This window comes from Fistularia commersonii, chromosome 23 (assembly GCF_037954325.1).
Source record: "Fistularia commersonii isolate RoL2024-O1a breed Wild chromosome 23, RoL_Fcom_v1.0, whole genome shotgun sequence".
Taxonomy (NCBI): Eukaryota; Metazoa; Chordata; class Actinopteri; order Syngnathiformes; family Fistulariidae; genus Fistularia; species Fistularia commersonii.
The window spans coordinates 12,888,591-13,032,317 of NC_141306.1; the positions used below are offsets into that span (position 1 = coordinate 12,888,591).

The window sequence follows — 143,727 nt, forward strand, 5'->3', positions numbered from 1 at the left end:
TTCAGCGATTTCCTGCTTCAACGCCATCGGTGTCATATGCTAACTGATTCATACTCACATTACACTGTCATTACAATGTAGTTATCTTTTTTTTTGTCTAATTGCACAATTCTCCTTTGCTGTCTCGCCAACTTCTCCTGGACAGACGGCGTCCTGCTGGTCTTGTGGCCCCGTGTTTGGTATCTATGTTTGAGCGGTAGCTATTTGGTTAACGGTCAAATTTGCAAACAATGGATAAAAATAGAGCGGTTTCGTTCGGAGGCCCGTTCCTCTTTTCCAGTCGCTGCAGATCAGATCATACCTCACCGGGCTCTCTGGTTTTCCATTCTGCCTCCCTGGCGAAAACTCAGCGTAAAGTCCATGACCTCGCCGTCTGCTTCTCTTTTTTTTTTTTTTTCCCCCCCTGTTCACTGTTTTTGTCGATTTTCTTTCCACATCTCCCGGCGAAGCTGTCGCAGACTCTGTTGTTCTCACGCTTCTCTCAAACCTGCCTTTCCTTCAAGAAGAGTTATTCTCCCTTTCATTTCTTCCCAGATCTCAAAATAATCCACCTCTTGCTCGCCATTTATCTTACCGTGTTTCTCCGAGTGCGACACATCGCTCCGAACAGCCTTCCTCCGGCGAGGCGATCGTATTTCTTCTCTCGTGTTTTTCTGTTTTCTCTCTCTCTCCCCCGCCTCCCCTCCTCACGCCGTGACCTCGGCGATCCATCTCATCTTTTATTTTTCCTCGATGTCTCACTGTTCCTGAAAACACACACGGCGTGCCGTAAAGGGAAGAATGCGCGCTTCCACGGCGTCGCCTCCGAAACCGCGGCTCTGCTACAAGAGAGCGCGTTCGGCACCTCCCGGCGAAGCCCTGGATCCCGTTGCCGCATTTCAGCGGATTCCAGATGAAGAAGAGGTCACGAGTCGGCTCTCGGCCCGTCGACGCATCGCATACGAAAAGTCGGCATGACACGCCCCAAGAGTCCATACGTCCGTCGGAGAACTTAACCATTCAAGGGCTCATTGATGCTCAATGTTAAAACCTTATATGGGCGTCATTGCCTGCATACCGTTTCCTGCATAATGTTCTCAAGGAGTTCACGGATGTGTAACCAAACTCAGCAAATGGAGCAGTTCCACTGGAAGTCATGAGGCGGCATTGTTGCGCGGTGCGCTGGAGTGTGATAAGCAAAAGCGACAGGGGAGATGAAAAGGACAACATGGTGTTGGTAGAAACAGAGAATTCCACATGCCGACTTTACATTACATTACATCTCATTTGGCAGACACTTTTATCCAAAGCGACTCACAATAGAGGACATAAGCACTGCAAATAAAAAATTTTTGGGCAAGATGGCGGGCAGGTTTGGCTGCCGCTTCCCGCTCTCCAACCAATCACAACCAAACCAAAGACAAAGGCTCACCTGGACAATCTCCAGCAAGCTACCAAACTAGCTTGCCAACCTGAGCAGGCTGGCTGGCTGGCTAGCCTCTCAAAACTCCAGATCCCGACGGTGACCTGAGCAGGTAGGCTGGCTGGCTAGCTAGCCGGCGAGCCTCTCGAAACTCTGGATCTCGACGGCGACCTGAGCTGGCTGGCTGGCTAGCTGGGCTCTCGAAACTTTGGATCCCGACGGTGACCTGAGCTGGCTGGCTAGCTGGCTAGCTAGCCGGCCAGCCTCCCGAAACTCCGGATCCCGATGGCGCCTAGCAAGACGGCATTTCCATCGGCCGAAATCTTCTTGCTCCTCCTGCTCCACCATCTCTCCCTCCACCAAAAATCCATCTCCGACATCCAGCTCCAACACTTGCCTCCTCACAGCAGCACGACACTCAGCTGCACACCGGCGAAGCTCCTCCAGCTTGTCCCTGGACTGGCGCTCGTCGCCACACTCTGCAATTATGGACTTCTTCCCAATAATTCTGTGTATGCTCTGTTCCTTCTGTTTTTTACTTGTGAAGCGTCTTTGAGTGTCATGAAAAGCGCTATAAAAATCACATGTATTATTATTATTATTATTAAATAACACTTGCAAATACAAGATGCACAGGAAATATACAGAACAGTAAGCTGGGGTTAGTTTTTTATTTATTTTTTTATTTTTTTTATTATTATTAGGACAAAGACGTACACACTGCATAGCATAACTTGGTGCCTAACCTGATCTGTGGCAGTTCAAGCATCAGCGCCGTGCATCTAACGGCCGCACAGAGGGCCGCCGTCGACTGCCTCTAAAAGGGAACACGGAACAAGGAACTTGGAAGCGTACCTTGACCTCTGCACTTCCCGTCGCGTGGATGCATTGCTTAACACCGTGGCAATTTAAAGCATACATGGGAATATGTTGGTAGAAATAGGCCTTAACTCGGCCGCCCAATTTGAAAGAAGTAAAAATAGCAATGCATATGTAGTACTTTGGAGGCTGAGCCGCAATGGAAGGTGCTAACTAGTGGAACAGGGGCAACTGGGGGTTCATCGTCTTGCCCCAGGACGCTTCCTGCAGACAGGAAGAGCTGGGAATCGAAACCACAGACCTTCTAGTTGGAGGGACAACTTTAGTTAAATTCTCCACTCATAGCTGAAGTGACAAAGTGCATGATCGTTTTCTCTTTTCAAAAATCTGGTCAAATCTCTGATAAATCTACAGGAAATTAGAGAAAAAGACCAAAGTATTCGAATAATGTAGCCCCAAGGAGGCATAAGCCAGAATTCTACTTGAGCCGGTCCCAAGCCTGAATAACCGCAGTGGGTCGTGTTAGGAAAACATCTCACAAGACTAGATATGCCAATCAAACCTACGACTTCCATTCCGGGTCAGTCGAGTCCCAGGTTAACATCGACCCCAAAGGGTAGCAGTGGAAATTGGGTTACTGTGGGCCAAAGAGAGAGGAGGAAGGTGTGCTAAGAAGCCGAGAGAGAAGAGGAAACGTAAGTAGGGACTTTGAATATTGGGACGATGACAGGAAAAGGTAGAGTCGGTTGACATGATGCAGAGAAGGATAGTGGACATACTGTGGAAGGGTGGAAAGGTAGCAAGGTTAGAAGTTTCGGAGCAGGTTTGAAGTTGTGCTATCGTGGTACTGACAGGAAGAGAAATGGAGTACGAGTTATCTTGAAGGAAGAGTTTGTTAGGAATGTTCTAGAGGTGAAAAGAAGGTCAGACTGGTTAGCTTCAGACTGATGAGTCTGGAAGTTGAAGCTGAGATGTTAAATGAAGTTACTGGCTATACTCCACATAAAGATGGAAAGGATGTACAACAGGTCCGGATGATTGAGTATAGAGAGGGAAATGTACTGACAGATGCTTGAAGAGTGATGGGAAGATGGAAAGAGTATTTTGAAGAGCTAATGAACGTGGAAAATGAAAGAAAGGCAAGAGTAGAAGAGGTGGACCACGACGTAGCACAGTTTAGTAAAGCTGAAGTGAGGAAGGCATTGAAGAGGATGAAGAGTGGAAAGGCAGTTGGTCCTGATGATACACCTATGGTGGTGTAGAAGCGTCCAGGGGAGGCAGCGGTAGAGTTTCTGGCTAGATTATTCAACAGAACCTTAGAAAGTGAGAAGATGCAGCAACTACAGAGGGGTGAAGCTAATGAGCTACACAATGAAATTATGGGAAAGAGTAACGGAAACTAAACTGAGAGCAGAAGTCAGCATGCAAGGTAGAAGAGATGTGAGAGGAAAGGGTTAGATGGAGGCATGTGATTGGCTGAGGGTTAGATGGAGGCAGGTGATTGGCTGAGGGTTAGATGGAGGCAGGTGATTGGCTGAGGTCTGTGGAGTGAAAAAAAGGAAATATTCTGTTTCTTCCCAATTAGTTTTCATGGCTTGGACATGAAATGGAAAATTAAATTTATGTGCAAACGTTAAACACAAATCACACACGCTAAACATCTGTGTGTGTTTGTGTGTCTGCACATGTGTGTGTGTGAGGGTTGCTTGTTGCCTTTCCTGAATGTATCTTTGATGGCGCTCTTTTACGTGTATTTATTGCATATGTGTTGACCTCATACCCCGAAATCCTGACAACGTGTGTGTGTGTGTGTGTGTGCACGCAAGTGTTCGTAGGGCACAGACTACGATTGTTCTCTCTGGGTGTTAGCTTTCGCAGCAGGAAGTGCACGTTGGGGTCAGAGGGGGTGGGATCTAGGCACACTCAGTCTGCCCACATCTGTTCAAATACCAGAGACCCTCGCAGTCACACAGGAAACGTGTGTGTGTGTGTGTGTGTGTGTGTGTGAGTGGACTACAGAAGCAGGTCTTTGTGAGCACAATTAATAAGAATATTTGACCTTTTGCTGCTCCTAGGAGTTTCCCACAATGAGAGCCAGTGGAGGTTTGTCATATATCTGCAGAAATGTCCCCTGAAAGGGCAGCGGTGCTGCGTAAACATCGATTACGTCCGTTCTTTTCATGTCAGGAGCAAACAATGCGTTAGTTATGCAAGCCCGATAAGGCCAAACTAATTAATACCCCCATCATGTCTTTCATTGTTTGGAACTGGAAAATGGGACTATTATGCTAAAGGAACACAAGAGGATGAAGTTACCTTCAGAGCCCTGTGCTGTGTGAAATTAGCTTCTCGGCAACAGCGAGGAGCTCCGCTGGAGTGAACTCCGGGATGTTTCGAACCGCATCGCTAACGTGAACTTGTTTAAGTTAATTTTTGAAGGAAAACAAAAAGACAAAATCTACAGGAAGAAGAAGTCCAAGCAGCTTCACGCTAATGTGACAAAAATGGTGGCCGAGACAGAGATTTTTTTTATCATACCTAAAAGTTACCTGCAGTGATAACTTCATTCCCGAAGGCACTTTGCTGCAAAATAGTGCTCTGAGATTGGTTGATCAACAAAAAAAAAAAAAAAATAGAACAAAAGGGAAATGTATTGATCCATTCCTGACCTGCCGAAATTAAACCCTAAATAGGATTTCTTAAAAGGCACAAAGACGATTTCAATCAAAAACAAAGACAGATATATATTTGCTAGCGGTTAGCAGCCTGCTAGCAGTTTGTTTTTTCATCCACCACCATTGTGTTGGTGCGCTAAGGCATGCTTTGTTCAAGCATGTTGTTCTTAAACCCATTTGCTCAGGAAGAAGTCTGTTTGTAAATCAAGGGACAAGATTCATTCGTTCATTCGTCGGATTATTCATTCTAGGAAAGAGACAAACCAAAAACGAAGGCTCTGTCTTTGTCTTCAACGCTGCTTATCTATACCACCCATCACTCAGGGTCGCAGCAGGCTGGAGCTTATCTTGGCTGTGATTGGTCGAGAATTAAGATAAGATAAGATAAGATAAGATAAGATAAGATAAGATAAGATAAGAACAACTTTATTAATCCCGAAGGAAATTATTGTGCCAGAGTTACAGAAAATATAACAGTAATAAATAATAAAAAGAAAAAGGCAGAATTAGAAATGAAAATAAACTATAAACTATAAAGTGTCTCAGTGAAACTATAAAGTGTCTTAGTAAACAAGTGATAAAACTATAAGTGACTATAAGTGACTTAGTAACAAGAGGTCCACCCTTGAAGTCCACCCTTGACTGACCAATCACAGGGACGCACATAGAGAAGAACAACCATTCACCATCTCATTCACATGTCTGGATGATGTCGGGTCTCCAATCAACCTCCAGCATTTGTTTGGACTGTGGGAGGAACCTGAGAAATCCAGAGGAACATCACGCAGACATGGGGAGAACATGGAGACTCCACACAGAAAGGTCCAACCAGGGAGTTCCTTGTTGTGAGGCGACAGCTAACCACTCCGCCACTGTGACGCCCTACACACACACACACACACACACACACACACACATGCATTTTGGTAGAGGCAAGAGAAGTGGACTTGTTCTTCTGGTTGTATCAGATAAAACTCCACAGAACTGAGTCATGTTTTTTTTTTTTGTTTTGTTTTGTTTTTTTTTGTCCCGGCCATAAAACCCGTCTCCGTTCCAACACGCCCTGCCGGTGAAGTCAGAGGGATGAATGGAGGGTTCAGGAAGGGCGGAGGAGGAGAAGGGATCGCGATAAAGGGAACGAAGTGAGGACTTGAGATGGAGGAGAGGGTGAGGAGGAATAACAGAGCGTGTCGACGCTCCCTGGAGACGCCGGCGTCAAAAATGAGATCCGCACTCCTCGGAGGAAGAGCCCAGATGTTGAGCTCGAAGGGATAACAAGAGGGAGGAGAAGGAGAACATCATCATAGGATGGAAGGAGGAGGAGGAAGGAGAAAGGAGAGGGAAACACCTGCTGATGTTTCAGGGTGATTTGAGAAAAAAACCAAAAGGGGGAAAAAAAAAAAAAAAAAAAAAAAAGTAAATAAAAATAAATAAATAAATAAATAAAATAAAATAAAATAAAATAAAATAAATAAAACTGTGCAATACCTCATTTCACTGTGCAATATTCAGAACTGTGCAATATTTCATTTCATAACAGCTACACGACAATTTTTCCTTTTATCATACTATTGTGCACTTCTTACCTCACTTGTTACTAAGACACTTATAGTTTTATCACTTGTTTACTAAGACACTTTATAGTTTCACTGAGACACTTTATAGTTTATAGTTTATTTTTATTTCTAATTCTGCCTTTTTCTTTTTATTATTTATTACTGTTATATTTTCTGTAACTCTGGCACAACAATTTCCTTCGGGATTAATAAAGTTGGTCTTCTCTTATCTTATCTTATCTTATCTTATAAACAGAAAGAGAAGTCAGACCAATGCAGGGGAGTCCCAGAATCTACACAAGCATAAACACACACACACACACACACATGTGGTCTATTCTGGGTCGGGCCGCCCTGAAATGTGGACATTTCTGATAAACAACTGGAGGAAACAGAGTGGCGTTTGGGTGAGATCACCTTCTGCGTGACCTTCTGATTTTAACCCATATTGTTTTTGGTCTCAGAGCGGAGCTGTGGAACGTCCATGCTCCTCAAACACCTTCACTTTTTTACCTCCTGACGTCTCCACACCACACCTCACCTCGCTGGATGTTCAGGAGGAGACTCATATTGAGGGAAGCTGAGGGAAGGTTTCTCATGGCTTTGTCTACTTGATGTTTGCGAGGAAGGACTTCTCAGAGGAGGATCTGGAAGGAGTGGTGGTAGAAGGGTGACATCTTCTGGAGCTCAGTGGCTTCTACAACCCCCTTGTCCCACCCATCTCCAGTTACAGGGCTGGATGACAAAGTGGTCTTCAGAAGGACCATGAGGAGCAACCAGGAACCCCTCCAGATCTCCAAAGATCTTCTCCAGGTTGTGTCTAAGGACTCGTGTTGTCTTCAGGTTCTCCGACTTCCCAACACCGTAAACTGAGTAGCTGTGTTCGTCAAGCTCTGTGATTGACAGGCAGTATTATCCTAGATGTTTTGCTCACGTTGCCATGGTGACGATGTGTGCGAATCTCGGGTTCTAATTGGCTGCTCGTTTTGCTGGTCAAAGCGATCATCTGTGATGACCATGGCTCTCCAGAGGATGGTGCTATTACTGAGAAGTGTACACACACACACACACACACACTCACGAACGCGCACACACACGCACACACACACGGACTGATATGCCATATCGGAGTATCACAGAGCAATCGATCGGATCCCAGATTTTTACTGGAATACATTGATCGAAGACTCGGGTGACGCGAGGGATGATATTATAGTGTGTGTGTGTGTGTGTGCGTGTGTGTTCACGTGTAATAAAAACACAAGAAGAAGAAATAAAACAAACACCGGATTCGTTGAACTCCAAACCCCGTAAACGCCCCCCTCCTCTTTTATGAATGAAAATTATCCACGTGACGCGGGGCAGCCAATCACCGTCGAGCCTACTCCCCGCAGCCTGCCAGCTCTGCAGCAACAAGAGGTCAGTGCGAGGAGGCGGCGGCCGCAGCCTCCCGTGCACGCACATCCGTGCACACGCAGCCCCACCGCGATGTCACCGCAGAGCGCGGACGCACGCATGGATCTGGCCTCGCTGCTGTGCGCGGTGGCCCGCCACGGCCCGGCCGCGGCCGCGGCGGCGCTCCTGGCGGCGCTTCTCGCGGCTCTGCTCGTCTACCGGGCGGCGAGGCGGAGCCGCAGGACGGACATCGACGCCGGCGGAACCCCGGCGGTGCAGCCGCGTCCGGAGCCGAGCCCGCACCGCCGCTCTCCGTCAACAGGTAACGGCGGGGAAACACGCACCTCAGCACCGCAGCAAGTGCGGTATTTTGGGATGTCAGTTGAAGTGTTGTTAGATACCCGACAGGAGCGGAGTGAAGCTCAGGATCACTCAAAAAAATGCAGAACCACTGAGGAACATCCAGAGGCCCCTGCTGAGGGAACATCTGATGGTGCCTCAGAACGCAGCTACGGAACAATGTGGTTCTGATTCTTCACTTTCTGATCCTCGCCTGATGGCGCTGACACTCTGAGACCTTCTGAGGAGACACCTCTTTTGTTTTGCGGCTCCTCGGTGCCCGTTGCGCTGATATAGCGTCGGCATCGTCCCATAATAGTTGTGCCGGGCCGCTCAGTTTGGGGACCTCTCTCTCAAAAAGAGCCCCAAGAAAGGCCACATCGCTGATCAGAAGGATAATCAGCAGGAGAAGGAAAGAGTGGACTTTGGCTCCTCAGGATTCAGGACTTTAGGATTTTGATTGAGTGAATTAACTTTCAACAAAGACGGGCTGAAGGTCAGAGTGCAGCCTTGATGGGAAAGGACGGAGCAGGACTTGTATCTTCCCCCGCCTGGAGGACAAGTTCTTCTGTAGTACTGAACCCATCATGAGCGTCTATTTGTCCGAGTACCCATAATCTGAGCCTGTCAACTAAATGAAGCTAAACTGATTTTATATTTTGCGCCTCCTGCCAGGTTTCAGCAATGGAGACCCCTCGGGTGTGAAGAGGGAGGATGGTCCACGCACACATGGGGGAGCCAGAATGAGACAGCGTTCTGCCCGGGAAGAGGTTCCCTCTCCCAGGTCCCACCTGCAGGCAGCAGGAACCAAGGGAGGTCCTCCAGGACACCCAGAAGAAGGAGTACGTGAGCCGGACAGTGTGAAGGAGGAGGCCAATCTGAAGGTGCAAAGAGACGCAGACCCTGTGCCTGGAACGAAGGTTGAGGAGGTGGTTGAGGGCCACCTGGGGGTGGAGGAGATTGAAAATGAAGAGAAGGGCTTGAAGGAGGTTGTTACCGTGGATGGGTACCATGACAGAGCAGAGATGGTAAGTTTTCCTTAAGAGTGAGGAGATGTAGGTCACCTTTGGACAGTTAGAGGAACATTTTAAGGGTCATACCAGGATGCAGAAGAGAAATGGTGGTCTTTCTTTGGGGTCCGGTGCATTTTTAGCATCCCAAAAAAAAAAGTAAAAAAAATCGGGAATGCAGCTTTATGGAGACGTTCCAGAAATTTCTGTTAGATGTTGTCATAGAAGCAGAGCAAGGATGGCCTGTCTCTCAAGTACGACTGCAGATACGTTAGCATAGCTTAGCATTGATAACATGGGCTGTGAGATCAGTTCTGTCTATTGTTATAGTCAAAATAATAAAAAAACAAAACAAAAACCTAACTGAGCTCATGCTAATAGTACCCCATGCTAATAGTAGCTTAAGCAGGACTTTTCGTTAACTTCATACTTAGCAGACAATCCGGTCATGTCTCAGCACAACAAAACCTTTCCAAACTCCATTTCCATTGGTTCATTTTGGCAGAGCCCTTGCAAATTTGTCCACTTTTCCCAGAGGGAGTGGCAAGTCACTGCGGCACTGCGGAGCTTTGGCGCACCGATAACTGCTCGTTCAGGTTCTTAAGACCTTTGCACACTTGATAGCCTTAACTTTGACACTTTATGTTTCACTTGAAACTCTGGCACAACAATTTCCTTCGGGATAAATAAAGTTGTTCTTATCTTATCTTAAGCCAACGTTTGCAAACTGCAGGCTGATTCTCCAACTCCCTGCGTATAGAACACTTGTGTTGCTGTGTATATGAAAACATGAATGCTAAGATTTGATATATACATTTCTGTGCTTCATGCTAGCACTTGCTAATATGCACAGGTTCTGTCTGATGGACAAAATGTAGTGCTTAATGTACCGATTTTATTCCCATGTCTAGGAGTTTGAGGCAGAAAACCAGGAGGACATGTTCCTGACCCGAGACTTCGGTGTGTCCGTCAACGAGGCAAATCTGGGAGAGGAAAACCTCCAGTTTGCCTTCGGCAAAGCAACGAGCTTCGAGCGAACCCCGGATATGACAGAGGACTTAAGTTTGAAAGAGGCTGACTTTTCAATGGAAGATGAACCCGTCTCCCTGACCTCTGACCCCAAAGACCAGACGCCCAAGGAAGAAAATCACCTGCGCGCCGGAGACGATCATCGGAAATTTTCCAGCGACAGCCAGGATACATTAACAGCTCCAGGACAGGAGTCTTTGCGCTCCCAGCTAGATCTTCAACACAGCAACATCCAGGCCAAAACAGCTGAAGACGAACCACACCATGCATCTCCACAGCAGGACCACCAGGGCCTTGAGGCGGACATGGTGGCGTCGCCCAATCAGAGGCGTGAGGGTGATGAAAATGGTCATCTATCAGATTCAAACAAAGAGACTGCATCCTCGCAGCTGGATGAAGAACTCCAGATGGAACAAGGAGAACACAAAATTTTAACACACATCCAGGAGGTCCATGACGCAGATGATGGTCCATCAGGTATCGGCACTGATGCAACAGGTCAGATATTTGATGTCGAAGACTCTCTAGAAACGTCATTAGAGAGTCAACAAGCAGAAGGCAATGGAAAACCATCTCAGAGCATCGATGAAAACTCTGATTTTGCAAATCTTGGGCTACAAGGGGGATCAGATGAAACAGCAACTCAAGCTGCAGGCGATGAAGGTGTCACAACAGCAGCAATGTCCACTAACGCAGTGAAGGACATGAAGTCGGCACCTTCTCAGGAGAGCCGGCTTGATGTCGATGTGGAAGAAGACCGAGGCCTCTTGAACGATACCGATGACGATTCGAACGCTCCTTCAACCCCGTCACCTGAGCAAGACCCGCAGAGCAAAGATGCAGACGAGGGAGCATCATGCGATGTTCTTGACCTTCTCGCCGGGGCTGAGCAAGTGAATTGTGACGACGCGGAAGAACATCTTACCCCAGCAGATTTTTCTGAAGTATCACAGGATGAGGAAAAAGCTGGCCTGAGTGCAGCTGAAGATTCCGACTCTGCAAACCCCGATCCTCGGATGAAATCGGACGAAACCGAGACTCTCTTCGAAGGGAGTGAAGCTGACGCGACAACGCTAGGTGATCACTGGGAAGTGGTGACAGACCGGGAGGTTTCAGCCCTCAGGGAAGATCAGTATGAAGATGATGTTGAAGGTGATGTGGCCGGTGAAGCCATGGATGTAGAAGTAGTCAAAGACCTCTTGAAGGGTGAAGCTGATGGTTCCATTGCTCAGCCTTCAGAATTACATAAACAAACTGAGGACCACAATGCTACGTGCAGTGAGGAGGTTGTTCAGCTTTCACCTGGGGGTGAGAAAGGGAAAAGTCACCAAATTGATGCTGTAAGCGAAGAGCAAGAAGTTGACATGGAGTCCATCAGCCTTACTCCGCCCAATACAAGTGAGCTTACAAATAAGGGTACTCAACACGATGCTCCTTCAGGTACCACAACAGTTCAAATTCCCGACATCGCTGACTTTCCCGACCTGTCTCCGGCATGTTTTCAACACAAACGGGAAAATAGGAAAGACTCTCCGAGTGTCGATCGGGTCATTGGTACTGTAGAATTTGAGTCTAAAACAAAATCAGATGGAACGGGAACTAAGTCTGAAAGTAAGGAAGATGGTACACTAACCTCAGAGGACCAATGCGATGTTGTGAAAGAGATGGTGTCCTCCTCCTCCTCTCTGAAGGACAGTCGGTCTGATGTTGACAGCGACGCAGCTGGTGAAGCTGTGGATCCAGAATCAGATAAACCCAACTCCAACAGTTTAGCCATCGATTGTGTCCATCAGTCTTCAGAATTGGACCCCGGCCTGGAGATTTTCCAAGTGGAAGAGCCCTCTCTAACATGCCATCAAGAGGGTGGCATCTTGGAGAAAGACACAGATTTTGCTGATCTTTGGATGAAACCACATGAAATATTTGCTTGGTCCAAAAGTAGCCAGGCGGATGATGCTAACGACGATACGATGCACACAATTTTAGATGTGCCGCATTACGGGAAAGATGGCCAACGTATCCAAAGACGAGACGATGAAGCTTTTCACGATACGTGTCCTGATTTAGTCACAAATGTTTCTTCAGCGACAGAAGAAATATGCCGTACATTCACCTCATCGTGTGATCGGGACCTCGAAGAGGAGAACCAAACAGAGGTCCCCTCTGCACCCGGCATCATCGCTGAGATCGTAACATTTGACGATGACGCATTTCACGGCGACATAGTTGGTTCCTTCCAAGGCTGTAAGAGTGACCGAACAGAAGGTGAAGAAGATGTTCACCGGGTAGATTCTGCCCAGATCACGCCCGAGGACGTCGACCCTACCTTGTGCCAAATTAGCTTACCGTCTTTCGAGAAGAGCCGTCTGGGCGAACGCGACATTTCATGTCCCAGCGTCGGTGCGGAGAGCGGGATTTCGAGCATGGCTGTCAGCCCTGACTCACAAGATGCTTGCTGTGACTTTGACATGAACTTTGAGATCCTGAGGTTACACCCGGAGGAGGATCAGATGGAGGTTCAGAGCAGGTTCTTCGCGGACAACACAGAGCTAACCGTCACCAAGGGAGATCGCGCGAGTATGGAATTTGGGCCTCGCTCGCTCCGGCAATCTCACAGCGATACTAGTCATGGCTCATTTGCAGCAAATGAAGACATATTTGGCTGTGAGATCGAGGAGAGATACCACAGAGAAATGGGCAAAGCTGAAGGCCAGATGACCACCGGGATTAGCGGTTTGAAGGAGCTGAAAGTACAGGAATCGATGCAATCCGCGGATGTTATTAAGGAGAAGAAGGAAGCAAAGAACGTTAAAAAGAAAGAAGCGACAGACTCGGAGCAGGAAAAAGACGAGGAGTACGAGAAGACCGAAATAAGTATCATGGAGGCGACGATGGACAATAACGAGTGGATCACGGATGGAAGCTACCAACTCCCCTGGATGAACCCGTCATCCTTATCTTTTGCTCCGGAAACAACCAAAGAGCTTCCAGCTGAAGAAAACCAGCGCGGCGCCTCCTGTGGAGCCTCCGTCCGACCAGATGACCCACAATTACCGGAAGCCAAAGAAAGTAGCGCTTTGTCGCCCCGGGACGAGAACACGGAAAGTAACAAAAGGGCGGTGGCGGTTCAGCCCGTGTCACAGAACGTCAACGTGACCTTCTGTGTCCACTATCTCACCCGTTCCCCCGACCAGACGGTTGCGGTTACCGGTGACCAAGAGGAGCTGGGAAACTGGAAGGCGTTCATCCCTTTGCGAAGATCCAAGGATGGACACTGGGCCGCCGTGGTCAGCCTCCCCGCTGAGAGCCACGTGGAATGGAAGTTTGTGGTGGTGGACGAGGGCCAGGTGTGCCGCTGGGAGGAGTGCGGCAACCGCTTCCTGCACACGGGCTACGGCGACGACCTGCTGGTGCACAAATGGTGGGGCTTCATCTGAACGGGAGTGTCGACGTCTTGGGAGGGAAGGTCACGTAGAGGGAAACATAAGCTTTTTAATCTGTTACGCGTTTTCAGATTCTCTCCATTCCGGAGAATCTTCAGTCTTTTAGTGTTGAAGGATCAAAATTCCACTTTCAAGCCAGTATTTTCTATGACAACATCATTTCCCCCCCCCCCGGTCCTTTTGGCTCTTTCTTTGAAATGATCTCATAATATCATGGCTTCCCCTCTCGGGAACGAAATAATCCCTCTGTTTGTTTGGCCCTGATGAGCGCGGAGTGACCTCCTGTTCGTGCTCCAACCGAGGATAAATCAGCAAAAAAAAAAAAAAAAAAAATTGAACAATGCTGATAAAGATTCTTTTAACAGCCTATATTGGACCTCAATCGTCTCTGCTCTCCTATTTGTGGCACCGGCGATCAGCCGCCCCCAAACACAACTTCCGAACCCTCCCCTGCAATATACACTGCTCAAAAAAATAAAGGGAACACTTAAAAAACACATCCTAGATCTAAATGAATGAAATATTCTTACGAAATACTTTGCTCTTTACACCGTTGAATGTGCTGACAACAAAATCACACAAAAATGATCAATGGAAATCAATTGTATCAACCCATGGAGGTCTGGATTAGGAATCACACGCAAAATTAAAGTGTAAAAACAAACTCCGGGCTGATCCAACTTTGATGTAATGTCCTTAAAACAAGTCAAAATGAATCTGTGTTGCTTCCTGAGTGGACACTATATGACACTACATTGTGTTGTTCAAGTGTTCCCTTTATTTTTTTGAGCAGTACACTTATGCAACATGCGCCTCTTTGGACACGCATGGGTTTGATGCCGGTGTGTGTCTGATGTCCTGGTTTGGCGTGGAAACGTCCCAATGGTGTTAGAGTTGAAAGAAAATGCACATTATTCACTTTGTACCATAGCAATAATCCCAGCAATAACGGAGTGTGTGTGTGTGTGTGTGTGTGGCGTGAGGGCGGGTTCAGGAGCAAGACTCCGCCGTTTGCTTCTCGTGGGGCTTCGCATGCTCAGCGCCCCTCTGCTGTTCCATGAACGTGCCTTCAAAAACAGTGAAGTCGTAGTCAACCCCTCCTCGCAGTTTCGCCGTGACCCGTCCCCAAAAGCGAGTTTCCCCTTCCCCCACCTTTGGTATCCGCTTCTCAGAATCAGCCGTTTTATTGTTTGAATGTTGAGTTTAAATGTTGTCCTGGACTATAATCTCCATCCAGATTATGCAATACTGTGTTGATGGTACTACTTTTGGATGTACAGGTTATATATATCAATTTGCTCACCGGTTGGATGATTAAAGGATGTGTGAAGATGCTCCTGAGCATCTGTGTGTGTTGTTTCTCTTTAAAAACCATCAGTTTAATGTTGTGTTTGCATGAAGAAACATCTCAGTGATTGGCTGGTTAAATATCTGACTATGTAGATATTCAATTAATCCGACTAGTGCCACAAAAATGTAGATTTCAAGTCTTGCTCAGTGAGATCCTTTCTCTGGCAGGGTTCCCTCAAACATGGTCCAATCACACGTCCCGGTGGCGGTGAATCATTCACCGCCGTAAACACGTTTGTTTTCAGGTCAGGAGAAGACTTTGAACGGCAGATCTTAAAATGTTCGCAGCTTGAACTTGTGTGTTGCCCTCCTGGCTCCTCAACTTTAAGCCCTGATGCACAAATATATTAACTTTTTTGCTACTGCAAGATCACTGCTAGGTGATGGATTCATTTACTCAGAAAGAGTATTGCACCGTGGGAAGGAACGTCTTCTTGATGTGTTTTATCATCTAACCCCAAAAGATCCTTGAGGAACTTCTGATGATGCGGTAGTTTCTTGCTGATGCAATTAGCCGTTGCCGGGTTTCACATCTTTTTCGCTGAGCTCCCGGTCAGATGTCCGGTTAGCTGCTGCCAAGGGTACAAGTCCTGTTCTGTTTGCAGACAGAGTATGATGGGGGGATGTTTGCGCAGTCTGTGATTTCACACTGACCAGAGAAGCGAGCCAGTTGAAGCAACTAAGCCCCCCACTTCCCGAGGGTATCAAACCCTGAACCTTTGGCAAGACTGCCTCTGTTTACTAAACACAGCCTTGGGGGCTGAAGATACAGCCGACTGCAGGACCTTCAACCCGCCAAGGGTCACCTGACGTCGATCTCAGCCGATCCAGGAGTCGATGACCTGACCGGGTAAGTTGAGCAAGTCAGTTATAAACCTCCAACTTTAATTCTTTATTCTATTTTTTTTCTAATTTTTCATTTTTATTTTAAGGCCAAATGTTTAGATTGATACCACCAAGGAGCTCCACTGAACGCCACAGGAGGTCTTTCCTACCTGAGGCTATGAGACTTAAAACACTTGATAGCCTTAACCTTGAAAAATGTATATTTTATTGTATTTCTTATTCTCCCTCCTTCCTACTACACTGCTCAAAAAAATAAAGGGAACACTTAAAAAAACACATCCCAGATCTAAATGAATGAAATAATCTTATGAAATACTTTGCTCTTTACACAGTTGAATGTGCTGACAACAAAATCACACCAAAATGATCAATGGAAATCAATCGTATCAACCCATGGAGGTCTGGATTAGGAATCACACTCAAAATTAAAGTGTAAAAACAAACTCCGGGCCGATCCAACTTTGATGTAATGTCCTTAAAACAAGTCAAAATGAATCTGTGTTGCTTCCTGAGTGGACACTATGATTTCACACAAGTGTGATTGACTTGGAGTTACATTGTGTTTGTTCAAGTGTTCCCTTTATTTTTTTGAGCAGTATATTATCTATTACTGTTATGTTTTTGGTTGAAACTCTGGCGCAACAATTTCCTTCGGGATAAATAAAGTTCGTCTCATCTCTCACGTTGAGCTCCACAGTTAGCATCATGCTCAGGTTAGCGGTTAGCATTTGGAATTAACGTCACAATTCAGGTTTGTTTCCTGATTTGACTGATGGCACAAGGGTGATCCTGCAGGGGTTCGGACCCAGTCTATGGCAGGATGAGTGTATTTAAAAGATGGATGACTGGGTCCTGGCAGTTCGTCGGTTGTAAAGACGAGGCCTTCCTCTGCCGCATTAGCCCCGGCTAATGTGGCAGCCGCGGCTAATGTGGCAGCCGAGCGCCGTGGCTCGCTAAGGTTGAAGGTAATCCTTTATTTAGACCAAGGACTTACAACTGACACCGTAGGAGGCCTACTTTTAGAGCTCCCTCTTTGGAAGCCGCCACCTCTCACGAACACACACACACATGCACATGCACACACACACACACGGACACACCCCATATTTCAAACATCAGAGCTAAGCCGCCGTCAGGGCGACGCCTGATCTGCGTAAAAGCGCGGGTCTTAGTGATTTGTCACCGCGTTAATCCAGAACCAGGCCTCCGGTTTCCGTGCACACCAGCGGCCACCGTGCACGAGTCCCACCCAGAGGGCGTGGATACAGGCGACGTGAGAAAGTCTTCACCGTCTCGGCCCAAAAATCAAAAATTACAAATGTAAATAAATTAAAAATCTCCAGAAAAAGCTGCCGTTCACTTCCATCCTGGGATGTCAAGGAGACCCAAGAGGACTTCCTGTCACCTCGTAGGTGTTTGAATGTTCACCCGTTTTATTTGGATCCTCCTCTAATAAAAGTCTCTACTTCTGAAATTGTATTTTTCTGAATTTCACCTGGAGACATTTCAAAGCAGAGACAAAAACAGTGGAGTGTAAATTAGATATATAACTGATTAGTGTGTGTGTGTGTGTGTTTATATAGGTTGCTAGACAAGGAGCTTCAGATGGACCACCGTTCAGGGCGACAAGTGTGAAATTATCCTCGTCTCAAAGTGAAGTCGTCTCCTCTTACAGAAGCTGGAGGAGGTGATCCTCCTGAACTGAAGTTTTTTTTTTTTTGGGGGGGGGGGGTCGTCTCTCTTTTCTTTGAATAATATTTTATCTCCTATCTCTTTGTAAGAACTATGTTCTTGCACCCCCTCACCTCCTCCTGAGGTTCCCTCCGCACATTTGGTAAAAAAACGGGGTTTGAGGTGTTCCTCCTCCAGGACCTGCTCCCAGGCAGAGGTTGAGTCTATTTATAAGGCATTCAGCTCCACAAGGCGGGAACATGCGTGACCTTCACCGGAGACAGGCGTGTGTGTTTGTGTGTGTGTGTGTGTGTCCGTGTGGGTAAAGAAGCCATGTCGTCTGAAAGGGAAAATATTCTTTTCTGATTTTTTAAACATGTGACATAAACTGCAATTAAAAAAAAATAAATAAATATATATATATATATATATATAGAATATATATATATTGATATATATAAAACATGTGTGTGTGTATATATATATATATATAAAATGTGTGTGTGTAAAAATGTGTGTGTGTATATATATATACATATGTATATATATATATACATATATAAACTGTGTGTTTATATATATATGTGTGTATGTATATATATACATACACACATGTGACATAAACTGCAATCAAAAAAAGAATATATAGAATATATATATAAATAGCAATATATATATAAAACGTGTGTGTGTGTATATATATATATATATATATAAAATGTGTGTGTGTAAAATATGTGTGTATATATATATATACATATGTATATATATATATACATATATAAACCGTGTGTTTATATATATATGTGTGTGTATGTATATATATATATATATACATACACACACACACACACATATATATATATCAAGAATAAATCTCATACTGTAAAATAAAATATATAAAATATGTTTAAAAATGAATTTTACTGGCTCAGGTTCACAGTCTTAATCTCATACACCTCTGTGATCTTTAACCCAGTTTGTGTGTGTGTGTGTGTGTGTGTGTGTGTGTGTGTGTGTGTGTGTTTATTTTAGAAGTTCCCTTTCAGATGTGAATATTTTAATATGGATCAGTAGAGTTATATAATGCCCTGTAGCAAGAAGACAATCACACACAGGTTCCCTGCCATCATTGCCATGGCAACCGTTTGGAAACACATTACACATTAATTTGCACCACTCATGGCAAAAAAAAAAAAATTAAAAACATAAGGAATAAAGTCAGAATTACTATCAGGCAGCAATAACGTTAGAGGTCTCACAAAGTCAAATAATCTCCATGGCAATGCTTCACAGGTGCGCTTTCTGCTCCACCTCTGAGACTTCATTTCCTCCGACATCATGCAGTTCAGAACCAACACGGGGACTGAAAAAATAATGCTGCAGGTTCTTTTCCTCAAAAAGAATGTAATAAAAATGTAATAAAGTAGTAATAACACAGTGTAATAACTACTGTCGCTCAAAAACAATGTTATTTTAGACTAAAATCGGTGAATTCTCTTCGACGAAATTCATTAAAAAAAAAAATCACAACAAACACAGGAATTATTTTGTAGAAGTTTCTGGTTCCCCTGATGGATTTTTTTTCCCTCAAAAAACTGATAGTTGCTCAAATACAGAAGTCATGTCCTTTACGAGAAGGTGGTTTGGAAAGTTCTCCCGGTGCTTCTGTTTGTACCTGCTGGTCTCCTCGGACCTTCTACCCGGGTAAGTTGGTTCATGCAGCTCCTCTGGCCTACGAGCCCTGCGGCTCAGGCTTCTCCGGGATGGTCCTGTACTTCTGCGGCTGGTTCTCGGCCAGAGGGGACGTCGGTTTGGCGAAGAGGGCGGGACGATGGATCGTGCGGCGCTTCAGCAGGAAGGGCCTGGAGGTCACCAGCTCTCCATAGCCATGGGTGTGGGAGAAGGCGTAGCCGGAACGCCGGGTGCTGATGCGCCTGGCCGGCGGGCGGCGAGGAGCAGGCGCCGGCAGCGCCTCCTTCCGGACCTTGTATCTTACCTAGGAAGGACAAGGGTCTCCATTTAATTTGAATGGCTCTATTCATCACTGATTTGGACTGTAAAGTTTGTACCATTTGTAGTGTTTTTTTTTCAAAATCGCTGAAAAAAAAACCACATTTAGCGTTTAAATATGAAGAAGAGCCGTACGGTGACCCACTATGGATCGCACAATAACTGCGCTGCCATGCTATGCGGCTGAGACCGTATTGCCGTCTCTATGGATTAAAATGTTCAAACACTTTAAGCACTAATATATGTACTAAATTTCCATACTTAAGCTGATGTGTATAATTTTTTTTTCGTCAACAACCCATCGAGCGATCGTAAAGCGGCAGCGAAGACATACAAGGTGAGGCACGCAGTGACGGTGCCTCATGCCAGGGGGCACTTTTTACTACTCGGCCAAAGAATAATAGAATTTACAATAGCAAGCTACTGTAAACAGTTAGCAAGTCAAGTGCAGCCATCCAGTTATTTTTTCCTCTTGCTTGGCTTTATTTCCAAAATAGAGGATTACATAGCTAAACTGAAAGAATTTTCTGAACCGGACTTTCAGTCGAAGCAGGAGATAATAAGTAAAGGAAGACCGACGCTGACGCTAATGGATTTGCTTCAGACTAGAAGACGGAAGACTTGGTCTTTTCAAACGGAGTGGTAAACACGAAAAGGCTGACTGTGTGGATGTCCAGTAAGAAAGCGCCTTTTCTGCTTTTCTTACATTCTTTTCTCAACTTCAGACAATCAAAGATGAGCGGTCGGCCACTCGCATTAAAAGTCAAATCGCGCTAAAAACATTCGGGATGTCCAAGATAGATTTGGCAAAGACTCAACATAAGCATCCAAAATGCTAAGGTAAAGGAAAACCTCTCAAGTAAAGGTAAGAGATAATTTTTTTTTTAATGTGCTTTTTTCTATGCTACAGTTTGTATATGTAAAGAATGCTGATATGATGTTGTAAACAAAACATGTTAACAGCTGTCAATTAAATGGTGAATAAGCTACTCCGTAGGGTTCATATGTTTGTAAATCTCACGGGCCGTGAACCTCACGGCACGTCGCCGGTGTGTGTGGAGCCCACCTTGTCATTGATGGTGGGTCGGAGTTGGATGAGGATGAAGCGGAAGGCCACCACGGGCAGACTGCAGAGCAGCAGGGTCAGGAATATGGTCAGCCAGATGTTGGGCTGGTTCAAAGAATTCCTCGCTGTACCTGGAGACCCAAAACACACCGGGGTCACACACTGATCTGAGGACGTCCTGGAAAGGAACCCGAGCTGACCACTCACCGATGAAGGGGAAGGTGGAGGTGAAGATGAAGAACATGCCGTTGCTGTACATGGTGAAGGTGATGGCGAAGTAGGCAGCCAGGCTGCCCCACACGAAGAACTGGTTCACTGCCGTCCAGTAGTGGGTGTCCAGACACAGCTGGCATAGTTCATCATGGACAGTCACATGTCAGCAATAATAATAATAATAATAACAACAACAACAACAACAACAACAACAATACTACTACTACTACTACTACTACTAAAAATAAATTTAAAAAAATAAAATAAATAATAATAATAATAATAATAATAATTGTTCTGGTGAATGTTAATTCATAATTCTTCTTCTTCTTTCGGCTTTTCCCGTCAGGGGTCGCAACAGCGAGTCAACTTTCTCCATCTAACCCGATTCTCTGTATCTTCCTCTCTCACACCAACTACCTTCATATCCTCTCTCACTATGTCCATAAATCTTCTCTTTGGTCTTCATGGAGACCTCCTGCCTGGCAGCTCTAATTCCAGCATCCGTCTACCAATATATTCACTATCTCTTCTCTGTACATGACCGAACCATCTCAGTCTGGCTTCTCTGACCTTCTCTCCAAAACATCGAACATGTGCCGTCCCTCTGATAGACTCATTCCTGATCCTATCCATCCTGGTCACTCCCAAAGAGAACCTCAACATCTTCATCTCTGCAACCTCTAGTTCTGCCTGCTGTCTTTTGGTCATTGGAACAGTTTCTAGTCCAAACAGCATCGCTGGTCTCACCACTGTCTTGTACAGCTTTCCTTTATTCTGGCTGAAAGTCTTCTATCACAAAGCACCCCTGACACTTTTCTCCACCCATTCCAACCTGCTTGGACCCGTCTCTTCACCTCTTTTCCACCCTCTCCGTTGCTCTGGACTGTTGACCCTAAGTACCTGAAATCCTCCAGCTTCTTGATCTCCACTCCCTGTAGCCTCACCGTTCCACTTGGGTTCCCCTCATTCACACACATATATTCTGTCTTGCTGCGACTAACTTTCATTCCTCTCCTTTCCAGAGCATACCTCCACCTCTCTAGATTTTCCTCTTCCTGTTGTCTGCTCTCACTACAGATCACAATGTCATCCGCAAACATCATGGTTCATGGGGATTTCTGTCTAACCTCATCTGTCAGCCTATCCATCACCATTGCGAACAAGAAGGGGCTCAGAGCTGATCCCTGATGGAGTCCCACCTCCACCTTGAACTTCTCTGTTACCCCTACAGCACACCGTACCAGTGTCTCACAGCTAGCATACATGTCCTGCACCAGTCTAACATACTTCTCTGCCACTCCAGACTTCCTCATACAATACCAGAGCTCCTCTCTTGGCACCCTGTCGTCTGCCTTTTCTAGGTCTACAAATCACAATGCAGCTCCCTCTGGCCTTCTCTGTACTTTTCTATTAGCTTTCTCAACACAAATACTGCATCTGTAGTACTCTTTCTAGGCATAAAGCCATACTGCTGTTCACAGATGCTGACCTCTGCTCTCAGTCTAGTTTCCACTACTCTTTCCCATAACTTCATTGTATGGCTCACCAACTTTATCCCTCTATAGTTGCCGCAATTCTGCACATCCCCTTTATTCTTAAAAATAGGCACCATCACACTTTGTCTCCATTCTTCAGGCATCTTCTCACTCTCGAAGATCCTGTTGAATAATCTAGTCAGAAAACCTACCGCTGCCTCTACTAGACACTTCCACATCTCCACAGGTATATCATCAGGACCAACTGCCTGGTTAATTCCCTTTTAACCAACTGAATGTTAATTCATAATAATTGTGATAATTATAACAACAATAATAGTAGTAATAACAACGACACAAAAATATACAATAATAATCACAAGGTATAGATTCAAACTTGAATCAACAAAATGTATAAATGGTAAGTGTAGTTCCCAATTTGTTTTATCTGGTGTGTGTGTGTGTGTGTGTGTGTGAGAGAGAGAGAGAGAGAGTCGTTTACAGGAAAATTATTGAATTCTGCAGGATAAATCGAGCTCAACTTTTATTTTGAAGGCCGTCTTTACCACACGACCCGTTGATTAACTCTGGCGGCGCTAATATATATACACTATATATATATATATATATATATTATTGAGTGATTCAGACTATTACACAAAGATTAATGAAAAAAATATCTGAAAATAAAATTGGGGGATTGACTTTGTGTGGAGACCAAATGGAGACCAGCGTCTGCCAAATGTAATGTGATGTAATGTAATACATATATATATATATGTATATATATGTATATATGAAACTTTTGAATTAAATGGAAAAAGGTGGTGCTTCATCACTCTACATATCATTGCCTTCTGTATATAACCACCCATGTAATTTCTTCAAACATTTTTGTTTTGTTATTTTAAGAAGGTGACATCTCCATCTGATATCCCTGAGCTCATGTTCACCATGACCAGCGGGCAGATCTGAGCTCACCTGGATGTTCACCACGATCAGGAGGCAGGTCTGCGCCAGCAGCGCGAAGGACTGGTAGTCTGCGATGTCCTTTCCGTCGTCGCGCACTGTGTCGCGCACGGCGGCCCAGGGGATGAAGAAGAGGACCAGGGAGCTGTAGCAGCTGTGGAGCATACAGCGGATAAAGGCCTTCTTGTTGAAGTAGAGGTTGAGTGGACCCGGGCTGTAGAGCTGAGGGTACTGGAAGCTCCAGCGGTCGTTCACGTCCTGCAGAGACGCGGGGAGATGACCAGGATGTAAACCAACCAGAGTGTTCTTGGAACCTCGCCGGTTCCCCTTCCAGACAAACCTGGTCGAAGAGGCTCATGCCAAGGACAGGAAGTGCCGTGTAGACCAGATTGTAGAAGGTGATGAACCACTCGTCGTACACAGTCTGTGGAGGATAGCAATGAGGTGGACTTCTAGGAGATGATACTCACAGCATGGCTTGTGAGTCATCAAAAATGTCATCATTGGCTCACTTGTATGCTCGTTCCCTACCTGTGCAGAGAAGCCGCAGAAGAAGGCGTACCAGAAGTGCACGAAGGTGAAGGTGAAGTTCTTGTAGAAGAAGTAGCGCAGAAACTTGCACATGCGCAGGTAGGACCAGCGACCATGGACCAGCAGGAGGCGCTGCAGGTAGCGGAACTGGGCGAAGGAGTAGTCGCTGGAGAGGACAGCTTGCATCCCCTCCTGGCCACTAATGCCCACGCCGATGTGAGCCGCTGAAGGAGGAAGAGACGCAGATGATTGAGATATGAAGACAGGCATTGCCATCTCCACTCCGCGCACATAGAGGCCAACAGCAGGCATTTTGGACACGATTGCACCAGGGATTTCTCTGGCGCGTCCCAGAGGTGCATCCTCGTTCGGCTTAAAATACAGCACTGGCCTATTTCTGAAGTGAGTCGCGCCCCAGTGCAGCCAGGAAGGAAGACGGATCTACAGACAGACGGCTAAAATAAAATGCTGGAGGAAGCAACAGAAAAAAGCAATGCGACTTCAGGTCTGGTATGAACTCCTCAAGCAGGTTATGCCGCCAGGTTTGGTTGGGTCATAAACGTACCCTTGATCATGCTGACGTCGTTGGCCCCGTCGCCGATAGCCAAGGTGACAGCCTGCTTGTATTTCTTGACCAGCTGGACCACCTGTGCTTTCTGCAGTGGTGTGACCCTGCAGCAGATCACCGTCTGACACATGCACGCCGTCCTCAGCAGCTCTAGACGCAGGCTCTTCTCCAGTGCGAAGGCCTGAGGGGGGCGAGGGCGAAGAATTACAATTTGGGGGGGTTTATAGCAAACATATCAGTCGGTGAAGCTCCTACCAGGCTGTGTCCGTTGATCACCAGGCCATAAACCCCGTTCACCTCCTCGTCCTTCACGGTCTCCTTCACCTCAAGCCAGAAGAGGCCAGCCCGGGCCTTGGAGACCACTGGCTCCTCCACTGCTGCAGGACACATCTTCCTCCTGGCATTCCTGACAATGACAGGAAGAGGTAATGGTGGTCAATCACAAGTTCCAACATGTAGACTAGCACCAATGCAAGGTCAAACACCCTGAACCACAAGCACTGCCCTTACTGCAGCTCCTCTTTGACTCCCTCTGCTGAATTAGCCGCCACAACAAACACCTCCGTCATCTCCTCCCGCAGCATGTTGCAGGAGTAGCCGATGTTCTCCGCCGTCTCTGTCAAGGACAACACACACAAAACCTATGATGGCGGCGCAAGCAAAACCACGACATGGAAGTTAGTTGATCCTACACTCTGAAATCCATCTCCAACATGTTCCCAATAGTACCCCTTCACCTTCTGGTTGAAGGAGCACACACCCTCCATCACTGCATGAAATTCTTACTTCCTCCTTCTAGTCGGAATCCTCTGTCATCCCGCAGTACTTCTATGAGTATGTGACGCCATGAGGTTGTATGCTCAACAGTTCCAGTCACCTGTTTGCGTCCCATGTTGTAGTCTTCGGTTGCTGCCTCTTAAACACCTCTCCTCAAATCCCCCTGACAGTTTCCACTCACCCTGTTTATCTCCAGTCAGCACCCAGATTTTAATGTCGGCTTTGGCCAGTTGCTCAATGGTCTGCGGCACGCCGTCCTGCAGCTTGTCCTCCACCGCCGTCGCCCCCAGCAGCTGCGAACCCACGGCAGGGGGAAACTGGTGTCTGAGTACCGGTGGTCAAAGTGCCAACCGTGAACTGATGGGTCAAATCAAACCGACCTGCAGGTCTTTCTCGATTTCCTCGTAAAGTTCATCGAGTCTCTCTTCTCGACCGTCCATGGCAGTGCTGGCCTCATGGTGGCGCTGCATCCAGCTCTTCAAATAGGCTTCATCCAAATCTTTGTAGGCCAGAACGAGAGTCCGGAGGCCGTCACCTGCGTATTCCTATGGTTCCGTAGCAGGATTTAACTTAGTCATCAACCTGTATCTTTTTATTTTGAAGGTCCTTTTTGGGGAAACACTCACATTGAGGTGTTGGGTGGTGATGTCCATCAGTTTGCTACAGGACGGATGGAGTCTCTCGTAGATGATGGTGTCAGCTCCTTTGCAGTACAGAGTCAACCTGCCGTCAGGGCCACGCACTGGAAATCACAGTGACAGTTCATGGATATGTGAACAAAAATGTACACAAATTCCCTGTGGGAATCCAACCGGGACCTTCTTGCTGCGGGGAAGCATCGCTGACCCCTGTGCCACCATTTCGCCGCCTGCAAAATGTGACGTTTTATTTGGGCAGTGTGGCTCAGCTTGTCAGAACGATCGTCCAAACCAAACTCTCCGGTTGGATTCCCGACCCTTTCGTAGAGTTGTCGAGAAAGACGCGGAACACCCGCCCTGCTGCTCGGGGCTCAACCATGATAGGCTACATGCAGTGTTCAAATTGTGCAGATCTGCTGCCTGTGGAACTGAAGTCACTTGTTCTTGTTCTTTTTTTCTTTGTTTACTAAGATGAATGAATGAATGAAGACAGGTGTTGTGGAAATATTCTTCGTAACTGTAACTTTACGGTTCTGTGAGAAATTATGCTTATTATCTAAACTCTTGTCACCATGAGGTGGGAAGGGAGACCGAGAAGTCAAAACAATAGCATGTGCTCGGCCTCGAAGGACGGGTCCTTGCTTCATCAAGGTTTCCCTTTCCAAACAACGTGTCCTTCTCTGTCCCATTTGAAAAACCAAGTAGACGCATCTCCTGACTGATGGAACGTGTCCTTCAAGATGGCACCTCCTATCCGGGACCACCATGGTGCCTCCTCTCTATGCATAAAAACCCAGGACCACTGTGTACTTTCCTGCAGACCACCTTTTCTCTGCATTACTTGTACCTTTTGAGACCTCAAAATAAACATCCAAAGACCATTCTGATCATTCTTTACTATTCACCAACTTTCTTAAAGAGGCCTCCGACAAATTTCCGACGACAAAGAGCATCTATTTTTTAATTTTCATCCACAAAGGTGGTCCGACAGACATAATTCAGCGGGAGACTTTTTCTTATTTATAAGCTTATTATAAACTAGATTTCCGTTAGAACTCCCAAAACTTCATCTCTATCGGGTATCACAAAATATTATGAGGATGTTCCAGTGCAATGTCCTCTTATTATTAGATATAAATCTGGTGCTTCTTTCTGCAAGATTTAAATGAAATATAAATGTGGTTTCTCTCTCACCGAGCACCGACATCCGCTTGCGGACGTTATTGAAGTCCAAAACAGCCAGAAGGTCATAGGTGACCTGTCGACCCATCTCCACCACCGTGATGGTTTCCGGCGTGCGTGAGCGGAACACGTAACCGAAGTTCCTCGCCGCCGTCACCAGAGCGCCCTCGTCGGGAGACTGGGCCTGGTAGTGGAGCTCCCCTAAGGGGAGGAGCAAGGGGAAGGTGAGGGATTCTTGATACCCTACGCTGCTCAGGACATCCACTAGGGGGCGCTAACCTTCTTTCTTCTCCTCGGGCATGACGGTGTGACAGAGAGCCAGCAGGCGGAAGAAGGCCTGAGCCTCCAGGCTGCCTTCTCTTACAGTCTCCACCAGGCTGTGGTCGTGAAAGATGAACTTTGGATCGGCTAGCGGGTTCCAGGAGAAGTCCACTCGCTCAGTCTTCTGCATAGATGAGGAGGAAGAAGAGGGCCGGTTTGACAATTATAGTTTGTGACCCACCCACATCCTGGTGTTTTCTTCCTTGCTCACTTCGTTTATCTCCACCCTCTGTCCAGAGAAGTCCAGCAGCTCACCTGTGCGACAAAGAAACAAAAGGTTAAAAGAGTTGGTCATGGCGAGAGCCCTCCTGCTCCTGACTCAGCAGTGATCACCGTAGGCTTTTCCGTTGATGGAGCACTTGTTGAAGATCATGATGTTTTGCGTCAGCGTGCCGGTCTTGTCGCTGAAAATGTACTTGATCTGCCCCAGCTCCTCGTTGAGCGTGGTGGTCCGAGCCTGGGCCGGTGTGTCGCTCTTGGGGTAGTACATCTTCCTGTCCCAGTCGATGTAGAAGCTGTTCCCAAGACGGATGATCTCCACGCTGAGACGGAGGTGGAACACCAGGTTTTCCACGGTTCACCAAATGCCTTTTTTTTAGCCTATCTAATTCTGGACCCACCTCTGAACTCACCTGACATAGAGCGATATTGGCACCACCGTGTTTAGGATGATGACGTAGGACCAGAAGGAGAGGAAGGACGAGAGAGCGGTATTGACCCCGGGTTCCCGCGGGAGGAACACGGTGAACAGTGAGCCATCCATCGTCTCCCAGATTGCATTGCCCACGGCGAGGACGGAGCACATGGACAACAGGAACCCAAAGATCTGATGGTTAGGAACGCATACAGTGATATCACTCGCTGTTTGGCCAAAGCGCACATGTGAACCGAAGTGACTTCCACTTACGCACAACACCAAGACGTTCATGAGGTGATCGATGCTGGTCCTTTTGAACGTAGTCTTCCCGCTGTTCTGCATCAGCTTGGTGTCGGGACCTGGAAGTGGCAACGGCCACAGTGGGTGTTCAGAACAGGTGGTACCATGAGGTGTCATCCATGGAGTACCCTGTGGCATCTGGACCCCAGTCGAGACATGTATGGTCTGCACTTGCATGCAGTTATGGCCTTTGTGGACGTGCGCACCCGTGCACATATCAGCTATCTGTTCAGACCGGAGAGAAAAGGCAGGGTCCACCTGCCGGTTTACCTCCAAACACGACCAGGCCAAAGCACCACTCGGTGTTCCTCAGGGTGCAGCCCCTCAGCAGGATCTTGTCGTTGTCCAAAGCATACCTCTGCCCGTCCAGGGTCAAAGTGCCTTTGAATTTGTCCAGACGGTTGTTCGGAGCCTCACATCGTACTTCCCCTGGGGGTCACAGAAACGGCGGGGTCAGCAACTAGAACCAGGTAGCTTCTGAACGGGACAAGTTCTGAACCCATTCCGACGTGGTCAATCAGTCTTTTCATAAAACGGCAGTGGAAGAAAGGGATGCTAAACATGTCATGGCAGGGAAGGAGCCAATCCAAGGTACCATTTGGGACAAGAGGCGGGGCTTAACCTGCAGCTGTCAATCATGGGGCTACATAAAGATACATCCAGCCACTCACTCTCTAACTCCCACCGACGGACAATAAGGAGTCTTCAGAATGGAGAATGGAGAAAGATTTGGAACCTGCAGAGAACCTAGGCAGGAGAACCTGCAGAGAGTCCGAGGAAGAACAGGGAGAACCGGGAGAGAGCCCAAGTAGGAGAACCTGGGGATAACAGAAGAGCTTTGAGAGAACTCAGGGAGGTGAATTTGGAGAACCCAGGTATGGACACAGGAGAACAAGACGGTGCCCCTGTCCTTTAAAAACAGGGGCAACTGAGGTAGAACCTCTGAGAACCCCATCTGTTCCTCCATCAGTCCTCCAGTTTATCCTCATCTTTGCTGACATAGCAGATGGTGGTTTGATGGCTTGAATGGTTAGCTTAGCTTCAGTTCCTCCGGACGTGAAGAACCCGAGGACCTCGTCTTCTTCTCACCGTTGAAGGAGGCCAGCCTGTCCATGACGTCGCCCATCTCTCCAGTTACAGTCAAAGCCTGCTTCACCTTCAGGTTGGTCTCACTGGGGGGCCACAAGGGGGGGAGGGTGACTAGGAAATCCAAGACACACACACACACACACACACACACACCTAGAAATACACACCCGTCTAATTCTGCGGTTTCCACATAGACCAGGTTGAGAGGCTCGCTGCTGGACAGCAACAGCAGGTCCGCCTGAGGAGACAAGCCCTAATCACGCCTGGGTTCCTCTCTGGTGTCTCAGAGTGGACACCAGGATGGGATGAGATGAACCCAACCATCACGTGCACGGACTTCATCTCACTCCTGGTTTGAAGCTCCAAGGAACATCAATGCCTGCATTGGACCACCAGGGAATGTTAGATGTTGATGACCTACCGTCACAAACTGATTGTTCTCCAGCTTGATGATGTCTCCAACCTGGACGTTCATCCACTTCTCACTCTGCAGCCTGTCAACCACATGCACATTTATGAACATAATTGTCTGAAGGTCAAAGAAGATAGATGTTCCTGACGTGAGAAGAAGGAGCTCACTGTCCATCCAGGAGGACCTCCACCCGCCGGTTGTTGACTTGGTTGTCGCTCTTGTGTCTGTTCTGCTCAGAGTAAAATTAAAAAAAAAAAAAAAAGTCTCTCCCTGGATTTTTCAGCTCAGTGTGTGTGTGTGTGTGTGTGTGTGTGTGTGTGTGTGTGTGTGTGTGACAGCCTGCTCACCAAGTCATCGCTGGCGTCTTTCACCGCTGTAATGGAGAGCACGAGGATCAGGGGGACCGCCGTGGTGAACCAAGAGAGCGAGGAGATCGCTGGAATAAGCTGCCACACACACACACACACACACACACACACACACACAGGTTTAAAACAGCATTACACACCTTCTGTCATGGACAGAAGCTTCAAACTACATGTTGTACTCAACACCACCTTCCACCTGCTAAGTGTATCTGTTGCCATGGATACAGAAGAAGCTGGATATAAGGTGGACGCAGGAACGTGGGTTCCACGGCGAGATGTTCTACCTGGAGGATGAAGAGGAGGAGGAAGTACGCGTTGGCCAGCCGTCGGAACTGCTCGAAGAGGTTCAGCGGCAGGAAGGTGAAGATGTTGTACTTGGAGGTCTTGATGGCATTGTTCTGAAGATGAGGGGAGGAACGTCGTGGTGAAGGCTGGAGATCGAAAATGAGCAATTTTTGGAGAAAGGAACACCATTTTGGAGAACTTACGGCGTAGTGGTAGGACAAGTTGAAGGGTCTGTCGTTGGCTCGGAGGTGTCTCTCCTCCTCTGCGGGTTCATAAGACAACAAAGCTTTAGGAGGAGGTTCCAGAAGATATGGAAGGAGAAGGAGGTCCAGGCCTCACCTTTCTTCTGCTGCTCCCCGAACAGCCGGTTGCATTGTGACGCCGCCGATCCCATTTTCTGCTCAGTGCGTCCACATGTCACACGAGGTATCTAGCGAGGTATCTGGTGGAGGTGGAGACAACTGCCACCTGGACTGTGGGAGGAAGAAGGTGATCCTTGAGGGAACCTAGTCAGGAGAACTTGGAGAACATGTAGACTCTGGGCAGAGAGAACGCAAAGAGATGCTCTCGCCACGGTAAACAAACGCAAACATGAGCATTGATGGAGAACCTCGACCTGCAGGTACCTGCTGGACCATCTGCGATATTTGCTTCCAGCCTCTTCGGGGCTTGTGGGGTTTAATCCAACGAGTCACAAGATCTCCGACATGCAAAGAACCAACACGACCTTCTTCAACCTGAAGGGAAAACCTGAAACGCCAACCAGGATGGAGAACACCTGACGGTCATTGTGGAGTGAAGAGGACTTTATCTGTGCTGGAGATCTTCTGCCTGCTCAACCCTTAGCTCCGGCATAAGATCTACAGCGGATAATCCACAACCAATCAGAGACAAGGATTGGAACGTGGACATGTGACACCCTCCGATCATCTAAACAACTGGAACATCTGGACCAGGACCAATGATCAACACCGAAGAAGACCTTTTAGGACTACAAGTGAGCCTGAAATCTTCTTCCAGAAGTGACAAGAAAATCTTTGTTTTAAGAGGAACCGAAAAGGCTCCACTTGGAGGTCAACCTTGAGTTCCTCTCAGTCAGGGGTGAAGAATCAAAGCGTTATGACCTTCAGCCCTTCACGTGTGGAGAAGAATCATCTACCTACCTCAAAAAAAACACCTGCTTTCTTCTATCCTGCACATGGCAAGGGGCGGAGGAGGTCCTCCTCAGATAAATCCAGGTGCTCGCTGTGGACCGAGTAGAAGACAAGCGGTCCAAAGGCCCTCACCAACGGCTGGATGAAGAACACGGGCTTTCAGAGGAGCTGCAGGTCCATCCAGGAAGTGCTGGGACCTCCCCTGCCGCTGCGCTGCTCAGAGCTTGAGCAAACACCGCGGAGACCTTTGGACCTGGACTGGAGCTGCAGGGCAGTAAAACCACGAGACAGGTGAAGCAAACCGGCCAATCGGGGGAAGCTCCGCCCCCTGCGCCGTCTCATCCATCTCACTCCTAACATCTGATCTTCTCCACCACTACCAGGGAACCTTCATGTCTGCTGTGGCCCTCAGGACCCCCAGCCGAGGTGCACGGCCCTGCGCTTTCAGAAATGGAATTTAATACCTGGGGTTGAAAACAAAGAAACGCTGTGTTGTCCAGGGGACCTCAACATGAACCTCTTGCTAAATTAGTCAGTGTGTGTGCATGTGTGTGTGTGTGTGTGTGTGTGTGTGTGTGCAGGGACCGTGCACGGAGGTGTTTCCTGAGAATCAAAGGGAAGAGAAAAGAGCGAGGTTGAAATGGAAACCAAAAGCAGTCTGTTGATGTCCAGATGTTAACCAGTGGACCAGAAGTCATGTGTGTGTGTGTGTGTGTGTGTGAAAACCAATATCTGAGATCTTCATCACATCACAGGAGCGACTTGACAAAGAATTTTCTCATAGCTGATGGAAAAAATGAAGTTGTCACATGGGGGAAAATAATTGAATCATTTTAATTGCTTTATATTAAAATAGTTTATGTATCTATTTCACGCTTCATATGTGTTTACATACGCAAAGTGTTTTCTTCTCCCATAATATTTCTCCGTATATTAGCTCTTATTGTACGTCTTGTGTGATTATGAAAAGAATATTATGTTAGGAAACAGGGAGATGCCGCACAGAACTTCCTTGTTGTGAGGAGGAAGCTATTTTATTAAAAATAAGTGTGTTGTTGTTTAAAGCAGGAAGAAGTTGCAGCCGTGGGAGGAACCTAGTAATGGGGATGGGGGGAGGACCATAAAAAGATAAAACTAAAAACTGTAAAACTGCAATCTATAACTGTATTGATAACATTGCACAGCCTCGGGGTTAAATATTCACCGACATTGAACCGTCTGCCCCATAAAGAGGAACGTTCAGGATCAGGATTTACCGGCCAGACCGAGGAAATGGTTCTTTGGTGTAAAAGAAGTCCAAAACATTTCAGTGATAATAGCAAGAAACTTCTCAGTCCTGCTCCTGTTAGTGCCAGAGCAGGAACAACAAAACAAAACAAAAATTCTCACCGTGGACTGACAACTGTGATATTTATCTGGAGAACCTTCAGAAAACCAGGAGAACATCTTGTCAAACCATGTATTATAGTCAATTAATCTAGTTAAACCACCAACACACTCAGTGGAAGGAGTTCCTTCCTCATGATCTCCATGCAGATACAAGCCATAAACCCACGTTTGCACCATCTAGTGGTTTTACAGAGACATGAATTATCTACTATTACCTTCAAATGACGCGAATTCTTCTGGTCCTTCTGGTCGCCCCCCCTCGGATCTTATCGGTTCCTATCGAACCTTCTCCTCTCACAACAACTAACTTCCTAAAATCCTCCACCGTTTTCTTCTTCACCGGATGTTCCACACGGGTTCCTCTGGAAGGTTTCTGCTGAGGTGAAGAATGGATTTGAAGTTACTGTTGTTGCTTCGTGAGCCTCTTTCCTCGGAGTCCAGATTCCGTCTCTAATTCCACAGATTCGGTTGTTTGTCCACCTTGATAATTGGAGCTACTTTTAGGACCTTCAAAACTAGCATGAACATTCCCACCTCCTGCTAGACCAGGGGTCGGCAACCCGCGGCTGTGTGTATTTCATTTTCTTTTTTTAACTTTTAGTTCTGAGTTGGAAGATTATTGTGATCTTGAAATATTTAATAAAATTATATTTATTATTTTTCGCCGCTCAAAAACACAACAAAAAAAATTAAAATGTATCAAGATGGTATATACCGTTATTTTTTTTTTTTGCCTTTATGCTATGTGTCCAAATGCAGGAAGCAGGATTTCACTGTGCAGGGAATGTGTTTTTACACTGTGCATGCATTCACACTTTGAATGTATAAACAAAATGTGCTGCAGTGAACAACTGCAGAGAAAAGTAAATTAGATTTCTGCATGCAACATATCATTTTGAACTCTGAAAAAAGATGTTTGGTTGAAGGTTACTTTAAAGAGAAAGTACTCGATGTCTATTTGAGTTATTTTTATATTCATGGAAAAAAGCTGAACCTAAATTATCCACCAGCAGCAAACAAAAAATGCCGTCCTCTCTCAGTCACCCTTTTACTGGTGTGTGCAGTAGTTTATTAAGAGTGACAAATTTTTTTTCAACACATTTTATTTCGATTTTACAAGATTAGCATGGCGTTGAAATTTAAAATTATATTCTAAAAGATGTGTATGTGTAGCTCAGTGGTAGAGCCAAGCTTCTCATGTGTTCGATCCCCGACATCTCCACTGTAAGCCGCTTTGGATAAAAAATATCTCTCAAATATTATGTATTCTATAAATAAACTAAAATAAAATATATTTTAATCAAATATTTGATGAAAGAGCGGCGTGTGGAGCTGTGGTTTGCAGACCCCTGCCGTAACCGGTTGCTTTCTGCTCTTGGTTAAATGGGTTGAATGCAGAAGCCAAATTTCACTGATGTTGTGCTCCATGTATGTGATGAATGAAAGGATTTCTATATATTTCTGTGGTTCCTGAAGAAGGGACTACATTCTGGGCGGAGTTACCATTGTCCTGACTTGGAACTGAAGTCCCGCCTTGTCTTCAGGCATACCATGCCGTGAAGGGTCAGCCTCTTTGTGGGCTGCTGGGGTCCCACCAGCGCTTTGAATGAAGAAGATAGAAAGAGAACCTTGGAAAATAATGTAGGGATCATTTCCATTACCAGACAGGACTGTCTTCCAGAGCTGAACCTGGAGCGGCATGTCACAAATATGTGACAAGCACCATCACCTCTTGAGGGTGTCCCTTAGAGATAGGGAGCTCTGTCATCTGGGAAGGGCTCAGAGTAGTGGTGCTGCTCCTCCACATCCAGAGGACACTCCATTTGTTCAGGGTGCCTCTTGGATGTTTCCCAGTTGAGGTGTTCCAGGTACCACCAGAAGACCCAGGATGGGCTGGGTGGACTATGAACTCCTCAGGATTCCCCTGGAAGAGCGGGGCAAAGCAGGCGAGGAGGAGGTCTGGGCCTCTTTGCTTATGCTAACACCCAGGACATACCTCCCAGGAGATGGTTGGATGAAGCAGTGAGGACAAAAACACAACACCACAGCAATGCAGTTCCTGTTTTTATTACACTGTACTTGTCAACTGTTGCAATTAAAAGGTCTACAAAATGTGAAACGTAAGAAAACAAGAGGATGGAGATAAAAACAGAAACATGGCACGAGGAACATGGAAATTACCCACCGACGGAATCCACAATGGAGACGGTACTCCGACGTGGTCCGCTTGGACAGGTTGTCATGGCAACGAAAACTGTAACACTTTACCTTATTGGTTTATTATTCAGTCGGTTACAACAAGCTCCTTGGCTTCAATCTGGTCCGAAAAAGTGAAACACCAGATACTTCCCTAACCGATGGTGGAGCTGGAGAAAGCACAGGTCCAGGTCTCAGAAGCGGCAAAGGGAATGGCATGAAAGGAAAATCACTTTTTGACACCTTATTTTTGGGAGAACAAGAAGAACAACAGGAAAAGGGAAAAAAAAAAAACAGGCTAAAAAGATGCAGACGTCAAAGTAAGGCCACTGATAGGGACAGGAGATCTGTAAACCTTGAACAACCCACCCTCCTCCTAAGCGGTGGGGTTCCACTTCCTGAAGAACAACGTCGAACATCTATGTATCACATTGAACATGTTTCTCACTTGAACGTTGCCAAGTAAGGACATTGTATCTACACATTTAATTTTCAGAATATCTGACACCCATTTTAATCGCGTCCGAATGTGTTAGTCCTCTCAGCTTGTTCACACAGTTCTCTCACGGTCTTTACACGACGGGCTTGGAGTAGCACTGACGCAAATAAATATGTATAAAAAGAAAACGAATAAATAAGACAGCGTCATGATCATGGTTGCACTCAGCCCCGAGCGAGACACCACCCAGGGACCTCCTACAGATGGTCCCACCACACTGTTCCATCAGAACTATGACATCCTCCTTTCCTGAGTGAGCAGACAGTCATTCCCCGAGTGACACTGCAAGGCACGCACCTGAGGGACCAGCTCAGTAGTGAAGCTCTTGCTGATCCACCGCCTCCTGAGGCTTCCACAGGAATACTTTCCTTCTGAAGCTCCCGCAGGAGTACCTCCTTCTGAAGCCTCCGCAGAAGTACCTCCTGAAGCTGCCACGAGAGTTCCTCCTTCTGACGCTGCCGCAAGAGTTCCTCCTTCTGAAGCGCCCGCAGGAGTTCCTTCTTCTGAAATTCCCGCCGGAGTTCCTTCTTCTGAAATTCCCGCCGGAGTACCTCCTAGAGAAGCTCCCGCAGGAGTACCTCCTACAGAGGCTCCTACAGGAGTACCTCCTCGAGAAGCTCCCGCAGGAGTACATCCTACGGAAGCTCCCGCAGGAATATCTCCTACAGAGGCTCCCGCAGGAGTACCTCCTCGAGAAGCTCCCACAGGAGTACCTCATACAGAAGCTCCCGCAGGAGTACTTCCTACAGAAGCTCCCGCAGGAATATCTCCTCCAGAGGCTCCCGCAGGAGTACCTCCTCGAGAAGCTCCCGCAGGAGTACCTCCTACAGAGGCTCCAGCATGAGTACCTCCTTAAGAAACTCCCGCAGGAGTACCTCCTAGAGAAGCTCCCACAGGAGTTTGTCCTTCCGAAGTTCCCACTGAAGCCCCTCCCTCTGAAGCTCCCACAGGAGTACTTCCTTCTGAAGCTTCCACAGAAGGACCTCCTGCTGAAGCTCCCGTTGTGATTTGCTTTATCGAACAGCCATCACAGGATTCTTTGAGTGGTGGAGCTCAGACAGCAGAGGTCAGAGTGGAACCGTGGCGCTGGCGTCAGACACACTTCACACATTCACAGTTTGCAGAGTGTAAGGCATCATGCACGTGGCCACTGGCCTGGCGTTGGGGGGGTCAGGGGTCTGGGTGGGGTTATTGCACAACAACATCGGGCACCTCGTTTGGCCTCTTTCCGTGAACAAACACCATGTCAATGTGGCGTTGGGGCAGGAGGGGAGTGGAGTGGGGTTGGGTGTCTGGAGACAATTGGAGTGAGGGGGGTCAGTGTAACAGTTAGGGTGGGGATGAATTCAGGTGTGCATTAACTCAGCAAATAGCATACAAAACACCCAAAAGTGTGAAGGTAACCGTTTCTCTGCCCGACAGTCAACAGCAGCTTAAACACACAGAAGGTACCAGAAACAGAAGACAACCCCCCCCCCCCCCCCGTCTTATCTTCGCCTCTCTCTCCTCATCTTCCCTCCTCTGCTGATCTGGTCTCCGACTTGAGCCTCACAAACTCCTTTGCCACGTCGTCGTTGGACCGCTGCGAGAGGATGCGCAGGGCGGTGAGACCCGTGTCGTCCATGTGGATGCACTGGCCCAGTGGACACCAGCAGGCGCAGTTGCCCTTCTCCATGATGTCTCTCAGCTGGACCACAGCCAGGCCCACCACCCGGTCGGCCCGGCCAAAACAGTAGTCCTTGACGCAGACCTGCAGCTCGTAGCATTCAAAGCCGTCCTGGTTGCCCAGGACACTGTGGAGAGAGACGGAGACATCAGACCTTCCCGGACTGATTGGACCTCTCAAACTCTACTTGTCTGCATTTAAACCCTCAACCAAACAGCAGTTCCTTCAAAATCTCCATGAACACAACGACCCTCCTTCTCCTACCTCTGGTACCTCATAGAGGCAGCCACTAACATTGCACTTCTTGCTCCCTTCAGAGGTCTCCACAGCCAATCAACCTCCTCCATATGACCCTGTTCTTTGTATCCTCTCCTCTCACCAACTAAGTTCATGTCCTCTTTCCCTCCATCCATAAACCCTTCTTCTTTTTCTCTATGCTTCCGGCAGTTCCATCCCTAGCACCTCCCCAGTACATGACCAAACGCACTCCGTCTGGCTTCTCTGATCTTACCTGACGAAACATCTAACGTACTGTCTCTCTCATGGACTCATTCCTGATTCTCTTCATCCTTGTCACTCCCAAAGAGAACCTCAACATCTTCATCTCCGTTGCCTTCAGCTCTGCTACTGTCTTTTCTTCAATGCCATGGTCTCCAAACCATACAGCATTGCTGCTCTCACCATTGATTTGTACACCTTTCCTTTCATTCAGGTTGATGGTCTATTATCAAAAATCACCATCACCATCGAGGCGTCAGCCGTTCCAACCTTCTTGAATCTGTTTCTTCGCCCCTTTTCTACACTCTCCATTGCTCTGAACTGTTTACCTTAAGTACTTAAAGTGCTCCACCTTCTTTAGCCTTAATGGTCCACTTTGGTTTCTCTCTCTCTCATACACAACTTTTCTGTCTTGCTGCAACTAACCTTTACTCCTCTCCAGAGCATACCTCTATTTCTTGAGATGTTCCTCCACCTGCTCCCTGCTCTACCAACAGATCAAAGTGTCATCTGCAAACATCATAGTCCATGGACATTACTGTTTAACCTCATCTGCCACCCTATCTACTGCAAAAAAGAAGAGGCTCAGAGCTGCTCCCTGATGTAGTCCTACCTCTACCTTGAACTATTCTATCACACTACCATCTTCAGGTTAATCCTAGGTCATATATTTCATGGCCACTGCAAGGGAGGCATGGTGCTTCTGTGGAGAAGGTTTGGAAGTCAAAACCAAAAGTTTCGAAAGCCCTTTACTGGTTGTTTGAATCTGTCCTTGACATTCAGGACTAGTGGTAGAGCAGAGCTTTGGTGGTGCTTACAAGTGGAAGGACTCGTTGAACTTGGGTGACCAGCTGTTGTTCTTGGATTTGGTCTGGAATTTGCGTTTCTTGTCGCTGAGGTGGGGTCCGATCATGGTGACCTCCACGAAGGGCCGGAACATGCCGGACGTCTGCCACTTCAAGTCACTGGCTCCCACCACTACACACACACACATGCAAAGAGATCTTAACACCTTGACATGAATCTGGACATCATGACAATACTTAAAGGACACAGATTTTCATAACTCCCCCATATAATCCATATGGACAACCGCTGACCTTTGGCGGTAACTTTTCGCTCCCCGCTCTTGGGATGAGTGTACAGCTCAATCTGGACGGACACCTCGCCGATCGGCTTTTCAACACCCGAGCCTGTTTCAAGAAAGCAGCCGGTTAGCATCAATCGGTTAAAAAAACTGGGGACACTTGACTTGATAACGCAGTGATGACAGGATGAAGCAGCCTTGGTGACTTGGTGATCTACCCAACTTTATACCACAAGGAGACAAAACCTGAAAAAATGGGGGATGGGGCGAGGAGAGGGAGGCGGGTTTCGATGACACCTACCCCTGCTAGGCTGTATTTTGTCATTGGGAGTTAACCTAATACCCTTTCCATTGTGCACTGGCACAGAGGCGGCACAGGAGATAAAGAGAAGACAGCAAGAATACATCAACAAAGTCCAGCACCCAGACGTTTTGTCAAAGGCAGAGAAAACCTCCTCATCGAACCACAGCTCGCCCTGTCCCATCGTACCACATCTTTAACAAGGCTGCCATTACCCTGTGAATGCTGGGTGGTGACGAAGGTCTTGATGAGCGTGTCCGTGGTCTGAGTGTAGAGCGAGAGGGCGTGACGCAGTGATGACAGCTCGGCGCTCTTCTCCAGGAAGGCCTTCTTCAGGCCGTTTCCCCCGGCGTGGAAATATTGCTGCAATGAATGGATATCAGTTGAGAGGATTTTCAGATGGAAAATAAGTTTCTTTAATGTTGAAATGTACTGAATGCTTGTCATGTACGGCAGATACCAAACCTTAAACACATAATGTGTGCAGATTTAATAATAATAACAATAATAATAATACATGGGATTTTTATAGCGCTTTTCATGACATTCAAAGATGCTTCACAAGTAAAAAAAAAAAAAAGATTTATAGTGTGTGTGTGTGTGTGTGTGTGTGCCTCCTGGCACACTGTGGTAACTGGAGCAACTGACAGATAGTCAAGTAAAAAGAAAAACACCAAAGAACCTGAGCTTACCATAAACTCTGCGCATCCTTTCAAAATAAGAACATGAGTGGGTGGAACGTAAAGATTTAATACTGTTATTGAATCTTGCATTAGCATTCAGCTAACACGCTAAGCCAGGGGTCGGCAACCCGAAACATCCAAAGAGCCATTTGGACCCGGTTTCCTCGGAAAAGAAAACACTGGGAGCCGCAATTACTTACTTAAAACCCTCTCCAGGCAGATGTTGCAGATTTGCGACAGCTAAATGCTACTTAGCTAATTACGCCACAACTTAATTTGAGCCTGAGAGGGTTAAAATAAAGGTACCACTGTATATATTGATTTTTATTACCTTTCCATTTTGTATAAACAAGTGTGTCGTGTGTTGCTTCTGAAATTCACAAAGTATTACAGAGAAAATTACATTTTATTTATGTAATGAACTCATTTTGAGCTTTGGGCTTTCAGTGCGTTTAGCGGAGCCTTGACCTGAATTTCAAAAAATAAATAAATAAAAAAAAATCGGGGCAAAAATCACTGTCAGTAAACAATAAAAAATTAATATTTGCAAAATATCTTCATAAATATTTATTTTACCTGGTTTATGGGACTTCTGCTCCTGAACTTCTGCGGACAGCATCTGCAAATCGCGACTTTACCGGCTGGCGGGTATACCAGCTTCCGCGAGTGTGACGTTTTTTTGAGCGGCGAAAAATAATAAATATAATTCAATTTAATATTTCAAGATCACAATAATCTTCCAACTTAGAACTAAAAGTTAAAAAAAGGAATTGACACAAATGAAATACACTTCAATTAAATATTTATAATTTATTTTCCCAAGCCACTCGGAGCCGCAGTGTAAAGATGAAAAAGCCGGGTTGCCGACACCTGCGCTAAGCTAACAAACAACCTTTCTGTACCTTAGCACGTTCCTGTCAGCTGTCGGTATCACGATCCCTAGCCACCCCCAGTGACCAGCTGACAGATGAATAGTTGATGAGGCTAATTCAATCCATCCACCATGTGTCCGCATGAAATCAAAAACCCCGGTACAGACTGACCTTGATCGTGTCCAGAGCCACATCCATAACGGCGCACTGTCTAGGGGACAGGCTCTTGGCCTCGCCTGCCATGTGATCCTGCGGGCGGTGAATGTATGCAACCATTAGTAAAAGAGACAATCTGTGGTCAGGATGAAAATACGTGGATATTAAAGAAAGTTGTGTGAGACCTTGAGTTTGGAGAGCTGACCCAGTTCTTTGGCAGCTGAGAGGATCTGAGCTCCCTGAGACAGAAGGACCAAATTTAGCTCTGGAGAGCTACAACAACCTTGAAACATTGCAAATTGACAAGAACAAGGGTGGGTCTCACAAAGGTGTCGTTGCCTTGGGGCAGGACGATGGTCTTCTCCAGGCTGCTCATCACGATCCTCCACAGCTCCTTCAGAACCCTCTTCAGCACGGTCTTCTCACACACCGTGGCAAAGAGCGTCAACCTGAAAACACATGGGAACATGAATAAGAAAATGAATCTTCGGTTTAACTGGAAACAGGATTGGGTAGAAAACTGTTCAGTCTGAAGTTTTCAGTTATGAAAGATTAATTCCTCGTGCAGGATGCTGGGCAAGATCCTCTCTTAGCACGTCTGAGATTGCTTTGGGAATGTCTGGAAGCAAAACAAAACAGGAAGAGATCCTCTATTTATTGTCTACAATACTTATCCTTATCCACAGAGAGACATACTGTACTACCATTCACTTTCTCATCACAACTACATATAATTTAGATTTAGATTCAATTCAGAGGACTGCGGAGGGAAGATGGAAAACCTGGAAGGAATCCAGAAGGGGAACATGGAGAGAACACACACACAGAGAACCCTAAGGTAGGTTGCAGATGACGGGACACAATAATGTGATCTACCGTCATTTCCGGACTATTGGGCGCACCTTAATATAAGCCGCACCGGCTAGCCCAGGGGTTGGCAAAAATAAATTATAAATATTTAATTGAAGTGTATTTCATTTGTGTTAATTCCTTTTTTTAACTTTTAGTTCTAAGTTGGAAGATTATTGCGATCTTGAAATATTTAATAAAATTATATTTATTATTTTTCACTTATTTTTCAAGTTCAGGAGCAGAAGTCCCATAAACCAGGTACAATAAATATTTATGAAAGTATTTTGCAAATATTTATTTTTCATTGTTTACTGACACAGTGATTTTTTTCCCGATTTATTTTTAAAATTCAGGTCAAGGCTCCGCTACACGCTCTGAAAGCCCAAACCTAAAAATGAGTTCATTACATGAATAAAATGTAATTTTCTATGTAATACTTTGTGAATTTCAGAAGCAACACACTACACACTTGTTTATACAAAGTGTAAAGGTAATTCAAAGCAATTTATACAGTGGTACCTTTATTTTAGACGTCAAAAAGTAATTGCGGCTCCCAGTGTTTTCTTTTCCGAGGAAACCGGGTCCAAATGGCTCTTTGGGTGTTACGGGTTGCCGACCCCTGGGCTAGCCGATCGCTACCTCGGCCTTCCTTCTGCGCACTAAAACCGTCAAAGTCGTCTTCTTCGGTGTCGGAGTTGAACGGACTCAGAATTTCCCGGTCATTTCATCGAAATGACCGATGTGACGAGGAGAAATGTTTTAGCGGCATGAAGCTCGTTAGCGTCCCCCACCCAAAAAGTCCATACATTAGCCGCATCGTTGTTTACTTGAAAAAAAGTCACGGCTTATCGTCCGGAAATTACGGTAATCAAATTAAAATAAAACTACCCATCGACCCGCCATCCATCCACATTGGATTGAAACCGCTGTTCAAACCACCAGATTTACAAACAAAGAAGTAGAGGAGGAGAAGTGGCAGCTGGGTCACAGCACACCAGGTCTTTTACTTGTATTTTGCAGAATCCCTGCCGTCTGCAAAAAGCACAAAACTTTGGCCTTTTTGGAGAAGAGCAACAGTCTCCAATCTAAAAGGAGGAACTCACTTTCCATCCAGGAAGTCCATGAGTGGTCGAAGTGTGTTGTCAGAGTCGGCCTCCACCTGGTTCTTGGTGTTGGCATTGAGTGGACCCTTGATCTGGTACAGCAAGGACGCCATCTGCCGCATACAGTCATTGATTTGGCTCTGGAAACTGGAAAAGCAGCACACGGACCAGGAAGTCAGCGCAAAGGCCTGAAGGATCGAGAGCTTTCCATGATCTCCAAGGGTCAATGAGGGTCCACCTGTTTCCGAATGTGTTGCTGAGCTCGTCCAGCACGTTGTTCAGCTTCACCTGCAGGTCGTTCAGCAAGTCACTGGCCTCGGTGTCCATCTGCGGGGAGACACGCCAATGAGGGTACGGCAATGATTTCAAAGTAGTGGTGGTCGATGGCAGGATTCTGCTATTCCGGACCTCAGGAGGACCAGCGTGGAACCAAAACAACTAAATATAACAACTATGCAGTTGAAGGAACCTTATTATTATCATAAGTATCATCAAGAAGTAGACCTTTGTGCTTCAGCATAGAACTTGCACAGAAATTGTAACACTGCTATGGACGTGAAGGACCTTAAGGAACCGTGGCTTTGGGATCAACGCTTCCTACAAACTCCAAAGAGTTTTAAAGCCAATGTTAGTTGCCTGGGGTTACACATTCGATATTGAGAATCCAAAAAGGGGACAAAGTGACAAAACTAAAGAGGCGCAGGTCGTGCCAAGGAGAAGAAGGGACCGCTGAAGGGCCTCTGAATTTCAACATTCAAGCTGCGTTCACTTCCTCATCTATACGAGGATGCCTGGACGCGGCTCATTAGCTCCAAAATCCGGTGGCACCGAGTCCGAGCAAGACCTCCAGCACCATTAGTCGTGAGGAGAGACAGAAAATTTCTGGCTCACCAGAAAAAGAATGGCCCCCCTCAGGGGGAGGAACCTGGTCACTCATGGATCTTCTTCTTACTGATGTACCTATGGCAGGTTTTGTGTGCACAGAATACACACACCTATGTTCATCTAACCTCTGTTTAAAGAAGGTGGGCAGGATTCAGGCTGTGATACTGAGTCCACACCTGTACAAAACCTACCTGGTCGGCTGACGTCTCCATCTTTATGTGGTGGGAAATGTTTGAGAAGTGTTTTTTGAGGGAGAGAGAAAGAAATAAAAGCATAAACCGTCAAAAAAACAAAATATGGCAACGAGTTCACTGTCACATCAGGGCTTTCTCTGTTACTCGAAATCCAAAATGTAGGTTAATAAACAGGACATGGATACTATCTGCACCTTGATGGGCTACAGGAGGGAGGAGGTAAGAAGAGAGGAAATACTAACAGACCCAAGGAAGGACGAGCTAATTCAGGGGAAGTGAGTGACTAGTCTTGGGGAAAAGAAGGTCAGAGGTCAAGGCAGAAACCACCATGAATGAATGGCTAACGCAGAGATGTTGCTCTGAGGTGCTGCTGGAATAGAGACGACGGAACAACCAAACCAAAAAAAGAAAAACAAAAGGGAGAGAGACGGCATCCACGAACAAACCTCCGCCTCAATATTCTCTGCTACTTCTTCTTCCTCCTCATCCTCCTCACGCTAGTGGTGGCAATAAAAGAAACACCACAGGAAGCAGCTTTAAGGGTAAACTTAGATAACACATAAAAATACATGTCAATCCAATCAAAGACAGATTCAGGGATCTGGTGAAGCCTATTGAATGTATTTGTGGAGTTGATGACAAATACTGTTTAATGGGACCAGTGGCAGTAGTGGGTAGGGGGTTCAGGAGTTGTATGCAGTCATGCATCACATGCCTGCATACGCAAAGAACTTGCCTGCCACGCTAGCTTTCTACCGATGCACTAGAAAAGAAAAAGAAACATGAACCGTGATTTAAATTTGTTGAATAACGTTTTAATTATCAAGTAATTTTTAATTTAAATTTTGCGATAAAACACGTAAACAGTGACCTACTAGAGCAGAGTCAAGAATCCCTAGTGTCCACATGTGATGCATAACATTATTTAGATTGGTAGCTTTGGGACTCAGAAGGCGCAGGCCTTAGACTTAAGGTGCAGAAATTGGACCAAGGTTCAGGCTCTAGACTAAGGTGCAAACTTTAGACTAGAGAACAGGCCTTACACTAAGGTGCAGGGCTTCAGGTTCTGGACCAGGGCGCAGGCCTGAGCCTAAGGCACAGCCCTTAGACTAGGGTGTGGGCCTTAGACAAGAGCGCAAACCTTAGGCTAAGGTGCGTACCTCAGAATAAGGCACAGACTATGAAATTCAGTATACCACGTAAGACTGCAACAACATGCAAAAAATAGGCAAACCTAGAAAACAGTAAAGCTACAGGGAGTTTGTCTAGTGAAGATTCTGCAAGACCCCAACAGTTCTACTACCACTGACTCTGCGCTACCAACATCCAAAGCACGCACCCGACTCTTGGTCTCCTCATCTTCTGTGATGTCCTGCCAGAGAAAGGACGTGCTCAAACCACCACTACACAAACTGAAAAGCCTAGGCGATGTATAACTATCTGGCTACGTCTGGCCTTTCTCAGACCTCGACTGGCACCTACCTCCCCTTCGATGTCCTCCTCCTGTTCCTCCCTCTCATCTTGCTTCAGTTCAGTACAAAGTGAAGAGCCATGTTAAAAATCTGGCTTGTGACACAACAGGCACGGTCCTATGACCCAGCTAGCGCTGCACATTCTACTTGAGTGCATCTACAGTAACTAGGAGCAGAAGTGCAAGAACCTGGACGTAGGAGGTCACAGCTAATAGAGGACACTGATTTCCTTGCCTGCAGCTACAACTGCAGGACACTGCTACTTGGAGCTAAGTAGGTCAAACTAACACTCTACTCCACCAGAGGATTCCTGAGAGGCTTGATGTTTCACAATCACTATCTGTGACACTGCAAAAAGCAGGTGATGGAGCGAATGTCGCATTATCATATTGATACACGCTTGGCGCTGTGTGCTGCAAAGTCTTACTTTTTCTTCTCCTGCTACATACAGGAGAAGATGATTTCTGAAGCTTTTCCCCGGAGTGCTATTTATAAGGCAACTGTGTTAGCTTGCGATCTCTGGCGAACGGTGCAGACATTAAACCAGCTGTAGCCTGAATGTCACCTCCTCTGTAATGTTGCAAAGTTGGTTCAAGGTCTGTGTAAGGTGTTTAACACAGTTTAACACTTTTAAAACAACTTCATCAACCAGTAATTGAATAATAAATGGGTCAAGGAGACACATTCATGTTTGCTAATGTATGTTAATAACAGTTAAAATCACCATAAAACAACTGGCTATTGTGATCAGGGAGAGAGGAAGGAGAGTACTTTGTGTGTTGTTTGGAAGGAGAGTAGATAAGGAGACTTGGTGGTGGAATCAGGAGACTTGGTGGTGGAATTTTGAAGTGCATAAAGTATATACAAAGAAAGAGGCTACCGAAGAAACAAAGGGGCACAGAGGGTACAGAAGCAAATAAACAGGAGTGCTGGGAGATGTAGTGCAAGGTAAAGGCAGAGGGAGCAATGGTGAAACAAAGGGCCAATGATGACTTGTATGCTTGGTTAGACAGTAAGGAGGGGGATAATTATTTATACAGGTTGGAGATAGAGATGGAGAGGACGTGCAGCAGGTTTGGGTGAATAAGGATAGAGAAAGAAATGTATTGATAGATGCCAGACTAGTGATGGCAAGATTGAAAGAATACTTCAAAGAAATGCTGAATGAGGAAAATGAAAGAGAGGGAAGGGTCAAAGCGACTATTGTGGGCCATGAAGTAGCAAAGATTAGTAAAGGTCAAGTGAGGAGGACATTGAGGAATATCAAGTATGAAAAGGCAAGTTGGTCCTGATGATATCTGTGGAGGTATGAAGAGTCTAGGACAGGTAGAAGTAGTGTTCCTGGATAGATTATTCAACATGATCAACAAGAAGTGTGATGATGCCCATTTACGAATAAGGGAGATGTGCAGAATTGTTAAAGAGGATTAAACTTGATGTGCCATACAAGAACAGGGGTCAGACTTTGTGAGCAGCAGTACAGTTTCATGCCCTGAAAGAGTGCAGATACAGCATTTGGTTTTAAGAATACTGGCAGAGAAGGTCAGAGGGAGCTGCATTGTCCCTTTGTAGACCTAGAAAAAGCACACGGCAGGGTGCCAAAAGATGAACTTGTATGAGCAAGTCTGGAGTGGCAGAGGAGTATGTTAGACTGGTGCAGGACATGTATGCCTGAGAAGTTCATGAAGTTCATGGCGGAGGTGGGACTACATCAGAGATCTGCTCTGAGCCCCTTCTTGTTCGTAGTGGTGATGGACAGGCTGACAGGTGAGGTTAGACAGGAATCTCCATAGACTATGATGTTTGCAGACATTCTCATTGTGATTTTTAGTGAGAGCAGGGACGGGGTAAAAAAATCTACAGGTGGCGGTATGCAGCAAGATTGAATAGATGTGTGAATGAGGGGGACCAAAGCTACAGGGAGGGAAGATAAAGAAGGTGGTGGATTTGAAGTACTTTGGTTCAACAGTCCAGAGCAATGGAGAATGTGGAAAAGAAGCTGAAGAAACCAGACAAGCAGGTTGGATATCAATGTGAGAAAAGAGTATCAGTCAGAATGAAAGGAAAGGCGTACAAGGTAGCGGTGAGAGCAGCAATGCTGTATGGTTTGGAGACTGAAGCATTGAAGAAAAGACAGGAAGCAGAGCTGGAGGTGGCAGAGTTGAAGAATGTGAGGTTCTCTTCGGAAGTGACACGGATGGAGAGGATCAGGAATGAGTCCACATTGATTGAAACATAGATGTTTTGGAGGTTAGAGAAGCCAGACGGAGATGGTTTGGCCATGACGAGAGGATGGATAGAGAATATATTGGTAGACGGATGCAGAGGTTTGAACTGCCAGGCAGGAGGTCGAGAGGAAGACCAAAGAGAAGATTTATGGATGGAGTGAAAGAGGACATGAAGTTAGTTGGTATGAGAGAAGAGGATACAGAGAATAGGGTTAGATGGAGGAGGTTGATTTGCTGTGACAACCCTTAAAGGGAGCAGCCAAAGGAAAAGAAGAGGAAGACGATCACAATAAAACAGGTGTATTTACTTAATTGTGTTTTATAAAGAAAGTCACTAGCTATAATGCTTATCCTGGTCAAGGGCACAGGGAACCTGATGTCTCCAATGAACCTCCTGCTTGTTTATGGACTGTTGGATGAACCTGGAGAGAACTTGGAGAGTCCACAGGGGGTAAGCGCTTACCACTGCACCACCCCATTGAGACGTTCTTCAGACTAAAACAATTTTAGTGGGCTTTTATAACTTCTAATCACTTTTAATTATTTCTAGATTAATTGACAAAGGGACTACAATACAGGCCTCTCAGAGTCTAGACAAGCTCTATGTGCCGTCTACCTGCTAGGACCAGGAGTAAGACACTAAACATACCAGCGCCTCCTGGGTAGCAAACTGACAGACCTGAGACCCAAGTGTTGATAACATGTGAAGGACACAGCCAGGCAGACAGAAGCCCTCCTGTACCATGAAGCTTTCACACGGTGATGTCTGAGGGTTTGGTTTTACCTGGTTGGCCCCCATGGACTCAAACATCTTCTCCAGCTGGATTCTTAGCTGCTGCACGTTGTTCATTAGGACACAGGGCTGTAACACAGGAAGAGTAAGGCGGGAAATCAGTTGGCAGTGGGACACAGGAAATAATGGCTTTGCAGATTTATCATTTTAATCATTTATGATAACTAAACTTTGTAAAGATATTCTATCAGTCATTCAGTATCTACACTACGGGTCGTGGTGGACTGGAGCAGACAAGGGGAGACCATGGAGGCCTACAAAGAAAGGCCCTCTATAAGAATCCAACAAGGGAACTTCTTGCTGTGAGAGGTTCTGACTACTGCACAACCAACACGTCACCTAAAAAAGGTATTTTAAGACAAAAGCAGGCTAATGAGCTTAGCTCTCTGGCGCTGTGAAAGGTGGCAGCTCCCATTTATTAGTTTTTGTCTTCCTTTGAATTTTTTTTTTTAAATCTCTATGTATTTAGGTATTTCAATTTATAATACTTTTTAAGTAATTTTCTGCATCTGTTCCTGGACAATAATCTTGGAGCTATGACTTGACCAAGTTTTTCCATCTTTCTCCCCCGGTTCTTTTGTTACTCTTTGTCACAGAGAACAGTGCAAACACCAGCGGCTTCATACTGTGAGTGCAGCATTCTGTGTTTCACAGAATCTTGGCTGCACTCGCACATCCCGGACGACAACATCGCGGTACCTGGCTTTAAGAGTGTTCGGGCAGACAGAGATGTTATTGGCAGCGGCAAAAAGCAAGGAGGAGGGGGGGTTATACTGTATGTGAATGAGAGGTGGTGTAATCCTGAACATGTGCATGTCAAGGAACCTCTCTGCACCCAGGACATCAAGTCTTGCTGCGGGAATATGGTCGTATTATCTGACACGGGAGTTCACGTCCACCTTTGTGGTCGCTGTTAACATCCCTCCTTTGGCGGATGCCGCGGTTGAGCATGACGTCATCAGCTCCACAGCCATTACTCTTGTGGCCAAGCACCCGCATGCATTTGTGGTTATTACTGGGGACTTTATTTATGCTTCCTAGAACACTATGCTTCTAACCTTTTTACAGCTTGACATTCATGCTCATGCTTATCAACACACTATTAGTCATTAACAAATAATTACAATAATATTCATTACCCCGAATCCCTAAAGCCATGTTAAGAAGTCATGAGAACAGGAGTGCATCAGCAGAACAATGTGTCCTCAACCAAAACAATATTATGTGCACAAGCAGCAAAATAGATACACGCCAGAAACTGTCATACTTGACCGCATTAGAGGGCCTCATATAAAGAACATCACTGTCGAGAAATGGATAACAACTCCATAGATGATAGACAAAAACCAGTAGGTACTGAGGGTTCCTTAGATAGAGGAGGTGTGTCTTCTGTGACCATGACGACTTAAGTTGCTGCCCTCGATCTGAGGAACCAAAAAGAGTCGGGACCATAACAACTGTCAACAATCAATGTGAAGAGGACATCTACAACTGCACATTTTACTCTTTGTATTACAAAAAAACTGAGTCAGGGAAATACCAGCCAGACTTTGTGAATTGACACACTTTTTTGCTTGTCAGGGAATAGAAGATCAGACCCAGAGCTCTCTATACTTTATTTTGACTGCTGAATTAAATACTGATTTAAGCCTAAATATCTTCTCCTATTGGTTCATCAACAAACATGCAGGATCCAACCACACATAGTGGCGAGGTAGAATGGGACAGGATCCAACACCTTCCACCAGTATGTAGATTTACATACACGTGAAAATAAAACACTGGATTTAATGTATGCCAATACCAAGGATGCACACAGCTCCACTGCCCTACCCCCTCTTGGCACATCAGATCCCAAACTGGTTCTGGTAACCCTTAAGTAGGTTCCCCTGGTGCAGAAGCAGCCTGTTCGCACAACAACAGTGAGGAGGTGGACAGAGGAGGCTTCCAGTGCACTACAGGACAGCTTTGGGACAACAGACTGGGGAATCCTCTGTGACCCTCCTGGGGAGGACATAAACAATGACGGGTTGTATCACTGAATAATTCAGATTCTGTGAACACACCATCTCGCTAGCCCAAACCATATGCTGCTACCCCGACAATAAAGCGTGGATCACCAAAGACCTGAAGGAACTGCTGAACAAGAAGAAGAGGGCCTCCAGGTCTGGGGACAGAGAGGAGCTGAGGAGAGAGCAGCATGAAATCAGAAACATGCTGAGGCTCTGCAGGAACATCTACAGGAGTAAACTGGAGGCCAAGCTCCAGCAGAACGATATAAAGGATTGAACAGATTCAATGCTAAGTCTGTAATCCCCCCCAGCACATGTAGACCCTCACACGTCCTAAGGAACTATTCAACTCCCCCCAACCCCAAACACTTGCCTGTACAGCTCCTCTCTCTCCGACACCTATTCCCTTCCCCCATCCGCTGAGGACACTAATTTCCCTACCCACCACCCCTGCCTGTACACTGAGGTGATCGTCCCCTGCCCCCCTGTGGCTGTGACCATAGAGCAGATCAGGAGACAGCTGGAGAGACTCCACCAGCGTAAGGCTGCAGGTCCTGATGGCATCTCCCCCAGGATTCTGAAGACCTGTGCCAGCCAGCTGTCCCCAGTGCTGAGACACCTCTGCATCCTGAGCCTGAGCCAGGAGAGAGTACCTGTGCTGGGGAGGACATCCTGCCTGGTTCCCATGACCTAGAAGTTGTCACCATCAGACCTCAAAGACTGGTTCAACTGGTTGCCCTCAACTCTCATGTGATGAAGATCTGATCTAGAGATCTGGCTCTGTCTGATGTGGTGGTAGTGATACTGTAGCTCCTCAGGGGACGGCACTTTCTCCTTTGCTCCTCACCTTGTACACCACTGACTTCCAGTACAACACAGAGTCATGGCATCTACAGAAATTCCAAGATGACTTGGCTCTTGTAGGGTGTATAAGAAGGGAAGGGGAGGGGAAGCACAGGATGCAGGGACACAGATTTGTAGACTGGACTGAACGGAACCAGTTGAGGCTGAATGTCGGCGAGACCAGGGAGATGGTGATCGACTTCAGGAGGGAGTTGGACACGCCGGGACAACCTCTACAGATCCAAAAGTGAGGCGGTGAAGACGGTTGAGAACTATAGATTACTGGGTGTCTGTATTGACAACTGACGGGACTTGAAATCCAACGCAGTGTCTGTGTACAGGAAAGGTATAAGTGCACTTTGGCAGAACTTTGGCACTACTCCTTCAGGAAACCCCGATTATTTAATGTATGCAGCAAGATGCTGGAGATCTTTTATCAGTCGGTTGTCTCCAGTTTCGTCTTTTTTTGCAGCTGTGTGTTGGGGGAGAAGCATCAGAACCAAAGACTCCCACAGACAAGGCAGGGTAATTCGGAGAGCTGGCTGTGTGTTTGGTCTCAGGATGGAAAACTTTGATTATGTGGTGGAAAGGAGTGTGGACACATAAGAATATGTCGTCCATCTTGGACAACCCAGACTATCCCCTCTACCTCACACTAGATCGACAACAAAGCAGCCATAACCCTATAAAATAACTCACTCTAAATCCTAAATGCACTGAAAGCATGGAATCATTAAAGTACATCTCATCAACCTCAGACCTTCACTGTATTTTTGGAGTTTTAATGTCAAATGTCCAGGTGAAGCACCAAACATCTATAATTAGGTCCACTGCAGAAGATGTCATATGAACAGGGAGGATGCGGTGCTACACACTTACGATCTTCTCCTTGTCAATGTAGGAGGGGAAGCTCTTGGTGAGAAGGGTACTGTACTTCAGGAGAACTTTGGCAATGGTCTTTAAAGATGCAGAGGAACGAAAAACAAACATTAAAATTGCATGGATCATGAAATGCATCATTCCAACCGCTTTGATTCAAACGCTGCGGGTCCAGCAGCGGCAGGAAGACTCTTTTCCGATGACCTACTTTGGAGAAGCGGCGGCTGTAGTGGGCCATGACTTTTGGGTCGGGGCATTCCAGCTTCTTGATTATCTCGAAGCTCTGGTTTAGCTGCGTGAAGATGTCCACCACGGAGCAGGAGAACAGAGCGTGCTCAGATGTCTGCTGGAACTGAGATGTGTCGACAGTGATTACTTTGCAGCACTTTAAACTTTAAAGCACTTTAAAGCACTTTAAATATCCTAAAACTCAACATATTATTGTAATTGGCTGTAGACCAATTTCGATGGTTCCCGATGGCCAAAACAACATCTGTGAGTTTCGGATGAAAGGCTGAACTTCAACAGATCAACTTACTCCATCTTTCTTGTCCCTCTCCAGCGCTCCATGCATGAACTCCATGGACACATCTTCATTTTCATCCAACCACTGCAGCACAAACTGGAGGAACCATCTGCCGTGGAAAGCCATAATCTTTTGTGGTACTACCAAGGTACGATGTGTCCCGAAAGCAGTCAGGATTAAGGTCAACCATGTAAATGCTCTGCGGGAATCAAAAAGATTTACTTACGAGGGGTAATCGGGAACAATGTCCTTAAAGTTAGGCAGCTCCTTCACATATTCATTGTAGAGCCACTTGACCTTGAAGTGCAGGTTCATGTAGTCAGTGCTCTTGCAGAGGCGGTGCTTCTCGTGATCTGAGGTTCACCAAGACGGGAAAAGACTATTACTATCACCGATAGGTTTCGGAAAGAACAACTTACAGTGACGTTCATGGAGTGTGTTGGATGAATACGAATCCACCAAGTCATCAGTTTGTCATTGAGCTGGTGTTCTTCGCTCCCTGACATCTTGCAGGTATGGAAGCAAACATGAAGCAGAAGATACTCTAATACCACCTTAATGGTTTGAAACCTCTTCCAGATGCACCTGCTCTGTGGTTGAAGGTTGCCGATGCTACATTCGTACGTGCAAACACTCCAAACGCATCATCACAGGAGTTAACCGGCAACATGAGGCTCTGCTGAACTACAGGGAACTTTTGCCACATCATTATCTGAAGACAAGGCAATGACTATTTCTTCTGTGCACTGAAGCCGCAGTCAGTGAGAAGGTCCGATTGGGCTGACGGAGGAGCTTCACTGCTAAGCCAGTATGTGGCCAAAGTGGCAGGTAAGAAAACATTGTAGGAGGACAACTTGAGGGCCAGTATGTGGCTAGTTGTTGTGTGGGAACCATGGTAACCCAGGGTATATCACTGACAAACGAGAAGCTGTGCAGCCATAACAAACCCATGAGACTCACCTTCCATGGCGTACTTCATGTCTTGAGAAAACAGATTCCACATGACCTCTGCGGACACTTTCCCCACGCTCAGTTCTTGAGGGAACCTGAGAGCAAAAACAGGAAGTAGGACAAGATGAGTCCCTTCTGAGCAGCAGGGAGTATGGTTCAAATTTTCTGGAAACTTCTCTTCAGGGGCGCATTGGTTCATCTGACACTAACTGGTTGAGGACGGGCGTGTAGGAGTTCCTGTCCTCTTCGATGATGGAGACGATGAGCATGATGAGTTTTGGCCAGAAGTCCAAGTTCTTGATGCTTGGGCCTTGCTCCTCAAGAGGGACCTCCTCCTTGTTCTAGATTCACAAAGAGAGTGCAGCATTGGACTTGATGAAGATGAACTAAAATTGGTTCAGACTTCAGTTTCTTTGGGACAGAAACGTTCAGAAAAATCAGTTCTACAAAGTTTCCAGCTCATATTTGGTTCCACGAAGTATCTCCCTCAAGGGGGAACTTCTAGTTGTGCATTCCCAAATCCAGTAAGGGATCACGGTAGAGACCAGGGCGAAACAAGCTGTGTGCACATTAAGCTCCACACCATTAGCCAACTCCAGACTTATTCTGAACAAAATGTTGATGTTCCTCCAGGAGAAAAACCCCTCTGAGGTGTAGCAGACCTGAAGAGCTTTGACCTCTTCGTCGCTCTATTTCTTGCAGCTTTACTGGTCACAGGAAAACATCTGACCAGTGACCATGATAGGTTTTAAGAATGCTGCTCTGCAAGAAGTATCTGGTAATGTGCACGGCTTATCAGTTCCATCAAACACCTATGAGTTCCTATGGACCAGTAAAAAGGCCCGGCCTTGGAGTAGGAGCTAAGATGGTTCTAGGAACTGAGGTCCATGGTCCCCAAAAAAGGTTCCCACAGTGTCACCGAACTGAAGACAAATTTAGAGTCCATGTAATTTACCTCATGATGCAGGAAATGATAAGAGCCTGTAAGACTGGATTTTACTTGCCCAGAGGAGATAATTGGGCCAGACATAAAGTGAAGTGACAAAGTGTGCATCAGAAGATATAAGGCCATGGTGTCCCAAAGGTCAGGTAAGCAACCAAGCAGAACATGAACCAGGATATCTAGTGCCCACCGTGTCCACGGGTTGGTACTGTCTGTTGTACAGCTCCTGGCAGTTGTTGAAGATGTAGTCATAAGTGGAGTTGAGACAGGCCTTTACGCAGTCCCTTACAACCTGGCTGGCTCTGGGTGGAGACTGGAGCTCCTGGACCTGAATGACAGCAAATGGAAACACATGAGAAATCCAATGAAAATATGAAATGATATGAAACAGCCCCATTTAAATAGGATCATTTCCAAGACCATGACAATTCTTTAATGCAATAAAGATAATTATTTCAGCCTCTGCTTAATTAATCAAAAACATCAAACCATGCAGAACTGATGGAGCATATTTTCCTTGTCTGCAAATGCAAAGGGAACGCCTTGAGATACCTTCATGCGGAAGAAAGTGATGCTGGTGAGAAGATCCACGGTGGACTTTAAGTCCTGCAGGCGGTCCTTGCTGCTGGCAGGGAAGTGGTTCTGAGGAGGAAACGAAGAAAAGTAAAAAGTCCTCATTGTCCTTCCAAATGGAAAGAAATGCATGATGAAAAGCCAAAGAGCAACATAATCCACTTTGAATAGCAACGTAAAGCACTTTGAATATAGCAAGAAATAATAAATACAAATAGCCTTCTAAAAAAGCAGTACACACAGAAGATACATGACCATATCGAAAGAAGATTGTCCTTATATGCACCTGACAGGGTTACCATATTTTTTGGACTACAAGTCGTACTATTATCATACTCGGCTGGTTCTGCGACACCAACTCAGGTTAGACTTATACTGGAAATTCTGGAGTATAAGCCGCTACATTTTTCCACATGCTTTGAACACTGCGGCTTAAACAATGATGCGGTAAATTTATGGATTTTTTGGGGGCTGTTGAGCTTTATGCCGCCGAAACATTTAGCCTTGTCACATCGGACCAATGAAATGACTGAAATTCTGAGGCTGTTCTGTTCGGACACTGAAGAATACTTTAATGGTTTTAGTGCGCAGGAGGTAAACAAAGATAGCGATCAGCTAGCCAGTGCAGCATATCTTTAGGTGTGCTCAATAGTCTGGAAACAGCATATTAAAATATATCATTTCAAGTGCTAATTATTTTCACGCAGAGCTGCAAAAGTGCACTTTAGTATTGTGTGCCAGTATCTACTACTCCTATTTCTCCTGTTCCATTGAAAATTCAAATATCAACCTATAAAGACAACTGAGAAACACTGAACACAAATGCCCCGGGAAAAAAAAACAAAAAAAACAACATATTCTGCAGATTACAAGCTGCAAGTAGTGAAATATGCAGCCGAAAACTGTAATCAAGCAGCAGAAAGAAAGCTTGAGGCGAGCGAGAAAATTGAGTGAGGAAAATTCAATGGATTTAGTGTTTTGGAGTGAGATGGAGACTTTGGTAAACTTGTTATGCGATGTTGTTTATGCTATAGTTATCTGAATAAGATGTCAATATGTTACGTGAACATACCAGACACCTATTCAGCCTGTTCTCTATTCTATTCTTATTACTCTAACTTACCTTCCATGTCTGTTCTTGGTCTCTGATTTTATAATAATAAATTTCCCACCAAAAATGCTACTTACAGTCCAGTACGATTTATGTGTTTCTTTCCTCTTCATTGTGCCTTTTCTGGCTGGTGAGACTTAAACTCCGGAGTGACTTACAGTCCAGAAAATATATTATCTGAATTAGATACCGTATCTAAGCCAGAGGATTTTGCAGTTGGTGCTGCAAACACAGAATCCCAGCCTCACCCTGTAGGTGGAGAGGTCGATGCGCAGGGAGTTGTGCAGTTGGTCCAGCAGCTTGACGAAGCGGTCTTTCTGCAGATTAAAAAGATACCTAACTCAGACAACAAAAGCTCTGGCAAAAATATGAAAATTCTCATTGGCGCGCACTTGCCCCGAAGTTGGAAGCGGCGAAGCGGTCGGAGGCGGACACATTGGTGGAAGCAGTCGTGTGGGCGTAGAAGGCGTTGATGTTGGCGAGCAGGGTGCTCATCACAGCAGGGACGCCGGGACACATGTACTTAGACGACAAGCAGGCGAAGTGCCTGCGGACGCGAAGACAACTCGTATCCCCAACGTGGTCGGTCCTCGCGAAGGCGGGCGCTACAGGAACGAGCGCTCAGACTCACGTCATGGCCTGGTAGATGGACTCGATCCCGTAGCGCATGGCGAACTCGTCCACGATGTCCTGAGGCACGTCGTCAAAGTAGACCTTCCATGCGTCGTCTCCTCGCGCCTCGGGGATTTTCACCGCGCCGTGACCGTGCATGTCAATCGAGTGGTGGAACAGGTTCTGCAGAGATGAGAGGACAATGATCTTCTTTGGGCTGCTCCCTTCTATTTCATATTTCAATGAAATATTTCATTATATTTCTTATTCTTCCTCCTTTCCGCTATTGTCTATTACTGTTATGTTTTTACTTGAAACTCTGGCACAACAATTTTCCTTCATCTCATCATCTTCTACTGCCTCCAGACTTCTCCTGAGTGGGAATTTAAAAAAAAAATTGATCCTTTGACGTTATCTATGGGTGCAAATCGGAACTGAGTTCTTTCAGAGTTTCATCTTTAATGTAATAATATTTATATACTATTATATATTTTTCTATAATTTATAATATTTCCTGTGCAACGTGTATTTGCAAGTGTAATTATGGACTTCTTCCCAATAACTCTGTGTATGTTCTGTTCTTTCTGTTTTTACTTGTATTTATATGTATATTAAATATTAAATGTATATATTAAATGTATTAAATGTATATATTAAATATATATTAAATGTATATTTCCTGTGCATCGTGTATTTGCAAGTGTAATTATGGACTTCTTCCCAATAACTCTGTGTATGTTCTGTTCTTTCTGTTTTTACTTGTATTTATATGTATATTAAATATTAAATGTATATATTAAATGTATATTAAATGTATATTTCCTGTGCATCGTGTATTTGCAAGTGTAATTAAGGACTTCTTCCCAATAATTCTCTGTATGTTCTGTTCTTTCTGTTTTTACTTGTGAAGCGTCTTTGAGTGTCATGAAAAGCGCTATAAAAATCCCATGTATTATTATTATTATTATTATTATTTGCAGTCCCTATGTCCTCTATTGTAAGTCGCTTTGGATAAAAGTAAGTCGCTTTGGATATTTACATATTATTATATATTTTCCTATAATTTATAATATTTCCTGTGCATTGTGTATTTGCAAGTGTAATTATGGACTTCTTCCCAATAATTCTGTGTATGTTCTGTTCTTTCTGTTTTTACTTGTATTTATATGTATATTAAATATTAAATGTATATTAAATGTATTAAATGTATTTATTAAATGTATATTTCCTGTGCATTGTGTATTTGCAAGTGTAATTATGGACTTCTTCCCAATAATTCTTTGTATGTTCTGTTCTTTCTGTTTTTACTTGTATTTATATGTATATTAAATATTAAATGTATATATTAAATGTTTTAAATGTATATATTAAATATATATTAAATGTATATTTCCTGTGCATCGTGTATTTGCAAGTGTAATTATGGACTTCTTCCCAATAATTCTTTGTATGTTCTGTTCTTTCTGTTTTTACTTGTGAAGCGTCTTTGAGTGTCATGAAAAGCGCTATAAAAAGCCCATGTATTATTATTATTATTATTATTTGCAGTCCCTATGTCCTCTATTGTAAGTCGCTTTGGATAAAAGTAAGTCGCTTTGGATATTTATATATTATTATATATTTTCCTATAATTTATAATATTTCCTGTGCATTGTGTATTTGCAAGTGTAATTATGGACTTCTTCCCAATAATTCTTTGTATGTTCTGTTCTTTCTGTTTTTACTTGTGAAGCGTCTTTGAGTGTCATGAAAAGCGCTATAAAAATCCCATGTATTATTATCATTATTATTATTTGCAGTCCCTATGTCCTCTATTGTAAGTCGCTTTGGATAAAAGCATCTGCCAAATGCAATGTAATGTAATGCAATATTTAAGAACTACTGAACATATTTCTTCATTCTTCATTATGTGCTGGTGATGGAGACTTCGTTGCCGTGACGACCGGCTTCCATCCTCTCGGCGACAGCACGGTAAAACGGTCTGAAAACTCAGAAAACAAGTCACCTCGTGCAGACACGTGTACTGCACGTGATACGGGGCCACCTTCTCCTCCCCTTTGATCTCCACGTTGATTTGAAGGCGAATGGCGCCGGACACCGCTGACTTGTCAGTCCTCTTTTCTACAACACACACACACACACACACACACACCAACACTTAATCCACAGCCCTCTGTGACAAGAAGGTAACTGACACCAGGGCCATTAACACAACTGTAATCACAGACTAGCAGTTAGCAAGTGTATTCCGGTGTGCTCAAGAGGCCCCGCGTTGCGCCGGGCGCCACCGGCGTGCTCCAGAACGCCACTGGAACCGGAGTGCACAGCGACTCACCCCTGCCATTTGCGCTGACAGGTACATCATTAGGGCTAATTTGCACGTGTCGGCGGATTCGACTGGAGAGCCACTACATGATAATCACCCGTCGGGGAAGGAAGGTGGGGAATGGGAGCCGGGGAGAGGAGGGACTCTTAAGAGATGGCGAAGGAGGAGAAGATTAAGGCAGCTGGGAATGGATGGCTTGATCTTCAGCGTATCTGAGGAGATTCCTTGTTTTTGTTCGGCCTGCTCACCGGGCATTCTAGCGGCTGCTTCATATCTAAGCTGATAGATCTAAATCTTGAGCTGCAGCTTTCAAAGTGACCAAAGTAAGGCTGTCATGCAAATGAAGACCCCGCAGCCCCGAATTATTCCTGACGGCGAATCAGAAAATCGAGTCTAAATACCGAGACTGTTGCAACCTTGTTGGACGGTGTTATGAAACAGACGAGATCGGGGGATAAAAGAAGAACATCTCAGCCGCTCTGATGCCTTTTGCAATAGCTCGGCTGAGTTTTGGCCCTCTCCCAATGACTGTCCTTACTATCTGAGGGATGGCCTTGCTGTTGACTGGTACTCAGTACTAAATGGTACTCATTTAGATTTCAGATCATAAAGCCAGCATTGTCATTCAGGCCAGTGTGGACCTCAGGGCCGCTATTTCCCAGAGTGAAGAAAAAAAAAAAAAAAAGGTTGCCGAGAGCAACAGAGTCAGGGGTAATGAGGTTTGAACTCATGTTGCACTGGGGTTGCGAAATTCTTCACACGAAACCAAAAAGTTCAGATTTCTTTCACAAACAAGGCTTGCAGGGAATTAGCAAACATCTAAGGCGGGGCTGTGAAGCAGGCAGAGTCACAGGGCTTCATTTGCAGTCCATGTCCAAATGTTAACCCATGAGAAATCCACAGCAGTCCCCCCTGGACAGGCGTCTACATGCCAACTGTAGCTGGACCAACACAGGAACAACAGAACAGCCCCTGGTCCACAGTCTACGTATGCCAACTTTAAGGTGCTATGGTTTTGGAGCGACACATCAACTCGAGAGGTCAGAGGTCTAGTGTAAGTCTATCTAGTGGTGATTGTCTAAGGTCAAGGACGCGCCGTTCTGTGGACGGAGAATTATTCTCCCTTGTTCCACCAACTCCATGTTGTCTTCTTCTTCTGTGTTCCTTTTGCTGGTTGCACTCGAGCATACCGAGCAACACCGGCCCCCCGCGACTCACAGTTGTACTGCTCCCTTTGCTGCGTTAGGCTACAAGTCTGCGTGCTCCCAGAGAACGTACAGGATAAGCCCCGCCCATTTTAGGATTTAACGTTGAGCAAAAATGAGTCTTTACTTATCATGTCTGTGGCAAAGAGTTGTACGTCACATTCGAGTCGACCATGTGGCCTCTACTGGGCAACGAGAGAAGATGCCATTGATGATAACTATTTGGTTGAGTGGTCACTTCTGACCTCCGACTACTGGTACTTCGGATCTTCGCTGAGTGAATTGTACTTTTTGTAAGTCGCTTTGGATAAAAGCGTCTGCCAAATGACTGTAATGCAATATAATGGAATAACGCTGCTCCACTTGATTTGTGGGGATATATTATGGCACTGGAACCATCAAACCTCTTTATTTGCTGTTGATCGTGTTTCATGAGTATGTGTTGGAAAGCGTTCAAATAATCTTTGAAAGTCAAGTCCTCATATGAGGACCATGTGTTTATTTGCCTGCATGATAGTTACTGTAATTTCCGGACAAGTTGTTTTTTTTATATATATTTTTTTTTTTACACGCTTTGAGCACTGCGGCTTGAACAACACCGCGGCTAATTTATGGATTTTTTCTTTTTTTTTGTGCTAACGAGCTTCGTGCTGCCAAAACATTTAGCCTCGTCACATCGGACCAATGAAATTCTGAGGCCGTTCAATTCAGACACCGAAGAAGACGACTTTTATGGTTTTAGTGTGCAGGAGGAAGACGGAGATAGCGACCGGCTGGAGTAGGACAAAGCAGGGATGGACTGGATGGATGGACTTTTTCTTGTATTATTTATGATTCATCTTTTTCATCAGCAGTGTCACAGGTACTGTTTGGAAAAAAAGCATTTTCAGTACGTATTCGTGGATGTGACCGGTATGAATTTAATTAAAAGTTAAAAAAGAAATGTCTCTGTGCAACATCTTTCTGTGTAAATATCTCATGTGGACACTTATGGCTCATAGACAAGCGCAGACTTTTTATGTGTAGATATATTTATTTTGTTATTTTTAGCCGGTGCGGCTTATATTCAGGTGCACTAAACCTGGAAATTATAGTACTTGGAACAAATGAGAGATGATGTTCTCTGTCAGGCCTCTGGAGTGTTAGAAGTGCTCGAGAGGAAGGCTTAGTGTGCATGTGATTGCATCTTAACACAGCTAGCTCAGCATTAGCAGGAACATTTAGTTCAAAATGTGAACGTATACAAAAACAACATGAATTAAAAAATAACATCTGCTTCGTACTTCGGCCATCTTAGTATCCCAATCAGTGCGGAGTCTTTGCTGTCTTTACTTTGATTGTCCTGAACACCAAAATACCCCGATTAGCCACATTAGCCGCCTTTAGCAGAACTCTGACAAACAAAAGAGCATACTGACCCAGGTTGTACCAAACGTCCATTTCCCCACTCAGCGTTCGGACCTCAATGATGCTCTGACCCAGGAAATCGTCGGACTCCCGTTTCAGACGCTGCTTCACCCTGGACTTGATGTCGTCATCCTCGTCCCATACGCGCACTTTAATCCGGTCAGAGGAGTTGTGGCATTCACTGACAACATAAAGAGGAATATGATTTTTATCTAATTTGCGTAGAACGGTCACAAATTCATTCATTGTCTTCATTGTTGCAGCTTTTCCAGGTGTGATGGAAGGAGTTAAACTCAACCACAATTAAACTCCATCCTTTTAAAACCGGAACCGTTCTGGATATACATGCTGGCTGGAAACACTAACCACACACGATAATGAGGAATTTGATATTAACATATTTTGTGGACCATAAGGTGCACCGCATTATCAGAGATGAAGATGCTAAGTTTTTTTTTTGGGAGTGACCAGGATGGATAGGATCAGGAATGAGTCTATCAGAGGAACAGCAGATGTTAGATGTTTTGGTGAGAAGGTCAGAGAAGCCAAACTGAGATGGTTCGGTCATGAACCGAGGAGAGATAGTGAATATATTGGTAGACGGATGATGGAATTGGAGCTGCCAGGCAAGAGGTCTCGAGGAAGACCAAAGAGAAGATTTATGGACGTAGTGAGAGAGGTGGGACTCCATCAGGGATCAGCTCTGAGCCCCTTCTTGTTCGCAATGGTGATGGATAGGCTGACAGATGAGGTTAGACAGGAATCCCCATGGACCATGATGTTTGCGGATGACATTGTGATCTGTAGTGAGAGCAGAAAACAGGTAGAGGAAAATCTAGAGAGGTGGAGGTATGCTCTGGAAAGGAGAGGAATGAAAGTTAGTCGCAGCAAGACAGAATATATGTGTGTGAATGAGGGGAACCCAAGTGGAACGGTGAGGCTACAGGGAGTGGAGATCAAGAAGCTGAAGGATTTCAGGTACTTAGGGTCAACAGTCCAGAGCGACGGAGAGTGTGGAAAAGAGGTGAAGAGACGGGACCAAGCAGGTTGGAATGGGTGGAGAAAAGTGTCAGGGGTACCAAGAGATAGAAGACTTTCAGCCAGAATAAAAGGAAAGGTGTACAAGACAGTGGTGAGACCAGCGATGATGTATGGCCTATAAACTGTTACAATAACAAAAAGACAGCAGGCAGAACTAGAGGTTGCAGAGATGAAGATGTTGAGGTTCTCTTTGGGAGTGACCAGGATGGAGAGGATCAGGAATGAGTCTATCAGAGGAACGGCACATGTTAGATGTTTTGGAGAGAAGGTCAGAGAGGCCAGACTGAGATGGTTCGGTCATGTACAGAGGAGGGATAGTGAATATATTGGTAGACAGATGCTGGGATTGGAGCTGCCAGGCAAGAGATCTCGAGGAAGACCAAAGAGAAGGTTTATGGACGTAGTGAGAGAGGATATGAAGGTCGTTGGTGTGAGAGAGGAGGATCCAGAGAATAGGGTTAGATGGAGAAAGTTGACTCGCTGTGTGGACGCCTGAAGGGAAAAGCCGAAAGTAGAAGAAGGCTCATCGCACTATAAGGCGCAATATCAATGAACGGGTCTATTTTCATACATAAGGCGCACCGTGTAATAAGGCGCATGATAAAACATATGGTATATAAAGCCAAACAAAACAGTCGGTTTAGTTGACTTTATTCATCTCATTTTGTTCCCTCTGAAACTCTTCTTGGTCTCCTTTACTTGGCGCAGTTCATCTGCTTGCTTCCTCCACTTCTGTACCATCAATGTTGAATTCTTTCTCAGCTGGTCTAGTCCTATGATCTACTGCGTGACTGATAGCCTTCAGTTTGAATTCCGCTTCAGTTTGAATTCCGCTTCCTTAGCACGTTTCTTAACAGGTGCCATTTTTGGCGTTGTATACCAACGTTGTATACCAGCACATCATACCGTAATTTCCCGACGATAAGCCTTTTTTTGCGTAAGCAACGATGCGGCTAACATAAGGACTTTTTTGGGAGGGGGACGCTAATGAGCTGCACGCCGCTAAAACGTTTATCCCCGTCACATCGGACCGATGAAATGACCGGAAAATTCTGAATCCGTTCAATTCCGACACCGAAGAAGACGACTTTGACGGTTTTAGCGCGCAGAAGGAAGCCCGAGATAGCCATCGGCTAGCCGGTGCGGCTTATATTGAGGTGCGCTCAACAGTCCGGAAATTACGGTAATTAGTTATCTAGCGTGGTCTGACATTGCAACCCATAGTGAACCAAGGACCGACTTTAACACAACGTCCCCTTGTCAGGTGGGAACCGATTGGCAATCGATCAAGAGAAGCGGCTTCATCGCTTACCAAAGTCGCACTGAAACATTTTGACAGACGATTGAGCGCAGTGTACAATATAAAATCGGTTTGAGGTTGGTTTAAACATAATGCACACCGGATATGGGAATCAAGTACATAATCATTCCCTTTAAAAATAGCGCCACAATAACATGTTTGTTGACACATGTTTCTGGTAAGCATCTGCAAGAGAGCCTATGTTTGTTCGAAACGTCATGCGAGAATAAGTTTTCTGCCCTATATGCAACTAAATTATCTTTATTTTTGGATTTTATTCAAGCCTCTGGTCAACCACAGGGCCATTAAGTCATTCACACATCATATAAACACAAATGCTTTCACACATCTGGACGGTGTAAGGCTGAGGTGCTCAATACGTCGACAGCAATCTACCAGTCGATCGCAAAGGTAATACTGGTGGATCACATGACGTAGACGTCAGCCAATCATCCATTCCGTCACTTGATTGATATACATGGCAGCCAATCAGATGACATCTGATTTTTTTTTTTTTCCGAGGTCACTGCACATGCGCAAACAACAGCGCAAAGTGAAGCAAAAAGTTACCTCATATTTTTAGCCCCCAGTTTTTTAAGAACAGTGTATAAAATGAGTGGGGCCAAGTAAGAAGACAAAAATTTATCACTTTCAAAAGCGAGCTGGGAAAGAGAAAGGTGAAGGAACTAAAATCCCAGTTGTCCGGACAGCGGTCACTTTTCACACAACATGCTTCAAAAGCGAAAGCTGGAAGCAGCTACTACCCGAACTTTGCATCCCTGGCAGATTCAATTCAGTGCAAGTCATTAGAGTGAACTTGGGTAATGACAAAAAAAATGTATCGTAATTTCCGGACAATAAGCCGTGACTTTTTTCACTTAAAAAGCAATGCGGCTAATATATCGATTTTTTTTTTGGGGGGGGGGGGGTTAATGCGCCGAGAGGAAGACCAAGATAGCGATCGGCTAGCTGGTGCAGCTTACATAGTGTTGCACTCAATAGTCCGGAAATTACGGTAGATATTTATTTTGTGTTGTGCAATATTGGCTCATGCCGTTATGCAAGGTACATCTACATCTACTTAAAAAACTCACTAACCCAAGCTTACTGCTTTGTATATTTCCTGTGCATCGTGTATTTGCAAGTGTATTTGCAGTTCCTATGTCCTCTATTGTAAGTTGCTTTGGATAAAAGCGTCTGCCAAATGTAATGTAATGTAATACATACATCGTACATATAGAGACTGTTTTGCATTTTTGTTAAGGTAGATCATTTTGACTTGGTCATTTTTTAAGTAGCTTTTTAAATGCTGAAAAAGTGTGAGCACCCCTGGTGTAGGGTGTCCAATGAACCTCCTGCATGAACCTCCAGGACTGAGGAGGAAGCCAGAGGAACCCCACGCAGACACATGGAGAACATGGAGACTCCTCACAGAGTCCACCAGGGACCTTCTTGCATGCTCGATCCACTGCTCCACCCTGCTGCGTACTATAACACGAAGAAGCTTTGGGTGACTCACAAATGAAATTTCTCCTCCCAGACTGGATTTAGGTTGCCATAAATGGTCTTGGTCCTCTTCTTGGTCTTCCCCACCTGCACGGTGACATACGGATCGCTGGATCCGGTCTTGTCTTTGGCCTGAAGTCCTTGGGCACAGACCACTGAGACCAGGAAAGGAATGAAGACACAAAATGTTAGACAAACAACATCGTTCTGACGATGGTTTTAACGGTTATGTGATCAGGAGCCCACCTGTGATGGTGATCTTGGCGGACCACTTTGAGGTGCCATCCAGGACGCTCTGCTTGATGGTCTTCATCTGCTGGGCATGGATGGTTTTACTGATGACAAAAACCTCCCTGATCAGCTCAAAAATTTCAGGCTTGTTCCTTTCCCTGATCTTCATCCTGTCCTTCATTGCCATGATGATGTTTTGGGTCCGGTCTTCGGCGCCGTGCTTGGAGCTCTTCTCCGCAGCCCCTGAAACATTCGGAGCCCGGAGATACAACTTCAGGACACACTGTGATACTGTGAAGGCTCTCTGAAAGAACTCAGGAAGCACTCACGCTGGAGGCAGTCGGCATTCAGCAGCTCCTGGCACTTCTCATGACACTTGACACCGCACTCCGAACAACGCATGCCCTGCCGGGCGATTCCCCAAAGCAAGCCCTCGCACTCGTAGCAGTACGTGGGCGTGGTTGCGGTCCACACCTCGAAGTTGTGCGGAGTAGTGCAGGATATGGGGTAGATCAGCGCTTGCAGGGTCTTCTTGTACACATGGTTTTTCTGCATTGGTTTACATAACAGGTGGGGAGATGCAAGGTCGGCGAGATATATAAAGACTCACATATACGAGTCGTATATGACTCACAAGTGCATCGATTTTCCAATTTTTCCGAGATGCAAACCGTCGCTCGTTGGATTTTTTTTTTTTTGCTTCGTGATACAAGCCGAAAGCAGCGTTAGCGTGTCTGGCTGGTGATTTAATTCCCACATGTTCCCATATCCATATATACACACTCATCGGCCACTTTATTAGGTACACCTGTCCAACTGCTCGTTAACACTTAATTTCTAATCAGCCAATCGCATGGAGGCAACTCAGTGCATCTAGGCATGTAGACGTGGTCAAGACGATCTCTTGCAGTTCAAACCGAGCATCAGTATGGGGAAGAAAGGTGATTTGGTTGTTGGCGTGGTTGTTGGTGCCATCTCTGGGGTTTACAGAGAACGGTCCGAAAAAGAAGAAATATCCAGTGAGCGGCGGTTCTGTGGGCGGAAATGCCTTGTTGATGCCAGAGGTCAGAGGAGAACGGCCAGACTGGTTCCAGCTGATAGAAAGGCAACAGTGACTCAAATAACCACCCGTTACAACCAAGGTAGGCAGAAGAGCATCTCTGAACGCACAGTACGTCCAACTTTGAGGGCTACAGCAGCAGAAGACCACGCCGGGTGCCACTCCTTACAGCTAAGAACAGGAAACTGAGGCTACAATTTGCACGAGCTCATCGAAATTGGACAATAGAAGATTGGAAAAACGTCGCCTGGTCTGATGAGTCTCGATTTCTGCAGCGACATTCGGACGGTCGGGTCAGAATTTGGCGTCGACAACATGAAAGCACGGATCCGTCCTGCCTTGGATCAACGGTTCAGGCTGGCGGTGGTGGTGTAACGGTGTGGGGAATATTTTCTTGGCACTCTTTGGGCCTCTTGGCACCAATTGAGCATCGTTGCAACGCCACAGCCTACCTGAGTATTGTTGCTGACCACGTCCATCCCTTTATGACCACAATGTACCCAACTTCTGATGGCTACTTTCAGCAAGATAATGCGCCATGTCATAAAGCTGGAATCATCTCAGACTGGTTTCTTGAACATAACAATGAGTTCACTGGACTCAAATGGCCTCCGCAGTCACCAGATCTCAATCCAATAGAGCATCTTTGGGATGTGGCGGAACGGGAGATTGGCATCATGGATGTGCAGCCGACAAATCTGCGCCAACTTTGTCATGCCATCATGTCAATATGGACCAAACTCTCTGAGGAACGCTTCCGGCACCTTGTTGAATCTATGCCACCAAGAATTGAGGCAGTTCTGAAGGCAAAAGGGGGTCCAACCCTTTACTAGCATGGTGTACCTAATAATGTACCTAATGGTGTACTCCATAGAGAAACCCCCAGCTTCTGGGTGGAGAGGCTCTACTCACCAGCTCTTCATCCTTGATAGAAGACCGCGCGGCCATAGCAGATGCGATCCCTGCCTTCCTGGCCTGGACAAGCGACTGAACAACAGGTCAAAGGGCAACAGCGATGAATCTCAGGATTGTTATGAGCACAGATACAACCCACAACCAAGGAAACCCAGGGGATATAAAGGGACGGTCAGTAAGGGGAGTTGGGTGAGTAGGGTTATCCTAGTCTCTCTCTATGCCGATGACTTCCTTATTACGTGATCAGAAATCCCCATGTGAGTATTATTAGTTTTTAAGGCATTATTAAAGAGAAGATTGCTAAACAAGGTGTGTTAATTACCAGTGTTGTTAGCCACAGGTGTTAGTAATATGACATTATTTGGTTATTTTGTGCATGAAGCTTAGCAGCTGGTGGTGGGGTTGGGTATAAAATCAAAAGGTTTGTGTGGGCAGGGATTCATTGAAAACGTTTAAAAGAATAACAAAAAAAAAAAACTCTCAAGTAAGGAGGAGATACCAGCAACGACCAACGGGGGATGCATGCAAGTGTTTTTTTTTTTTTTTTTAAATAAGGATTAAAAAAAAAAAAGCCATCTTGCACTAAAGGACACGACATGCCGTGAACGTTCTCGGCTGAGGCAGCTACTGATACGACTGTCCAACCTGACGTTTTACCGGCTTCTATTAACTTACCATAGCCTGACCGAGGAGAGTGAATGCATTCGAGAGAGTTGTGGGGGATAGTTTCGGGTTTAGGAGAGGAGGGAGAGAGAAATTAGCAATCTGATTTCCATCTGACGATAACAATCTTAGCCGAAATCCAATTCTAAAGAAAATTAACATTTAGTCGTGACATTTTTTTCCCCTTCCTGGTTGTCTAATATAAAGAAATCAACACCTGGAAAAACATCAGGCCACATACATTATGTGTACACATATAGAGGTATATAGATATTTAAGCACAATATGTATTAAAATGTTGTTACTGACCACGTCGCTGACCAATGGGATGGGTTTCTTTTTAGGCAGGTCCGGCATGCTGTCAATCCCATAAAGTCCCGATCCACCGCTGTGCAACGAAGGTGATAAGTAATAAATAATAACAACAAATTAAAAAAAAAAAAAAATAGAAAAATAATAGGACTCACCCAGGTTTGACCCAGGCTTGTCTGGCGTTGGGCTCGTCATGCTGAACCTGAAAGATTTCAAGTATCCACATTGAAAACGAGCTTCATTCGACTTAACATGCGTGTGAAAATGAACATACTTGCGGTTGAGTTTAACCTCTCTGGAAAAAAAAAAAAAAACAGGACATACGAAGTAAAACTAAAAACGTGAGCACGGGCTCAGACAAACACGACGCAGATGTGGATCAACAGGAAAGAACAAATTTAAAATATCAAAATGGTGATAAATGTGGGATGGATCGTTTCCGCATGCAGACACAGCTTTAAACCCGATTTAAAAGACATTTTTGCACCTTCCTTGAAGGTCTGCCATTCATTTTGAAGACGTATTTTTAACGAGGTCTGAGAAATTGAAGCGATCAATCAAACCTTCTTAATTACAAGTTGTTCTACAAATAGAGTTCTTAATAATTAAATATTTGCTTGCAGAACATTCTGATTAGGAGTACATTTTGTTCGAAATTTACTCCACGTCTACCCACTGAATAAGCTTTAATAGCTGCGTCCGGCACTTTATTCTTCGGCGTAAGCGCAAGATGTCACCGAAATGGACCGGAATGCAAATAAACTGACAAACAGTCACGGTCCGAATGCGTCAAAATAAATTGCAAGATAACTGAAACACAAACGAGAAAAAGAGTACATGGGCAACCTGAATATATTCTCTCCAAATATCTGCGAAGAAGAAAAAAAAAAAAAAACAGAATCGCTTGTGAAATTCCGAGAACAACAATCTCAAATTTACGGAAATCATCAAAAAATCCCAAGATATACCTGGTATAAACTCTTCTTGGGACTCAGATCCTTGCGAACCTTGAGACCACTGAGACCCGTGAGATCCATGAGAACCTTGCGAGCCTTGGGACTCCTGAGTAGACCTGGACAATCTGTGACGCATTTGCCTTTTCTCCCTCAGAATGCGCTGGAAATTAACAATACGTTCTTTGTGACTGGCATCAGTTGGCTTTCTTGAACCTTCTTCCTCAAGATTTGGGTTTTCACTGATCGGATTCAAGCGTGGCGCATTTGAGACGAGTCGAGCGCCAACGGGACCTTCAGCTTGCGGCGCCGGACACCGGCGCGCAGTGACGGATGTTTCCAGATCAGGTCGTACCTCCGTCTCGTCTTGGGAAAAGGGTACAGAGTGGATCTCTTTTTCACTTTGGGATGTCCGGGGAGAACCGGGCGGCTTCTCTTGGATTTCAACACAATCTACATAACTCGAACCTTCACTGCCCTCGATTGGAGTTCCGAATTGCGTAGGATTCTCCATCGGACTGACGTCCCCGTCCGCACAATCGGCACCGATCCTGTCCTCATCGTCTTTCCCGAGATGGGATAAAGTCGCTGAGTTGTCTTCTGGATCATACGGGCAGGAACCGTCCAGCTTCTTCAAAGCTCCCTTCAAAGCGGACCGAAAAGTGAGCACAGCCTTGCTGAATGTTGTTAAATCGAAATCTACGCTCGAAGTCTTGCCTGTGCCCTCACTGTCATTTTCAGGAGATCCGCGAGATGGAGATTCCCTCACCTCTTCTCCAGAGACGCCGAAATCTGTCAAGTCCCTGTCCAGACTCTCGGCAGACCCCAGATTGAGGGTGTCGGCGGACGACGGGCGGTCATCACACGGTGAATTCGTCTCCAATCGGCCGTCGTCGAGGTCTGTAAACATCACGGTGGAGCGGCTGAGGCTCCTGGAGGCCCCGCTGCCCTCCGGGTTCGCGCAGGCGTCAGTCGTGTGATAGCCGGAACTCCTTGAGAAGGGACACTTTGCCGCGTGGTCAAATTCCAGATGTTCTGCCGCCTGCGGTGCGCTGAGCCTCCGGGGCACGCTGCCGGAAGAGGCGGCGGAAGCGTTGCTTTGTTCGAACAGCAGCGAGACATGTTCAGAGCTGTCGCGAGAAGAACCACCGGGCGTGCTGTCGCTCCTGTCCCATTGCCGAAAACCCTCCCTGCTGTACGCAGAAGAAGAGATGTCCTCCTCGCTCCAACCTCCTTCTGTGCTTACACTGTTCTGCCGGTAGACAGAACTCCACCACTTGGCGTCGCCGGAGCTGTGGCACGATGACAAAGAGCTGTTGCTTCGGCATTCGCGGCCTCGGTGGAGCTGCGGGGAGCTGAGGCCGGGATTTGTTTGGCGCAGCATTTGCATGTTTAAGGTCTGCGAAAAGCTCTCCGAGTTCACCCGTTCGCCCGTAAGGTCATCGTCGACCCACTGTTTGGCTGCTCTCGTGGATCCGGAGTTTTTTCTACCGTCTTTCAGAATCAAAACCGGGGAGAATTCACGGAGGGATGTGATGGCGTTCTGCCTCCCGAGGCTTCCTCGCCTGGTGGAAGGAGTCTGAGAAGCTGGACTGGGCTGATGCGGCGCCGAAGCCCCGGAGTACAGCTCGCCGATCTCACTGAGTACTGCATCCACACAACAGGATACCTCATCCACCGAGCCTCGCACTGACGACAGATATTGCCTCAGGTCGGATATTTCCTCCTGAATCTTGTTTATGCCTTTCAGCTCCTTCAGTATGTGCTCCACTATGTTACTATTGTCTTTGTCCGCCTCATCATCTGCCCTTTCCTCGTCAATTTTTCGGGCGGACCCAGGAGTGGTAGTGTCGGCGGCGGCTCCAATTCCAGCCTGGAAATCAGACGCGCTACCGTCTCTCGACTGGGAAGCACCTTCTTTGGCGCAAGGTGTGTCCACTGATGGCAAACGGGAGTTTTCTTTTTGCTCCTCCAAGGAGTTCTCCGGGTTGCCTCGCCGGCTTTGCCCCGAGTCGGGATTCCGCGATCCCGTCTCTTGCTTCTCGGGCGAGCGTGGCTCCGTGCGGAAACGCTCATCGTCTCCACCGAGGTGACCTTTGGGGAACATTCCTGAGAACGGGCTCTCTCGACTTGAACGAGGATATCCTCGGTGACTCCTCCTTAGGATAAACTTTGAATAGTGCGTACCTGAACCATGACTGACAAGAGAAGACTGAATGATAAGTTATTGGGCTGATGATGGCCAAAGACACAAAAACATTCGCTGTAGCTGCTCAGAACTTTACACCTAAACTCTAAAGTTGGTTAGTTGGTCTTTCTGCACAAACTTGTGAAACAACCAATACCAAGCCAAGAATGGACTCCAGTATTTGCTGGTAGTACTATACTCACAGCGCCTTAAGTTCAAGAACATGTGAACACATGGACGTAACCAGAAAGTTTTAGGGTCAGGGAAGAAAAATCAATCCAGAATATCAATTCGAATTTTGTATATTTTGTCGATTTGATTTCCTCTGAGATCGCTAACTTGGGTCAGAAGAACTTCCAGGGTCCGCTTTCTTGGACCCGGCTTCTTCGCTACATTCCTCGTACCGCATGGATTAGACCGAGCGACGGCTTTCTGAATACGGGAGTGAAAACGCGCAGAAAGAAACGGCGAGCAGCTGCTAGATCTCTGTAATTATGATGCTTCGAAAGCGGCAGCGCAACAATTAGATGACAGGTTTCGGTCTCTCCTCTAAGGTCACCCCGTTCTTCTACACCCATAGCAGCTGCGGCGCTTGACAGCTTTGAACCGAAAACATGGACATAATGGTGGGATTGGTGAATAATCTAAAAATGTAACAATTATCTAAATTGGGTGGCCTTGAATAATCGAGGGAAGCAAGTAGTAATTGCACACTCAAAAATCATAAATGTGACGATCCTACCGTCGTAATGGTTTATCTGTAATCCAGTCAGACAAAGTACTTTTAATAGGAGTACATTTCTTGAGGGCTTCCATCACACAAAAACAAATTTAAAGAGATTATTTCTTGGATTATTTCTCTTGTTTTAAACTGAATCGTGATCGATTCCCAAAAAAAAAGCTGCGGTGAAAAGACCGTTTTTTTAAAGTTCTATCAAGCTAAATATAAAGATAACAACTTTAATTATCCTGAAGGAAATTGTTGTGCCAGAGTTTCAAGCAAAAACATAACAATAATAGATAATAGTAGGACGGAGGGCGAATAAGAAATACAATGAAATATAAATTGTCAAGGTTAAGGCTATCGAGTGTTTTAAGTACAAAGATTTGAAGATTCCCTGCGGCTGAAGGAAGAGGAATTAAAAAGTCTGATAGCCAAAGTACATACAAATTTGATTTAAAATGCCGTTTACATTCTTCTACTGATGACCGCTTCACAGAGAACTCCGTTCACTCCTTCCCGTAATCAATGATTTATAGGTCAAGTGTCCAGCATAAGCAGTTTTGGGGTTTTGTTACAGCCTGCGGACACATTTGCTCTCCTATCAATGATTCCTTTGGCTCGAGTTTAAACTCAACAACTGTAAAATGTTGCAGAGCGGGTGAAGAAAAGCGTATCCCATCGGAGGGATGGATTTTTCGGAGAGATGAAGTTAGTTGGTGTGAGAGAGAATATGGTGAGAAATTGTCGCACAGTAAAATATTAAAATCCAGGCCTTACCTCAGTGGAAGAAATAACGTTTAAGAACAACCTGCAGCGATCCCTGAATCCTGCACGGAGGGTGTATTTTCCCCATGTGTGTTCATGAGACGGCGTTAAAACAGCACCTCCTCTGAAACGCCGCAAACCCTGGAATTCCCTGTTTCTAAGTGACGAATGCCACGACAGCCGACCTCGTGCAGAACTCAGTTCCCCCTCGCTGAGGACGCCATCGCCGATTCCCCTCCCTTTCCCTCTCACTCTCTCTCTTTCCGTCTCCGCCGAGGTGGTAAGTTAATTTTTTTTGTGCGGCTGTTTTTTTTACCTCACACACACACATTGACGTTAACTTACCTGATAACTATATTGCTCAAAAAAAAAAAAAAAAAATTTCCTGAATACATTTTTAAGTATTTTATTCAGTATTAGGTTAGATTTTATTCAGTTTTATTCTTTTACTTGTTTAAAAGGGTTTACAGTTATTTTTTATGTTGCCATTTTTTATATTGTGTCATTTCACGACCCTGAGTTCAGGATAAGTGGTAAGAGATGAATGGATGGACAATAGATCAATATTTGATCAGCTGTGGTTTATATTTCTGAAAATTGACACTGATCCCTTTCCTGAGTATATTTTATTCATATTATATTTTCTTTTGTTTTAAAGTGAATTTTACTTGCTTCAAAGGATCTTTCAGTTTTTTTTTAAAAAATCTAATTTTTGGAATTGCCAATTGGTAGAACAATCAGAACACAAATTAGATATTGATTATTTGATTGTGAATTGATTTTGGTAAACGGTAGAAGCAGATCATCAGATTAAAATAACCAGCACTCAGATGTTTCAATTCGTCTGGAATTTGAATCTGTTTTTTATTTGGTAAATAAAATAAATAGATCAATATTTGATCAGAGTTTTTTTTATTTATGAAGTATTAATACTGACCCCTTTCCTGAAGAGATTTTCTGATTTTTTTTTTTTTTTCATCATATACTGCTCAAAAAAATTAAGGGAACATTTAAACAACACAATGTAACTCCAAGTCAATCGCACTTGTGTGAAATCATAGTGTCCACTCAGGAAGCAACACAGATTCATTTTGACTTGTTTTAAGGACATTACATCAAAGTTTCATCAGCCTGGAGTTTGTTTTTACACTTTAATTTTGCGTGTGATTCCTAATCCAGACCTCCATGGGTTGATACAATTGATTTCCATTGATCATTTTTGTGTGATTTTGTTGTCAGCACATTCAACTGTGTAAAGAGCAAAGTATTTCATAAGAATATTTCATTCATTTAGATCTAGGATGTGTTTTTTTAAGTGTTCCCTTTATTTTTTTGAGCAGTGTATATCAGAACCATCTTTCCAAACAGATGCTCCACGATGCAAAGCGATCACTACAACGGAGCAGGGTTAAGGCTGACAATATTTTGGATTGAGGAAACAACATAACTTTTGATGAAACTTTGGAACCTCGACTTACAAATGCATCGATGTACGAGTTTTCCTTCGCTGAGTGGATTTTTTTGCTTCGAGATCTGAGCGTTGGACAATGTGAAGTGGCGTTTAAAAACGGATGCGCCGTCCGCCACTAGGTGACCCAGAGAGAAATCATAGGGAGTTGTGGAGCATCACCTGCGAGAAGGTGCGTCGGACGAAGAGTCATTAAATGCCAGTCGGGGATGGATTGATCATTTAAAAAAAGAGCAGTGGCGTCCATGCTGTTGCTCAATGAAATTTAGCCATTTAAGAGTAGCAAAGTGTACAAGCTACACTTAGTAATACTTTATAGCATTCAGTCTGTAGCCAGTAACATAAGTGATAGAGCACCAAATCAAAAACTCCCCCAACCTGCTCCACCCATCTCCTCTGTTGCCAGATCTTAATTTCTTATTATTTTATACAACATCTCTTCATTTATTTTGACTCATTTAAAAACACGAAAAAATTTGGGGGTTGTGTTTCTATTCACTTAAATGGAGAAATTTAATTTGATTCACCAACAAACCGAGTTAAGAGTTCGGTCACCAAACCAATTCCACCCCCAAGTCAAGGTATTTCTGTTGTACCGAAAGCAAAATATAGTACCTACTAGCAGTACCTTCTGCTCGCTCTAAGCGATCTCAGGCAAAACTGTTCTCAGTTCTACTACCTCAGTGGTGGAACAAACTTCCGGAAGCAACAAGACTAGCATCATCTCTCTCAACCTTCAAGAAACAGGTAAAAACTGTTCTCTTTCAGGACTTTTTACTGCGTTGATGCCCCAGATCAGGTTAGGCAGCAAGTTAGGTTATGCAGTGTGTGTGTACGTATGTGAACGTCTTTGTCAAAAAAAAAACTCACTAACCCAAGCTTACTGTTCTGTATATTTCCTGTGCATCTTGTATTTGCAAGTGTATTTGCAGTCCCGATGTCCTCTATTGTAAGTCGCTTTGGATAAAAGCGTCTGCCAAATGCAATGTAATGTAATGTAATATTGTGGAGAAACCGACGTAATGTACCCTTAGAACCTCTAGATAGGACAACCCACGCAGAACTCGCGAACCGAAGGCACCAAACGAGCAGAGAGGTTAAACTCAACCGTTCTTAAAATACTAAACACTTGTCTACGAAGATAAGAAGAAGGTCAGTACCTCCCGCAGCTGAACTCGAACTTTGTTGATGGCCTTGAGCCATCGAACTCTGGACGGCGTGAAGGGTAAAGGAGGCCCATCGTCGTGGAACCTGACCCAAAAGTAAGACGGTCAGCTCCTACGATCGCAAGGTAAAGGCAACGGTGTTGAATCTGGAACGAGCGTTACCTCTGGAGTTTGGAGAACCCTCTCTCGACAACCGTGTCACGTTTCAAGCCTCGTCCCCCATCCGGTGACGACTTTCGCACGTCCTGCTCGCAGTCGCCGTTCGGCGAAAGATGCCCGTTTAGGCGCGTCTGGCCGTTGGAGGACGAGTAGATCCCAGCGCTGTGGTAGGAGTGGAAGGACTCCTCCAGCTCGGAACCTGCCGTGCTCTCGTGACCCGTCTCGCTCAGCTGGGAGCTGGTCTGGCTCAGGTTCCCCGATGACCCGAAGCGACTACTTTCCACCGGACTATGATGGTAAAAGAGGGATGGGAAAACATACCCGGTGTCAGAAACCGTTTCCTCCATCATCCTGGTCAACAAAGATATGCCCTCTAAAATAAGTTAGGCGGAATAAGGGGAGTTTTATATGTTTCCATCTAGCTACTATTAATTTGCAAAAAAAAAAAAAAAAAAATATACTTTTCTCAGGGGTGTCAAAATAGAACTGTGCTGTCACAGGAGGTGGAACTATCACGACGTAAAATGCAGCGTCTTACCTCACTGTGGTTAGCTTAGAATTATTTAGATTTGATCGCTAGCGTTATGCTTTAGTCTACGATAAATATTGCACCTATAAGAATACAGTAATTTTATTTGAAATATGTGGACAGGTCTAATATTGTGACAACCCTTAAGGAACACACATCACACGGTCACCGAAACAGATACCAAACCTTGCAAGGAGGCTGTTGCATGTTGAAAAATAGTGAAAAATGAAAGTTTGTTGTGCACCACGCGCTTGCCGATGCATCTTAAAGAGCTAATGTGAGAGTTACATTATAAAGCAGAGATGGAGGATAAATAAATCAGATCTATTTCGTGGTTCGACACATGACATTTCTAATAACGGCTTAGCGTGGCATCACCCAAGCTGAGAACAGCAGATTTGCCTGCCTGCCAGGCTAAAAGCTGCTATTTCTATTTGCAGATGTTGGTGCAAAGGTTTTCCCCTAATCTGCCAAATAGCACAGCTGTGTATGGTGAACAATTCAGGGGTTTTCAAAAAAAAAAAAAAACAAATATGGAAATAAATTGAATTTAGGGCGGCAGAAAGACATGTGATATGATTTACTCCTGCTTCTCAAACCGCTAGTTAGAGAATTCACCATACATTCTATATCAACAGATTTAAGGACAAACAGAACAGGAAAAATGTCCAATAATAAAGACAGCACACAACACAAGTCAGAATTCCATGCAAAAACAAAATCTACATTCTCTTTAAAGTGTTTCAACCAGTTATTCCAATATTCCAATTGAACCAAACAGGTTTTTTTAAAGTCAAGATTAGGATGGAAACATATATTGGTTCTCGTAGGAATATTATCGCTTATTCTCTTTAGCTGGCAAACAGAACGAAGATTGTGTACAACTGATTATGGAGAATTATGGCTATCAGACTTTTTAATTCCTCTTCCCTCAGCCGCAGGGAATCTTCAAATCTTTGTAGTTAAGACAATTTATATAAGATAAGATAAGAAAAGAACAACTTTATTAATCCCGAAGGAAACTGTTGTGCCAGAGTTACAGAAAATATAACAGTAATAAATAATAAAAAGAAAAAGGCAGAATTAGAAATGAAAATAAACTATAAAGTGTTTCAGTGAAACTATAAAGTGTCTTAGTAAAGACATTGTATTTCTTATTCTTCCTCCTTCCTACTATTATCTATTACTGCTATGTTTTTGCTTGAAACTCTGGCACAACAATTTCCTTTGGGATTAAATAAAGTTGTTCTCATTCTCATTCTCAAAAAGGAAAAAAATAATTCCTCAATGTGTACATTTTGTTTTGCAGCGCAGTTTCGACGGTCACATTTTGAGACCACCCATTTGGCATTGTATACAAATGCAGTAAATACCATAAGTAAATTGAGTACAACTCACTACACTGTTAGTTCTGGATCAGGATCCACAAGGTACAGATACACTTTTGGTCCTATCTTTGTCCGAATGTATCATTCAATGAACATTCCCTTACTGTTGATCATTGCCAAATGGGGTGTCCTAAAACAAACTGTCATTTTGGAATTCTGTTTTCAAAGGATGGGTGAAGCAATGGAGCCAAAAGACAGAAATAAACATGATACGAAACATGATGCACGTTCACTTAGCTAACGCTAGAATAGAACTGTCGGGTGGAGGACTGCAGCGCTGGACAAGGAATACGTGTTTCTCAAAAATGTCAATGCATCATAAATGGTGACGAGGAAAGCCATTTATTATGCTTTTACTAGCCTTTTCGCATTCAATAGCTCCTTCTGGGACTGGTTGTCCAGCTGCACTCCAGAGGTAGCACCTGCAGAGGGGTTGGTTTCTAGAGCCCTGCCCTTCTCCTCTGAGGCCGGGGATGCTGAGGGTTCTACATCAGGAGTGGAGATACAAATCTGGGGGTTCTCTACGTCTTTCGCGGAACCTACCGATTCACTTTTTTGGCCATCAGATGTTGCAACATTTTGTGCGGTATGTCTCTCGCCACTTGTTTGGTCGCTGTTAGTTTTAGTTAAAACCGGGGCCGCTTGTTGTTTGGGTGTTTCTGCCTGCCAGGGAAAATTCAACTTTGTCCCAAATAAGGAAGTTGCGATTGTTTCTTGCTTTCCAGCGGCGTTTTTTTCCTCCTGAAACAGGCCTCCGGATAGTGATTTTAACCCCGAAAAGAGAGAGCTCCCGGTTTCTGTTTGAGGCACTGATTGGGCACCCGAAGGCACTGCGGGTGAAAATAAAGAGCCGAGAGTTTTTCCAGCATCACTTTGTGGCGATATGAAACCAAACAGGGACTTAGTCTGGGGTGGCTCTACATTTTGGGGCAACTGATCAACTGGCGGAGCTACATTAGGCGTAGTGTTTTGGGCATCAGGCGCAACTGATTTTACCGTGTCTTTGCACACAGGCTCTTCTGTAAGCATCTCATGTGACACTTTTCCCTCTATTGCAAACTTTTCATTTTCAAGTTGGTTTAACAGTTGAACGGATTCAGATGCAGTGTTTGGAGATGGACCTGTGTCAGCAGTGGTTTCTGCACATGCTGCCTCAGACGACGCGCTACCAGTTGGGCCTTTACATGCTACTTTAGCGTCGTCTGGTAGGGTCGAGTCCACCAATTTACTGGAATTAGGATCAGAGACGGACGGAAGTTGATTTTGTGATCCACTTTCATGCTTCTCCGGCTGCGGAGCAGAGCTTGACTTCGTCTCGGACTCGGTTGATGTTTGTTCATGTGGCTTAGGTTGTTGTCCGATTCCCCCAAATATGGATCCGCTGATTCCCCCGAGTATTGATCCTCCACTCGGTGATGCCGCATTCGTAGCAGTGGCTCCTCCGAACATTCCTCCGAGTAAAGAACCACTGGATTGTGATGTCGGTCCGGATCCCCCAAACATCCCACCCAGTAATGACCCACCCATTTGGGGACCTTCAGACTTGGCAGGGGATCCTCCCCCAAACATCCCACCTAGTAAGGACCCTCCAGAGTTGGTTGCAGTGGTTTCGGGGCCAGACTGGGGCTCAGCTCCTTTGAATAACCCTAGTAGTCCTCCGGTCTGAGGAGCAGCTGCTTGAGTGCTTGGCCCTCCGAATAGTCCACCTAATAGTGACGCTGCAGTTGGAGCATTAGCTTGGGGTGCCGGTCCCCCCATTCCAAAAAGTGTAGTCTTCTGCTGCGGAGAACCTTCAGCAGGTCCGGCTGTTGGTTTAAAAATAGAAGACATAAAGCCTGAAATTGCATCGGAGCCACTGCCGGGTTTGACGGGCTCTGGAAGCGTCTGCTTCCCCTGGTCAGCTGGAGTCGATGAGTCCGAAGATATTTTGTTCTCCTCTATTTTGAGTTGTATTGTGGATCCTTGACTTGAGAGATCACTTGTATGGTCAGCTTTTGTAGGCTCTTGTGGTTGTTGACATTTTTCAGGGTCTTCAGATTCAACATCTTTGTCTTTGCACTGAACAGCTAAGTTGCCGACATCAGTTTTGGTCTCGACTACTTCGAGACACCGAACTACATTATCATGTTGCTGAAAGGCGTCTTCCTCTTTTACGCTTTTGGTATCAGGAACTACACTAGATGATTCTTGACCACCTGAACCTGTGAAGGTTTCACTGCCATCAGAGGGTTTTGAGGGTCGAACAGTTACACCAGATACTGTATCCAAAGAGGCAGGACTTGTTTGATTATCATTACTACTCGCAACGGTAGTTGTGATGGATGTTGTTAGCGGAACAGCTACAGATGTTGAAAGAAAACTTTTCTCCGTCGTCTCACTCGGAGCAGATGTGCCAGGTGATGTCTTCGGTTGAAGAGGTGCACCCGTTTGTGCAGGGGCAGCTTGAGAGGAAGTTTTTCCCACTATGTTTCTGGGGTGAGAACCACTATTTTGAGTCACCGGAGGTTGGACGCTACCCCCGCCGAAAAATCCACCCAAGGAAACACTCGATTGTGTTGCTGAGGCTGAAGCAGCCGACCCTCCAAAAATACCACCTAAAATAGATCCACCGGCCTGTGATCCAGCCTGGGGAGGAGACCCTCCAAATAGCCCTCCCAGCAAGGATGGTCCAGCCTGCTGACCTGTTGTCTGAGATGCGGTTGCATTCCCGGGGGAACTTCCAGCCAGAGGAGCCGTGCCTCCAAACAGACCGCCCAGTAACGATCCCGCCGACTGAGAAGTTGTTTGGGTCGCAGAGCCACCGAACATAGACCCCAGCAAGGAACCCCCAGACTGAGGACTAGGCTGTTGACTTGAACTTCCAAACACAGAAAACAAACTTTTGGCAGAAGAATCAGTCGCACCGGACGGCCTTGCTGCCTCCCCTGTTGGTGAGGGACCTGACTGGCTACCGCTGGGCTCATTAGGGGATCCGGAAAACAATGAAAGCAAACCTTTACCTGAAGTTTCCAAAATGGATCCAGGGTGTGTGGAATCAGTTTTTTGACCCAAGCCACTCAGCATAGACATCAGGCCTGAAGCTGGTGGCTCTTTAGGGGGAGCATGATCTGCAGGCGCGTCACGCGAGTGCGTTTCTTTCGGCACCTCGATGCACTCTGGAGTTGGTTCCACGGAAGAAATCGCAGATTCGTCATTACGAGTTGTACTATTTCTTTTCGCATCGCTAATTGGGTCAGTGTGAACGCCATCAGAGCTACTGGACTTGCCACCTGATAGCTCATTTGATAATTCACTAGGAGCCCCTGCAGCCTGTGGTTGATCACCAACAGCAGACGTTTGATTCGATTTTTGTGCGAGAGAACTGTCGTTCGGGTCTTTTTTTCCAGCAGCCGTAGAGGATGCTGAGCTAGGAGTTGGTTGGGGAGGAGGTACAACAGAGGGTATGTTCTTCGGAGGTTCTTCGGATCCAGTGGTTCCTTGAGTGGTAGATGTGTTTGTGAATCCCCCTGCACCGGTTGTTTGAGGGGTACTGGGACCACTGAACACGGAGAATAAACTTTTCCTCGGGCTCTCACTTGAAGCCGAAAGCCCACCGAATATCCCCCCAAGAACAGAGGCGGGTTGCTGACTTTGCGGTTGAGGCTGCGGCTTGGTTTGTGTTTGTGCCCCTCCTTGTACTCGAGTTTCAGATTGGATAACGGTTTGTTGCTGAGTTGAAGTGGGTGGATGAGTTTGCACAGGAGCGGAGTCACTGAACATGGACAACAGTCCCTTCACTGGACTGTCATTGGAACTTGATGATCCAGACAGGAGACCTCCCAAAAGAGATCCAGTTTGAGATTGAGACTGTTGAGAGCTGGAGCTGCCAAACATTGACAGGAATCCAGTGTTTTGTTGTTCCTTTTGAGGAGAAGTTCCATGATGTGGTACTTCAGTATCCGATTTGGTTTGAGGAGTGGGTGGTGAAGGACTCGGTCCTCCAAACATAGATAGAAAACTTTTACCAAGTGATTCCTGTTGAGGAGGTTGCTGGACTGAATTTAGTGGAGGCGCTTGGAGCGGTGGCTCGGGCTTCTGGGCAGCCTGTGGAGGATCCGGGCCACTAAAGATCGACATGATACTTTTACCAAGGGATTCCTCTTGTGGACCTGTAGCCGCGGACGAGGTTCCTGACTGGGCAGCTGTTGATGATCCTGTCAGCATTTCCCCGAGTGAAAATCCAAACAATCCACCGGATTGTTTACCTTTGTTTTCCTGTCTTGCCTGCTCTGTAGTTTTTATTGTTTCCGACTGACTTTTGGCAGACCCTGTCGAGGAATCGGGAGATACTTCCTGGGACATGCTTTTGACAACGGATTGGCCCTGGCCTTGCCCGGGGCTACCACTTTGGCCCATAGTCGGTTGTCTCTGAATACCTTTAGGTCTGGCTGCTGATGATAGTGAGCTGTCGGTACAGCTAGGTTTCATTTGCTGTTTCTGTGGCGGAGGGGGCTCGGTACTGAATAAGCTGCTGATGGATCCAAAAATATTTGTCACTCCAGGAGCATCCTTATTAGCACTCCCTGGTAAGGAGGCGGTGCTGCCAGTGTGGCTTTGCTGGTTGAGAGATGTCAAAGAGCCTTTTGGCGGCTCTTGCTTGGCTTCATCGATTCCGACAGCAGATTTTAGAAAACTCATGAAACCTGGCTGCGGTTGTTCAGCCGGTTTCTCCGACGGTACATCGATGGTTTGACTGGCTGGAGTTTGGACCGACGGGCTGAGTTTACTGAGCGATTCTGTGGGTTTCGAAGGCACCGGGACGGTCGACTGCACTGTTGGGGTGACTTGTTGTACCAGTGTGCTCTGGCGGGAAAGTTTGGGTTTCTGTGACGTCGTAGGTGTTGAGGTTCCGGCAACTTGAGCAGTCGTGGGAATCGTTGGCAAAGTTCTTCCCTGTGTTGCACCTGTCTTATGTGTTTGTTGCTTAATTTCTGGCTGACTGGGAGGAGCACCAGATTCTTCCTTGATAATCTTCGACTTCAGAGTCAGAAGACCCGACGAAAACACGTTCTTTGAGGGTTTGTCGAGATTATCGTCGGGAACCGTTTTATTGGAAGAGATACTTCTGGAGGATTCCACCTGGGGTGTTTTACTGACAAAAGATGACAGTAGGGAAGAAATCTTGTTGACTTGACGGTTCGGTTGCGCCTCACCTGGGGTGACTCTTCTTCTCCAGTCGTCTTCTGATACATCATCGACATGCTTGACTGTGACTGCAGAAGATGACCGCCGCCGTTGGCTGGGCTGGTAACAGCTGTACAGTACCTGCTGATGGGAATTAGCGGTAGGCGTAGAGTTCAGGGAAACAGCGACCTTTTGAGCAAGAAGTGTCTTCATTTCTTGGTTGTTCAAATACGGGCCCATTTGGTCTTTTGCGCGGACGGAAAGATCAATTGCGTATTTGGATTGGTCTTCAGAGAAATAGCTGGGTTGTGTGGGGTCCAGTCTGACTTTGGTTAGTCCATAGCATGCAAGGTCTACTCCTTGTTGACCTTGAGATAAGAATGAATTTTCAAACATCTGAGAGAACTGTTCCAGGCTTAAATTCATTATCTGGTTCCCTTTTCTGTAGGCAGCGGACAAATCTAAGGGGGCGTTAAGAAGTTGGGAGTCTTTGTGGTCTTGACCGGGCAGCCAAAGAAGCTCATCTTCGTTGTACAGTGGAATTTTAAAGCCACAGACTAAAACCATTTCATTATGTAGCAAAGTGCTGGGAATGCTATCAAACTGTGGCGCCTCTCCCAAAGAAGCATCTTCTGGCGTGCACGCATACACATATTCACCTGCTGCATCTGTGAGCAGGGCATAAATGTACTCGTGATCCGTGTAAACAAAGTATCCGCAGTCACCGTCTTCTGCTGGCCACCACATTCCTTGTTCCAGAAGTGTAAGCCACTGCTGGTACCATTCAGTGTCTTCAAGGTACAGGGAGTCCTCCCCTTCGGTAGCGCCAACGTGAGGGCAGTCTGAATATTTCCTTCGATTACTCGTAGACTGGCTCCGTCGCATGATTCCATCCAGCATTACACTGTGCGCGCTTGCATTGTCCATTCCGTATTGCCAGTTGGCTGAATAGGATAAGCTCGGAGCAGTTTCCTCATAGTAGCCTTCATGATAAGAAACTCCGTTCAAGCTATAAGTGCTGGTATCATTACAAGAGTGCAGCCGCCTTCCGAAACTCGCGTTACCGGGTCTCGTTGTTAAGTTCAACGCGCCGTCGTCGTTATAACAATACTCTCCGTTTCCGAGATCTTCGTGACTGTTCCATAATTTCCTCGTGAGATATGGATCTTCAGCGTTGATCCCGTCATACTGACACGTCCTAATTCGTTCTCGGTGACAATCGACAGTTTGCCACGGGGTCGAGGAACTTATCGGCTCGCTGAGATTTGAGGAGCTGCGGCAAAGAGAGTGCGTCAGTGGAGATGCTCCTTCACAACTTGGCATATAGGCTTGACCTTCTTCCTGGAACTGATGATTCATGGACTCCTCCTGAAACTGCTGCCATATAGCACTTCCCTGAATCCACTGGTTTTCATCGTACGAGGAGCTCAGCCCGTAAGGGGACGGCCGATCTTGATGAATGTTCTGCCTCGATACTCCGTACAGGGTGGGCGTGCTACGACCGACATATTGCCTCGCGGCCATCATCGAAGAATCCGTTTGGGTTTGATAAAGGGAGTGGATGTTTCCCGTGCTACAGGCAAAGTGGTGAGCCGGATGAGAAGGGCCAGGATAATATAGTTGAGTCAGATTGCTAGCACTCATTGAGGAATACGTTGCCAGACTCTGAAGGGATCTTGCGAAACTCGTAGAAGTTCGTAAGTCCAAGCTCTCGGTGTCGATGGACACGGGCGGCCTGATAATATCGTGTCTGCTCTGTCCCGGATTCACAGGATATCGAGCGACTTGACCGTCGCCGCTTCTTACTTCCGAAAGCGCGCTGGACTGCGACGCGACGCTCTGACCTGAAGGTACAGTCGGTTCAAAAGACTCCTCAGTTACCTTTTTGCTGAACAATCCTGATAAAAACCCTTGCTGTGCTGCCCGTGGCGCCGTCTTCTCTTTCTCTGTAGAGTTTTGTGCCGACTCTTCCTTACGACGGGTGTGCGATTGAGACTCTGGAACTGTGTAATTATCTGCTTTGGGATGCAGGGATTGACTTATTGTCATCTGAGAGTCATCTTTCTCTGATGATTTTGTAAACTTGTTAAACAAACCGGTGAGCAGTCCAGGTTGACTTGCGGCCTCTTGTTGTTTTGGGCCGCTCCCGGTGCATTGCACTTTTTGCGGATCAGAAATGTCTTGGAGACGCTGCTGCTGCTGTTGTTGTTGTTGTTGTTGTCGGCCCGTATTTTCCGCGGAGGATTTGCGGAGTCCCGACCGACTACTCGTTTGAGTTGATTTTTCTGTTGACCTATTCTGGAGCGGACTCTGCGTAGAAACATTATCGTGACTTGACACCGGTTGCTCATAGTTGGACTTGCTTGCTAAAATCCCTTGTGGTTGGGCTAAAGTAGGCTGCGGTGTATGTACACTGTCAGCGGAGGCAAATTTGAACAGACCAGAAAGAAGACCACCCTGGCGGGATGAAGGTTTCTGAGGGGGAACGGTTTGTTGCCGGGTAACACCTGGTTTACCCGCTTCCTGCGGATTAAATTGCCGATTCCCGAAATCAGACCCTCGATTTGCACCTCGCATCCTCTGCTGGTTCGGAGTCTGTTGATTTTGCTGGACGCCGCTCGGAGGTTGACGGTGTTGAACATTTCGGCCGTTTGACACATTTTCAGAAGACGTGAACTTCAGCAAGCCAGACAGCAGTGTCCTCTGTTGAGGTTGACTCGGTTCAACTTTGTCTACAGACGAGGCCTTGCTAGTGATGTTTTCAGCTTCCGCTCCCTGCGTGGCTTGTGCTATGTTTTCTGTTGATGAAAGTTTGAACAGCCCTGAAAGAAGGCCTCCCACCTGGGTAGCTGAAGAACTTTGTTGTTGGGGAGGCTGATTAGGCTCTGGGGATTCACCCCTCCTGGGTGGCTGATGGTTTTGAGGAGGCTGTTGTGGCGGACTCGCAGACGGGTCACCCGTAGAACCGAATTTAAGAAGTCCAGAGAACAGCCCTCCTTGCTTGGGCGGATCGGAGATTGCATGAGAAACGTTCTCCATTGAGGTCCCTTTAAAAAGACCCGTCAAAAATCCCTGGGACTCCGGCTGGTTGGGAGCTTGTCGCTGCCCTCCGGGTGCCGAGGTCGGCTTCCGATCGGGTTGTTGTCCTGCACGCGAGCCAGAAGGTAAGTCGCTCTTTTGAGGTTGTTGACCACCGGTCGAAGTTTGATTCGCACCAGGGGGAGCAGAGGCTGGGTTCGGTATGCTTGAGAGCCGTCCTTTCCCTGGGCTTTCCTGGGATGTGACGGTGTTTTGCTTCACGGTGCTGGAGCTCGCTGAAGACGAATCTCCATATAACCGCCCTGGGTTTTGTTTGCTTGTCGAGGCACTAACATCTTCACTGGATGCAAACTTCAAAATACCAGAGAGCAAGCCTCCCTCTGCTTTGGGGCGTTGCGGAGTTGGGATATTTTGAGAAGAGGGGGCGGCAGGCTTGACTTTACCGCTCAGCCATGGGTCCGCCGCCTGTGTGGCAGGTCCAAGGTCCTCCGAGGATCTAAACACCGGATACACAGCTACAGGTGGGGCTCCCTGAGATGGAAGTGGGGTGGTAGATGCGATAAGTGAACTTAGAGATTTCCTCAAGGGACTGAAGAAACTCGTACTTTCTGATTGTGTTACATCACCAGGCTTCGCGGGCCCGGCGGAAGGCACCTTGTCTTGACTATGAAGTGCGGCGTTTTGTTTCGCGCGTAGATTTTCGTCTGTTTTTCGTCCAAAATTGTTTTCTGGAAAAGAATTCCCCGATTCTTCGGATTTCAGCGGTGTACTTCGATGACCCGTATGCTCACTTTGATGTGCCGGTTTGGGTCGCTGTTTGTTTTCCGCCGAATCCGCGGCATCTCCCGCCGAAAATAACTTTAAAGGATTTAATTTTCCCAAGACTGAATTTCCCGGAGCAGATTCGGGCTTTGTTTCCAACTCGGGTTCTGCTGCTTTCGCGGAGGTAGTTCTAGAATTTCTTCTATCTCGATTATTACCTTGCGCATCTGAAGCGCGCGGTGGCTGAGAAGGCAAAGAGGCGAACGGGTTTTCCGGGGACGTTTCAACCGGAGACACAAAAGCGACGGGAGCCGAACTATTGGATTTAGGGATGAAGGAAAACAGTTTCGTTAGTCCGGATGGTGACGGACGGGCGGAGGATGTTTGTCCACAAGGAGCGGTCTGTTTGGGGCCATTGCCAACTTTGTCGGTGAGATTACTAAACAAAGAGCTCATGACATTTTTCACTCCAGAGATGCCCTGGTCAGAGGAGGGTTGGGGTTGACTTTCCGCTCGCGGATCCTTGGAATTACTCTGATCCTCCCCGAGAGAATCGGTTCTGTTGCTGCCCAGGGACGATAGCCTGGATTTGCTCGATTTGGGAAGGGACCCGTACTTGCTGATTTCCTCTTCTTTTTCAGCCAGGTATTCTGAGACCGTTTCGACAAGACACTGGAGCTCGTCCATGGGGTCGACGTATTCGTCGCTCGGTTCTTCTACCGGGGACAGCGTCGCCTCCGGCACCCAGCCTCCCATTTTGGATTTCCCGCATTTCCTCTCCCGATACCCTTGAGAAGCTTCTACTTGGCCGTCGCAAGAGAGAGGATACCTATCTTTGAAATGCCTCTCCGGCGGCGAATCTTCGTTGACAAACCCGATATCGTCGAACTCGTCCTCCGCTCTGCAGTAATACAGGTCCTCGTTATCGTCCAAATCGAACTCAAACCTCGTTCTGGTTCGTGCGTCCTGCTGTTTTTTGTAAGCCACATAATTCTCCAAAGTGTGGTCCAGCTCATTCTTTGCCCACATCCTGGTCTTGTAGAGAAGCCCGTTCTTGTACGGCCTGAGACACGACGTCATGCGTTCCTCCTCTTCCTGCATCTCCGCCACCTGCTGCATAAACATCTCAGCTCTTTTTTCACGAACCAGTGCAAGGTCAGGGGGTTTGAAAGCCTCTTCTCTCATTTTTCCCAGATCTGCGCTCAGGAGCCCTCCGGGGTCTCTTATCTTTTTCTTACGCCGACGATCGATAGTGTCGTAGGCCTCCGGGTAGGTGGCAGGCAGAACGCCGCCGTGTTGACTAGTTTGATGGACGGAGCTTCGTCGAGGCTCTGGATAAGGCCTCCCCATACCGTAGATGACACTGCTCTCCTGATCATCTAAGAAGTCACTAAGCTGAGGCCGGACCGGCCCCTTGTATTCGCTTTCCCAGTCTTCAAACCCCATCCCGGAATCTACGGGTATGATTCTAACCCTCCCTTTCTGGTTCAAGGGTCTAGTTTGAAGTGTCGGGTAAAGGAGATGGGAAAACAAAAGAAGAAGCAAAGAAATAAGAAGAAACATGCGAGGACCGACACAAGAAATAAAAACGGGACATTTCATGCAAACATGAAATTTCACAGTTATTGGGCTGCAAATGAAACTTTCTGAGGCGAGACAACAAATAACGCAATTGTTCGGCTTTTTGCAAGTAGGCCTACATTAAAGTGTGCACGTTACCATCGCACAAGGGTGTTCATCGAACAGTTTGCAACACAACGTGAAAGTGACAGCTGGGTTGCGATGACAGAGCATCTAGGTATAATGTCAAACCCCGCAATTATCTTTTTTAACTTATTTTTATTGGCCCTTTGTGTCCTTAAGTTAGGATATTCTTTTGTTCATCGGTAATTCAACAACTATGCTTTCTTAACCATTCGCATTTATCACGAGTTGGTTTTCTCCCCATACCATTTGCATGACTTGGGTTTTAGCAGGAAAAAAAAAAAAGTAGATGCAAAAAAAATAAATAAATCGCTGCATTACTCAGTGCTGACTGGAGGTCAACCCCCCTCCTGCTTTACGGCTAAGCCGAATAAAGAAAAAGACAGCGGGAAATGGAGAAAAAAAAAAAAAAAAAAAAGCTAAAAACATGAGCCGGATTATCAATTCGACCGCTTTGGACGAAATCAGAAAGCGAAAGGCACCGAACGTACATGTGTTTTGGAAGAGTCGGTATTAGCATTATAAGTACACATTTAGAACAGCAGCATTCAGAGGCCTTTCCTTCTGTCTTGCGCCCTCGGAGAATCGGCGCAAGAAACAGCAGGCCGCCCCGGCGATATCGGACAGAGGACGTAACCGCGGAGATCACCTGCTCCTCTGGTCCCGATAATCCAGGTCGAAGCTGTGGACTGAATCGGCGCAAGAGTCCAGATTGTGCTGCGGCCGAGGCCCGATGGGATACTGGTGCATGGAGGAGTTGGGCTGCGCCGTGGTGTGGTACCGGGGCGGCAGGCTGCTGCTCGTCTCGCTCCGATAGTCGCTATCCCGGTCATCTACCGCGCTGTCCTGGTCGTCCAAAGCTACAACCAAGCAAGCACAGTGACACGCTGACATGCCGCCTCGCCACGAAGCGCGGGGGGGGGGGTTCACAACGTTCGACAGCATCGATTTTCCGGAGCGGATGATTGAAAGAATAAATAAATCAAAGTTAGGAGCTTGACTTTTCGGGGGGGCAGAAAAACAGGAGGTTGGTAGGGGAGCGGAGTCAGCAGATACCATGCAGGTATAAAGACTACCACACATGCAACGTCTCCAGAGCATACGATTTATCCTCTCGACAGGTGTCTTCTGGAAGCTGCCGTGAGTCTAATGCAGTGGTTCTTAACCTTGTTGGAGGTACTGAACCCCAACCGTTTTACACGCGCATTCACCGAACCCTTCTTTATTGGATCGAGGATCGGTTCGTCGATGGGTACAAAGAACAGGCGGAGTAGCCTTTTCATGGAATCTGGCTCCCTTCACCTTGAATCCAGCAAGCGCTATGTTCTTGTAGTTCCCATCTCCATGCAGCTGAAGGAAGCCTTCCCTTAGTTTTGCCGGTGCTCATCTTGTCATTCCAAATCACGCAGTTAGGACATCGATTCCAATCGCGTTCCGTCATACATGTGAATCCGTCTTGTACGTATTCGTCCGACCGCTTTCTTTTTTTGCCCGACATAATTCGCATGAAGGGATTAAAATAGTAAGAAAGAAATCACATGACGTACCATCACGACAGTAACTACAACTGAGCGCGCCAAAATCCCCGCAGCACGGATAGGCCGAGCTATGTAGCGCGATCACCTGCGGCCGGTGATGTCATCACCAATGTGTGTCTTGACCTCCGCCGAACCCCTGGGGTTCCATCGAACCCAGGTTAAGAACCACTGGTCTAATGCTAAACAGTGGATGAAGGTTAAACCGATCCTCGTTGCTTTGCCGCAGAATACGGGGGCCCGTGAAAAGCGAATGTGTCGGCACAGCGCACGTGGGGGAAGGAGCGGGGATGGCTGAAAAGACAGAGGGTAAAACATCTCGAGGAACGTCACGATTCATACGTCGTCGGGGAGTTAAAGGCATGCAGAGGGCGGTGAGGATTGGCCGGGGAGGAGGAGGGGAAGGTCATATCAAAATTACATACTCAGTGGGTCGGCCCATCCGAAATAGTTGCCTGGTGAAAGTGCAGAAGCACAGTCAGAGGAAGCAGGGGGGTTTGAGAGAACAAAACAAAGTGTCTCTGTGCTGAAGGAGTCAAAGAGAAATGCTTTTTAAACATCCGTCCACGGTGGCCGAGGCGTGAGAACGTGGAACCGGGGGGATCGGGGAGGTGAGAAGAGGTCAAAGAGACAGGACGGCGGCTCCATCTAGAGGCCGAAGGGAGGCTCTGGGAGCAAACTCACAGCACTGCGAGGCGGCGAGAGGCAACGGGCGGCTCTGGACTTCCTCCTGGAGCGGGTACTGCAAGTAAAAAGGGAGCAGGAACAACCAAAATCAAGCTTGTTATGTCCGCAGTAGAAGTTGCAGAGCATCTCCGGGTGGCTAAAATGAATACAGTTGAACCTTGACTTATGAGTCGCTCGGTGGATTTTTTTTTTTTGATACAAGCAGAGATGCTTGTATCAAAAGGGATGAGCGTTTGAAAGCTTCATTTGAAAATACTGCTCGCCGCTAGGTAGCCTAGCTCGCGGCTAGCTGGCTCAGGGAAAGTCTGAAGAAGACGTCAGTGAGATACATCGACGGAGGTTATCGTCTGTGAGAAGGCAGGAGACGTGTAGCGGACGCCGGAAACATCGATGGACGAAGCGTCAGAAGGGATATTCAAAACTGGTCGGGGGATGGTTTGATGGTTAAAAAGAAAAAAAAAAAAAAAGAGATAGTTGAGAACAAAATGAACATTAAAAATACAATATCAGATATATATGGCAGGATACGTATGGGGAATTTAGTGGACACACTGGATGTGAAAGCTAAGTGGGAACTGGAATCTAATGATTGCTGATGGAGAATGGGAGAGTTCTTGGTTGCCCTGGCAAAAATGTTTAAGCAGCCCAACATGGAGGGAGTTCAGCTGGAAGTTAAGAATAAGGTGTTTTAAAACTCCCTCGATAATAGCTTCTTATGAGAATAACTGTTCTCCCCTGTGTTGGAGGGGCTGTGGCATAACGGGGGACTTTTACCACATTTTTTTGGGATGAAATTCTGGGAAGAGGTGAAAAAAAGTGAGATTTTAAAATGAAACAGACCAATTGATCCACAGCAATTTATTATGGGTAAAGCATCAACAAGCGATTTAAGGAAAAACCAGGTGTTTTCGCTAAGAGTTCTTCTATTAATTGCACATAAAATGATCACAGTAAACCTAAATCTTGACAAATGGGCACCCATTAAAAAATATTTGGAGAGTTGAAGATATTATCTCTATTTGACTGAGTTAGATGTCTTTATGTGTTTTTTTTTTTTTTTTTTTCCAGTTTTATTTTATTTTTTGTTTGCTATTGAGGAAATAAGTGACCTATAAAGATTATTGTATAATGTATATCTTGTTATGAGGTTTTGTAAGAATGTGTATGACTCTGTTAAGGAACCAGTTCTAATAAATGTTCAAAAAAAAAAAAAAAAGGAAAGGTGCGGCGTTGCTTATTGAAGTTTGGACATACAAAGTGTTGCAAAGCGTGCACGCTACATTTAGCATAGCATTGCATAGCATTAAGTGTGTAGCCTGTAAGTTAAAGATATAGCACCAAATGAAAAGAGTCTTCGAAAGAATCTTTGTCTGATCTTTATGTAGAATTATTCCTTAATAGATTATTTGTAATAATAGAGAAGGCAGGAAGCAAATCTAATTTTAGTCTGTGAGAAGGCAGGAGACAAATTTTTGGGGAATTTGGTTTAGCGGACGACGGAAACATCAATGGACGAGGCGTCAGAAGAGATACTCAAAGCTGGTCGGGGATGGTTTGATGGTTAAAAAGAAAAAAAAAAAAAAAAAAAAAAGGTGCGGCGTTGCTTATTGAAGTTTGGACATACAAAGTGTTGCAAAGCGTGCACGCTACACTTAGCATAGCATTGTAGAATTAAGTGTGTAGCCTGTAAATTAAAGATAAAGCACCAAATGAAAAAGTCTTTGAAAGAATCTTCTTTATGTATAATTATTCTTTAATAGATTATTTGTAATTTCTAAAGTTGTTTTTTCTCATTTAAAAACACGTAACGAACTCGGGGGGCCGAAACGAATGAATAGCATTTTAAGTCATTTCGATAGGGAAATTTTGATTTGATAAACAAGCTAATTATTGAACGGTGTAGAACAGAAAGATACAGGTAATCTTCTTAGTTACTGCGCTACCTCACATTGCCATATTGCTCATTATTTATTCCTGTATGTTGGTAAATATGGAGAGCCTTTTTTTTAACAGATTATACTTTATACTTTTACACTTCAGAGTTCATTCATTTATTTATTTGACTTGTATTTTATGCTAGCTTGTCACTGCCTTGCCCTTGTACATTTTAGACAATTTCCCAAACAAGAGATCATTTAAGTGCATCTCATCACATCGTCATTGAGTTACGAGTTCGCTCACAGAACCATTTCCACTCCGAAGTCAAGGTACGACTGTAAAACTATCGAATCCTCATTTTGAAAAATTGAAAATGAATCACCTCGTCGTGGATCCCCATGGTGTTGATCTGCTCCAGTTTGCCGGTCCAGTACTGAGCCTCGTCATCCGGGATGTCTGACGACACATGCAAACACAAACCCCCCGTCGTTCCGAGATCACCCGATACAAACGTTCTTTATTTCTTCGTAAATAAAAGAGAAAAGAGCCGTGAAGCTGCTCTGCACCGCGGCAGAAAGTACCTCGTATGACATGAGAAGTTGTGATGGACGGGGAGGGTATCTAGGGTATCATGTTGGCATTGACATTCTTGGAAAATAAAGCTTCCAAAGAACCAGATCTGTCATTTAGGACTAGGCGTTAGTATCCCTTGATGAAAGCATACCGAAGGCACCGATGAGACTCTGTGGGTTGTCAAGTGAGCGCCCTCCTATATGGATGTTTCGCTGATTGGCCCACGACATCTCCAGAGGTTTCAGCTCACTTGAAGGCCCACGTTGGATCTCTTCTCTTCAGCCAAAGCCATTTTCAGCAGCCCTGGAGAAGTCCTTGACTGCCTTCAACTCCCATCTCCCTGGGTAGCCTAGATGTTGACGTGGCTATGAAACCTCTGCAGCCTACTTCCACTGGACGAACCTTCGCTTTCCAACTGAGCATCTGTAGTACTCTTTCAACACAAAGGAGGGATAGTGACTAGATTGGTAGATGATGCTGGCATTGGAGATGCCAGGCAGGAGTTCTCAAGGAAGACCAAAGAGAAGATTTATGGACGTAGTGAGAGAGGATATGAAGGTAGTTGGTGTGAGAGGTGGATGCAGATCTGTTGTGTAGGACTAGGTGTTGGTATCCCTTGATGAAAGCATACCTACGGCACCGATGAGACTCTGTGGGGTTTCAAGTGAGCGATGGCCTCCTTCGGGTTGTCAAGTGAGCGCCCTCCTATATGGATGTTTCGCTGATTGACCCACAACATCTCCAGAGGTTTCAGCAGTGAATCCCAGCGTCCCAGGTTCCCTCCCTGGATGCCATCTGCTCACCTGAAGGCCCATGTTGGATCTCTTCTCTTCAGCCAAAGCCACTGGCTCCCATTTTCAGCAGCCCTGGAGAAGTCCTTGACTGCCCGTCTGTGGGCACGTCCTTTAACTCCCATCTCCCTGGGTAGCCTAGATGTTGACGTGGCTATGAAACCTCTGCAGCCTACTTCCACTGGACGAACCTTCGCTTTCCAACTGAGCATCTGTGACAAGTTCAGCATATCTCAGCTTCTTCCGTTCATAGGGCTCCTCCACTGCACCCTCCCAGGGCACCGTGAGCTCTATGACGTAGGAGAGCCTGAGAGACGACGACCACGGAACGAGTTCTGGTCGCAGGTTGGTGGATGCGATCTCAGCTGGGAAGCAAAGTTTCTTATCCAGGTCCGCCAGCGGCTGCGTAATAAAGCATCAGGGCTCGTTCCGGTGAGTTCATTACAAGTCGTGGACGGGAAACCTGTACAAACTTGGTCGTCACACCACTCCAGCCGTAAGGAATCCGTCCAAGAAATGAGTCTTCGGTATAACCGAAGAGCCAGATCTGTGTCCGAGCCGCTACCACAAGTTTACAGCTTTGAGGATCAACCAACAAATGCAAGTTTCCCTGCCGTCCAGAAGCAGCCTGGTGTGACCTGGCGTCACATGAAAGGCCAGGCCTTCAAAAACACAGGAACCTACAGCTTCAAATGGGGGGAAAAGGTCTGCCTGACAGGGAGAGGATCGGTCCTGACGTAAACCCGCCGCCGAAAAAAAAAAAAACAACAAGCGGTGGACTAGAGCCCCGGAGGACACCATGTGTGCTTTGCACCCTGCAAGGTCACAGAATGACTCCTGACATTTGCTTCCACGGTGGAATGGTCGGTTCTCCCGTCTTACGTGAGCACGTGAACTTTTCAGACGTTTGATTTCCCCCGAAGGAGGGCGGCGGGGTCTCACCGAAAGGCAGCTCGAAGCGAGTGTCCAGCAGGACTCGGTGGGGCGTCGGGTTCTTGGTGCCGCAGATCTCGTCCGCCTTCATCAGGACCTCGGCGTCCAGCGAGATCCACTCGCCCGAGCCCTCCTGGAAGAAGACGTTCGGGAGGGGATTCGGGTGTCGGTTCCTGCTTCGCGGACGGATATCGGGAAAATAAATCCTCACCTCCTCCGAGTGCCGGACGCTCTTGAGGGGAATCCAGGCCGTCCCCACCATGGTGTCCCAGATGAGACCCTTGTTCCACACCTCCACGATGAGGCCCAAGTCCAGACGGTTGATCTCGCTGGAGGACGGAAAGGTCAAAATGTCACGCTCGCGAACAAAAATCCCCTTCAGTAAAACCCTCATCCCGCCCTTGAGTTTTCAACACGTCGTGGTGTTTGTTTGCCGCTTCACAAAGGGCCGGGTCTCCGTGACGACGGCAAAAAATAAAAAAATAAAAGATCAGCAACACAAAGGACAGATGAGAGGGGAGGTAATCAAAGAGGACGGCTAATTGAAAGAGAGGTTGGAGGTGGAGGTGGAGGTGGAAGCTCCAGGTGCTCAGATAAAGGCTCTTCGCTTCCTCCACCCAAACACAATGAGAGAAAAATAAAAAACGCCGACCCGTGTTAATCGTTTTTTTTTTTTTGTTTTTTTTTTAGCCTGTAAAGCAACGGTGACAATAGAATTTCCCCTGTTGTGGGATCAATAAAGTCTATCTTAAATAACGGTCGCTAAATTAAAATTAAAATAGTCCTCTCACGGCTTCGGACGCTTTTTTTTTTTTTTTTTTTTTTTTTTTTTACTGGAAAAGACGAATTACAAGCCAGCGGACGAATCATTAACGGAGGAGCGGAAAAACAAACATCTGAACGTCACCTTTCCTGGTCGAACGACTGCAACTCCCGCATCTTCTGACCTTCAAAGTTCTTCTTCTGCCACACTGAACCCTTTTCTCTGGATCTTCATCTCTCATACCAACTAACTTCACCAGCCTCAGCATCCTTCTACCCAGATCTCCACCATCCCTCCTCTGTCCAAACATCTGACGTGGTGTCCTTCTGATGGACTCATTCCTGATCCTCTCCAACCTCATAACTCCTAAAGAGGAACCCTCACGTCTTCATCATGCCTTAATGGGGACAGAAACCTGTAATTCTTCTGTAATTTGATGTTAGATGGATCCATAAAGCAGAACGTGGAGACCAGGAGCTGCTCTTAAAAGCACAAGCAGTGACATTTGATGCTCGGTTTGTGATTATATTTACAGACAGAAGAAAACCTGCTCCCAAATAAAATCAAGACCATCTCAAGAGATGGAAGGAGGCCGAGATCTGAGATGGTTTCAGCTTCAATGATGGAAAAATGTGACAGATGAATCAAAGCAATATTGCAAATCTGTTTAAAAAGAATAAAAATTTTGAAAACTGGACAGTTAGAGGCAGAAACGCTGCTGGGAGGTTCTTTTATATTAAATGTTGCTGTTTTGATGATGAACTGAACTTCTGGTTGTTCTTCAGCTGAGCTCGTCAGGGGTTAGGGTTAGCCAATCAGCTGCCTCCATCTCACCCACAGCCAATCACCTGCCTTCACCTAAGCCACAGCCAATCAGCCTCTGCCTCAATGCTCTGACAATTTTCCAATTCTCAACCATAATGGGAATAAAAATAAAATCTAATTTCCTGAACATCTTACGAAGTCCATCTACTTTCCACGTGTGTATATATATTTATTTATATATTTATATACATAAATTAAAATTAAAAATTATAATATTAAAAATATATTGATATATTTATTTATGTAATTATTCATACCGTGTGTAAATACACACACACACACACACACACGTATGTGTTCAGAGTGTCTATTCCTTCCTGCCTCCATCTAACCTCCTCTTGAACCAACTTCTTGTCCTCCATTCCCTCCATCCAGAAAACCTCCTCTCCGTTCTTCCTCTAGACCTCCTCCAGCTCCAGTATCCTTCCATCCAGATCTTCTCCATCCCTCCTCTGTCCACGTCCTGACCTTCTCACTTTATCTCCTGAACATCTAAAATGTGCTCTCCCACTGATGGACACCTTCCTGATCCTCTCCATTCTCCTCACTCCCACGGAGAACCTTCACATCTTCACCTCTTCCTCCTGTCTTCTCCTCAGCATCTCCAAACCAAACACCATCTTGTCCACCTCATGTGTGTTTGAAATCATCTCAAAACTAGAAGTGCGAGATCTAAATGAGCAAATACCCAGAAGAAACGACCGTGAGGACGCAGCGATTAACGAATCATCGGTTCGAATCCTTTCCTGCTTCGAGTGATTCTGTTCGAATGATTCGAATGATTCGAACGATTCGTAACTTACAACATGAAGTCCTGCTCCCAGCAGGGGTGGCCCCCGCGCACGGTGATGGTCGTGCTCTTGACATTCTGCACCTTCAGCGTCACGTAGGTATTGAACTTATCTGGAAAAGAAGCAAGGTTGTCGAGGTTGAGACAGAAATTTTGTAGAAATGTGCTCGAAGCGACTCATCTGAGAGTGCTTTCACACCCAGGGATTCAGAGATCTCCGTCGGGTTGGGATAGAGGAGCCAGGCGGCGGCGGCGGCGGCCGGCGCCAGCTGTCGGCGGCGGCGGCGCGGGGGGGTGAGCGCACGGGGATTAGAACGCATGTGACGCCGCCGCTCCTCATTTCCCCACGGCGGAACATCGATGCACAATAAAACCGTTTCACAGAGAGGTTGGGATTTATTGCTGCTCTCAGTGGCGTGGAAAAATACTCTAACTTTAAATCCTTTGGAACATCTGCCTATCATATTTACAAAAATCAATTCATTATAAAGAAATCAATATCTAAATTGATTTGAGATTGTTTAAACAAATGAAAATTAAAAAAAAAAATAGAGAGATCGATTTTAAAGGAAAATATAATTATATACACTGCTCAAAAAAATAAAGGGAACACTTAAATAGCACATCTTAGATCCCAATGAATGAAATATTTGTATCAAATACTTTGTTCTTTACATTGTTGAATGTGCTGACGACACAATCGCACAAAAATTGTCAATGGAAATCAAATGTTTACACCCATGGAGGTCAGAATTTGGAGTCACAATCAAAATTAAAGTGGAAAAACACATGACAGGCGGATCCAACTTTGATTTAATGTCCTTAAAACAAGTCAACATGAATCAGCGTTGCTTTCAAAGTGGGCGCTTTGATTTCACACAAGTTTGATTAAATTGGAATTACATTGTGTTGTTTAAATGTTCCCTTAATTTTTTTGAGCAGTATATGATGAAAAAAATAAAAAAAAAAAAATTAAAAAAAAATAAATAAATAAATCAGAAAATCTGTTCAGAAAAGGGGTCATAAATACTTCATAAATAAAAAAAACTCTGATCAAATATTGATCTATTTATTTTATTAACCAAATTAAAAACAGATTCAAATTCCAGACAAATTGAAACATCTGAGTGCTGGTTATTTTAATTTAATGATCTGCTTCTACCGTTTACCAAAATCAATTCACAATCAAATAATCAATATCTAATTTGTGTTCTGATTGTTCTACCAATTGGCAATTCCAAAAATTCCAAAGATTTTTTTTTAAAAACTGAAAAATCCTTTGAAGCAAGTAAAATTCACTTTAAAACAAAAGAAAATATAATATGAATAAAATATATTCAGGAAAGGGATCAGTGTCAATTTTCAGAAATATAAACCACGACTTATCCTGAACTCAGGGTCGTGAAATGACACAATATAAAAAAATGGCAACATAAAAAAATAATAACTATATTAACTGTAAACCCTTTTAAACAAGTAAAGGACTAAAACGGAATAAAATCTAACCTAATACTGAGTAAAATACTTAAAAATGTATTCAGGAAAGGGATCAGTGTCAATACTTCATTTATCTATTTTGGTCTTCAAATTGGATAATGTTTTAAATTCCACACAAACTGAACTATCTGATCGTTGGGAATTATTTTTTAATGCTCCGCCTCAAATATTTACAAAAATAGTTTTACAATAAAATGTCAAATCTCACCCTTGCTGTTTGTTTTCCCCCCATTCTGTTGTCTCTTCTTATCTTTGTTGTTGTTTACTCTGCTGTCTATTTACTTGTGGATGTCTTTTGCGATCTTTTAAGTGTCTCTTTAATTTATACGCATATTTATTGATACTGTCATTGTTGCGCTGCTGTGACAAAGAATTTCCCTCAGGGGATCAATAAAGTATATCTTATCGTAAATAATCAATGTGTCATTAAATTTAAGATTAAAATGACAAGTTATTAAAAAAGAGGTGATTTTTTTTAGTACACTTGCGACATGAAGTACTTAAAATAAAATGAGACGATGCAAAGTAAATAGGTGTTACACACAGGCGCGCGCGCGCACACACACACACACACACACACACAGAGTCAACAATGGTGCCTGTGAGAACCCAAGCAGGTCTAGAGCTGCTGACCAAGTTGAACAAAGATTTCCGTGTATCTGGCAGAAACCGTCACGGGAAGCCAACCCGACACTGGACACGGCGCTCGGAACACACACACACACACACACACATCAACCAGAGGCTCTGCGAGCAGCCGGACGGGTCGGCGTCTGAAAGCCAGGCTGTGGACATCAGGCTTGACGGGACCAAATCAGTGTCCTGAGGGGACGGCGGACAGAAAACAGAAGCGTTCTCGCAGAGGAGACGCGAGGAGGCCGAGCCTTTCCCTAATTAGATAGACCAGGCTTGGACCGCACACGGGTCGGCTACCACGAATAGAAGAGATGAGATAAGGGAATAGGATGTATGGATTAGATAAGAGCCACTTAGTGGATGTGGGTCCTCTGCAGAGAGGGGGGGGGGGGTGAGAAGAACCGCCGCAGAACCGCAGAATAATCAAATGTCCGCAATCTAGCTTTACATTTAGGTGAACGCAGGACCACGGCAACCGCGTTAAGATCATCTCGTTCTCTAATGTATCGGTTGGTGATCCTAGTGACCGAGGACCTGCAAAGAGGAAGTGTGTGTGTGTGTGTGTCTGATGAGGTGGTGCACGAAATCCATGCATGGAGCTGATTTAGTATTGCTGTCCATGTAGATTGACCGCTTGCATTAATTCATAATCTATACTTCTTATCCTGTGCGGTTGTCAGCCAATCACAGGGACACTTACAACCATTTACACACCATCTAGAGAAATAAAACCATTCACTCTTTCATTCTCACGGCGTATGGAAACATGCAATCGTTCACCCGGTCATTCACACATAATGTTGAGATATTAAACCGTTCGCTCATTCATTCTCACGTCATATAGTCATACAATCATCATTCATGTATTATATAAACATAAAACCATTCACACCTCATGTAAAGACCATTCATCCTGTACTTCACGTGTCATATTGAGAAACAATACTCATTCATTCACACAGCATATGGAGATATAAATGTAAAACTATTCACTCAGTCGTTCTCACATCATATAGAGACATGCAAGATTCATTCGTTCATCACGCGTCATATAAAGATGTGCAATTTTTCACCCTGTCATTCACAAGTCATATTGAGACAAACATTAACTCTCATTCCTGTATCATATGGACACATGTAACCATTCACCCTCTCATTCTCACATCATATGGAGACATGCAATCATTCAGCCGGTCATTCACATGTCATTATGAGACACAACCGATCACTCATTTATTCTTATCATATGTAGATAAAAAATCATTCACCCTCTCATTTTCACATCATATGGAGACACACAATCATTTACCCTGTCATTCATGTATCATATCGAGACACAACCTTTCACACACACATCATATGAAGACATGCCACCATTCACCTTGTCATTCACATGTCATATTGAGACACAACCGATCACTCATTTATTCTTATCATATGTAGATAAAAATCATTCACCCTCTCATTTTCACATCATATGGAGACACACAATCATTTACCCTGTCATTCATGTATCATATCGAGACACAACCTTTCACACACACATCATATGAAGACATGCCACCATTCACCTTGTCATTCACATGTCATATTGAGACACAACCGATCACTCATTTATTCTCATCATATGTAGATAAAAAATCATTCACCCTCTCATTTTCACATCATATGGAGACACACAATCATTTACCCTGTCATTCATGTATCATATCGAGACACAACCTTTCACACACACATCATATGAAGACATGCCACCATTCACCTTGTCATTCACATGTCATATTGAGACACAACCAATCACTCATTTATTCTCATCATATGTAGATAAAAAATCATTCACCCTCTCATTTTCACATCATATGGAGACACACAATCATTTACCCTGTCATTCATGTATCATATCGAGACACAACCTTTCACACACACATCATATGAAGACATGCCACCATTCACCTTGTCATTCACATGTCATATTGAGACACAACCAATCACTCATTTATTCTCATCATATGTAGATAAAAAAATCATTCACCCTCTCATTTTCACATCATATGGAGACACACAATCATTTACCCTGTCATTCATGTATCATATCGAGACACAACCTTTCACACACACATCATATGAAGACATGCCACCATTCACCTTGTCATTCACATGTCATATTGAGACACAACATTCACTCTTATTACTGTATCATTTAGATACATGTAACCAGCCACCTTCTCATTCTCACATCATATAGATATAAAATCATTCACTCATTCATTCTCGTCATATGGAGACATGCAATAATTCACCCTGTCATTCCTGTAGCACATCGACACATATAACCATTCACGCTGTCATTCACACATCATATAAAGAAAAAAAAAAGAAAACTTCATTCCATAATTGTCACATCATTCAGAGGCAACCAACCATTTACTCATCTGGACAATGTAGGGTCTCCAATGAACCTCCTGCATGTTTTGGGACTGTGGGATGAACCTGGAGGAACCCCACGCAGACACTGGGACACCATGGACACTCTTACATAGAAAGGCCTCCGGTGGAATAACAACCTCTGGCTGTCAGGTTGTTGCTCAGAGATGTAGCAAAAAGCACTGATGTGTTTATAAACGGGTCCTGAAAAGGGCCACTAATCACATGACATTGCCCACAAAGGTATCGTGCTAAGCTAACCCAACCATGATGCTACTTTAGTGCCCAGCTGCACCAACAGCGGATTTTACCGATTGTCCCCAGACGATGTATCTCAGATGAATTCTTCAGATTCTTGGAGGCTAACAATAATATAAAAAATGCACAATAATAATAAAATGAAAAAAAGACTAATTAATTGTACTCAAAGTCACAAAAATAAATAAATAAATGAATCGCAAAAATAATCAAAAAACTAATCAAAAAATAAATCACAAAAACATGAAGCTAATTAATCTAACCATTAATTATATGTAAATTCACAAAATAAACATCAAAAATAATTAAAATAACCATTAATTACATGAAAATACAAACATGACAATTAAAATAACTTAATTACATTAAAGTTCCCCCCAAAAATTACAAAAAAATAATTATTACAAGCAGCTTCAAAATGATCCCTCTAGAAATTCTAAGATAAACTGATCAAATGATAGGAAGGATTAGCGTAGCTTATCAATAATCAGTCAAACCTATGTATTTGTAATAAGTAGCTAAATGCTAATCATAAGTTATCTATTCTAGGTGATAGACAATGATACCATCACACACACACACACACAACCACCGGTGTGTGTTCTGTCACAGCACCAGCTGGTATGTCATCCAATCAATCACTATTACCTCCGTTGCCAATCATTAATCTCCTGCCTTCCCAAAGGTGCTCTGCAGTGTTTGCTTTCAGTTTTCTCCTTCGTCATCCCGGCTTAAACCAAGCTGTGTAAACAGCGGGCGTGGCGTCCGGCGCCGGGAACACGCCGCCCGGGCGCCAGGGTCGACCTGTTGACTCGGTTTCGTGACCGCTTTCCATCCACGCCGCTTTGTTTGGACAAATCTAAACAGAGGGAAGTTGGAGCTCCTCAGTGGCGCCGGGGTGATCGTTCAGGTTGCGAGGCTAGAAATCATATTGTGTGTGTGTGAGTGTGTGTCACCAGCTGTGTTTGCAGAGCTGTCACAAGTGTTGTAAAAGCGGTTTTGTATTCTGGAATGTTCCATGACCTCCAGCCTGATAGGTGCTGTGTTTACCTTGCGATGCCGACTCGCTGCATTCCCAGGCTTCCTGATACGTAAACGCACAGCCTTCCTGATTGGTCGGTTAATTCGGTACCTCCGTCCAGATAGAGGAGCGCTAGCATTCGTCCTAGCCGAGTTAACGGCGGGCGTATTCGGCCCTGAACCATCTATCTCCATCCGTTATCGATCCATGAAGAGTTATTCAATAGATTAGTCAGGCATTTGGAAGGGTGACATTTTCCAATCCGGCCAGCTCATTAATGTTGCATGCGAGCGAGGACACGACCCGTCGGGTTGTTTTTCCTTCCGCTGCTGCGGCGAGAACGCGATTCAGTCCATCCGACATCCGCGGTTCCATCATTCGGCGCTCGACTCGGACACATGTGGCACGCCGCCCTATCAGGCGCCGGGGATAATGTCTGGTTTGGCGCAAAAGGCGGGAGTCGCGAAGAAGCACAACGCAAACACACAGCGCGGACCGGCCCTGTGTAAACTCTGGGAGATCCTCCACAAGTCACGTGGGAGAGGAATAATAAATAACCCGGACAGACCAGTGGGTTATTTCCTCTACAGCGAACCGCGGGCGTTTATCTTGCTGCCTCCGGCCTTCCTTCGAATGTGACAAAGAGACTGTTTACACTTCCTTGAAGAAAAAGGGGTTCATTAGGCAGCCGGCCGAAACCGTCGTTTCCGAGGCGTCATGGCGACAAACGTCGGTGACGCAGGTGACAGAAACAGCGGGTTGGAAGTCCTGCTTTTCAACCGTTACTCGGTATCGGCCGCATCACGCTGATGGGCCGGACTGACGTGCCGGTCTTATCAGCAGATGGATTTCTATCACCGGGAAACCAGATTCTATCGCCGGGAAAGGCGTCTGGGTGATGTAGAAAGGGTTAAAAGCTGTTCAGATGCCGTGTGGATTGTCATAATTCACGCTAATGTCTCACCTGACAAAACAAATTTGAATAATAAAATGTATTGGAGGTCACCTGCTTACAAAAGTGGGCTTCGCTCATTCAAAGAAGTGCTCGGCTCAAACTTGATTCCAAGGAAGTAGCTTCCTTCAGGGGAAACTTTTAGCTTTCCCTTGCTCGATGTCCTTCGGGATCAGAGAATTTCTGATTCTGATTTCCATTCCAACAAGAAGTGAGGGACCGCGGTAGGGACGGCGGTGACTCAAGCACCTGAAGCTCCACACAAATTACCCAATTATCTGTGGCTGGATTTGAGTGATATCAACATATTTAAGCACCTGACACCAGAATTCATGAGTTGTTTACACTCTGTGCCAAAAACGGGGAGATAAACACTTTTTGACCACATGGCTCTATCTTTTGAACCTGTGGCTGGATTTCGCTTTTTTCACAAGAGGAGGAAGATGACCAGACAACTTGGAGGTGGAAGCTGCCAAAGTGTTCATGGAATTATAACCACGGACTATCCGATGGTTGGAGTGTTTTTATCTTCTCACCATGTGAGGAACAAAAAAGGGTCCAAAAAAGGGGCGGAGTTAGCTGTTAGCTAACTCCGCCCCTTTTTTGGACCCCTTTTCGTGCAAAACACGAAACCCTTTTTTCGTGCAAAACACGAAACCCTTTTTGGGCCCCTTTTTTGGCCCAAATGTAGATGGTGCTCTGCGAGTCCTAGAAGAGGCAGCGCAGGCCAGAAGAGCTTCCACCTCTTCGTCCATTTTGTCCCAAGAAAACATCTGACCAGTGACCAGGATGGGTTTTAAAAATGGTGCTCCACAAGAAGTACCTGTTAATGGGTGTGGCTTCCAGTGGAACCGTAAGAAGACCCTGCCCTGAAGTAGGAGCTGAGATGGTTCTGGAAGCTCCCAGGTTCCTCTACTTTCCGAATGCAACTGCCTGGTTCCCGAGAAGGGTCTAGATCAGGGGTCGGCAACCCGAAACACCCAAAGAGCCATTAGGACCCGGTTTCCTCGGAAAAGAAAACACTGGGAGCCGCAATTACTTTTTGACGTCTAAAATAAAGGTACCACTGTATATATTGCTTTTTATGACCTTTACACTTTGTATAAACAAGTGTGTTGCGTCTGATAATCACAAAGTATTTAGGAGAAAATTAAATTTTATTTATGTAATGAACTCATTTTGAGCTTTGGGCTTTCAGAGCCTTGACCTGAATTTTAAAAATAAATCGCGAAAAAAATCACTGTCAGTAAACAATGAAAAATAAATATTTGCAAAATATCTTCATACATATCTATTTTACCTGGTTTATGGGACTTCTGCTCCTGAACTTCTGCGCACAACATCTGCAAATCGGGACTTTACCGGCTGGCGGGTATACCGGCTTGACGCGAGTGTGACGTTATTTTGAGCGGCGAAAAATAATAAATCTAATTTTATTAAATATTTCAAGATCACAATAATCTTTAATCTAATAATAATAATCTAATAATAAGTTAAAAAAAAAGGAATTAACACAAATGAAATACCCTTCAATTGAATATTTATAATTAATTTTCCCAAGCATTCAGCATCAGCGCCTGTCTGGTTAAGAAAGACATTTTAACTAAAGTGAGCAGACATACAATTTAAGATTCTGCACTTTTGAGAAGAAGGTTTTTGCACCCCAAATATGGTCAAACCCCTGATAAAGACAATAGAAGTCCAATCCACCGGTTTAAACATCTATAAACAACTGATGTCCACCGACAGGATTCATGCACACCCTGTCAAATGTCGGCTGCTGTTTTGCACGATATCAAACAATGGCAGATGTTTGCGTTTCACGAAAGGACAGGAAGACGACAGGTTTCGGTGAACGGTTCCCGCTGTTTGCTCCGGGTCTCAGAACAACACGGCACCAACGAAGAGATACTGTAGGAACCACCGTGACAGTCAAGGCTGAGACCTTGCTTGGTTAATTGACTTTAGTGGTTATCCCCGCAGAGCGTTCGGGAAGTGAAAGCGAAGGGTGGCGGCAGATCCGAAGCCGCTGCGAGTTTCTGTCAACGCCGCCGGAACGTCACGGGGCTTAAAAGCCGGGCGTGAGGCTAAACATAAGGGATTTGCTCAGGTGGAGAGCCTGAGGATTTGGCCCGAGAGACGGCCCATCTGAACCTGACCCGCCATGGGAGGACACCAGAAGTCAAACTGCCTCAGCTCACAATTTACAGCTCAATGAGCGTCCGGTTTCCTGGACAATTTTGGGTTAGTTGGTGCTTTTCTACACCGTCCTGCATCTGCAAATAAAGCGGTTCTCATCCTAATTTGGACAAAAATTGATTGGGAAACAAGTGGACAAAGCTTCAGTTGTTATGGTCTGTAAGGTCTGCTGTGTGTCAGATGTTAAATCCCCATATGGGCAGAGCCTCCTGTCCGTCCTCTACCTTCATTTTCTTGTGTAAACCTGTACATCGTGCGTGAGGACTAAAAAAACAAAACAAAAAAATCAGCTTGATATTAACTTTCCAACACATATTCATAAAATCGGATCAAAAGCAAATAAAGAGTTTTGATGGTTCCCGCACCTCAGTGCATCATCTATAACACATGCTTCTTCAGAGATCCATCCCATAATAGCCACCACCTACTCCAGCTGTTGCCATTTAGGAAGCGGTTCAGGAAAATCAAGGCAAAAACAAACCGATTGAAAAACAGCTTTCACCCCAGAACGCTCATTGCGCTAAATTTGGCAAAACCCTGAACGCTTGAACCTCACATACAATAAAGTGCAATAAACACTTTTTTTTTTTTCCAACTTATCACTTCTTTACTTATTTCTTTCTACATAATTATTCTTTTAGTTGTTATATACATATATATTTTTTTTTTCTAAATTTTTGGTGTTTTTTCTGTCTTATATTGCTAACCCCGAGATGCTGCTATTGTTGTATTGTTGTTCTGTTTCCTGCTTTTAGAGACTGTTTTTGTCCTTTTTTTGATTCCACCGAACCTGCTATTTTTAAATTCCTTAATAAAAGTCTAGAATCCTTGAATCGAATCTCCACGAATCAAGCTGCTACTTTTTCCCCCCCACACGCTTTGAACGCTGCGGCTTAAACAACGATGCGGCTAATTTATTTAGGCTAACGAGCTCCATGCCGTCAAAACGTTTAGCCTCGTCACATCGGACCGATGAAATTACCGTGAAATTCTGAAGCCGTTCAATTCAGATACCGCAGAAGACGACTTCAGTGGTTTCAGTTTCGCAAGAGGAAGATGAAGATAGCGATTAGCTGGATTAGCAATTAGCTTTTGTTATGTATTATTATTTATCTTTTTCATCAGCCATTTTACAGGTACTGTTCAGGATAAAAAGCATTTCTAGTACATATTTGTAGATGTTACCCGTATGTGTTAAATTAAAATAAAAAAAAAAAAAAAGGTTTCTGTGTAAATATCTCACATTACAACATGGACACCTGCGGCTTATAGATGATTGCAGCCTATATATGTACACATGTTGATTTTGTTATTTCTAGCCGGTGTGGCTTATATTTGGGTGCGCTCAATTATGGTATAACCTTGTTATCTTTAATGCCACCTTTCCTGCCATGCATGGCACGTGCACGCCCACTGACGTTTGGCCGAGGTTAAAGAAACATACGCATCTGTTTATGTACAGAACCTGAACATACATTGTTGTTGTTGTTGTTCTCTCTGCCGTCTATTCATTTGTGGATGTATTTTTTTTTTTTTTGCTATTTTCTCTTTTGCTATTTTCTAATTGTCTCTCTATTTGTATTTATATTCATATACCTGTTACACTGCTGTGACAAAATAATTTCCCCTATGAGGATCAATAAAGTTTATCTAACCTTATCTTAAATGAGCCTTAAATCTGCAGGAAATGACCCCAACGTTTGAAAAACTACTTCCTGTGTAAGACTTTGGAAGTGTGTAAAGCCCAAAAAAGAACAATTTAGTGCACATCAGGTGCAGTTAAATTAACGTTTGTCCCCGGTGGTTGCAGTGATACAAGACTTTGTCACTAAAATGACTAAAATGACTAATTAATTTCATTTGACTTTTATTTCACTTTATTGAGATTCTAAATTTGGAGTTCAATTTTTTGACGTGCAAAATATGAGTGACAACCGCAGATTGTCACTCGTAACTTTCCCAGCAAAGATCAGATTAAGCAGGTAAAATATATATACATATATATATGGATGAGTTATTTAATTTGTGCATAGATTTTGCTGTATTCAGTGAAATAGTCCTTTTTTTTATTTGAAGCTACAGCTGATTGCACGCAAGCAGACAGAATGTCTGCTTTGATTTTATTTCAAATATTAAAGGACTCAAAAAGATACAAACTATTTTATTTGAACGCAATGTCAACCCAGCATAGTCCAAAATGTTTTTTTGTTGCATGGAAAAATCAAATTTATTTTTTCAGCAGCAGTGCATTCATTTCATAATTCAAAATGAGTTTTTTTTGTACTTAGCATAAAAGTAAATATGCAGTATTATATTACTTTTAGATTTTTCGTGTGTGAGAAAGAGCTCAAAGTGGCTCTTTGCAGGAAAAAAAAGAAAATTCACAAGTACTCACCTAGAGGTCCCTGAAGCTTGGCTTTTTTCACTGCAGAAGAAAAGCAGAGATTTAGTTTAGAAGTTGCTTTCACGGGAAAACTGAAAAGCATAACGTCATATTTATTAACCAGCTGGTTTGTTTTTCCACTTGGTTTGCTGAAGAGTGACGTCAGAAACCACTGACTGGAACACGTGCTCATTGATATGCAGGCGGAAAAAAACGAGTCCCTCCGACGCGACACGTTGCGTCAAAGATACGCCTTTTTGTTGTTTCCACAGGGACCCGGGCTCAAAATGTCAGCGTCATGGTTAAATTCAGAATCCAACCATCTCAATGAGCTGGTTTCTAATGAACTACATTCTTCTGGAGGTTTCTGGGCAACGGAGGAAACGGAACTGAAAGTCGCACACCACATCACGGGTCTTACAACACTGTGTTTCAACCTGAGCTTGAAGATGCGTGACAAAGCCTAACATCTGCTGAGGCCTGCAGAGGGTACATGACCAAAAACATTGACTTTATCCAAAAATTTAGTAGGACAGACGTGCTTTTCTTTTTTTTTTTTCCCCCGGCGGGGGTATTTTTAGCTGCTCGGCCCTCTGATGCATCCATACAATAACGCTCACGGGATTGCCAGGCGCTTTAGAGAGATTAATCACGATGCCGTACAACCCACTAAACCTCTGGAGCCTCGGGTGGCAGATGGGCAGAGGCAAAAACCACGCGTTCATATTTTCATTTCACGTCTCACGGCTCTGGAAAAACCATATATATGTGAGCCAGAGGACCAAAACAGTTAAGTAAAATTCCTTGCACCGGACTTTCACTTTTTGGGTGTCGTCTCTCCAGGCTATCAAATGTTGGAAAAGGAACACAGAGCTACTTCCTGTCCTGTAAATCTGCCTTTCCCTGGAAGAACAATGGAGACATGAGGTCAGGAAGCGTTTCTCCGAACGTTCTGGAAGAAATGAGCCGTCTCGCTGACCTAACGTCCTCATTTACGCCGGGCAATAAAACACTCAGTGGAAACCGATGCTTATCGCACGCCCACTTCCTGTTTCCATGTTCCTGGCTCGTAGTCCGTCAGGTATCGGTTTTAAAAATTCCTTCGGACGCAGGGGAGTTTGGGACTCACGGCGTCGGGCGGGTGCGCCCAATACGTCGATCGCACGGCATTAAAACGTCAGCCTATCCTCCTTACTATGAAATTTAACCACGTGTTCAAGCAAGCTAGCGAGTTAGCCTCCAATTTACGTCTTCTAAACTGTATAAAAATGAGAGGGGGCGCCGGACCGAGTAAAAAGACTAAAACGTATCACTTCCGTAGGGAACGGGAGCTGGAAGAATAAAGTATTTACCAAAAAAGTACTCTGTTGTAGTGTGCCATGCAAAATCCACAAACATTTATTGTATTAAATATACTCAGTAGATATATAAACAAATATATATTCAGCATTTTTAGTGGAGGTAGATCATTTTTACATGGTCATTTTGGAAAGTAGCTCACAGGGTGAAAAGGTGTAGGGGTTTTAGTTTTTACCCAAAAACCAGAACACGTCACCGGTTTCCGGACAATGGGAGTCAAAACAAGCAAAAAGTACTTTTCAAATACTCAGTAGAATAATCGGTGCCGGAGGCGGGACTATCTGGCGGTGTTGTTACAGGCTGGGATGGACTTCCGGTCTGCGCGGTGGTTGGATCTGATCAGGTGGTGCGGCGTGGGGAGGAGGGAGCAGCAGATGGCCCGGGGATTACATCCACCATCTCTTTAAGCTTGCCCTCTGTGTGTGTGTGTGTGTGTGTGTGTGTGTGTGTGTGTGTGTGTGTGTGTGTGTAAGTCCGCCTCTTTCCCTGCAGCTTCTCTATAACTCTATATCCATGCAGCATGGAAATGTGACACTGAAGTCATGGGTTAGCTTTTTTTTTTTTTTTTTTTTTTGCACTATTTGCTTTATTTATGTTTTTTTTTTTTTTTTCTAAATCCCCACTAACAAAAGCATAATTACCTTTAAAACCGTAAAAATGAAAGAAAAAAGAAAATCAAATTCATTTTCAACCCCAATTATTAGACTTTTATAAATGATCAGGTTATATTTGATTTTAATTAATTTAATTCAAGTACTGAAGTGCAGTGGTTAGAACCTCCAGAAAAACCCTGGTTGGACACCCACAGGAGGTCTTTATTTATTTTTATTTATTTCTCCTTTATTTAACCAGGAAAGTCCCATTGAGATTAAAAACCTCTTTTTCAAGGGAGTCCTGGCCAAGAGGCAGCAAAAGAAAACAATTACATTTAAAATGAAATTAAAATAACATACAAATCATATAAAACAATTTCTGTGGGAAGTCTCGATGGTTCCTCCATCAGTCCATCCAGGAGGTTCATTGGGGACCAAAACATTGTCCAGGTGGTTGTCTGGCCGTCCCTGAACACTTGAACCTCAAATACACTACAATAAAACTTTTCCACTGTTCATTGTTTTTTTTATTTATTTTATTTTTTTTTCTAAATATTTATCTATTTATTCTTCTGGTTGTTATTTTTTTATTTTATATATTTTAAATATATATTTATGTCTCTTATCTCTAACCCAGAGATGCTGCTATCGTCGTATTGTTGTGCTGTCTCCTGCTTTTTAAGGCTGTTTTTGTCTGTTTGTCTGATTCCCCTGAACCTGAGCTGCTAGCTTTAAATTTCATTGCACTCTGTGTAATGACAATAAAAGTCTTGACCAATGACAGCTGAAATAAGATGATCAGCGGTATGGAAGTGTTTCAGCCGGTTTTCATTTAGAGGTTCAGAATGGTGCCGATTTCCTTCTCTTTCTATCTACGGTTCAAGAGGGCAGCAGGATGTTGACGGACGCTAACATTTAAGAGGAAACCGCTGCACACGGAGGCCCGATGATGTTTCTACGTCATGTGACCATAAGCTGCTTTCATCAGAAATAAAAGGAGCCTCCCTCAATGTAATCCAGGAGACAAACAAGCCGGGCGCGAAACGGTGGCCGCCGTGGGTCTGCGGTAGGACGCGTTCTGCAAACACCCGTCGCACGCCGTTCGATTACGAACGTAAAATAACGACCCTGAAAAACCCTCCACCGGAAAGCGGCGCCGGGTGTTGCCGTGAGCCGATCTGCTCTTCTCGCAAAAGCATACGGGATCTGAGGAACCCAAACCTCGGCCGTCGAGGGGCGACGAAGGAGCTGCCGGGAAAAACCTGAGCCGATGAAAAGTCAACTCCAGAAAAGCCGGTCAAACAAACGGAGGTCTAAGTTCAGAAGAGCCTTAGGTTGATCTGCTGCAAGGAGGGGAAGCTGCAATGACGCTACTGTAATTTCTGGATTATTTAGAGCACATGAGTACAAGCCACACCGGTTAAAAATAACTAAATTAATATACTGCTCAAAAAAATTAAAGGGAACACTTGAACAACACAATGTAACTCCAAGTCAATCACACTTGTGTGAAATCATAGTGTCCACTCAGGAAGCAACACAGATTCATTTTGACTTGTTTTAAGGACATTACATCAAAGTTGGATCAGCCTGGAGTTTGTTTTTACACTTTAATTTGGAGTGTGATTCCTAATCCAGACCTCCATGTGTTGATACAATTGATTTCCATTGATCATTTTTGTGTGATTTTGTTGTCAGCACATTCAACTGTGTAAAGAGCAAAATATTTCATAAGAATATTTCATTCATTTAGATCTAGGATGTGTTTTTTAAGTGTTCCCTTTATTTTTTTGAGCAGTGTATGTGTACATATATAGGCTGCACTTATCTATAAGGCACAAGTGTCCACGTAATGTGAGATATTTACACAGAAACATATTTTTAAAATTTTAATTACATACGTTTTGGTAACATTCACAAATACGTACTAGAAATACTCTTTTCCCAAAGAGTGCCTGTAACAAGGCTGATGAAAAAGATGAATAATAAATAACAAAAGGAAAATTTCTGTCCCTGCTTTGTCCTACAGCAGCTGATCGCTATCTTCGTCTTCCTCCTGTGCACTAAAACAATTAAAGTCGTCTTCTTTCGGTGTCGGAATCGAACAGCCTCAGAATTCATGGCGGTTTCATCGCTCCGATGTGACGAGGCTAAATGTTTTGGTGCCATGAAGCTAATTAGCCCTCATAAATCAGCCGCGTCATTGTTTAAGCCGCAGTTTCAAAGCATGCAAAAAAAGGAGTGGCTCATAATCTGAAAATGATGGTACAAATAAATCAATAGATAAACTGCATCCATAAACGCAAGCCGTTACCTCCAGTGGCGAGCAAGCTTTAAGCCCCGCCCCCCCAGGACCCACCACATAGGGATTCCCCGGAGGGATCAGTATCAGGGTCCCTGCCGGGGGTCCGTCTGAGCCTCGCAGCCGTTCCCTGATCCCCCACGTCCAGTTGCAAAGAGGGACGGCTTCTCTATTATGTAAAGACATCGCCATGGCGATGAAGCACCCCAGGCTTGCATTGATGTTGTCAAGCTGTTATCAGGGGGTCGACTCACAGCATCCACCATGAAAATCCGTGTTCTGCAGCAGCAGATGGCTGGACAAGCTGAAACCTCCTTTGTGAGTGCCAGATCAGATGAGAGGACCGTACCGTCTTTTTATTTTATCCCCCAAAATCCAAAGAAAGGGTCCCGTTGAGTGACCGATGCAGAAGATCATATCTAAAAAGCTAAGCTTGGAGTAGTTTCTTTGAGTGAGTCCACAACGATCCAGCTTGTGAAACATCTGGGCTTCACCATCAACACTCAAATATCAGCTTCTCCTGCACTCAGAGGGTCCTGGAGTCAATCCAAGCTGTCATTGGACAAAAAGTGAGGTTCATCCTGGATCCATCCTTGGACCACACCTGGAGATACCCAACCATTCCTCTGTCATTCTTACATCATAGACATCCAATCATTCAACCTGTCAGTCACATTCTGGACAATTAAGTGTCTCCAAAGAAGCTCCTGCTTGTGTTTGGACTGTGGGAGGAACCAAGAAAACCCAGAGGAACCCCACACAGACACTGGGACAACATGGACACTCCACACAGAAAGGCCCCCTTTTGGGACCAGGGACCTTCTGGCTGCTTGGAGAAGCAGCAGACATTTTACCAGGAAATTCTTTTGAGCCAAAAAGCACTGATGTGTTTATAAACGGCTCCTGAAAAGGGCCACTAATCACATGGCATTGTCCACAAAGGTATCGTGCTAAGCTAACCCAACCATGAAGCTACATCAGCCCTCAGCTGCACCAACAGTGGATTCTCCATATTGTCCCCTAAACAGGCTAATGTATCTCAGATGAATTTCTCACAGAGGCGATTCTCTTGGAGGCTGTCAATAATGTTAAAATTCACAAAAATAATAAAAACAAAGGACTCAATCAGATTAAAATTGATTATGGAGACTCCACACAGAAAGACCCCCAGAGGAGGTCCAACCAGGGAACCTCTGGCTACCAGGTTGTTGCTCAGAGATGCAGCAGACATTTTAACGGGAGATGCTTTTGAGCCAGGAAGCACTGATGTGTTTACAAACTGCTCCTGAAAAGGACCACTAATCACATGACATTGTCCACAAAGGTATCATGCTATGCTAACCCAACCATGAAGCTACATTAGCGCCCAGCTGCACCAACAGCGGCTTCTCCTAATTGTGTTCAGACCAGGCTAATGTATCTCAGATGAATTCTTCAGAGGTGACTGTCTTGGAGGCTAACAATAATATCAAAATTCACAATAATAATGATTATAAAGATGCATTAATTGTGTTCAAATTCACATAATAACTGTGCAATATTTCATTTCATAACAGTACACAACAATTTTTCCTTTATCATACTATTGTGCACTCCTTACCTCACTTGTTACTAAGACACTTATAGTTTTATCACTTGTTTACTAAGACACTTTATAGTTTCACTGAGACACTTTATAGTTTATTTTATTTCTAATTCTGCCTTTTCTTTTTATTATTTATTACTGTTATATTTTCTGTAACTCTGGCACAACAATTTCCTTCTGGATTAATCAAGTTGTTCTTATCTTATCTTATCTTATCTTAACAATAATAAGAAAAGAACCATTAATCAGAAAAAAAAAAAAAATCCCAAAGAAAACCTTGAAAAAATTAACCTAGCCATTAATTACATTAAAATTCATAAAACACATATCAAAAATAATCAAAAACAACCAATAATTACATGAAAATTCGCAAGAAAATGCAGAAATAATAATCAAAATAATTTTTAATTAAAATAGAATCCCCCATCCCCCCAAAAATGACAAAAATAGTAATTAAAAAGCAGCTTTAAAATGATCCCTCTAGCTATTCTCTGATAAACTGATCACATGATTGGAAGGATTACTTTAGCTGAAAGAAAACGCACAAAACATATTTCACACATTCTGATTAAAAAAAAGGAACATCCCAAAACTAAACAACAGGTTGTTTGGAGATTTTTTTTTGTTTTCCCCTTAAACTAAAAGTCTAATAAAATGCATTAAACCTCAAGCCAGATGAGTGACGAGGAAACACACATGGTCGCTTTGAACAGCGGTTACATAACGTGCTTTTCCTGCAGGAGAGGAAGCCACGGCGGACAAGGGCTCGCCGGTGTTTTGTGTGGCTCGAAAACACACATCGATAGAATCTATGAGGATATGCAGAAGGCAGCAGAGGGATATTTGAGGTGAAAAACCCGCTGAAAATTGCGCTTGTATTCGGCTCTGACAGCTTTACGCGTTCTGAAGGCAGTCTGACGTTTTGCATTGGGCCACAATTATAGAAGAAAAAAAAACTTTGTTGGTGACTAAGGTACTGAAATGCAAATCCAGATGATCTATCTATCTATTTAGAACACAAACTATACCGTGCGTGCAGCGTCCACTTGTTTATATGATTTATTTCTGTGGAATTCTGCAAAAAAAACCCACATTATCTCTGCAAACATCACTGGATGCAGAAGATCTGAGCAGATTCAAGGGGGCGTTCATCTAAAAACAATCTGTTGACAGTCAGACGCCCCCCAACCCAACTATTTTTATTCACTTGATAAAGAGTTTTGTTTAAAACAAACAAATACAGAAATAAAAACAAATAAATCACTTTGCGCTGCAGCCCAGAAGGTCGTGTGGACGGGGTTTGTGAGACTTTCCTCAAACCAGTAGATTAAATCCGACATTTACCCAGTGCACCGTGTGTGTCTGCGCGGCTGGTAAACAATGTAGAGTAAATAAAAAACAATAAAAACAATAAAAAAGAAAAGGCAAATCTCACCTCTGACACACAGCAACGACATGACAAAGTGTCCCAACAGCGGAGCCTCCCTGTGCGTCCGCCCCTTCTAGGAAGTGATTGAAAACAACAACAACAAAACAAAAAAAAAACCTACAAAAATGTCGGGAAAAGAGTAAATAAATCCTCGCCGTCGGTGGAAGTGGGCAGAGAGCCGCGGCCCCCACGCCACGGACACGCCATTATCAACTCTGCGTGTCATCCGGGGTTTCCGCTGGGCTGCCGGCGACCTGGGAGGGGGCGGAGTCACGGCACCTGCAAGTGGCGCCCGGATTAACCAATAGAAACGCAGGGTTACGGTAATGGGCGGGGCCTGTTTTGAGAGCCAGCCCAATAGCCGCTATTGGTCAGTGGGTTTAAGGAAACAGGTGACGCACACCAATCACAGCTCTTGTTTACGGCTGGTTCTGGATTTGATTTCAGATTTGGGATCTAAGAATCATAATCAGAAACACATAATTATGAATGACATCTACTCATCTAAGGATTTATTTAGAGTACGCTTTAATATTTAAGATAATAAAACCTTTTGCCAAGACAACATTGAAACTACCGACCATATATTTTTCTCATGCAAAAAAGTACTGGACTTTTGGGCTAAAACTCGAAAATGGGTTAAAGACAATTTTCCATCGTCACCAGTTTGACATAACATTTGGTTTACTTTTAAGCAACAAAAGAGATGAATTATGTGTCAATGTTATTTTTTAGGTCTGGCCAAATTCTTCATTCACAAAAACAGAATGCAAAAGTGTCCCCCAGATTTTATGTTCTTTATAAACGATTATGGATTATATAAAAAATCCTTAAAACTTATTGAAAAATCCAAAAGCCAAAAAATATACAGTTTGATGTCTGAGATTCCTTGTGAACCACCAAGTTAAATACATGTTATATTCCCCTTGCAGGTTTTTTTTTTTTTTTAATCTTTCTATTTATTCAATCATTTTCTTTTACTTTCTTTTCCATCTAGCATTAAAAAATTCTCACAAACCTTCAACACTGTTAACTTGTACAATTTAGTGATTACAAACCGAACGAATGTCCTTATGTCCTTTGCTCTTCCCCGCTTGTTTTATTGACATTCGATTCTGTCTTGCCATGTTTATGTGTACATATGTATATCTGTTTATACTATTCATGTTCAATAAAAAAAAATGATAATAAAAAAACAATCAGAAAAACACTGGATTTGTCACCTGGGGGAGCAGCATCAAATTGTGAATATAAAATAAAAAAATAAAAATAAAAATGTTTTATATACATATATATATATATATGAACAGGCCAAATGTATAGTTGCAGTTACTGCTGTGCAAGGAGGTCACACCATGGACAACTCTGTTATTGGATTATTTTTGTCAACCAGTTCATGACCAAATCCAATGTTTTTATTCACATTTAACAGGATTTTCTTGATCTACTTTAGGACTCAGCGGATGTTTCATGTCAAATTGATCAAAAAATATGGAAAATTCAAAATGGTTCACAAACTTTCAAGCACCACTGTTTGGAGGTTTGGAAGTGTCTGGGGGAGGTGGTAGAAGAGTTTTTGCCTGGATCCTTCAACGGGATCTTAAAGAGTGAGGGGATGCCTGAGTTATGGAGAAGTGCTGAATAAAGTTCATGAGCCATACATGAAGATATGGGAAAAAGTGTGCTGGAAACTAGACTGAAGGCAGAGGTGAACATTTATGTGCAGTAGTATGGTTTCATGCCTAAAATGAGTACCACAGATGCAGTATGTGCTTTAAGAATGCCGGCACAGAAGTTCAGAGTAGGCCAGAGGGATCTGCATTGTGTTTTTGTTGACCTAGAAAAAGCATACAACAGGGTGCCAAGAGAGGAACTAAATTGTATGAGCAAGTTTGAAGTGGCAAAGATAATTGTTAGACTGGTGCAAGACATGTATGCTCGCTGTGAGACAGTGGGAGGTGTGCTGTAGGGGTAACGGAGAAGTTTAAGGTGGAGGTGGGACTTCATCAGGAATCAGCTCTGAGCCCTTTCTTTTTGCATTGGTGATGGACAGGTTGACAGTTGAGGTAAGACGGGAATCTCCATGGACCATGATGTTTGCAGATGATATTGTGATCTGGAGTAAGAGCAGGGAGGAGGTGGAGAATCTTGGGGAGGTATGCTCTGGAGAAGAAAAGAATAATTAGTTAGCAACAACAAGACAGAATACATTTGTGTGAATGAGATGAACCCAAGTGGAATGGTGAGGCTACAGGCAGTGGAGATCAAGAAGGTGGAGGTGAGGAGGTGAAGAAACGCATTCAAGTGGCTTGGAATGAGTGGAAAAAAGACAGAAGGAGTGATGAAAACAGAACAAGCCGGGATGAAGGGAAAGGTGCCTTGTCAGGTTTAGAAACACTGAGGAGAAGACAGGAAGCAGAGCTGGAGGCAGCAGAGATGAAGATGTGGAGGTTCTCTTTGGGGTTGAGGAGGATGGAGAGTCCATCGGAGGGACATCACATGTTGAATCTTCTGTAGATAAAGTCACACCAGGATGGTTTGGACATGGATGGAGGAGGGATGGTGAAGATCTGGGTAGAAGGATGTTGAGCTGCCACACAGGAGGTCTAGAGGAAGACCAGAGAGGAGGTTTATGGATGGACTACCTTGTTGAATCTCAGATTCAGGAAGAACATTGTGTTTTTTTGTCCACTGGATCAGCACTTCAACCTTTAGCAAGGTCCTGGACGTGGGAGTTCACCCAACCAGTCTACACGGGTTTTGTATATTTGGAGGGGGGGGGGGGGTGTTCTGGGAGGATGGGGTACCAAATCCCATAATACTTTGGCCCATCTGTAGATCAAGAGTGAAAGTTGGACTCCAGGGCTACCCTTGTCACCGATTTCAAGGGATCCGTCTTGGTAGACTCAGGACGGTGTCCTGCCCTGGGTTTGTTTACCTGCTTTGTTTACATCAGTTCAAAGTGCTATTGTGTAAAGAAACCAAAGTCCTTGTATGTGTGAACATACTTGGTGAATAAAGGTGATTCTGATCTTCTGAAAAACAAATTCAACGGAGCCAGTTTTGCCGCGGACACCGACCTCTGGTGGCCGAAACCGGGACGACCTGTGGAGCCTTCAGACCGGGAGGAGGTCTTAGGTTGAGCAGGAAGACGGAAGTGAAGCGCTTCACACCAAGTTGTCCAGTATGTTGTCTTTATCTTTGTCAGAAGACGCCGAGAGCAGGAAAAAAAGAAGGTAAAGTGATTTTAATGTGATTTTTGGAGATTAATCTATTTTGCACTTCCATTAGAACGCCTGTAAGTCAAATGAAACAAATGGCTTCCACTTATACAGTAGAACACCTGAAAACAAAGAAATTCTGACGCAAGATAATAATTTAGTTAAAATAGTTTGCATGTATAATTTTAACTTAATAAAATAAAATAAAATAAAACAAAATAAATAATTTCTTCTAGATCATTGATTGTACCTAAGTTCGACAAGAAATCAAAAAGCAAGAAGAAAATCATAGGCTATTACATTTATTTATCATTTTTTTCATGGCAAGGAAAGTGCAATGTAATTAAATACGGCAAGTTTAATAAAAAACAATTAATCATTTTTTACTGATATAAACTGAAGGATAGTTAAATGTAAAATACCCAGAAAAAGATGAGCCGGGTTTGACTTCAGCACCGCAGACAGCGACAGCAGCGCAGCGCCTCTGCTGCCCTCTAGTGGCCAAAAAGAGAAAAGGAAAAAGGATTTTAAAATGATTTATCATTATTATTATTATTATTATTATTATTATTAACATTACTGCTGTTGTTGCTGTTGTTGTTGTTATAATATAATATAATACAATACAATATAATATAATATAATATAATATGATATTACATAATATAATATAGTATAATACAATACAATATGATATAATAAATATAATATACTATCATATAAAGTATAAACAAATGACAATCCAAAAGACTATCTCATCATTTCAAATTGAGTTAATTGTACTATGACAAATATTAAGAGTGAATAACTATCTGAAAGACCTTCATTGGATTTTCAATGAATTACTATTTTTTTAAATCCCAAGTTTAATTAGATAAAACATATGATACAATGACATTCTTTTTGTTATTATTTTTTTTTGTTCTTATCTTTTTTTTTTTTGTTTTTAGTGTTAGATGAATTAGATGAAATTTGGTACATAATTAGGTACATAAAGTCCTGATTTTAAGGTGTAGACAAGAGAGCTGAGATTCAAAAAAATACCTTTTTTTGTGCGTTTTTTAAATGTATTTTACATCCTTTATCAGCAGCGATAAAGTGAACTGACATGAAAAAAAAAAAAAAAAAAAAAATCCAGACAATGGAATAATGAAGCGGTGAGGATTCAGTGAAGGTTGTGGTTTAAATGGTTGGTAGTGAGAAGAAAAGTAAAAAAAAAAGAGAGATAAAGCGAGAGAGAGAGAGAGTTTCATTACAAAGACATGGAGCCAGAAGGAAAAGAGTGATGGTGTCATTCATTCACTCATCACTGAAAGGTCAAACTAGTCATTAGAGCAGAGAGGCTGCTGGATCTGATGTGCTTTAGGATGTTACATCTACATACACACACACACACACACATACAAACCTCCTGGAGGTTAATGTGGATCACACGGCGGCGGCGAAGGAGAGCAAGGCTCAACGTTACAATCGCCATTTAATTAGGCTGCCGGCTAAAACGTCAGCGCAGATTTTTCTTTTTCTTTCTTCTCTCATGGAAAAGAGGGGGGACGATAGACAAGGAGAGAGAGAGAGAAGGTGAGTCTTGGACGGAAAGAAAAATGACAGGTGGAAACAAGGAAGGAAGGAGGAATGGATCTACCGCCGACGTAATCAAATCAATTATCGCCTGTGCAAACACACACACACACACACACACACACAAGATGGACTCCTGCTGACAGCTGTTAGATGGTGTATTGATTTGTCCTGTGCCTGGGAGTCGTCGTGGCAGAAGTTGTCAGATTCATGGAAGACGGAGGGTTTGAGGGGTGGAGTGGCGGAGAGCTGGAGTTCAAAGGTCAAAAGACAAGTGTGAGCGTCCTCTAAAGAGGCGGGGCTTAACCTTGACGGGTCACCTGTCAATCACACAACCATATTTTCACACATCCAATTGCCCGCTCTGTCACTCACACGTCATATAAACTGACTGACTGCACTTGGAGGAACCTGAATCATCAGGTTAAATGGATCTTTGTTTCCGTGGCGATGGCATATTTGCCCTCGCTGTGGAAGCAGGGGGGACCCCAAGGGGCCCCTGGGGGCCCCAAGAGTGTTTCGGGCTCCGTTCAGGAGGAACAATGACTCTGACACCGGCGTGTGTTGGTTCTTTGTGAAATGGTCACATTTAATGGTTGAAACCTGCCATCGTATATACATCTATAAAAAAGAGGCCGTACAGGTTACCACAGTCTACCGCTAATACATACATTATCATTATTATTATTATTAAATAATAAACTTTGTCCAATGTTAAAGTTACATATCGTAGTTTACAAAAGGACCCAGGAGAACGAAGCCGCGGTGAACGTTTGAAAACAAAGAACAACTAAAACCCTCTATGTTTTTTTTTTTTTTTAATTTTTTTTTTTTTTCTTTTTTCGTGTGTTTATTATTCGTCCATAAAATAAAAAATAGAAATACAATGAAAGACATGGTGTGGATAACATAACCGGGCGGCCGGCCCAGGGGAGGTGAGGAGCGGAGGGTGTGTGTGTTCACCGGCAGCAGGGCAGAAGGAGGAAGGCGGAGATTTTCCTCCTCATCTTCCTCTCCGACAACCCAGGTCTTCCTCGCCGCCGCCGCCGCCGCCGCCGCTGAGAGCAGGTTGTAAAGCTAAGCGTCTATAGAAGCCGCACTACTGTTACTGAGATCTTGAACGTGTTAGTCCTTGTATTGACATCATCCCCCCACCCATAACTCTCGACCCCCCGAAACCCAAAAGTTATCACTCGGCCGGTTTTGATTTGGTTGTTGGATAAAGATTCAAAGTTTTCTGTCTGTCTTAAGTTTCTTCTTCTTGCGTATGTGTGTGTGTGTGTGTGTGTGTGTGTGCCTTCTTTGATTTGTCTCTTTCTTTTTCTTCTCAAACAACCGGGAGCTGCAGGGGATCCGAAACATTCCTCCCAATTTCCTTTCTCGGTCTGTATTGATCAGCTGTTTTGTGTGACGCACACACACACACACACACACACACACACACACACACACACAGATGTTTTTGTAAAACCCACGGCAAAGGCAGAAAAGGGGCTCCGGGGGTTGCAAGTCAGAGGGAGGGTTGTAGCTGAGTCTTTGGCATGATGATGTAGCTGTATGACGGGAGCTGCTGCAGGCGCCACTGCACGCGCTCAGTTTGCGTGCACATGGCGGCGTTTTTTTTGGGGGGGGGGGGGGGGAGAAAACGCCAACCGCCGATAAATTGGAGAAACTGAACGGGTGAGCCGCCGATGGGGTCCCGTCGGAGCCGTCAGGTGGGGTCAGAGGGCGCTTCATGCAGGCACCGATGCTGCCGTCGCCGGGGACGACGACCACGGCCGCGACTTGATGGTGACGATGATGGTGATGCCACTTTTAAAGAAAAAAAAAAAATAACAACAACAATGCCAAAAAAAAAAAAAAAAGGAAAGTTCCTCCTCCTAGAACAGCTGTCAATCAAAAGAGCGCTGAACCGGCCGGCACGCCGTCGTCCGGGTTCGGGGAGAAACGTGGCGGCAGAAATGAGCGATGCACTGTGTCCTCCAAACATGTGCAAAATAGAAAAACAAAAACAAAGACCAGCCTCCTTCGTCGCCTCCGTCCCTCCTCCTCTTCCTCCTCTTCCTCCTCCTCTTGCTTTCAGGACAGGGCGTTCACATCTGCAGGGGAAATCATGACTTCCTTTAGTTTATCGAAGGAGCTATATGGGGTGTCATTCATGTTTCACTCACTTTGTCTGTAATGGAGATTATATGTAATGAACACATCCATGATTTTTATTTCGTATTGTAATAGTAAAATTAATCATCATCTATACCGCTTATTTTGGGTAAGTGGTAGGGGTTGAGAGCAGGGGTTAAACATATAGAGACATACAACCATTAACACATGGCATACATGTCTTGCACCAGACAAGCACCTAAACATATAGAGACATACAACCATTAACACATGGCATACATGTCTCGCACCAGACAAGCACCTCCTCCTCTTCGGACTTTGTACGAGCTCAGATCCTCTCTCTGATATTTTGTCGAGGTCTCCGAAGGCAAAATGCGCCTTGTCTGACCTTCTTTGTCCTTCTCTACCGCACATTGTGTAATAATCGGGTAATAACGCACACAGACCAGGGGCAGAGTGTATTGGCGCACACAGGTGCGTCTGCAAATCAGTCATCCATGATATGAATAAATGTCCTCTCAGGAGGAATTTGCACAGAACATGTCGCGCCTTCCGTTTGCAGGTGGCGTCTGAGGGGGGAAACGAGCGTGACTCCGGGTTAAATGGCGAGCAGCAGGTGTTCGCCCGCTAACGCCGCCCAGCATCATCAGCGACGGGCCGTTTGTCGCCGGGCCCTCAGCGGAACAAATGGGGCGTGAAGAAAAGAAACGTTCCCATTCCTGCGTCCTCTGGAGCTGCTTCTATTCTCCGCCTCATGGAGAGGATGCTCTGTTACCACGGTGATTAGCCAGCCAAGGAGATGACACCCTTGTCCCTCCTGGGTGGAAGCGGAGGTGATGGAGATGTATGAAGGGCTTCCATCTCAAAACAAACTCACCCTGCTCCTAATGGACCTCCTTGCATGTCGATGTTTGAATGGAAGGGGAGTTGTGGACCTGTGTATGTGTGTGTGTGTGTGTGTGTGTGTGTTGGCTCACCACATGAAGAGCAGCAGGACTCCTAACAGCAGTGGGGACATGAAGGTGAGCACCCTGGTGGCTCCGCCCACCGGGGAGCGCGACTTCTGCGGCGCGTTGGATGACGGGATGGGGGATGTTTTAGTGTCTGTGCACACACACACACACAGAAACACACACACATACATTAATTAAATCCTCCTGCTGTCAATTTGTTTCCTTTGTTAGTTGTGGCGGATCTGGATAAACGGACGTCGCCGTGAGAATCTCATCGTAACGGGGGAGAAGATGGCCAGAAGAAGATCGATGGTAATCTACAGCAGTGCTCGATGGCGGGCCTGTCGGGATGGCGATGGAGGGAAGGAGATAAACTAAGCCTGAAAAAAACGACTGATGCTGCCGGGAGAGCAAGTGAGAACATGAGGGTACGTAAAGATCGGCTTTAAGCAAACAGAAGAAGGGGTTGTCAAAGTTCCTGGAGCTGCATCAGATTTACATCTACTCATACATGAACTACAGAGACCTCTGACTTGTGTGTTGGCATGAGGAATGCTTGTGTGTGTGTGTGTGTGTGTGGCGGTCTGAAGGCCTCTCAATGTTCTCCTGCCTGGGTTCTCCCCAGGTTCTCCATCTAAAAACGGTCAACAAGCCCATTGAAGACTCCATGATGTCAGCAGCTGCGAATGTCTCTATATGTGACCCTTTGATTGACAGGTGAGCCGTCCAATTAGAAAGCAGCCTTTCACCAGACATCAGGACGAGCGGTATAAAGAATGAATTAATGAACAAATAGAAGAAGAAATTAGCAATTTTGAGACATTACTAGATAATAATGTAAGGGTTTTAGTTGCTATGGTGATTCCTCACGCGTCTTGTCCACCCCAGGAGCGATAAACATGCCCGAAAATGATTTCTTCTTCTCTGGACGTTTCCAAAGCTGGATTAGAATTCAGAGGCTTATCTTTCAGGTTCTTCTGTGCTCTGGCTGGGAAGTTTTCCAGTCCATGAACGTCACTTTCTGCAGAGAAGCAGCTTCTCTCTACGCTTACCAAGATAACATCAACTTTCAGGTCGGACGTTCTCAGGTCACTCGGTTTTTGGGCTCTTGCCGCCTGGACACGGGAAGAGGCCGAACACAAGACCGACACGAGAAGGAAGGGAATGTGCCTCGACAAGACGGGCGCATCGGAAATGGAGGAAATGGAACCGTGAGTTTCGACCGAGGGTCGGCGGATCGATACTTTGTGGGAGGTCTGCTCGTTTCCTGTCGAACAGGAAGTACCGGCGGCGAGCGGACAGTAACAAGCCGCTAAGAAGAGGGAGGAAGTCACGGAGGACTTTGGCCATTCAGATAAATTCCAGGTGTCCCTTCCTGGGGAGAGCTTCTGTTACTCAGCTAGATACTTTTACACAGTGTAGGGTGGATAAGGTCTGTACTATGTGGAATACAGGTAAAATATATACCATGTATAATATGTGACATGAGTAAAATATGTTTGATGTGAATAATATATACACTGCTCAAAAAAATAAAGGGAACACTTAAAAAACACATCCTAGATCTAAATGAATGAAATATTCTTATGAAATACTTTGCTCTTTACACAGTTGAATGTGCTGACAACAAAATCACACAAAAATGATCAATGGAAATCAATTGTATCAACCCATGGAGGTCTGGATTAGGAATCACACTCCAAATTAAAGTGTAAAAACAAACTCCAGGCTGATCCAACTTTGATGTAATGTCCTTAAAACAAGTCAAAATGAATCTGTGTTGCTTCCTGAGTGGACACTATGATTTCACACAAGTGTGATTGACTTGGAGTTACATTGTGTTGTTCAAGTGTTCCCTTTAATTTTTTTGAGCAGTATATAATGTGTACGATGTGTATAATGTGTATATCAGTAATGTGCAGGAAAGTCCATGGCCGATGAATCACGCCTATCATGAGGCAGGAGAACTGTGTGCCTCACTTGATGGCTCCTCGCAGCCGTTCTATCGTTGCTCAACACAAGAAACCAGTAACACACATACAGTTGTTGGCAAATTGGAAATGTTTTTCATATAGCAAATGTGTTTAAACATTTTAACAGCGAAATACCGAGAGACAGCAAAATGGTGATAGTGCAGAGCATCATTGCATTATCTCTATTGAGGCTCGACAGTCCGCAGCCTTTTCTCAGTATTTGAACAGTAAATGTGAAAATCCATTGATTTTGAATAAAAAACAGGTGAAAAATACAAAGTACAAGTCTAAAATAAATCACTGATAATTTTATTCTTTTGTTCATTTTACCTTATTTTCTCTCCAAGATTGGCAGGTGAGGCACAGCCTCTCCTGCCTCCCCCAGGCTGCACGTCACTGGTGTATAATGCATATTGTGTGTAACGTATAAGAGTTTACTGTACATAATGCGTACAATGTTTCAAATGTATAAAATGTGTTTAATGTGTGTAAGGCATTTAATATGTACAATGCATTTTAATGTGTATAACGCAAGTTGTGTATAATTTGCATAATGGGAACAATGTGTGTAATGTGTATAATGTATAGAATGAGTAGAATATGTATAATATGTATACGGTGTGGAAGGTTTGAGAGAACAACCCAGTATCAAAGTGTGTTTCTGAGTAAACTTATGTTAAACATATTTTGTAAGCGTCTGAACAAAAGTTATGCTATAATGAATTTTCTTTACCCGATGTAAAATAAATGATCTTTAATTTTGGAGCACTCCTTTTTCACACCTTTGTTTGGTCTGAGTAAATTTACAGCATTATTAACATCACCGCCATCCATCCATCCATCCATGCTGTCCTCCTCAAACATTCTCTGAAACTAAAGCGTCACCGATACACACACACACACACACACACACACACACACACACACACACACACACACACATTGTCCTTCTGGTGGAGAAAGCTGGTCCGAAGGAGCCGCCATCACCTGCTGACCTCACACACCACTGATAATTGAATGGCCACGCCTATGCGTGCCACCATAGGTGTGTGTGTGTGTGTGTGTGTGTGTGTGTGTCCTCTTCTTCTGCAACCTTTTAAAAGTGGACAGAAAATTACTAGCTGTTGTCCTGTTGTCTATTTGAAAGACAGGGAGGGAGGAAGAGAGAAAAAGAGAAAGGGAGGGAAGGGGACTGGAAGAGAGAATAGATGGAAATGGTGACAAAAGGTAAGAGGTAATCAAACGATCGAGAGATCGATGAGAAGTGAGAGAAGAGGGGAAAGAAGAGAGAACGAGAGAGCGAAGGAGGGAAGGAAGAAGGGAGGGAGGAAGAGGAAGGGAAGAGAGGGGCATTGGACCGTCAGCTGGGTGAAGGAGCATGAGGAGAATCCTGATCACCTCCTGTTCCTCCTGAGAACAAGAATATTACACCATGTACTGAGTGTGTGCGCGTGCGCGTGTGTGTGTGTGTGTGTGTGTGTGTTTGTGCGTGTGCTGCATCTTAACTCGAGATGTAGTGTGTGTTTGTGTGTGTGTGTGTGTGAAAGTGTTAAAGCAGGACACAATTCCTGTCTACGCTGCAACAATGAGTTTGTGTGTCACCCGCTCCTCCTCAACCCCCCACAGGCTGTTGTTCCACTTCTGACCACTAGGGGGCGTCATTGTGCCGTCAAACCCCTCACGGGGGTGGGGGGGGGACGAAGAAACAAAATAACGGAGTCCGAGGTTGTTCCAGGTGTGTAATGGTGATGTCTTAGAATAAATAAGAATACTGTTCTGTCCTCATCCCTTCATTACCTCACCTGGAAGTGAAAACACAGATTACCCTCCCTCCAATTACCCGAAAAAAGAAAGGATAAAGTGTTTTTCTTTTTTTTTTTGTGTGTCTTTCCGGCGGCGCCCCGCACCAATTAGCAAGCAGCAGGCCGGCGTAAGCTCGGAAGCCCTCCTCATCTGGGGAGCTTGGCGCTTCTTTCATGTGAAAATAAAGAGAACTCAGGTTCGGACGAGGGTCCTGTTCATCGGACCCGCGCTTTGTGTGGCATTGAATTATATTCACACCGCCGCCAGCTCTGAGGCTCTTTCTTACAGGGCTTTTAGAGCGGCACATAAAAATTCTACCACCGTGCACGTCGCTGTTTTAGCCTGTTCCTGAATTTGCATTTGCATTTACAAAACTTGTCTCCGCGCGTAGATATGCACTCAAGTCAGACGCTGCATTAAATCCACAGAGTCCATAAACTTGACGTCTGCTGAGAACAATCTCATTTCTGCTGACGCCGAGCGGCCTTTACATCACGGTTAGCGGCCAGTGCTACATGCTCGGGAATAAAAAGGGCCGCTTTTATGGACTTCTGGGAAATTAGATTGCAGAAATGTCAACATTTAGGACATCATTTCTGTGTAATGCGTGGAAACATCAAAAAAACGCTTCAAACTTCAAAGGTTAAAACATCAAGCAACCACCGCTGATGACAGAATGCTAACTGTCAATCATCCCACAACTGTTAGCTTGTTTGGCAACTCTAGCAAATTTGTTTATGTTGAGCATCAACATTAAGCATCTTTTACCTGGAAAGCCATGCTAACCTCAGCTGCTAAAAATGCATTTTTTTTCAACCAAACTCATTAACTGCTAATAGCTGATGGTAGCAGTCAAAGCATAAGCTGTTTGCCTGAGGCTACTTTTTGACCGGCCCCCAATCACACATTTCTGTTGTATCATCCACACCCGACACTTGTTTTAGAATTTGTTAGCCGCATTTTTGAAGCGATAATCCACCATTACTTTGATCAATATATGCTAACATCTTTAGTGATATCATTCATCTTCTTTTTCAGCCCCTCGGGTGCCTTTCACCCACTCACTAGCAACTTTTAGACACTGTTAGCCTTGATTTAGTCAAGTTTAGCATTCTGTTAGCATCCTCTGAAATGTGATGCTTTTTGTTTCATGGCTAACTAATGCTAGAGCTAGCATTAGCAAAGACGCTAACAGAACTGGACCTCTGTGCATCCAATCATGGTGGGTAACAACTGGTTCAGGATCGCCAAAACCATCACTCATGACTAGAATTTTGTTTGATGGCACTTTGTATTAATATATTCTCTTTGCTGCCTGTGGCTCTGGGCAAATGTTCACAGTTAAAAAATTTTTTTAGCAAACAAAAATATGTAGCCTTACACATGGACAATTATTTATGCATTAAACCAAGGTTGCAAAGGAAAGCTGTTGCTAAAGGCCTGGTATTGTGTGCCCTCAAACATGTAACTGATACATATTTTAAAAACAATCTAAATTGTTTGCAATACATTTCTCGAGTGCTTTGGTTCAATCCCTGCTTGCTAAAGGTTAAAAGAAAATAAACGCTCTCAGTGTACCCAGCATTTGATAAGTTCCAGGTGTCTCTGCGTTGATTTGGTGACCTTCCATGCTGTTCTTTGAATACTGACAAAGGCTGCCGACCCCTTTATTCAACACACGCTTTCTTTTTTAAGAAGTGTTCTGGTACGTCTGATACTCCAGGGAGCGACATCCAAAAATCTCACACTTGAAATGTCCTTCGTCTCAGCTGGCGTGCTGAAGGGGCCCCATAAAATGTCTCCATCCCTGAAGAGATCAACAACCCAAACCAGGACCTCAGTCCAAAGCTTCTGACAGGTTCCCTTTGTTTCACACAATCCAAACTTTAGCTCTACAATTACAAAAGTCTACCTCAGGTGAGGCCCTCCTACGTTCCTATGCAACCTAGTATCTGCAAAACAACATCCTCAGCCCAATCCCAGCAGACAGACGCCGAAAAACTCCCCGCAGACAATTAGGACTGAAGAAACCTCTGGGATGAGAGGAGGAACTTCTTCCAAGTCCAAGATTCGATGAGGGTTAACCAGGATTGTCGTCCTATCATGTAAAACCACTTTGTCCTTCATGTCTGCCTTTGAGAATGGAGTCCAGATGGTGAAAACAAGACTAGCTAGTTCCTTTCACACTCAGGAGAAGGTCAGGTGCAGAACCTGGGACGTCCTCATAGGCGACGCCTATGCGTGGAGCTTCTACAGTGTGGTGGACAGAGCTGGGATCTTCTTCCTCCCTCCCCATCTCTACAAGCCGGTTGAACGTTGGGAATTTTTGGCGAAGATATTTTAGGTATCTCCGCCATCTATAGTGGCAGATGCTGTTCTCTGTGCACAACATTCAGCTCCTCTCTCCAAGAACTACTGGACATCTGGTGTTTTCTTAAGCCTTAACAGATGTTAATCAGATCTTCATCCTTTTCGAACATTCACCCTCACGACTATCCATCAATATAGGACCATCAGAAAAAGGTGAACAACAGAAATTCTCCTCTTCCCCATTGACCACTTCAAATTTCTGACATATCAAAAAATAGTTATCTGAAACCAAGCGAGAAATAATTTCTGCTCAGATGACAGTGGACATTGACATGCAGTCAGGGGAGGCAGCAGAGGCCGTGCCTCACTTGCCAATCTTGCAAAGAAAAAAAATGTCAAATGAAAAAAGGATGAAATAATTATATTTGCACTATAAAGGTATATTTCATTTAACTTCACCTGTTTTAGATGTTTTTTTTAATTTATTCAAAATCACTGTATTTTCACATTTAAAGTTAAAATACTGAGAAGAGACATGTGGATTGTTGAGCCTCAATGTAGATTACTAAGACCACATTGCTGTCTCTCCGTACGTCGCTATGAAAATGTTTAAACACTTCTGCTGTATGAACACCATTTCCAATGTAAAGTGTTATTTGTCAACAACTATGTAAGTTACTAGTTTCTTGTGTTGAGCGATCATACAACAGCTGCAAAGAGCCAGTAAGTGAGGCACGCAGTTCTCCTGCCTCATGGTAGGACACGCTTGTGATTCCAGGGCTTATTCTTGCGATTCCTCGGCTGCAGAATACAAGTTAACGAGTCAAGTGCAGCCATCCATTCATTTTTCCTCTCCTCACTTTCAAATGGAGGATTACATATCCAAACTTAGACATTTTTTTAAATTGGACTTGCATGGATTTCATTTATAAGTAAAGGTAAGACCGTAATAACTTTTTTTTTTTCATTAAAATGTGCTTTTTTTAGTGTGCTAGGAAAGCTGATATGAGATTTTAAACATAACCGGTTAACTGCTGCCAATCAAATGGTGAATAAGCTCCGCAGGGTTCATATTTTCGTAAATCTGATCGTGACGAAGTCAGTGCCTCAACAGCCATGAATCTCACTTTCAAAACACAAGGACGCCATATTTGCTCTTTCCAACCTGAGAAAACCAACAAAGTTTTCTACTCTTGTGGAAACCGTACAGGCCTATTTCCAGACATATGATGTCACCGTCCTTCCTGCTGCCCGAAGGTCCTCAGGAGCAGAGGAACGTGTTCGGTGGACCATCAGAAGCTGTGGACCTGCCCCACAGCACGCACTCCCTGCAGGAAGACACCGGCCCTGAAGACCTCCACGCCATCTGCTTGCATGCACATTTGTGAGTGTATCTACATGTCCTCCAGATCTTTCCAGTGCAAAGATGGAGGAATATAAAGCTCCCGCTTCCCAGACGTGGATTTAAACGAGGTAGAAGATGATTCTGAACTGGAAAATAACTGAAAATTCTCAGCGGATCTCAGGGTTCGATATCAGATCTGCGTTGCAGGAGATGAGAGGAACAACTAACATCTCCTGTAACTTCTCCGCAGCTGCTCTCTGCAAGGGTCTCCTCGCCCTGCAGGACCCTGATGGGCTGGTCGGATCTGGGAAGGGTCCCTCAGGGAGTGTCTCCTGGAGGCCTCAAGGTCTTCCCCTTAGTTGTTGGCTAATCTGGTCTTAGCAGCCACTCGACGGAGAATACTATAGTTGTGGAGCGCGTTGTGAATATTATTAAATTAGAATTTGCAAGGACGGACATGAGGATTATCAGAAGATGCGTCCCGGAGGCGGCGCGGCCGCGCTCCCGGTGATGGATGTCGATTTGTCTGCCGGCTGCTGGGTTTTACAGCTTAAGCTGTGATTAAAAAAAGAAAAAAAAAAAAAAAAAAAGAAAGTTCAAGGCTATCAACCTCTTACAGTGTACTCCATGTTATGATAAAAAGCTATTATTGCACTGCGTTACTGCCGGTTCCGGATCTTTACGGCACGCCAGCTGCGTGCGGCGTTAAAAAAGTTGATGATCCCGGTGGAGGATCCAGCATCTGCGCTTCTGACGGAAAACATAACTTTTCTCATGTTCACCGGCACTCTCTCTCCACCAGGCTGGTGCTATCAGAGACTAAACGTTGGTTAGCGTGTTAGCAAACCCCAGAATGATAGATAGATAGATAGATAGATAGATAGATCGATAGATAGATAGATAGATAGATAGATAGATAGATAGATAGATAGATAGATAGATAGATAGATAGATAGATAGATAGATAGATAGATAGATAGATATTCTGCTAGCTTGCTAACTTGCTAGCTTGCTGGATAGATAGATAGATAGATAGATAGATAGATAGATAGATAGATAGATAGATAGATAGATAGATAGATAGATAGATAGATAGATAGATAGATAGATAGATAGATATTCTGCTAGCTTGCTAACTTGCTAGCTTGCAAGCTTTCTGGATAGATAGATAGATAGATAGATAGATAGATAGATAGATAGATAGATAGATAGATAGATAGATAGATAGATAGATAGATAGATAGATAGATAGATAGATAGATAGATAGATAGATAGATAGATAGATAGATATTCTGCTAGCTTGCTAACTTGCTAGCTTGCAAGCTTTCTGGATAGATAGATAGATAGATAGATAGATAGATAGATAGATAGATAGATAGATAGATAGATAGATAGATAGATAGATAGATAGATAGATAGATAGATAGATAGATAGATAGATAGATAGATAGATAGATAGATGGAAGGACGAATGATCAGACGGATGGATTGATAAGTGGATGCTTCACTAAAACCCCCAGAACTAACCTTCAGAGTGAAATAACTCTGAGGGTTTCAGTCCTCCTGCTGTTTCTTCCGTACACAAACATCTGCCTGCCTGTCTGAGCACCGTCCCTTCAGACCGCTCACATGGGTTGGATGGACAGCGATTCCATGTCCTTCACGAATGCTCCTCAGCATGTGGAGCAGAAGCTCCTTCAGATCGCCTTCACGAGTCACACCTCTGGATGAAATTCCCATCCATCGCAGTTTCCCTTCACGTGTTTTCCCAGCCAGGTGGGAAATATGCTATACCATGCTAGCTCTTAGATGCTATCGGTTCACCCGAGAGGTCACGGCTTCGCCCGAACCCAAAAAACCCACCGGTAGAAAACACCTCGGTTGTGGTGATTTGCACGGGCTCCTCGATCCAGGGCGTGGCGTGCACGGCCACGCTCCAGTCGCTCCATGTTCCGATCTCCGTGTCTTTGGCAGCCACCTGTGGGACATCACGACGGAGAAGATAGAAAAACAAGTGTGAAACTTCACACCGCGTGACTTTAAATCACTTCCTGAAGTCACTTCCTGTCAAAGCACTTTCTTCTTTCCTCCACTCCCTCCATATTTTTCATTTGGATTCATCGCATTTCATTTATTTTTCTGAACTTTTTCAAGATCTCATCAAAGTTTCTTCTCAAAGTTTAGACATTCAGGTTGAGCTAAATGGAGACTTCAGGGTCTTCAGGGATGGTTGCCTCCATCCATGACTTTTAAAATTCTTAAGAAAAACAACTGTTAGGTCGTTTTGGTCCAGAACACATTTTATAAATGAATAAATAGAAAACTAAAGAGTTTCCTAAAGAGTCAGATGAGGACACAGCATGAGAACAGTTACCTGGATGATGTACTCCTTGCCGGCATAGGCGTCAGTGATGGTGTGAAAGGTGCTGTCGGAAAGCTCCACCTGACAAAGAGACAACAAATGGCAGCATATCATTTTCATGTCTGAGGTTGGAAGCTCAGATCATGTTTTTTCCCCATTTCTGGAGGCTGGAATACAATGACCGTGTGTTTGGTTCCGGTGAAGGGGTTCCAGGGAATGGGATTGGAGAAGGTCAGGGAGGTAGCAGGGAACAGGTGGGCCAGTGGAGCTGTCAGAGGAGGTGCTCGCTGGAGGATGGGGAGGTGAGTTTTTGGGGGTCGTCGGACCATCACAGTAGTGTTACTACCGTAATAGTAGTACCTGTCGAGTCTGGAGGCTACTGAACCCAGGGGGGAACCGACCTTTGGCACCACTGCCCTTGCCCTCAGGACTCTTCAGGTCACCACAGAAAACAATCTGCTCACACTAGTTTCTCAAGTTCCAACCCAAAGCCGGGTGTCCCTGAGTGCCTGAAAGCAGACTTGAGTAATCTGAGGTATCATTCATTTATTCCTTCATTATCTATACTGCTTATACTGCAGTTCAGGTCACTGGGGGGCTGAGGGCTATCCAAGGTGTTATCCTGCGGGTTCACCCTGGACTGGTCAATCACTGGGCCACATTTTGAGACATTCAAGTGCTCACAGGTGCTATAGAGACATGCAAACTTTCACCCTCTCGTTCATGATTATAATAATAAAGATGCTTTGAACCCTCGAAGCATACAAGTATGGGCCACTATCTCAGGAACTCAACATTTCCAGCGTATCCAAGGTGTTATCGCACGGTTCACCCTGGACTGGTCAATCACAGGGCCACATTTTGAGACATCCAAGTACTCATAGGTCCTATAGAGACATGCAAACTTTCACCCTCTCATTCATGATTATAATGATAAAGATGCTTCGAACCCTCGAAGCATACAAGTATGGGCCACTATCTCAGGAACTCAACATTTCCAGCTTATCCAAGGTGTTATCCCGCGGGTTCACCCTGGACTGGTCCATCACAGGGCCACATGTTGAGACATCCAAGTACTCATAGGTCCTATAGAGACATGCAAACTTTCACCCTCTCATTCATGATTATAATAATTAAGATGCTTTGAACCCTCGAAGCATACAAGTATGGGCCACTATCTCAGGAACTCAACATTTCCAAGGCATGACAAGGTGCACTGAGAGTTCTCTGTCAAAAAGAGGTGATTATAGTGACACCGTGAGCTGAAAACAGCATGTATCTTTGGGAGCGTGTTCACCTGTGGAGGTGGGATGGTTTCTTTCACCCGAACTGCCAGTTGTTCACTGGACGATCAAGGCATCACTCAAGCTGCGCAAGAATTAGGAGTTGCTGTATTCACAGGTCCTATAGAGACATGCAAACTTTCACCCTCTCATTCATGATTATAATAATAAAGATGCTTTGAACCCTCAAAGCATACAAGTATGGGCCACTATCTCAGGTAGTCAACATTTCCAAGGCATGACAAGGTGCAATGAGGGTGCTCTGTCAAAAAGAGGTGATTATAGTGACACCGTGAGCTGAAAACAGCATGTATCTTTGGGAGCGTGTTCACCTGTGGAGGTGGGATGGTTTCTTTCACCCGAACTGCCAGTTGTTCACTGGACGATCAAGGCATCACTCAAGCTGCGCAAGAATTAGGAGTTGCTGTATTCAAAGGTCCTATAGAGACATGCAAACTTTCACCCTCTCATTCATGATTATAATAATAAAGATGCTTTGAACCCTCAAAGCATACAAGTATGGGCCACTATCTCAGGTAGTCAACATTTCCAAGGCATGACAAGGTGCAATGAGGGTGCTCTGTCAAAAAGAGGTGATTATAGTGACACCGTGAGCTGAAAACAGCATGTATCTTTGGGAGCGTGTTCACCTGTGGAGGTGGGATGGTTTCTTTCACCCGAACTGCCAGTTGTTCACTGGACGATCAAGGCATCACTCAAGCTGCGCAAGAATTAGGAGTTGCTGTATTCACAGGTCCTATAGAGACATGCAAACTTTCACCCTCTCATTCATGATTATAATCATAAAGATGCTTTGAACCCTCGAAGCATACAAGTATGGGCCACTATCTCAGGTAGTCAACATTTCCAAGGCATGACAAGGTGCAATGAGGGTGCTCTGTCAAAAAGAGGTGATTATAGTGACACCGTGAGCTGAAAACAGCATGTATCTTTGGGAGCGTGTTCACCTGTGGAGGTGGGATGGTTTCTTTCACCCGAACTGCCAGTTGTTCACTGGACGATCAAGGCATCACTCAAGCTGCGCAAGAATTAGGAGTTGCTGTATTCACAGGTCCTATAGAGACATGCAAACTTTCACCCTCTCATTCATGATTATAATAATAAAGATGCTTTGAACCCTCAAAGCATACAAGTATGGGCCACTATCTCAGGTAGTCAACATTTCCAAGGCATGACAAGGTGCAATGAGGGTGCTCTGTCAAAAAGAGGTGATTATAGTGACACCGTGAGCTGAAAACAGCATGTATCTTTGGGAGCGTGTTCACCTGTGGAGGTGGGATGGTTTCTTTCACCCGAACTGCCAGTTGTTCACTGGACGATCAAGGCATCACTCAAGCTGCGCAAGAATTAGGAGTTGCTGTATTCACAGGTCCTATAGAGACATGCAAACTTTCACCCTCTCATTCATGATTATAATAATAAAGATGCTTTGAACCCTCGAAGCATACAAGTATGGGCCACTATCTCAGGTAGTCAACATTTCCAAGGCATGACAAGGTGCAATGAGGGTGCTCTGTCAAAAAGAGGTGATTATAGTGACACCGTGAGCTGAAAACAGCATGTATCTTTGGGAGCGTGTTCACCTGTGGAGGTGGGATGGTTTCTTTCACCCGAACTGCCAGTTGTTCACTGGACGATCAAGGCATCACTCAAGCTGCGCAAGAATGAGAAGGAGTTGCATCGGCATCTCAAGGCTGTCTTTTTGTTCGCCGCCGCCTGGCGATGCCAGGGCTCTGCTGGCTCACAGATCCCGCCCCCGCCGCTGACATGTGTTGTGTTCAACGGCTCCATATGTCTGCGGCGCTCTGGGTGCTTTGCGTTCTGTCTGGGACTTAACGGGAGCCAAGGTAAACACAGCTGATTTCTCCAGAGGATTCTCGACGCAGCCGGAGAAAAAAAAGCCTGAGAAGCAGGACGCGGGCGGATTGTCGGGAGGTGTAGAAGAGGCCCTCAACACATCTTGTTTGATAACAATTTAACATTCGATTGAAGCCGTTGATCCGATAAAAGGTTCTCTGATCAAACATTTACATTTTTGATAAATATCAGATCATCATCTGCAAACATTTGCGCTCTTGCCCTCTGTTTGCCTGCGTGTTCCTTTTTCCATCTGCTAATTTCCTCGCAAAGCTGAACGTTTTTTTAGGAGGGAGTGGAAGAGTATTAAGTTAAAAAAAACCGAACAACATAAATCCACGTAAACCAAACAGATTTTCTTCACATAGATTTTCTATTTATATCAACAAATCGCAAAATAGTTGTCAACAACACACCGGACAACACTCTTTAAGAAGATCTACAGGAGTGAGAGCTGCAAGGAAAAACAGGAACCAACTCAATGTGGTGGCCTTCTGCCTCGACCAGATAGCAAAACAGTAGTAGGGACAGGTAGATAGATAGGTAGCACTAGCAGTTAAATGTTAATAACTTGAATTATACAATCTTGTTTTCCTTTGGGCTGCTCCCTTCAGGGTCACCACAGCAAATCAACCTCCTCCGTCTAAACCTATTCTCTGTATGCTCTCCTTTTACACCAACTAAGTTTATGTCCTTTTCACTCCATTCATAAATCTCCTGTCTGGTCTTCCTCTAGACCTCCTGCATGGCATTTCCAGCATCCATCTCAAGGGGTCAAGGATTCAAGACTTTTATTGTCATTACATTGAGCGCAACGGAATTTAGAGATAGCGGCTCTCGGGTTCAGTGGAATCAAAAACAGACACAAACAACCTGGAAAACCGGGACATTGCACAACAATACAACAACAGCAGCATCTCTGGATTGGAAGATACAAGACAGAAAAAAATACAAGACCAAAAATATGTGAAAAAAATAAAAATATAAATAACATGTAGAAGAATAAATAGATAAATGTGTAGAAAGAAAAAAGTAAAGATGTAAAAAGCGTTACTGTATGTGAGGTTCAAGTGTTACGCTGTTTTTAGAGTGATTTAGTTCCACCCAAATATTTACTAAATGTCCTTTGCCCGTCTATCTCCAAAACATCTAACGTGTGCTGACCCTCTGATGCACCTGCACATCTTCATCTCCTCAACCTCCAGCTCTGCTTCCTGTCGGCTTCTTCTTCTTTCGGCTTTTCCCTTCAGGTGTCGCCACAGCGACTCAACTTTCTCCATCTAACCCTATTCTCCGTATCTTCTTCTCTCTCGCTATTTAAGGAAGGTTAAAATGCTGAAATGGTCTCCTGGTTGGTGCGCAGAGCATCTTTAGCCTCTTTGCTAATATTTCCAGATGTTCTTGCACAACATCATAACTAGAAATCGGATGGTGGAACATTTTCTTCTTTTTCCGCCCTGCACCTACCTACCAGCCCTGAAGGAACTCTTGTAACTTCTTCTTCTTCTTCTTCTTTTGGCTTTTCCCTTCAGGTGTTGCCACAGCGAGACAACTTTCTCCATCTAACCCTATTGTCTGGATCCTCCTCTCTCACACCAACTACCTTCATATCTTCTCCCCCTTCATCCATAAATCTTCTCTTTGGTCTTCCTCCAGACCTCTTGCCTGGCAGCTCCACCTTCATCAACCTTCTACCCAGATCTTCACCATGGTTTAGACATGAACAGAGTGTTCATATTTAAGCCATCGTCGTCATCACTTTGTCTTGGTCATACATGTCCTGCACCCCTGTGACAAATTCTTCCTTTCCTTTGGTCTTTTCCCTTCAGGGGTCTTCACAGCAAATCCACCTTCTCCATCTAACCCTATTCTCTGGATCCTCCTCTCTCACACCAACTACCTTCATATCTTCTCTCCCTTCATCCATAAATCTTCTCTTTGGTCTTCCTCCAGACCTCTTGCCTGGCAGCTCCACCTTCATCAACCTTCTACCCAGATCTTCACCATGGTTTAGACATGAACAGAGTGTTCATATTTAAGCCATCGTCGTCATCACTTTGTCTTGGTCATACATGTCCTGCACCCCTGTGACGAATTCTTCCTTTCCTTTGGTCTTTTCCCTTCAGGGGTCTTCACAGCAAATCCACCTTCTCCATCTAACCCTATTCTCTGGATCCTCCTCTCTCACACCAACTACCTTCATATCTTCTCTCACTACGTCCATAAATCTTCTCTTTGGTCTTCCTCAAGACCTCTTGCCTGGCAGCTCCAATTCCAGCATCCGTCCACCAATATATTCTCCATCCCTCCTCTGCACATGACCCAACCATCTCAGTCTGGCTTCTCTGACCTTCACTCCAAAACATCTAACATGTGCTGTTCCTCTGATAGACTCATTCCTGATCCTCTCCATCCTGGTCACTCCCAAAGAAAACCTCAACATCTTCATCTCTGCAACCTCTAGTTCTACCTGCTGTCTTTTGGTCATTGGAACAGTTTCTAGTCCAAACATCATCGCTGGTCTCACCACTGTCTTGTACACCTTTCCTTTTATTCTGGCTGAAAGTCTTCTATCTCTTCGTACCCCTGACACTTTTCTCCACCCATTCCAACCTGCTTGGACCCGTCTCTTCACCTCTTTTCCACCCTCTCCGTTGCTCTGGACTGTTGACCCTAAGTACCTGAAATCCTCCAGCTTCTTGATCTCCACTCCCTGTAGCCTCACCGTTCCACCCGAGTTCCTCTCATTCACACACATATATTCTGTCTTGCTGCGACTAACTTTCATTCCTCTCCTTTCCAGAGCATACCTCCACCTCTCTAGATGTTCCTCTACCTGTTGTCTGCTCTCACTACAGATCACAATGTCATCCGCAAACATCATGGTCCATGGGGATTCCTGTCTAACCTCATCTGCGTCTTGCTGCTTCCTGACAGCTGGAATTGTCCAATAATAGCTTTAAGATTGATAATAAAAGCATCAACTGCTGATTGAGCCACGGACTCAGTCGGAGTTTTGCTGTTCGGCCTGTGGTTTCCCAAACAGCTCCACCGTTGTCCACGGAAAGAATGGATTTCCTAGAATTCCACGGCGTACGAATGTTTCTGCTTTATATCACAGATTCCAGTCGTATGAATCCATCCCTCTCACTTAATCAGCGACGGGGCTCCGAAGCTGCAACGGGAAAATGAACTCAGTCACCTGGAAGTAGTATGAAAAACCCCAAATAAATGGATTCCCCCGCTTGCCTGCAATTATGGGCTGGGGTGAGTTAGCCTGCCGTCGGCTCGCGTCTGAATGTCTGACGGCGAAGGAAAATGTTGCGGGTGCAGATTTTTCTGCGCTTGAAATGGAATTAAATGATTTAGTGACCGGCCTCCTGTAACCAGAAACACCGACGCACCTGAAAGCACCGTGGACCTTTTCCCCTGATTTTTTATTTATCACAACACCTTCCATTTTTCATGTTTAGATACACAAGACTAATACCTGGAGTAGGTCTTGGAGAACACAACCAGGCTCAGACAGGTGGGCTAGACTTCAGAGTATGCAGAGGGAATGTATTTCAGTGTATTTCACAACATGTTACTGTGTCAGTCATGGGTAGCAATGCTAACGCTAATACAATGCAAAATACCGTGTCTCTATCCATTAAAAAAAAAAAAAACAAACCCTCACTAACCCAAGCTTACTGTTCTTTATATTTCCTGTGCATCATGTATTTGCAAGTGTATTTGCAGTCCCTATGTCCTCTATTGTAAGTCGCTTTGGATAAAAGCGTCTGCCAAATGCAATGTAATGTAATGTAATGTAATGTAAAATACAGCAGGTCTATCTGTGCGAATGAGATGGTGAATAATCACAGCCGGGATCGAACGAATGGATGAACAAACCAATAAAGGAATCGGTAAATCAGTCGACGAATCAATGATTGGAATCATGAAAAAAAAGTTGCTAGCGACTGAATCCACACACACATACGGACACACACAGAGGTCATCTTTAGGAAATTTAAATTTGAACGACACTTTTTTTTTTTTTTTTTTTTTAACGTCAGCGGAAGCGCACGTGTCTTTTTTGATTAAATGCCGGGATCAATGACCTCCTGGGACGAGCCTCTCGACTTCGCCATCCACCGCAAGGAACTTTTTCTCTCTCTTCTCAAGGAAAAAAAAAAAAGCTCTTATCTCTATGGCGAAGATGACCCCCGTGTTTGATCGTCATGGCGACTCTATCTGCTCCAATTCTTCTGAAGCCGCCCCCATCCACACACACACACACACACACACACACAAATACACTCACACACCTCCCTGTTTATTTGCACATTCAGGCTTTATCTGGCAGAAAAAGACAAACCATCTCTGCATTTATGGGCTAATTCGATTAGCGGTCCATTTGTGTGTGTGTGTGTGTGTGTGAGTGTGTGGTGACAGAACAGTGTGTGGCCTTTAAAACTAAAATCTGTCACAGTTTCATGTCATCCAGCAAGCATATCCAGCGATAGCGCCTATCAGCGTCCCTGATGTGTGTGTGTGTGTGTGTGTGTGTGTGTGTGTGTGTGTATTTGTGTCTAAGCGAACATCCTTGAACTCAGGCCTCCACGGAGTGACAGCTAGCTTGAGCTCAGCCATGCGTGCACTTCCGTTTGTTCCGGCGCTCGTGTAAAACCGAGTGTGTGTCTTCATTATCGTCATTATGCCTCGCGTGTGTATGTGTGTGTGTTTACATGTTAGTGTTCCCATACTTGCAAGTAAAGATAAGATAAGATAAGAACAACTTTATTAATCCCGAAGGAAATTGTTGTGCCAGAGCTACAGAAAATATAACAGTAATAAATAATAAAAAGAAAAAAGGCAGAATTAGAAATAAAAATAAACTATAAAGTGTCTCAGTGAAACTATAAAGTGTCTTAGTAACAAGTGAGGTAAGGAGTGCACAATAGTATGATAAGGGAAAAATTGTAGTGTTGCTGTTATGAAATTAAATATTGCACAGTTCTGAATATTGCACAGTGAAATGAAGTATTGCAGTTTTTTTTTTTATTATTTTTTTTTTAGGTTAAAGATAGGGAATACCTTAGTAATAAGTAAGTAAGTAAAAGTAAATACCTTATTGCAGTTTTTTTGCCAGGTTGGAATGCGTTTGTGTGCATTTGTGAAAGCAGGAATCTCTATACCTGTGTGTGAAGACACGTGTGTGTACATAGAGGTGTATAAGGAGTAAACAGCTTGCCGATAAACATTGCCAGAGAGATGAATGTATCGGTGTGTTGCCAAGTGGCTCTTAGAAGAAGGTACTGGGAGGGCGGAGAAGGTTGGAGAAGGGTGGAGGTGGAAAAGGGGTATGACAACGGGGGCGTGGGGGAGAAGAAGGGGGAGATAGATGAGGGAGAAAATGGATTTTAGAGTTGCTTTCCAAGGCTGCAAAACACAGATCAGTCAGTTTGACTACAGTGTGTATGTGTGTGTGTGTTTGCTTGAGTTCGTGTGTGTGTTGCATAGAAAGCTTTTCCACGTGGTGAGACAAACAAATCACTTATTCATCAGTCATTAATTTATTATCCATACTGAGGGTCCAAGCTGGAGCCGATCCAGGGTGACGTTTGTAAAAGGGGGCAGAGCTTGACCCGGACCGGGCAGCTAATGCACACACACACACATACACACACACACACTCACACACACGGATGCACACATGCTGATTTTCTGCGGTGACTGATTCATGCCCTTGACCGAAAGTTCACTAATGTGACTTTTGGAAATTTTAAAATCTGGCCAGCATATCGGCAGGGAGAGGTCTGGTTCGGAGGATCTCTATCTGTGTGTGTGGGAACACATGCGTAGAAAACATGCATGGGGAGCATTAATGAAAAAAAAAAAAAATTATATGTATGTCCAGACCTCCTGCTTGGCAGCTCCAACCTCCAACCTTCTACCCAGATCCTCATCATCTCTCCTCTGCCCATTTCCAAACCATCTCAGGCTGACTTTATATCCTGATTGGTTTTATATAGCTATATTTTGCTTGAGATTTATACTGAAGTGAAACAACATATTTTTGAAAAGTTTTTACAAAATGAAACAAATTAAATCAAATAAAATTAAATCAAATCAAATCAAATCAAATTAAATTAGATTAAATTAAATTAAATTAAATTAAATTAAATTAAATTAAATCAAATCAAATTAAATTAAATTAAATTAAATTAAATCAAATCAAATCAAATTAAATTAAATTCATTCAAATTAGATTAAATTAAATTAAATTAAATTAAATTAAATTATTAAGAAGGATTAAATTTGCATTGGGTTTCGGTTAAGAGTTTAAAAATGACGGGCACGCAGAAATTCTGTATGATGGTGCTATTGTAACGTAAACAAGACACTGCAAACCCATCAAAGTGTTTATCTTCTCCAACTCGATGGTGTCAATGGTGTCACCTGAGTGTGTCTTACTCTCCTCAAATGGGTTCTTTATCAAAGTTTCTTAAATTGATCCGCTTTTCTCTCGGAGGCTTTGCAGAGACTCAGAACTAGAATGTCCTTGTTTGGGGATTCGGGTCGCAAAGGGTTAAACAGAGAGGATAAATAATGCACTGCAGTCCTGCAGATGGTGACGATAAAAATCGGCGTGGATGGAGGGAATGGA

The 143,727-nt window shown here is 44.7% G+C and overlaps 5 protein-coding genes across 16 annotated transcripts in view; 1 reads left to right on the top strand and 4 right to left on the bottom strand.

Moving 5' to 3' along the window:
* The first annotated feature begins 7,888 nt into the window (after window positions 1-7,888).
* On the top strand, window positions 7,889-15,391 carry stbd1 (starch binding domain 1). The gene is made up of 3 exons (XM_086170733.1): window positions 7,889-8,169; window positions 8,862-9,214; window positions 10,108-15,391. The coding sequence occupies exons 1-3, from the start codon at window positions 7,941-7,943 to the stop codon at window positions 13,660-13,662; spliced, it is 4,137 nt and encodes a 1,378-aa protein (XP_086026859.1). The 5' UTR covers window positions 7,889-7,940; the 3' UTR covers window positions 13,663-15,391.
* Window positions 15,392-18,558: 3,167 nt separating this feature from the next.
* Window positions 18,559-31,724, bottom strand: atp8b5b (ATPase phospholipid transporting 8B5b). 3 transcript variants are annotated; one of them, XM_086171000.1, is made up of 29 exons: window positions 31,546-31,724; window positions 31,009-31,132; window positions 30,722-30,855; window positions 30,586-30,644; window positions 30,382-30,495; window positions 30,077-30,175; window positions 29,897-29,958; window positions 29,739-29,811; window positions 29,485-29,555; window positions 29,318-29,400; window positions 28,499-28,657; window positions 28,199-28,287; window positions 27,924-28,117; window positions 27,625-27,833; window positions 27,503-27,546; window positions 27,250-27,415; window positions 26,983-27,171; window positions 25,777-25,892; window positions 25,531-25,695; window positions 25,332-25,443; window positions 24,884-24,989; window positions 24,629-24,779; window positions 24,371-24,554; window positions 23,806-24,029; window positions 23,615-23,698; window positions 23,287-23,532; window positions 20,822-20,960; window positions 20,615-20,745; window positions 18,559-19,534 (listed from the first exon to the last, which is right to left on the bottom strand). In XM_086171000.1, exons 3-29 carry the CDS (start codon window positions 30,774-30,776, stop codon window positions 19,271-19,273), a joined length of 3,588 nt encoding a protein of 1,195 aa, XP_086027126.1. In that variant the 5' UTR covers window positions 30,777-30,855; window positions 31,009-31,132; window positions 31,546-31,724; the 3' UTR covers window positions 18,559-19,270. The 3 variants fall into 3 exon arrangements, with proteins under 3 accessions (XP_086027126.1, XP_086027128.1, XP_086027125.1); XM_086171002.1 differs by lacking the exon at window positions 31,009-31,132 and having other exon boundaries at window positions 30,722-30,850; XM_086170999.1 differs by lacking the exon at window positions 31,009-31,132.
* A 3,252-nt stretch (window positions 31,725-34,976) lies between these two features.
* unc13bb (unc-13 homolog Bb (C. elegans)) lies at window positions 34,977-116,445 on the bottom strand. Of its 10 annotated transcripts, XM_086170997.1 has the most exons (44): window positions 116,254-116,445; window positions 108,992-109,021; window positions 97,623-97,722; window positions 95,443-95,560; window positions 95,241-95,364; window positions 93,317-93,390; window positions 91,054-91,111; window positions 90,795-90,824; window positions 89,484-89,694; window positions 76,253-76,537; window positions 76,085-76,175; window positions 68,982-69,028; window positions 68,824-68,902; window positions 67,849-67,923; window positions 66,206-66,425; window positions 65,892-66,119; window positions 65,659-65,800; window positions 61,810-61,979; window positions 58,866-58,981; window positions 56,880-57,043; window positions 56,645-56,795; window positions 56,497-56,565; window positions 55,117-55,206; window positions 54,755-54,892; window positions 53,832-53,962; window positions 53,631-53,716; window positions 52,897-53,023; window positions 52,683-52,779; window positions 52,353-52,496; window positions 52,145-52,222; window positions 48,402-48,479; window positions 44,654-44,680; window positions 44,364-44,414; window positions 43,915-43,935; window positions 43,077-43,165; window positions 42,839-42,985; window positions 41,209-41,332; window positions 41,069-41,122; window positions 40,899-40,976; window positions 39,388-39,535; window positions 39,173-39,229; window positions 38,885-38,977; window positions 38,603-38,762; window positions 34,977-37,413 (listed from the first exon to the last, which is right to left on the bottom strand). In XM_086170997.1, exons 1-44 carry the CDS (start codon window positions 116,273-116,275, stop codon window positions 37,128-37,130), a joined length of 4,908 nt encoding a protein of 1,635 aa, XP_086027123.1. In that variant the 5' UTR covers window positions 116,276-116,445; the 3' UTR covers window positions 34,977-37,127. The 10 variants fall into 10 exon arrangements, 8 of the variants coding, with proteins under 8 accessions (XP_086027123.1, XP_086027124.1, XP_086027122.1 ...); XM_086170998.1 differs by lacking the exon at window positions 90,795-90,824; XM_086170996.1 differs by lacking the exon at window positions 90,795-90,824 and having other exon boundaries at window positions 95,241-95,560.
* LOC147221078 (uncharacterized) lies at window positions 86,392-89,443 on the bottom strand. The gene is made up of 3 exons (XM_086170090.1): window positions 86,990-89,443; window positions 86,812-86,864; window positions 86,392-86,602 (listed from the first exon to the last, which is right to left on the bottom strand). The coding sequence occupies exons 1-3, from the start codon at window positions 88,730-88,732 to the stop codon at window positions 86,392-86,394; spliced, it is 2,007 nt and encodes a 668-aa protein (XP_086026216.1). The 5' UTR covers window positions 88,733-89,443.
* A 5,165-nt stretch (window positions 116,446-121,610) lies between the features above and the next one.
* The window catches only part of cntfr (ciliary neurotrophic factor receptor), a 230,864-nt gene continuing 208,747 nt past the window's right edge, over window positions 121,611-143,727 (bottom strand). Inside the window, exons 8-11 of the mRNA XM_086171003.1 lie at window positions 133,927-133,995; window positions 133,416-133,530; window positions 124,145-124,271; window positions 121,611-123,145 (exon numbers count right to left, since the gene is read on the bottom strand). Coding sequence (XP_086027129.1) covers window position 123,145; window positions 124,145-124,271; window positions 133,416-133,530; window positions 133,927-133,995 — 312 coding nt within the window. The 3' untranslated portion in view covers window positions 121,611-123,144. The remainder of the gene's footprint in view (window positions 123,146-124,144; window positions 124,272-133,415; window positions 133,531-133,926; window positions 133,996-143,727) is intronic.

Bases quoted from the DNA above. Each gene is read 5' to 3' on its own strand.
- unc13bb (XM_086170990.1), bottom strand. From the start codon at position 84,856: ATGATGGCCGCGAGGCAATATGTCGGTCGTAGCACGCCCACCCTGTAC. The intron at 76,176-76,252 runs GTAACGCTCGTT...CTTTTGGGTCAG, and splicing joins GGGTTCTCCAAACTCCAGAG to GTTCCACGACGATGGGCCTC. The intron at 67,924-68,823 runs GTCAGTAACAAC...CCTGTTGTTCAG, and splicing joins TCCCATTGGTCAGCGACGTG to TCGCTTGTCCAGGCCAGGAA.
- LOC147221078 (XM_086170090.1), bottom strand. From the start codon at position 88,732: ATGAAATGTCCCGTTTTTATTTCTTGTGTCGGTCCTCGCATGTTTCTT. The intron at 86,865-86,989 runs GTAACACAATCA...TCCGGTGTTTAG, and splicing joins GGCCCGCGAAGCCTGGTGAT to ATCCTCGGAGGACCTTGGAC. The intron at 86,603-86,811 runs GTAAAGTCAAGC...GTCACATCCCAG, and splicing joins GGCGGACCCATGGCTGAGCG to GAAAGCCCAGGGAAAGGACG.
- stbd1 (XM_086170733.1), top strand. From the start codon at position 7,941: ATGTCACCGCAGAGCGCGGACGCACGCATGGATCTGGCCTCGCTGCTG. The intron at 8,170-8,861 runs GTAACGGCGGGG...GCCTCCTGCCAG, and splicing joins CCGCCGCTCTCCGTCAACAG to GTTTCAGCAATGGAGACCCC. The intron at 9,215-10,107 runs GTAAGTTTTCCT...TCCCATGTCTAG, and splicing joins ACCATGACAGAGCAGAGATG to GAGTTTGAGGCAGAAAACCA.
- atp8b5b (XM_086171002.1), bottom strand. From the start codon at position 30,776: ATGGGATCGGCGGCGTCACAATGCAACCGGCTGTTCGGGGAGCAGCAG. The intron at 29,812-29,896 runs GTGAGCTCCTTC...TGTGGTTGACAG, and splicing joins GAGGTCCTCCTGGATGGACA to GCTGCAGAGTGAGAAGTGGA. The intron at 25,893-26,982 runs GTGAGAGAGAAA...TGTGATTTCCAG, and splicing joins CAAGCGGATGTCGGTGCTCG to TGCGTGGCCCTGACGGCAGG.